Below are 144,179 nucleotides of genomic sequence, written 5' to 3' on the forward strand. Positions count from 1 at the left end.
TTCTGTGTATTTACTTTCTGTGTTTTATCATTTACCCGTATGAGGCAAACATTTGACGTTGTTGCCTAGACATACTCGAGAAAGGAAGGAGCAGATGACGTACGGACACGATGGGCCTACCCGTCGGTGAGATTAACCCAGAGGTCGACGACGCGCAAATGGAACAATCGTCGTGGGACGCAGAGCGTGCTGGCAAGAGGCGAAGGGGAAATTGAACCCTGTAATAATCCCAACATAATGTTGATATAAATTTTGGCCGAAAGGGAAAATAATAAAAAAAAGAATTGTACATGGTGTGTGCTTGCTATGTACGTAAGTGATTTATACCAAATATACTAAAGAAGGACAAAAATAAAAAAAGATACAAAGTGATGAATGGGAAGTGACACAAAGAACGTTGAATCTTAGACAACAAATAGAACGAGGGCATAGGCTAAGGCAGTTTGCCGAGGGACGACCGATCGAGGGGTTGCTCGAAGGGAACCCAAGAGGTGTCATGGAGGTTGCGAAGGCAGAGATAGACGAAGATAATTACACTCTCTACACTGTCGTAGGGTTGCCCGAAGGGAACCTAGGAGTCACGGAGGGTGCCGAAGGAGAACTCTATAGTTCGCCAAAATACCACCATAGGGTAAGAAGTCACGAAGAGTTGGTGGAACAAACAAGGCGAAGTCTAAACCTGATCGATGCTACCAAAGACCTACTAAAGAACTTGTCCATTTTAGAGGACGAGACCAGGAAGGAGAAGGAGACCGAAATCGAGACCAGAGAAGTAGGAGATACTAGTGCAGCTGAAGGTGTCGGGAGGACACAGGGGCATGGTAGCAGAAGCAATCTGTTCGGGTCGAGCTCAGCCATCCTTGGTAGTCAAGGCAGTTTGGTGGGACCTAGCGGACCAGTTTCTGGAGTACTTGGTGGTAGTGGACCTGGAGGGCTGATCTCAGGAGGTACGAACCTTGGAGGTTCCAGAGGGCAAGGCGACAATAGTGGACTTGGAGGGCCAATCCCGAGAGGTACGAATCGTGGAGGTTCCGGAGGGCAAGGTGCGCTGAAGGTAAGAAGCGCGATGGCGGGCAAACAGAAGTTGCCCAAATTCAACGGAGATGGCAAAGACGACCCCGTACGGCACTGCCGTACGTGTGAGACAATATGGTCAAACAACGAGGTGGTTGACAAAGCGGATTAGGTGGTGCAGTTCCCTACCACCCTGAGAGGGGTAGCCATTAATTGGTACTCTAATGTGGATAAAGCAAAGGTGGGAACATGGGATGACCTACAGAAAGCTTTCGAGACGGAGTTTTGACTCCTTCGAGATGATAATGAGATCATGGTGGAGATATTAGGCATAAAGCAGAACAAGAATGAGACTGTTCGAGCCTATAGTCGGTGGCTCAAGGAATTGTTGGGGAAAATGGAGAGTCAACCAATGGATGGGTTGAAAAAGAGATGGTTCGTGGAGGGACTGAAACACTCCATCTGGAAGAAGATGAAAATTGTTCCACCAACCTCGTACAATGATGCATATAATAAAGCGATGGATCTCGAGAGCGAGACCAAGACATCCAAGAAGAAAAAGAAGAAGGATAGCTCGTCCGAGGATGATGACTCTTCCGAGGGAAGCAACAACGACGGTGAATCCGACAAAAAGGTGCAAGCCCTACAGAAGGACATGCTGAAGATGATGAAAGAGCTGAAGGTTATGAAGGGAGGTCTGAGTAAGACCGATGAAGGGGAGCTTTGGTGCACAAAATGTAAGACAGACGGCCACACAAAAGGCTCCTGCCAAAAGAAGGCCTATTGTGATATATGCCAGTTGATGGGGCATCCCACCAGGGAATGCCCCTACAACATGAAAACATGAAACCAACAAGTATTGCTTACGCATGAACAACCAACTACATCGGGCGGTATCGACAGGTCCCAGGCGAACAATAATGCAACATCGGGAGGCTACCGAGATAACCGGTGGGGAGGATGAAACAACAACAACAATACAAGGAATCGGATCCAATACGACTCCAAAGGCCGACCAATGGTACAATGCAGAGCATGCAGCCAGTGGGGGCACTTCTCCCGAGACTACCCGAAGGGAGAGGCCACACAATAATTGTGCAAATGGTGCAGACCGAGAGAACACGAAGACGCCACCTGCCTAAAGTCTGACATCAACTTGCTCAATATTGAGGAAACCAAAGAAGAGGAAGTGTTGGCCGTAACCTACGCCCAAGCCAGACAAGCAATGTGCCTAGACCCGGAGATGGAGAAGCGAAGGGTACGGGAAACACAGGAAGAAATTGAGAAAGAGATATGAGAAAGGGCGAAGGTGAAGGGTACAACGAGTACTTCTAGCCGACCGGAGGCGGAGGAGGCTATACTAAATCAAATTTTAAAACTGGAGGTGCCTGCGAAGGTACATGACCTCCTCCAGATGATGCCTCAATTACGAACGACGTTGCTGAATAATCTCTTCCAACCATGCACCAATACCAACCACCGCACAGATGTTCCTAGGGGGCCTGCAATAGATCCCAGGCTGCTGACAGTTAACACTGGAAGGAACCCGACCATTGTGGAGATGGGTATCCTTGGCAACATTCTAACCGATACCATCGTCGATGGTGGATCAGGAGTGAATGTTCTTCCAGAAGAAACCTGGCGGAAGCTGGGGAAGCCGACAATGTGGCCATCTACATTCAATCTGCTGGGAGCAGATCAACATGGAATCAAACCCATCGGGACACTAATGGGCCAACAAGTTACCATCGGGACTCAACCCTTCATACTGGACTTCGTGGTAATCCCACTAAAGAAAAAAGGGTATGATGCGATCTTAGGGAGAGGGTGGCTAGTGGCAGCCAAGGCCACCCACAACTGGAAGAAGAACACTCTGTCTATGGAGAATGGAGGAAGGAAGTTTATCATAGACCTTGAGACGCAGTTGGTTAGTGAGGAACTGACATCATCCTTAGAATCAAAGGGTGAAGGAGAAGGCGACCTGAGGGACGGAGGACCAGGCTGCAGGGAGCCCAACGATGAAGGGATTCTCAAACTAGGAGAGTGCTCTGAGGATGAGACAGGGTCATTGAACGGGCTCTTCCACTAGCAGATGGAGGATTAAAAAATGTTCCAGAGCTACAGCCTCGAAGTAGAGGAACCAGAGCAAGTAACATAGGTGTACCTACCAGAATACAGAGAATATTGGAAGGGAGATGCCCCAAACCTCGATGACGTAGATAATCCCAAGATCATTCGTGTCGACAACGATTGGAACCCTATGTGGAAGGCTGCAACCTTCAAAATCTTTATTATTCTTCTTCTTATGTACAGGAAGGAGACCGTGGTTCCTATAGAATTTATGGTTCCAAGTCTTTAGATGGCCATTGAAAATAGACTTGCCACCAATAGGGCCAAATTGAAACCCTACCACGAGAAGTGCGCAGGGCACCCAAGAGGCCGGAAGGACACCCGAGAGTCTAGAGGGGGACTCGAGAGGCTGAGCAGGTGACTCAAGAGGCATGGGACTGGGAGACTCTCGAGTAAGGAAAATCGAGAAGGATGAAGGGCGATCCCAAAGACACGGGACCCGAGCTGAAGACTCTCTAGACAATTAAATTAGGAAATTGAAAAAAATAAAAAAAAATTGAAAAGTAAAAAAAAACAAAACCATAAGACAGTTAACCGTACGGTCGATGAAAAAACAAATAAAAAATTTATTAAAAAAAATGGAGACACCGTACGGTGGGGGCCACATCGGTGGCACCATGGGGTTCATCATACGGTGGCACCACAGGGTCACCGTGCAGTGGCACCGCGGGGTCCACCATGCGGTGGCACTGCGGGCCATTGTGCGGTGGCACCATGGGTCACCGTGCAGTGACACCGTGTGTGCACTGTGCGGTGGCACCGTCTCCCCCATAAATAAACCGCAGCGCCAAAGAGAAAATTCTAACGCAGGCAAGGAAAAAATCACAAGGCATACAAAACGAAATCACGGAGGAAGGAGATTGCACACCGCACACCAGCACGCCAAGTACACCGCACGCTGCCATACACCGTACTACCGACCGACAAGAGCAAGGGAAATGCTGGCAACTGGAAGCAGAAAGTGGTGGCAGCTGGGCAGTTGGAAGGAGGAAGTGGTAGAAAGTGGCAGGCCTGAAGGAGCACGACGACGACAGTTTAAAAGAGGGTGAAAGGGAACAAATGGTGGTGATGGTTTGTACAAAAAAAAAAAAACGACGACCAGACTGAAAAATCATTCAATGACGTCTGGAGCCAGGATGCTGAAAATATTAGAGTGGAGAAGAAGGGTTTTGGCATCTTAAAATATCACAAAAATGATGTGCGCCATGGACTTTCGTGTGGTTTTGAGGGTTGTAAATTGGTGTTGGCACCAGGGGCGCTGCCCCTCGACCCCGCTGGGACGCTGCCCCTCGGCCCCATTGGGGGCACTACCCCCAGACCCCCAGTTTATTTTTGAGCTATAATACACTTTTTGAAGTGGGCCGAAGGGCATTAGAGAAGGCACGGTAAGTGTTGGGTTGTCCCGTACTATGAGAAAGAAGCTTGAAGCTTAGCATTGGCGGGGAAGCCATAAGCCGTAGAGGGAGACGGATTTGGAGATTGCGAACAAACAGAGTCTGAGGGAAGGCATTGCAGACACACGAAATCGTACGATACCAGGGAGTTATTCAGTTCAGTTATTAGCCTTTGGGGAGTGTGATGGAGGATTTGAGGCGTCTCCTAGCCTTTGTGCTCAAGGGTTGTGGCCACTTCCAGGCATGAATGGTACACTTTGAAGAACTTTGAGTATGTCTCGGTTGGACAAGAGGTTGCCTTGGTGGATGCACAAAGGGCTCGAGAGGAGCTGACCACCAGGTTGGAGGTAGTACTAGCGGGAGACTTAGCTCAACGTACCCAAGAGTTGGATGCCGAGAAGGCAGCGCGGGTGGCTATTGAGGACAAATTGGCTAGGGAGATAGTATCATTTGAGTAGCAGTTGGTGGAGGTTGAGACTAAAAAGCGTGTTTTGCAGACAAGTTTGATGGTAGTAGAAAAGGGTTTTCAGGCAAGGACGTAGCAGGTGTATAAGTTTCGGGCTCGACTGGCGTCAGCAGTTCCTGTAGTTCTCTACTTTGGTTTTGTTTAATGTCATCTCTATTTTGTATTAAGTCATCCGGAGATGACTTCTTTTCTTGGGGGGGATGATGTTGCCAGGAATAATCATTATGTTATGTTGTCATATTATGTTTATGTTGTCGGTAATAATGAGTTACGACAGTCAGTCAGTTAGTTTTCCCAAAGGGCAGTTGGACGCGACGGTTGGTTGCACCCCTTCGGGTATTATATATTGCATACCTTTCCTTCGAAGTGGATCATAATAGTTGTATCAGATGTAATGTTATAAGCACTTGATGTACATGGATTGTTGAATTAATACAGAGACTGGTTATTTAATATATTTCCATTATGTTCTGTGTATTTACTTTCTGGTTATTTAATCATCTACCCGTATGAGGCAAACACCCGTTAATCATAAGAATGAGTCATCTAATCCTATGGGGTCATGTTATGGCACTCTAAAAAATCCTCTCTTAGTTTAGGTAGACTCGGATCCAATTTATCGTGGCGACACTTTCTCGGTTGCGACAAAAAGCGTCAGATGAGTTCAATAAAAAGTTGCATAATGCCCCATCTTTCAATCCGCTCATCACGGCACCAAACTGTTAGCTCGTATGCATCGGGGTGGCTGGGTTTACGCTAGGAATGCCTTTGTTTTTCTCTCCAACTCGTTTGATCGTTGTGGGCCACACCCTAGCAGCGAAATTGCTTAAGTGCTCAAGTTGCTCAAAGTTGTCAATATTCAGCATCTCGTTTCTCAGCGCCTATTAATCATAAGAACGAGTCATCTGATCCTATGGGGTCGTGTTCTGGCACTCTTAAAAAGCCTCTCTCAGTTTAGGTATACTTGGATCCAATTGCTTGTGGCAACACTTTCTCGGTTGCGACAAAAAGCGTCAGATGAATTCAATGAAAAGTTGCACAATGCCCCATCTTTCAATCTGCTCGTCACAGCACCAAATCATCAGCTCGTACGCGTCGGGGTGGTCAAGTTTACGCTAGGAATGCCTTCATTTTTCTCTCCAACTCGTCTGATCGTTGCGAGCCACACCCTAGCAGCAAAATCGCTTAAGTGCTCAAGTTGCTCAAAGTTGTCAATATTCGGCATTGCATTTCTTGGCGCCCATTAATCGTAAAAATGAGTCGTCTAATCCTACAGGGTCATGTTATGGCACTCTAAAAAAGCCTCTCTCAGTTTAGGTAGACTCAGATCCAATTGCTTGTGGCGACACTTTCTCGGTTGCAACAAAAAGCGTTAGATGAGTTCAATGAAAAGTTGCACAATGCCCCATCTTTCAATCCACTTGTTGTGACACCGAACCGTCAGCTCATATGTGTTGGGGTGGCCGGGTTTACACTGGGAATGCCTTTGTTTTTCTCTCCAACTCGCCTGATCGTTGCGAGCCACACCCTAGCAGTGAAATCACTTAAGTGCTCAAGTTGCTCAAAGTTGTCAATATTCGACATCGTGTTTCTCGACGCCCATTAATCATAAGAATGAGCTGTGTGATCCTACGGGGTCATGTTATGGCACTCTAAAAAATCCTCTCTCAGTTTAGGTAGACTCGGATCCAATTGCTCGTGGAAACACTTTCTCGGTTGCGACAAAAAGCATCAGATGAGTTCAATGAAAAGTTGCAAAATTCCCCATCTTTCAATCCACTCATCGCGGAACCGAACCGTCAGCTTGTACGCGTCAGGGTGGTTGGGTTTACACTAGGAATGCCTTCGTTTCTCTCTCCAACTCGTCCGATCGTTGCGGGTCACACCCTAGCAGTGAAATCTCTTAAGTGCATGCATTAGATGAATAGAAGTGTATGGGCTGTGCAATTTTTTTAGAATGGGTATTGGTACAATGGTGTCTTACATTGTCTAATTTTGGTTCTTTCCATGTTTCCTATATATAGTCTTATTTTGACTATAACTATTGAATTTGTGTTGATCTCCATAAGCTTGTGTCTTGGATTACAAACACATATTTAGGTTCAAAGCTTAAGTAACAATAAACTTTGTGCAATTATTCATTTAATCATTTGTACTGCAAATATGGATAACCATGATAAATGATTTGCATTAACCAAAAATGTACAAATCCATACAACATTGTATACCGTTAAAACTATCAAATATATCCAATACAAACAAATAGGCTTGCCAAAAGCCATATGGACATAGAATGTCACGTATTCATAAAACAAAACATATGTTCAAAATTGCTATAAAGGCATACAACATGATATCCAATAAAGTCAAACAGGAGCTCGCCAAAAGCCATATGGACATAGAATGTCACATATTCGTAATACAAAACATATGCTCAAAATTGCCATATAGGCATACAACATGGTATCAAATAAAGTCAAATAGGAGCTAGCCAAAAGCCATATGGACACAGAATGTCACATATTCGTAATACAAAACATATGTTCAAAATTGCCATATAGGCATACAACATAGGATCCTATTCTATTCATTTCTTTCTAGGGGAAGGAAACAAATCATGAGATATCTTTGCCCGTCGAGGGGATGGAGATGTATATGATGCAGGTGTCTTTCGAGTACGCCCACTCAACCTCCTCTCCAGACTTTTTGTAACTCTGCCTGATACAATGAAAAGAATGATGTTAGCATATACAAAAATTGAATTTTAGAATGACATATAATAAAATAGTCACTTACCACATACAAATAATCGTGATGTTCATCCACAACAGGTGCACGTTCATGATCTGGAGTGACAAGCCCCTCCTGTAAGCATCACATTATAAATTAAACTAAATACAATTGTCGTTAAAATTTTCAATAACATATTATTAAGATAAAAAATGTAATGCTAAATTTACTAAATTTACAAATATGTCTCATACTTTTGTCAAAGAAGTTGAACTTGCTACTGTTGCAGCAACACCGTGCTCCATTGACGCGCAGACAGCAGGAGGAGTCTCTGATGTCAACATCTGAAAATTAAACAAAGTATATTGATTAATTGCCAAAACTATCTATATTATTTAATAACAACATTAAAGATAAATTGCTTACCTGGGTGAAAGAATTGTTGATGAAATACACTGTGAGGTGTTGACGTTGAAGCTCTAGCATCAAACTATTTGACATTCAAAATGAGTAATTAGAAAAACATTCACATAAGGTTCAACTATCTACATATAATAATTATATTTCTTCACTCATTGTATACCTGTGGAGTCGACAAAGTCGTGAAAAATGGTGCTGCAGGAATGTTGCTAGTATTGTGAACACTTTGACCCTGATTTTTTATCTTAATAATTTACTAATTTAGATATATTCTTAAATTTCCATATAGGATTTAATAAAAAGAATGAAATGAACTTGTAATGAAATTCACCTGGGTATCAATGCCAAATGTTTCGTTCAACAAGGATTCTGTCATGACAATGTTCTCTGTAGCAAACTCCGCTCGTGCACATGCATTCTTAGAACTATTAGGATCATAAGTGCAAAGAGAACCACAAGATCAACATAAATGAGCTGGAATTTGATGCCTAGAAGAATCACCATCATCACTTGCATCACCCTCTACTAGAGGCCTAACATACTATATAAGGGTCTGAGTGAGTGAGCTAATGGAATCTAGAGTTTCGACCTCAATACCCTCCTTCACAATGGAAGGAATAATAACATGCTCCACCATAGGTCTGGCCAAGGGTCTTGGTGGGAGATTTGGGTCATGTTGTGAACTCTCTCCATCATGTGAGGAACCCCCACCTCTACCTTGGAAATTTAGAAAATCAAAAATAGTTTGGGATCTCATTAAGGACAAACTCATAGTACAATTTTCTCAAAAAGTATTGGGGTACCTCATGATTATTGCATGGGGGCTGATCAAATACCATCCACCACCTATCCCAAAAATTGTTCTTAATCCCTTCATGATGACACCAATGAATAGGGAATCTCCTACATCCGGGGTGTAAAGGTTGATTCGTTCGGGGGTCCGTAAAAAGAGCATACAAGTCAAATTTATTAATTTTCTTTTTCTTCACTGCCGCATATGATAATTTGTCAGCATAAAATTGCCTTTGTTCTTCCTTCTTATTGGACCAAAAATTTATTTGCCCACTCACAGATTGTATGTGAGATACAATAGATTGCAAAGAACTGACAAGGTTTGTCCTATGGGAGTTTGTTCCAGTGGGATCTTTTAGCCTTGTGATTAAACCTTCAAGCTCTTTTTGGCTATTTTCTATTTGACCTAATAGGTTTTCTTGTGTACCTATGGGATGTCTAGGGATTGTAGGAGGTTCTTGATGTGCTTCTTCTTCAATATGGTCTTCATGAGGAGGTGATTGAGTGTTTTCAACATTTTCTTGTCTAATCTCATTTCCTGATAATGAAAATAAATTTAAATCAATAAACCTAGTTTAATCTTCAAATTAATAAAAAAATGAAAATAAGAAAACAAAAATACATACCTCTTTGAGCTCTTCGATGGCGTGGTGACATTTTGATAAGAGATGGACAACTTAGTGCCCAATATCGAGCTTCTGCAAAGGGCGAGCGCAAGAAAATGGCACCCCAAATCGCCAAAACGCGGGTTTGGGAATGCAGAATGCATCCAAAATGCAGACTTGGGGTTTTTTTAAAGTTTGAAAAGGTCATAAGGCACGCGCCTTATGACCATTTTTTTTTTTTTTTGAAGTGTGGCACCTTTTTGGTACCACAACTTCGTGCATATACCCACTAGGCATCAAAGATTTGGTTGAAACACCCACAAGGTCTAAGCCATCAAACAAGAGATGTCATATACACATTAACAAAGGGTTTTGCAAGGCTCCCATAACCTAAAACATGGGTTTTGGCAAGGCTCCCATAACCTTCATCTCTAGCAACAAAAATATATTACTCAAAAAATGCACTAGAATAATGGGTTTTATAAAGGCTCCCATAACCTTCTAAGAAATAGATAGCACATGCATCTCCCAAAAAGCAAGAGCCACTAAGAAGGGTAGTAGTAAGGGGTTTTTGTAGGCTCCCCAAACCAACACCATGGACTTTGGAATGGCTCCCATAACCATCAAGAAAAGAACAACAAAGGCCCCCTTACAACAGACCCCCACCTCTCCTACATAGACTATCTCCACCTTCATAGAAGAAGCCCCCTCCTCAATAGGGAAAGTAGAGGAAGAACCCAACAACAAGAAGAGCCAAAACCAACTCCCAAGCAATCATAGATCCAGAACTAGGTAGCAAAAGCCTCCAAACAAGAGCTTCCTACCTCTCCCACAAAGCCAGTCTCCACCTCAATAGGAGACTCCACCACCTCAAGAGGGTTAGCATAAAAGAAAGAAAGTAGCCAAGACTCAATATGAGACTCCACCACCTCGAAAGGGTCATTGACTGTGTTACCAAATAGAGGAAGACCTAATTTGTTAACCCAATAGAAATTCAAATTGATGTTGGCCAAGTCATAATAGAATTATCTATTCAACAAATTAAATAGCATTAACAAGACTTTTTTTGACATTCATTAAATAGATTAAAAATCAAAACATAATATATTTTGATTTTTAAATATATTAAAAATCAGAATATAATATATTTTGATTTTTACCCCTAAAAAAAAATAAAAATAAAATATATATATATATATATATATATAATCAGTGCCATTTACTTTGTTGCATATACATTTCCCTCATGGATTATTAAAAATCAGAACATAATATATTTTGATTTTTACCCTATTAAAAAAAATAAAAATAAAAATATATTATGAGTGCCATTTTCTTTGTTGCAAAGACATTTCCCTCATGGATTAGGCACCTACCTACAAACCTGGGTAATCCCACAGTCACCAGGAAGTTGTTGAAATACCAAACGGAAAGAAACTTCGCCTATTTATTGCTAACGTTAGCTTTTAAAGAGTCAAAAGGGCAAACTGAAAATTAGAACGTTCGCTGCACTTCCTTTCAGCGCATAGAATCTGCGTTTTGGTTTACCGTTTCCTTCAATTGGACTACTCACAGGTAAGCCTTATGCTTGCTCATTGGAATTTCTTTGGTACCAAGCTTCGAGCTCGTTTCTGAATAAGGCCGTATTCTTGGGTAGGATTTCAATGTGCGGTTTTCTGAGGGCTTCTGCTTTCCGGTCAACATTTCTTTATTACAGGGATTAGGCAAAACTTTAACCCTAAACATATAATTTCAGTGATAGTAAAGCTTGTAAGTTTGTGGAAGCATTCTCTTTATTCAGGGCAGTGACAGCGGGGTTAGTCATAGAAGGAAATGATTTGAGTTTTAGTTCCAAGATTTCCCCAGGTGTACTTTTTGACACATTCTTTAAGGTAATTCTTGTAGAGGGATCGCCAAGGAAATTGAAAACATCTGAATTAAAATTTTTACAGTGTGGTATCCTAATTTTAAGCTCGGTTCTTCTCTATTGTTTTGGATCAGAAAGTGTACAAGATTATCTACTGATGCTTTTTAAGTTACCATTTAATCTTCTTCCTGAGATTTGAACTCCACTAGGGATAAATTGGGGCTGTTGGGAAATTCTAGTGGCTCTGGGAAAGTTAATGAATGTTTTCATGTTTTTCTTTCTTTTTAAATATTGGATACTTTTACCATTGAAATACAATGGAGTATAAAATTTCAATTCCAGGCCTCCACAAAACTGGGGATGTTTGAGAATACCATAGGGCAACCAGGAGGGTCATGAATAGTGTGTCCTTTTTATTCTTCAACCCTTTTTTGAATACCAGAAACTTGTATGGGTGCTCCATAATAAAATAGTACACATCACAGGAATCAATAATAAATGAGCTCCATAACAAGGAAGTGAATCATTCATGAATACCGTGTCCTTTTTATTCTTCAACCCTTTTTTAAATACCAGAAACTTGTATGGGTGCTCCATAATAAAGTAGTACACATCACAGGAATCAATAATAAATGAGCTCCATAACAAGGAAGTGAATCATTCACAAATCAGAAGTAGATAATCATTACACACCTCTGGATCTGTATTTTCCATCTCAAACATTGTTCAAGTTCTGTAGGTGCAAACTCATAATTGTCAAATAGAACCCTCAATAACTAAGCAGAATGCTTGAAAATAGAGACAATCTTGGAATCATCAGTTAAGATACTCCAATTCTTAGAGACAACTTCCAATAAACTAAAACCTATAATTATTAATCTAGATCTACTGCATGAGACAACTTCTCGTCATTTTTGTAAGACAATTTGTTTTTGTTTCTTAAATTGATGCAATATTTGTAAACTTAAAGTACTTGAAAACTTAGGTTGTGGATTATTTCTTCAACATCCCCCTCAGTCAACTCGCTTAGATGAATGGCCACCAAATTATTTTGGCTCTAGGATGACCAAACCAATGAGTTGAGATTGGCTGTTTGTACAGAAACACCATCTTACTAGCACCCATAAGCATGATATGTCAGGTTCCCACAAAATTGGATCCAAGCTTCAGAATGTAACAATGAGATCTTCACAAATTCAACTGTTAGAATTAACAAGATAAATTTTTTAGAGAACTTCACCTTACAGCATGGTACTCCGTGAGAACATCTATTGCTTCAAATGTATGAAGCAAGCTCCACCACTTAATAAAGAAGACACAAGAGCCTCAAGATGTTATCATATTAATGATGCTAGGCGAATTGAAGTGATTTTTATTAAGAATTAACAGTTTGAATTAAATGACCAACAAGTTATACACCATTAGCATATTTAGTAGATATTTACCATTCGCTCAGTATAGGCCCTTCTCATGTCAAATACAGAATCAATTAATATTTCAATGATAAGTGCAAGGTAGGCCCATAAGGTAGGGTTATGGAAAAAATGCTGGGCTATACAAAAATGCATTAGATAGGCCCAACCCTGATCTCAACAGATATCATAACTGGATAATCCATTGGGATCTAATACTAAAATCCCGTGGATTAAATTGATTATCTTAAGGGACTAGATATGTTGGGAATACATCAAGATGAATTGCTTGCACTGATATTATAGGCATGATCTCTTCTTATGGAAAATTTATCTAGGCAATTGGGCTAGTTGAGTTATGCTAAGACAATCTCTTTATCAGTCACGGTTTTAGAAAATTGATGAATACAGTTTTTTAAAGGTTTGATTAAATGCTGAGTAGTTATCATAAGATTCATAACTGAACATAGGCCCAACCTTGATCTCAACAGATATCATAATTGGATAACTCATTGGGATCTAATACTAAAATCCCGTGGATTTAATTGACTATCTTAAGGGACTTGATATGTTGGGAATACATCAAGGTCAATTGCTCTTTCATAGGTATTTACTTAGATCTGATACTTTGGAGTGGGCTTACAGTATCGGTTGTGGAGAATGCAACATGTTTAATATAGGCGAATCAAAGAGGAAAGTTAGGGTAAGGCTTATAGAGCACAATGGGGACATAAGAAGGAATTGCACCACAAAAGCAGTCTTAGCAAAAGATTCAGATCAGAAAACAACGTATTTTCCTAGACCATTTCAAAGTGATCACTAATGAAGATAATTTTATCATATGGCAGTAGAGAAGCCGTAGAGATGGTGAAACATCACAAAACCTTGAATAGATATTATATATACACTTTAAGCTAATCATGTAGGCATCTTATTGGCAATCCTTTGATAGTTTTTGATTACTTTGAAGCTATTGCACTACAATTTTAGTTGGTTGCTTGGAGAAGTAAAATTACTGTTGGTGTATTTGGAAAGAGAGGTGGGTTTGATGAAGTCATAGGTTATGGAGGCATACCTTTTGCAACAAAAAATGAAGAACAACCTACAAAAACCATTGAGGATAATGCATTGAATTGGCAAAGAGACTATCAAATGTTGAAGTTTGAAGATAAAATGCATTGCCATAGTCATTAAGTTGCATCTTGAAGAAAGGCAAATGAGCAGTTGGTTGTTGCAAGGAAAAATGTCGTTGCTACAAAAAATGTCTTTGCCACTTCCAAACAAGGTAAAATGCCTTAAAATAAGTTTAAGTTTGCTCATGAGTTAAAAGTATGTGTTCAGAATATGACTATATATATATATATATATATATATAACTTTATAATATTATATGCTTTTGACTTAGAGCTACGAACTAGTGAGGTTGCAAATGGGGTTTGAGCCTTGGTTAAGTTTGTTAGGTAACAACAATGATATATATATATGAAACTTTACAATATTATATGCTTTTGACTTAGAGCTACGAACTAGTGAGCTCACAAATGGGGTTTGAGCCTTGGTTAAGTTTGTTAGGTAACGACAATGATTAAAACACTTGTCTTTTAAAGGAGTTACTATCAGCAAAGATCAATCATTGCTTGTATCTTTGGCTGTCATTATAGTTATATGTTCACATCCTACGTTGACTGTGGGAAGGTGGATTAGAAGGAAATGCGTAATGTGTTTGATTGATTATGGTAACAGACATGTTTTAATTATTTTGGACTTTTTAACACTTTCCTCGCTTGTGTATCCTTTGAGAGTGTGCATTGCATATGAAACTAATATTACTTGCTACAAGCACACAAATACCAAAAACCCTCTGCAAATGATGGGGTTCAATTCAGAACTACTGATTTATATGTTCAATTCCCTTGTATCTTTGTCTGTCATTATAGTTATATGTTCTGTAATGTCCCCATTTTAGCAGACATGGTTTTTGGGTGATTAGCCTATCATTCTGACCCTCGTAGGCTAATGAGTATGGATAGAGGGTCTCCCGAGGCTTGTATCGTCTCCAGAGTTCAGTGTGTTTTGATCTGGCTTTCGTTTGGTATCATTTGGATTTCATTTGCTATACTTACTATTTATAGTAAGTTTGAGATGTTAGAGATGGACCCCTTCTATTTTTAGTAAAGGGGTATGGTCATATGCAACTTCATCATGTCAGCTCCCAATTTAGACGGCGTTCAAAAATGTTGAGTATTAATGGAGATATTAATGTTTATTTAGTTTAAATAAACATTAATGTTTTGAGCTTATATTATTAAGTTATAATATAATTTTATATTATAACTTAAGTAAGGGTCCAAGTATCATTAAAGGGGACTATTTAATTAATTAATTGTGGCTCTTTTACCAAGGTGAAATATTAAATGACAAAGTGAAAATATTATATCATTAAATGTCATTTAATATCATTAATTGATTTAATGCCTTATTGGAGAAAATTGAACCTTCATGGGAAATATTTATAAGGCTTTTGAAAAGAAGAGAAGAGGGATTGATCATTGTTATTTTTGATGAGAAGACTTGTCTCTTGGCTTTGGAGAAGAAGCTGGGGTTTCTGCAGCTTGTCCAGAGTATCGGCATTGGAGAACGTGAAGACTTCATTGCATCAGCAATCTGAGGGTGTGAGATATTCATCTGAAGTTGCTCCTAGGGTTGGCTTCATCCAGAAGTTGACATTGTGCTGGTTGGAGATTTATTTTCAGATTTATTGGCATAGCTGAGGGCATATGTATATGGCAGACTGAGAACATCATCCAGAGGGTTTATTTGCTGCTACAGTGTTGCGCTACAGTAAACGCTACAGTACCTTGCCAATTTTGTGGTCTTTGTGGAGACCAAATTGGAGATGTTTGTTCAGATTTATGATGAAGATTGAATAAGGAGTCTTTGGCTGCTTCTTCTACATTCTGCAAACCCCTGTAGCCGCCTCCATCACCTATAGATTGGGGTCGATTGATATTCCAGGTGACATTCAACATTGATCAGCCACTTAGCTTTCATGCCAACTGTTTGCTTAAATGCCTAATGGCTGTAGGTGCACTTTGGGATGCATGACAAGTGTTTCTCTTAATGTCTACTAGCTGTACAAGTTAATTTTCAGTCATTTCATGTGTGTGTAAGGTCTAAAACAGCTAGCATATCATTTCTATAACAACTTTGCATTGTTAGAAGCTTTCCATAACTTCATTTGCAGCCTACAAACCCAAAGAAGACAAATAAAGAATTCACTACAGCGGCTTCAAACATTGTATGCCAAGTGTTTGACAATATTCCTTGGGGTTCAATAAGCGAAACATGGTCAGATTAGCCAAGGGATATTACACGTTCACATCCTACCTTGACTGTGGGAAGGTGGATTAGAAGGAAATGCGTAATGTGTTTGATTGATTATGGTAACATACATGTTTTAATTATTTTGGACTTTCTCCAACACTTTCCTCGCTTGTGTATCCTTTGAGAGTTTGCATTGCATATGAAACTAATATTACTTGCTACAAGCACACAAATACCAAAAACCCTATGCAAATGATGGGGTTCAATTCAGAACTACTGATTTATATGTTCAATTCCCTTGTATCTTTGGCTGTCATTATAGTTATATGTTCACATCCTATGTTGACTGTGGGAAGGTGGATTAGAAGGAAATGCGTAATGTGTTTGATTGATTATGGTAACATACATGTTTTAATTATTTTGGACTTTCTCCAACACTTTCCTCGCTTGTGTATCCTTTGAGAGTTTGCATTGCATATGAAACTAATATTACTTGCTACAAGCACACAAATACCAAAAACCCTATGCAAATGATGGGGTTCAATTCAGAACTACTGATTTATATGTTCAATTCTCTTTTATCTTTGGCTGTCATTATAGTTATATGTTCACATCCTACCTTGACTGTGGGAAGGTGGATTAGAAGGAAATGCGTAATGTGTTTGATTGATTATGGTAACATACATGTTTTAATTATTTTGGACTTTCTCCAACAGTTTCCTCGCTTGTGTATCCTTTGAGTGTTTGCATTGCATATGAAACTAATATTACTTGCTACAAGCACACAAATACCAAAAACCCTATGCAAATGATGGGGTTCAATTCAGAACTACTGATTTATATGTTCAATTCCCTTGTATCTTTGGCTGTCATTATAGTTATATGTTCACATCCTACCTTGACTGTGGGAAGGTGGATTAGAAGGAAATGTGTAATGTGTTTTTGATTGATTATGGTAACATACATGTTTTAATTATTTTGGACTTTCTCCAACACTTTCCTCGCTTGCGTATCCTTTGAGAGTTTGCATTGCGCATGAAACTAATATTACTTCTACAAGCACACAAAGACCAAAAACCCTATGCAAATGATGGGGTTCAATTCAGAACTACTGATTTTTATAGATGACCTTTGGGTTGCCCCAATGTGAGAGTGGTATATGGGGGAAACATGGACATAATGAAATCCAAAGGGAACTTGAAGAAGTTGCATTTGAACCACCTAAATGCATCACATCAATTTTTAAGATGCGGAGTAGCTGGATACGCCTCTGCCCCTCCCTTGGCGTGTGTATCCCCGTACGGATACATGTATGATACGGTGCTGGTACATGTCAGATATTGTACCCACACATGCCCAAAAATCAAGGTTTTCCAACTGTGCCGGATATTGTGTGATTTTTTTTTAAATGTGACGTAAATCTTCTTAAACTTAATTTAAGAAAACTTTAATCATGCAATTTTTTAAATTATTTTTGGTATAAACAAAACCTACACCAAATGAGCAAGACAAATGAAATGTTTTTCTATTTTGTAATGTCCCTAAATTTTTATAAAGTGGTTTAATTGAATTAATTGATTAAGTTCTCCAAAAATTAATTTTAATTCTTAAAGATGACTTTAATTAATTAATTTAAATATAAAATAAAGTGAAAATATTAAAACAATATTTTAAGTTACTTTATTAAGTAAAGCTTTCCAAATATGGTTAATATTTAAGTCGGCCTAGTTTTTGAGATGTTTCCTAGAGCTTTTTTTAAGGAGGCTGGCTGGTGGACGTAAAGCATGCTTGTGAATTTGATATGATGAACTTCTGAGGATGAAAACCCTTGGAGTTGAAGGTATGGATGAAAACCCATCCCTTCCTGAGGAGTGTTTACAAATTTGAGGAATGTTTCTGGAATAAAGCTATTTGCAGTATTGAGGTATATTGTATCTGTATCTGATTTGAAAATAAAGATCTTTTTATTCTGAATATATTATATGCTGGTGAAAAATAAGTGTATTTGATATATCTATGGCGTGAGTTCATTTGGGTATATTATTTTGGCTACGGCTGAATAAATAAAAGGAGCTCAACAAGGTAGACGGGCTGAATAGCTTATATCAGCCGTAAGTACAATATTAGCGGTGATATTAGGGTCAACATTTATTTGTATCGGACTTATTCATTCTCTAATGTTGGCTCATGAAATCTTTATTTATTGCCATGGAGATTAGTTCAGTTCGCCAAAGGCTGATTCAATAAAGATTTATGTTTTTGCCAGAACTCTAATGTCTTACCTGAATTATCTAAGTGGAGGTGATTAAATTTAATAATCTTTGGGCGTATGAAGATTGGTGCACATCATTTCTTCATCCGCACAGCTACAGCTATTGGTGCACATCATTTCTTCATCCGTATGAAGATTGGTGCACATCATTTCTTCATCGCTGACATAGCTGACTCGTGACCAATTCCGTCCCAGATTTGGGAGAAGATACGATTGCCTGGGTTATTTGTGGAGTCACAGAGAATCTCAAGGGAATCTTGCAGTTGACAGAATTAAGGGGTATATCAGCTGGGGGAATTTGATAGGAACAGTTAAGATCTCCAGTGACTGCTTCATAATGCTAGATATCACCATTTTCGAATGGAGGGTCTTCATCCATAGTGCTGTCATGATATCTGCTCCAGATTTCTGAATCGAGCTTGGAGATATATCTGGTCTTTTGCTAATTGTTGGATTTCTATATTGAGAGGATCAGGCTTATATTGTTATTGTTGCTGGTAATGAAAGATGTCATCCCTTAATGTCAGCGCTTTCCAACGCTGGACATTAACTCTCTATTAATCGACTGTTCTTCTGAACTGAAGCTTCTAATACAGTCTGCTGGAAGCAAACAAGGACAGTATTTTTTATTATTTTTTGGCCTTACTTTACTTTCTGTGATGTACATTCTGTCTCTTTTATTAAATCTCCACTTTGTATTTATTTGCAATGGTTCCAATCAAATAGTGAGACAATCAAACCCATTTGTTGCAACTGAGACTACAAACAGCAGAACTGAATATATGCAAACTGTGAAACAAGAGTAGTTGAGAAGAAAAATCTTAGAACAAATTAAGAGGGAACATTTCATATTTCAGCGACCCGTTTTTTTGGGTTATCTTCGAATGCAACTCTACTGAATTTTGCGTATTGTAAATTGTTAAATCAATTTATAATTATTTATGTAGCAATTATTTGTCTATATTGCTTTCAAAGTAATGAAAAGCTCCTCTAATAAATTAGAAAACTGTCTTAAATATGTGTATGTGTTTTTATGAATGTAAAGCATCCAGCCGTGTCCATATTTGGGGGTCTTAAAAAATGGCCGCATCTGTATCCATATCTGTATCTGTATCTATATCCATGCAACTTTGATAAGATGCCTAATCAAAACAAATTGAGCTCTCCACTTATGCAATTAATTGGCACATTTCATGCTTGCTTGAGCGTATACGGAAAAGTTAGCACGTTTCCAGTCATTGAAACTTAAAGCAGGTATAGCAATAGTACAAAGCCTCGTGTCATAACCTTTTTAAGGGTGTTCAACATGCTTGTGATTAAGAGCATATCATAGAGAGTGGATATATGGGGGGAACATGGACCTAATGAAATTCAAATGGAACTTGAAGGAGTTGTATTTGAAATTCAGGTACGAGGGCAGATGAGACAGAAATATTTTTTTTTCAACCACCTAAATGCTCTTCACATCAATTCATAAGATGCGTAATCAAATTAAATTGAGCTTTCCATTTATGCAATTTATTGGCACGTGTTAAATTACGTCATGCATGTGCAAGCCTATATGGAGAAGTTAGCATATATGCAGTCAGTGAAACTGAAAGACAAGTATAACAATAGTACAAAGCCAAGTGTCATAACCTTTCTAAGGGTACCGACATGCTTGGGATTAAGAGCATATCATAGAGTTGGGAGAGGTTGTGGAATCTAGCTCAACCAGAATTTAGCACATAGAAGAGTGGGTTGTCTTCATAATGCGGAGCAACTCATCTGATAGCTTTTTCTGTTCAGTGTATTGGTGGTATCAGATATGAATTGTAAAGCTTCTAGGAAAAAACTGCATATAGCCTTTTCTCCTCTTCGTGATTCTGAAACATTGAAGTGAAAAATCTATACACAGTTTTCTACCAGAAGCTTTACAATTCATTACATGGCTTCTTGAAATATTATCTCTTTACTTATATATTTTATGATAATAAGTTTGTTATTAATCAGGTTTCTTGTTTCCAGTAAACTATTTTAGATTTTCCCTCTGATTTATTTCTCCCTAATTTCCAGATCTTAGTTTGGCTGGTTTCAAGCCGCCACATATGTTTTTTATTTCTAGGAATTTCTGCTTATTTGGTTAAAGTTCACCATCTTTAGCCAATAGGCTTTTATTGTGGACTCGCCTGTTTACAATTGACCAGAAAACCTGTTTCACGCTCCTATACCATTTTCTGGTGCTGCAAAACCATTTTCAAAGTACCGGAAATCTATTAAACTGCCTGGCACCTCTTGTCTCAATTATCCTCTTTGCAGCAGATCTTTTTCCAAGATTACAGGTTACTTTTCAGTCTGAAATTTTTCGACATTTTGTTTAGAGCTTTCAAATTTTCTATGCTTGGTCTTTGAATTGGGTTTGTTTTGTGAAACGCACAATTTTTTTTTTTTTTTTTGGGACTCTTATGCTATTTCGATAAGATGTTAACCTGGATTATGTAATCCCCATTTCTCATCCACTCCGAATTGTCGATGCATATCATAATAACCTCCAGCACCATGGTGGAGGATGAATTCAAGAAACAATGGAGATGAACTGAAAATAATCTCTATGAATTCTACCCTGGCCTCAACGAATTTTTCTAAGCCTTTTCTTTTTAAAACTGTAATAACCATGCAGAAATTACAAATCCCTGCGCTTAGATTTCTCATCCTTTTCTATGGGTGTGATGTCTTTCACTGGATCCATTTGAATATGTGCTTGAGGTTAAGGCCACTATGTGATAAAGGTCTCCTTTCTTCTCCACTGGCTGATGTACAGGCATAGACCTACTTTGCGCAAGAGGCTGATTAAATTCTCCTTCTCCATGCTTCATTCCCTCCTCGGAACTCGCACATCCCATGGACGACCATTCGCCTCCAAGAATCTTCATCTTCTTCCGTTTGTCGTGGATCATGCTCTTGAAGTATGGTGATAAACTCTCAAAATACCTTTCACTTCTCCTTGTAGACGACATGTCCTGAAGCTGTTTGCTCTTCAATCTCTTCAAGCCGTTGGCATTTGCGTTCTCACTTTGTTGAGACTTGATGCAGAATTCAAAATGCAGGGGATGCTTCTTGGGTCTTCCTCTTCCAGGACGTTTTACACTAACTACAATATCAATATTGTCGTTGGAAAAATCTTCTACAGAATTGTTCTTGCTTGCATTTTAGTTCCAACATACTATGAAAAATCCTCTGAATTCTAAATTTATCACAAATTTGCCCTTAATCGCAGGCCCAATCCAGAACAACACAAAGCATTTTTCTGAGCGATACATACCCTTGGAATGAGAACCCAACGAACAGAGCCTTAAAAAAACTTTGCTTTACAGATCAGAGAGCAAAGAAAGTCAACTCAGTTAAAGCATCGAGGCAAAGAACAAATCTTTTATAGAGGGTGATGCTGATAGACACTGTAGCAATGCCACGAGGGAAGCGTGAAATCAATGAGGCAAATTTTGTGAGACAAAAAAGTGATGTTAAAATTCTTCATGCATAGATTTTGCTTCAGAAAAATGTCTCTTAAATTATAGATTGGTGAAGTTTAAAATCTCTTATGTCTTGAAACATTATTATATCGCTTCAAGGCAATAAATGAGCAAGATAAAATAATTTATCAACATTTTTGACCACACTTTGTGATCAATCATTGAGATGATTGACCTGCATGAGAAAGAAGTGAGAAACAAGAGGTAAAGGACTCCAACATTGCCATTACAACATCTATCCTTGTGGGAAAAACATTAAACTGCTGACCAAAACGACTATTATAAAGAATCAAATGTTTGTTGGAGATGCATACAAAAGTAAAGCTATTGTACCATTTCAATAGATTGATTCAGGAGCTTCGCGGCATTTTACTCATCGTCGGGATTGGTTCACGAAATTTGAACCATTTTCGGATTCAGTAATCTTCGGAGGAGGAGAAGAGTACACAGTTGCTGGTAAGGGCACTGTCCAGATTCACTCAGGAGGTAGAAATTTAATTTTTCTTGATGTCTACTATGTGGAACATAATCTCCTCTCCGCCAGTCAGATCATGAGGTATTCTCCTCAATTAGATGTTGTCTTCAGTTCATCCATTTGCAACATTGTTGATAGGGAGACTTGTACGACAATCGCTATGGGACTTGGAGATCATGGTTTGTATAGACTAGCATGCTCTAGTTGCTCGGAGTACATCCATTAAAACACTTTGTCATTAGCGTTATGGGCACTTAAATGTGCACTATCTCTCCCAGTTATCTCGAGAAGGTTTGGTTGCTGGTCTACCTGAGATCCAACCTCAAAATCATGTAGTTTGTGCAGCTTGTCAAGCTGGGAAGCAGCATCGGACACCATTCTCGGATGGTGATTCTTGGTGAGCCTCCAAGGTCCTTCAGTTGGTTCACGCTGATGTATGTGGGCCAATGAACACTCCATCTGTTATTGGTTGCAGGTACTTCTTGTTATTTGTTGACGATTTCAGTCGTAAAGTGTGGGTGTATTTTTTGAAAAATAAATCAGATGTGTTCAGTACATTTCAGCAGTTTAAGGCCCTAGTTGAGAAAGAATCCGGTTCTCTGATTGTCACTCTAAGGTCAGCTAATGGGGGGGAGTTTTGTTCCAATGACTTCTCCACATTTTGTGCTACACATGGCATTAAACGCCAATTCACCACACCATACACCCCTTAGCAGAATGTTGTAATTGAATGTAGAAATCGCACCATTACTGAAATGGCTCGTTTTATGATAGAACATAGAAATGTTCCTAAGAAATACTGGGCTGAAGCAGTTTACACTGCAGTCTATCTGCTAAACCGGTCACCTACACATGCCGTTAAGAAGATGACTCCTGAAGAACCCTGGTCAGGACACAAGCCTAAAGTGGGCCATTTAAAAGTCTTCGGTTCTACGACTCATGTATGGATTCCAGACGCTAAGAATGCTAAGCTGGATTCAAAGAGCCAAACACTTATGTTTACTGGTTACAACGACAACCACAAGGCCTATAGGTTGATTGATGTAGAGATAGATCGTCTTATTTTCAGTCGTGATGTTGTGGTTGATGAGACTACTGGTCCATTTATGTCTTCTACTGCTCCTAGTCCCGCGACTCAATCTATGAAGACTCCTGATGTTGGTGTTCGTCTTCCTCTTGGTTCCCATGATGGGAGGGCTTCAGAGCATTTTGACTCTGAAGATGAGGAATCTACCGATCCAGCACCACTTGATTTTTCACAGGATTCACATCCAGATGACTTTGTTCCAAAAACTCTAGGGGATGTTGTTCCTCCAATGTCAGATGTTGGTACTTCTACCCTCAGGCCTAAGTGGTGGGCCAAGACTATCGGAGATCTTCATGATGATGAGCTTATTGAGGGTAGATCCGCTCGCAGAAAGAGAAAACAACAAAATATCGTCAACTTTGCACTTATGGCCAACATCCACAACATCCATGAGCCCCAAATGTATTTGGAGGCTAAAGGCATTCTTGAGTGGGAAAAGGCTATGGAGACATAATACCATAGTCTTCTGAAGAATAACACTTGGGTTCTTTCTGATTTGCCTCCTGGGAAGAAACCTATCTACTGTAAATGGGTTTACAAAGTCAAGTATCATGCAGATGCTACTTTGGATAAGTACAAAGCCAGATTGGTTGCTCGGGGTTTTACCCAGTGGGAGGGCATTGACTACGAGAAGACTTTTGCTCCTACTGCCAAGATGAGTACCATTCGTCTTCTTCTCGCCATTGCAACTCAGTTTGGATGGAAACTTCCTCGGATGGATGTTAATAGTGCATTCCTCAATGGTGACTTGTAGGAAGAAGTTTATATGACTCAACCTCCTGGCTTCAAGGTTCTTGGTAAGGAACATTAGGTTTGCAGATTGGTAAAAGCCCTCTATGGCCTGAAGCAAGCCCCTCGGGCTTGGTACTTCAAGGTTGATCAGTATTTGGTTGAACATGGTTTTCAGCGCAGTCTCTCTGATACTAATTTGTATGTCAAACTCTCCAGTGATGATTTTTATTTTTCTTGTTGTCTACGTGGATGACTTGCTCATTACTAGCAATTCGACACATTTGATTACAACCATCAAACAGGACTTGTGCCAAGCTTTTGACATGACAGATTTGGGGCTTCTCCATTATTAGTTAGGTGTTGAAGTGTGGCAAACTGATGACAGTATCTTTATTTCACAGTTCAAGTATGCCCACAGTTTGCTGGATAAGTTTTGAATGCAGGATTGTAAACCTGCTTCCGCACCTATGGAGAAAGGGCTGAAGTTATCAATCAAGTCTGATTCACCTGCAGTAGATGAAACAAAATTCAAACAGCTAGTAGGCAGCCTCACCTATCTCATTGCCACTAGACCTGACATCAGTTTCTCTGTCAGCTACATCTCTCGCTTCATGACAGCTCCAAAAGCTGATCATTGGATTGCAGCGAAGCGAGTGTTACGATATGTGAAAGGCACTTCAGACTATGGCATTCTGTATACTAGGTGCAACGATCCAAAGCTGATTGGTTATATTGACTTAGATTGGGTAGGATCGGTGGATGAGAGAAAATCCAATTCTGGGTACGTATTCAGTTTGGGTAATGGTGCTGTCACTTGGAGTAGCAAGAAGCAATAGGCCGTGGCTCTTTCCTCGGCCGAAGCCGAATACCAGGGGACAGTCAAGGCCGCATGTGAGGCAGTTTGGCTCTGAAGGATGCTCTTTGACATGCAGATGCCACAGATAGGTCCTTCTCCCTTGTATACTGATAATCAAGGGGTGCTCAAATTGGCCAAAAATCCAGTCTAACATGAACGTACCAAGCATGTCAAACTTCATTGTCACTACATCTGCAAGCTGGTAGAAGACGGATCAGTTTAGTTGCAGTATGTTCCGACAGCGGATCAAACTGCAGATATTCTCACCAAGTCTCTGAGTCCAGATAAATTTGTAAAATTTAGGGGGCAACTTGGTGTTTTTGATAGATTGACCATTAAGGGAGGGTGTAAGAATAATAATTTCTTATATTGTTAATGGTCAACTTAGGTTGTTAGATTTCATTAACGTATCTACAATATTAGGTAGATAGAGGTAGGTAATATCATTAATTTCTATATTGTTTTGTATTTCTATAAATTGTAATCTTTACCAGTTAATATGAACTAAGGTTTTTTACCAGTGAATCTGATTTTCACAACGAATTTATGAAACTGTTTCACGTAAAAGATAACCCACATTAAAACAATTCATAATCTCTTAGATGTATCTTTATACCACCTTTTTTCATGTGAACACAATTTTTGTAATCTCCCCTAGTTAGCTATACCTTTAAAGTTAACCCCAATTTACCCAAGTCTAAAATAATTTAAGTTTAGGGGAGTACCTCTGTTTACTGTTTTCCTGCATATAAAAAACCAGAGAACATATATGTAATGATACTTATAAAACTGAAACACACACTAAAAAGTATGTTGAATGATGTATGTCTTAATGCATTAATTACCATTAGTATGAGATTTATTAAATAAATTCAGATTGTTATATCTGTCAGATACAGTCAGATTTGTTAGATAAAATCAGATTTATAGGCTAGTTACTTTTCTTAGCTATCCAATTCCTCATTACACTAGGGTAGGCTAGTTGGATAGGGTGTCCAAGGAATCCTCCCTCCTAGGCCCAAGAGCAGATACCATATCCCCCTTGGCTCCATATGGCAGGTGTTAAGCATCCATCATGGAGTGGCATACCCAACGAGGTGTCCTATCACCGTTCCCCCTCATCACAACCACCCCCTCTCTTAAGCCCAAGAGCAGATGCTTCATCCCTCTTGGCTCCATGTGGCAGGGGTTAGGCATCCACTATGGAGTGGCGTACCTAAGAGAGGGTCCCTCATATGCAATGAACCAATTATGATATTCCCACTGAAATCATATTTGTTATTCAACTCAACTAATTGTGATAATCAATTGTATTTGACATAGTTATTATACTTCCATTATACCATATTGCTTAGTGTCTTATATCAGATTGTTAATAGTTCTTTCTGTTAGTATTACTTTAAATCAGAATTATTCATTAAGTGTCATTGCTGCATCTTATATTAATAGCATTTTACAGTATTATAGCAATTTATTACAAACTGCATTTGATTGCCTTATTCCTTTTGGATTCATTAACAGATGTATATCTATATGTATTATGTTTAACAAACAGTACTGTTATGTATAATCATTTCAATACTGTTTGAGTAATTATATATTATTTGCTTCTCAACTTAATATCATATAAATGTCACCCATTTGATTAGCATTACAGACAACAGTTATATATAATTACATACCAATAAGATTTTAATATATATAAATTGCTGACTGGCTATATTCTAATATTAAATCAAAAGTCAGACTTATACATACTTGTCACTGTTGACTCTTTCCCTTATCCCTGTTGGCAGCCCTGGAGATTCCTTTCTTTTCTTTCCTTTCCTGCAGACCCTTGATTATCCGTTCTTCCTCCTCCTTTGATTTGCACAGGGGGGAGGGGTATTTAACCTCCCCAACCATCATGGTGGAAAGTCACGATACTTCTCTTGGTAACCAGTATGAAGGGACACCACCTTTACCTAGCGGGGCCCTCCACAATCTGACGTGGGTAACACCTAATCATCCCACGGATTCACCAAAGGTTATCGGGTCTTAGGAAATAGAATTAGTAAGTTGCTTTCTATTGCTTATAATGTATTTTTGAACATTGCTAATTAAAATAATCATTAATCAATATAAAGTGTAAATTAATAATATGATATCAATAATGCAATATAATAATTTCATTATGATTTTACATATGTTATGGTAAAAATATATCAATTATATTTTCTACAAATGTGGGGACATGACAGTCCTCCCTTCCCGAGATTGCTCGTCCTCAAGCAATTTCAAATTTGGATGATCAAATATCTCAGGTCCTTCCCAAGTTGCATCCTCCATCGGTAGACCTTTCCATTTGACTAGGTATTCTTCAATAGTTTTGTTTCTTAACCTCTTTTCTTGCATATTGAGGATAGTTTCTGGTTCCAAGATCAACTTCCCTTCATCATCCAAGGGTGGCAATTCGGAGCATGGGATGGTGTGCTGCCCCAAAACCTTTTTGAGGTGGGATACATGAAATATATTGTGAATTCTGCTATTGGGAGGGAGTTCCAATTCATAAGCTACTTCTCCTATCTTTCTCAATACCTTGTATGGTCCATAAAATCGGGGTTTAAGTTTTTCAGCTCCACTAACCTTGATGGATGATTGCTTATATGGTTGTAATCTCAAAAAGACCATATCCCCAATCTCAAATGTGCGCTCAGTCCTTTTCCTATCAGCGTATACCTTCTGCTGATTTTGGGCGTGATGAAGGTTGTCCTTGAGTGAGTTCATGATGTCCACATTCTGCTGTATGAAGTCCTTGGCTCCTGGGGCACGACTCTCTATCCGAACCAAATCTCCAAAGGATGTGGCCTCATATCCATATAATGCTCGAAAGGGGCTCATCCCTATGGACATGTGGTGGGTAGTATTATAGCAATACTCTCCCAAGTGCAACCATTTAAGCCAACCATTCTGCTGCCCTGTGACATAATTCCTCAAATACCCTTCCAACCATTTGTTCGCAATCTCCGTCTGCCCGTCTGTTTGGGGGTGATAACTGGTACTTGGGGTTAATTCTACCCCTGCTAATTTGAACAATTTTTGCCAAAAATTGCTAAGGAAGCGGCTGTCCCGATCACTAACAATATTTCGAGGGAGACCATGTAGCCTGAACACCTCCTTGAAGAATATCTCAGCCACCTGAGGAGCTCTAAAATCTGTCGATATGGCCATAAAGTGTGAATATTTAGTGAGACGGTCTACCAGTACGTAAATGCAATCCTTACCCTGCACCTTGGGCAATTCCGTGATAAAATCCATAGAGATGCTCTCCCATTTTTGATCTGGTATGGGCAAAGGTTGGAGTAGACCTGCTGGGAAAGTGTGCTCTTCTTTGTTCTTCTGACATACAAGACACTCATTAGTGTGCTTTAGCACATCTCCCTTAAGTCCTTTCCATGTGAATCTTTCCCTGATCTGCTTGTAAGTTTTTAAGTACCCCTGATGCCCAGATAATGGATTGTCATGGTAGGTTTTCAAAATTTCCTGCTTTAATCGAGACCCTTGGGTGATGTAAATTCTTCCCTTGTAGAGGATGAGGCCTTCAATATTTATCATCCTGAATTTTCCCTTCTATCAAATCACTTGAGAATTGATCCTTGGCATATTCAGTGATTAGAGATGTTTTCCATTCTATGGATATTGCTGACATGGGACCAAGATGTGGTCTTCGTGATAATGCATCAGCTACTACATTGTTCTTGCCCTTCATGTATTCAATGTCGAAATCATACGCCTGCAACTTGCTCACCCACTTTTGTTGTCTGTCATTCAAATCCTTTTGACTTAAGAAAAATCTAAGGCTGTTGTGATTTGTCTTTACAATGAACCTCCCACAGATTAGATATTGCCTAAATTTTTCCAAAGCATGCATTATAGCTAACATTTCCTTGTCATAAACTGAATATGTCCTTTCTACATCCTTGAGTTTCCTGCTTTCGAATGCTATGGGATGTCTATTTTGCATCAATATTGCTCCGATACCTTCTCCTGAGGCATCACAACATAGTTCAAAGGATGAGTTAAAATCAGGGATTGCCAATATAGGGCACGAGCTCATCACTTCCTTCAACCTTTCGAAGGCTGCTTGTGCCTTTTCATTCCAAGAGAAAGCTCCCTTTTTGGTTAGATCAGTGAGTGGTGAGGTTAGTTTTGAGAATCCCTTCACAAACCTCCTGTAATAGCTGCATAGTCCCAAGAATCCTCTGAGTTGAGTGAGGGTTTTGGGTTTTGGCCAGCTTCGGATAGCCTCAATCTTCTCCTCATCAACTTTTACCCCTTGAGCATTGATTTTATGGCCTAAGTACAAAATTTCCTCCATGCCAAATTCGCACCTCTGAGCTGAGTGAGGGTTTTGGGTTTTGGCCAGCTTCGGATAGCCTCAATCTTCTCCTCATCAACTTTTACCCCTTGAGCATTGATTTTATGGCCTAAGTACAAAATTTCTTCCATGCCAAATTCGAACTTAGATTGCTTAGCAAATAAGTAATGCTGCTCTAGTATGTTTAGTATCTCATCTATGCTTCAAGTGTTCTTCCCATGTTCTGCTGTAGATCAGTATATCATCAAAAAATACCAATAAGAATTTTCTCAGCTTCCCTCTAAAAATGTGATTCATACAGGATTGGAAAGAAGCTGGGGCATTAGTTAGCCCGAAAGGTAAGACAAGGAACTCAAAATGTCCATAGTGGCACCGGAAAGCTGTTTTTGGTATGTCCTCTTCTCTTAGCCTAATCTGATGGTAACCTGATCTTAGATCAATTTTGGAGAAGTAGACGGCCCCATGTAGTTCAGCAATAAGTTCATCCACTCGAGAAATGGGATATCTATTCTTAATTGTTTTTTTATTTAATGCCCTGTAATCAATACACATCCTCATAGTGCCATCCTTCTTTTTTGAGAGTACAACTGATGATGCAAAGGGGCTAGAACTGGGTTGAATGTGCTCCATTCTTAACAACTCTTTTATGGTTTTCTCAATTTCTTCCTTATATCCACGGGGATGACGATAAGGAGTGGTAACAACTGGCTTTGTTCCTTCTTCTAGTTCAATGGAATGCTCAAAGCCCCTTTTTGTAGGGAGTCTGGGTGGGATATCACTGAAGACCTTTTTGTGTTTTCTTAATATTGGTTGTATGTCAATGTGAGCTGCTTTCCCCTTGGGAGTTGTTCTATCTAAAATCAGACACTGAGCTACCCATTCTATTTGATCATGTCTAAAGGCTTTCTCCATTTTTTTTGATGAAATTACTCTAGGTGATCCATCAGATATTCCATGTGAAGTAACCTTCTCTCCTTTATGTACAAAGCATATTTCTAATTTTGGGTGATCAAAAATAAAACGCCCCAAGGAATGTATCCATGGAGTTCCTAGTATTACATCTGTGTCACCCATATCTACAATGTAAAACTTGTCTTCAACTGGGTGCCTTCCTAGATTAATCTTGAGTAGGGGAATCTTCTTCCTGCTAGAAATGGTGGATCCATCAGCCAATGTCACATTAAATCCCTTGAAAACTTCAGTTCCAAGACCCAATTTTGCAACTAAGTTTTGATCAATAAAATTATGAGTTGCCCCACTGTCAACTAAGGTCGTTACCTTTTGTCCTTTAATCGTTCCTCGGATTCGAAAAGGATAGTGTTTGGATGCTTTTGAAATGCAAGCTTCCTTTTCATCATCATCATCATCATTATCATCCCCCCTTGTCCTTTTGCATGGATTCACTCCTCCTCCCATTTCTTGGAGCATGGCCTCAATATTGTGAACTTGACTTCTTTTCCCACACCTGTGCCCTGGTTCCCATTTTTCCTTGCATCTGTAGCATAGGTTTTTCTTCCTAAAATCCTTTTGGTTACAGACATGTCCTGGGCCCCATGATTCTTTACATTTGAAACATTTCTCCCTTTCCTATCCTTCCTTCTGCTTACACAAATGACCTGGTTCCCACTTTTCTTTGCAGTCAAAACATAGTCCTTTCCTTTGTAGTTCTTCTCGATCTTTTATGGGAAGGTACTGCTTTTTGTGTTTGTCCTTCTCATGGAAGTGTTTGTTTTTTGTTGGTGTTTTACTTGAGTAAGATTTTCCCTTTGCTTGGGCAACATCTTCCCTTTGCTTGGGCAACATCTAGGCGAGTGGCTTTTCGGATTGCCCCTTGTAGGGTAGAAGGATCAAAGGCACTAAGTAAGCCACGAATGCTATCGGATAGCCCTTCTACGAAAAGGTAGGTAAGCCTCTCTTCGGATATTCCCGAAACCATGATTGCTAGATTTTGAAATTTGGAGATATATTGTTCAAGGGACCCTCGTTACCTTATTTTGGCTAACTCCCTAAAGTGTTTTTGGGGGTGCGTTTGATCAAACCTCTCAATAAGTCTTTTTTTGAAGGACTTGTAGGTTTTTATGTTCTTATGATCTTGTGTGACCAACCCATGATGCCACCAATCATGGGCAATCCCATCTAAGTGCAATATGGCAAATGTTACAGCATCGCTTTCTGTCATGGGACTAAGGGTTAAATGGGTTTCCAATTTTCGGGTCCATGCATGTGCTGTAGTTTTTCCTGTCCCATCAAAATTTGGAATGCTCAATTTTCCTATCTTGTTTTGGATACTGCGGTTTGGGCGGTTGTCCCTATCTCTTTGGGATGTCTTCATTTTTGCCTCACAATAGGCTGGGAAGGGGATGCTCCTTTTGATTTCTGGTTCAAGCCTAGCATATTTCATGGCAAGTGCTTCTACATTTGGGTTATTAATCTCTTCATATCCTCTTGAGGATCTTTCCCCAGGTATGAAGGGTGGCAGTGTGGTTGCGGGAGTGGTCCCACTGTCACTTACTGATTGGCTGAAATTTTCCTCCCTATTGTTTCCCTGGTTTGGTCTTAAGTCACGCATGGTATTATTTATGTTTTGCAAGGCTAGAAGCATGGCTTGATTTGTCTGTTCATTTTTCTCCATAAATGTTCTTAATTCCTGCTCCATAATCCTCTTTCTTTCTCTTTCAAGGGCCCTTAAGGTTCTTTGACTTGGTTGCATCAACTATTGATCCCTAGGATGGCAGGATGTTGGCTCTGATACCACTGTAATATCCCCTAGTTAGCTATACCTTTAAAGTTAACCCCAATTTACCCAAGTCTAAAATAATTTAAGTTTAGGGGAGTACCTCTGTTTACTGTTTTCCTGCATATAAAAAACCAGAGAACATATATGTAATGATACTTATAAAACTGAAACACACACTAAAAAGTATGTTGAATGATGTATGTCTTAATGCATTAATTACCATTAGTATGAGATTTATTAAATAAATTCAGATTGTTATATCTGTCAGATACAGTCAGATTTGTTAGATAAAATCAGATTTATAGGCTAGTTACTTTTCTTAGCTATCCAATTCCTCATTACACTAGGGTAGGCTAGTTGGATAGGGTGTCCAAGGAATCCTCCCTCCTAGGCCCAAGAGCAGATACCATATCCCCCTTGGCTCCATATGGCAGGTGTTAAGCATCCATCATGGAGTGGCATACCCAACGAGGTGTCCTATCACCGTTCCCCCTCATCACAACCACCCCCTCTCTTAAGCCCAAGAGCAGATGCTTCATCCCTCTTGGCTCCATGTGGCAGGGGTTAGGCATCCACTATGGAGTGGCGTACCTAAGAGAGGGTCCCTCATATGCAATGAACCAATTATGATATTCCCACTGAAATCATATTTGTTATTCAACTCAACTAATTGTGATAATCAATTGTATTTGACATAGTTATTATACTTCCATTATACCATATTGCTTAGTGTCTTATATCAGATTGTTAATAGTTCTTTCTGTTAGTATTACTTTAAATCAGAATTATTCATTAAGTGTCATTGCTGCATCTTATATTAATAGCATTTTACAGTATTATAGCAATTTATTACAAACTGCATTTGATTGCCTTATTCCTTTTGGATTCATTAACAGATGTATATCTATATGTATTATGTTTAACAAACAGTACTGTTATGTATAATCATTTCAATACTGTTTGAGTAATTATATATTATTTGCTTCTCAACTTAATATCATATAAATGTCACCCATTTGATTAGCATTACAGACAACAGTTATATATAATTACATACCAATAAGATTTTAATATATATAAATTGCTGACTGGCTATATTCTAATATTAAATCAAAAGTCAGACTTATACATACTTGTCACTGTTGACTCTTTCCCTTATCCCTGTTGGCAGCCCTGGAGATTCCTTTCTTTTCTTTCCTTTCCTGCAGACCCTTGATTATCCGTTCTTCCTCCTCCTTTGATTTGCACAGGGGGGAGGGGTATTTAACCTCCCCAACCATCATGGTGGAAAGTCACGATACTTCTCTTGGTAACCAGTATGAAGGGACACCACCTTTACCTAGCGGGGCCCTCCACAATCTGACGTGGGTAACACCTAATCATCCCACGGATTCACCAAAGGTTATCGGGTCTTAGGAAATAGAATTAGTAAGTTGCTTTCTATTGCTTATAATGTATTTTTGAACATTGCTAATTAAAATAATCATTAATCAATATAAAGTGTAAATTAATAATATGATATCAATAATGCAATATAATAATTTCATTATGATTTTACATATGTTATGGTAAAAATATATCAATTATATTTTCTACAAATGTGGGGACATGACAATTTTGTTAAATATTTTTTTGTCTAAACAAATTTATAACATGGATTACGAATGTATTTTTTAACAAATATCTTTGACTATTAATTATTCACAAAAAATGTATTTTAAATGACTCAGATGGGCGAATTCTTCTGCTTGTTAGTGGAAACATTTTCAATTTGTATAAAAAAAATTGAGGATAACTAATTTTATTATACAGTACAAATCAAAATTCATATTTATAGTCAAAACATAAAAACAATGCATAGTAAAATAAAAAACAATCAGTATTTCAAGTGAGTAAAAATCAAGGAGATTTAAAATAATATAAAATTCATAAAAATGGAAATTAAAAATATCCGTGAGTAATAAGGTGACAAACCAATGATAAAACAACATAAATCAATTGGAAGACAAAAATAAAATAAAATAAAATGTATAAGAAATACAACTAATTAAGTAATATTAAAATATATTAAAATGTACCTATAATTTCCTATTTGTTGTTGTATATAGCTAGGTCGGAGCCCTTCTAGGGCCGACCTAGCTAACATAGCATGTGTATGAGTCTATCGACATTAAAAGGCGTAAAACATATTTGTATTAATCATGCCCTATGTGGGCGGCATATGTAACTTGTGGGTTTATCTTGCACCTAGCATGTTTTTTTAACCCTACCCTATCTTGCCTAACGTGTGGGGTTATTTGGTTTTGGCGCCAACTTATATTTTTGTATTGTAATTTAGACTCCTAACCAACCTAAGGCAAACTGATGGCTAGAGTCTTATATATATCTAATGCTAATGCAATTGCTAAGACACACATTCAGCGAATACCTTCTATCTGTCATCAAGCACTGAATTGTCTTCAGTGATCAGCGAATTACCTTCAGTGATCAGTGAATCTCATCTAAAGACAGCGATCATCATTGAGAGCACAGCAAATATATTTAGAAGACAGCAAACACCCTTGAAGCATAGCAAACACCTGTGGAAGGTCAGCGAACTCCATCCAAGGGCAGTGAACTTCTTTGCTACTGCTCCTTCTGACAGAAGTCTTCATTTGGAAGGTCACTGAACTATCATTGGGCTGTGGACATCATCAGCAGCAACATCTGCAGATAAGTTCACTATTACAGTGTGTTATAGGTTGAAGATATTACTGTGATTAGTTTGTTGTTAGCTTCAAGTGTAGAAGCTCATTGTAAATTCAATTGGTTATTGCCTTATCAAGATCTGAGAATTGTTGCTGGGTTTTTCACCTCCAAGAGGGAGGTTTTCCCAGGGTATCTTGGTGTTCTTGTGTATGTGTATTTATTTATTTCTGAATCATGTTAATTCTGATCACTAAAATCAACGCTATCGGCATATCCTTTGAACCTCCAATAGGTGCAAGTGCTAGTTATGTTTTTAAATATGTATGGTGCATACATTCTAGTATATTTCATATGCCCGGGTGTGTGTGACCTCATATCTGCTGAGTGCATTTCATATTTATTTAATGGAAAGTGCAAATTTAAGAATTAAATCAATTATAGGAATTTCTACTTATTTTGGGAAAGTTCACTTTTTTTTCTTAAGCATGTAAAATGCATGCATTTTTCTAAATTTATATGCCTGGGTATGCGTAGCCTAGGATCTGTTGAGTGCATGTCATAATTACTTAATGCGCAGTGTAAATTTAAGAATTCAAAGTTAAGTAATTTGTAGTTTCATAGGACATTATCTCTTAAAATTAGTATATTAACACTTAATTTTGAAATGTGAAATTATGCTAACAATTTATTGTGTGGTTAATGTTAGTGAAGAGAATCAAAATGTATCAATGTATTGAAGTATATTTGAAATTGTAACTGTGAAGGATATTTTAATCACTGCGTACCTTTAATCTGAGCTTATTTTTAGGGTTTCTCCATCAGTTTTGAATGCTATTGCTTGAACAAGATTTTTAGAACCCAAAGCATTTGCAACATAATATGCATAAGTTTACTTGTAGGGCAGGCTCTGGAATTCTGGTGATTTGACTTAGCAGCTTTCAATGAACTGAACATGATATGGATGCATAGTACTAGAGTTATAGGATTCTTTAAGTATGTATTCCTGTGGTCGATATTCAGATAATCAAAGGGACTTTTATGTGCACAGGTGACACTAGAAGGGCAATTGTTTGTGGGATCCATGACCACTATTGAAGGGGTTGGAGATGAGGTGGTGTATGTAGCTATATTTATATCAACCTTTGCTTTTCTATACAGAACTTATCTTTGGTAAGTTCCAACTTTAGAATGGGCCATTTGGCCTTTTCTTGTTTAGCTATACTTCCTTTTAGCAATTCTCAAAACGTCACTATGTAAGTCACTTTTGTCTTTGTATTCATATAATTTATGTTCTATCAAATGGTGCACTGCTATTTTTTTTTTCTTTTGAAAAATGAATGGTTCTATCAAAATTATAAAAGATATTAATATGTGCAAAATGTACAGAGTACAGACTAGCATTTGTAAAAGCTTAAAGAGATTAACTTTAAAAACGAGAAGTAATTTTTTGTCAAAAATTTCCTTTATTTTTTGAAAAAGGAATGGTTCTATAAAAAATATAAATACATAGTTCTATCAAAAGTAGCTGATACAGGTACTTATCTTCATTGCAGCCCCATAATTTCAATATTTCAACCCTGTACTTCCAGTAATGCTGCCAAACCATTCAAGATTACACGTGGCACTTCCACTTTCTAGCGTCCCCAGCTGTCCCAGGCTTTTCTGGTACCTTAGATGCAAATTGTTTGAAAGGTGATTTTGGATCAAAGGGGCCCTTGGCCCATTTTTGGATGATTTTAGAAGGGCAGCTCAAATTTTGACTCCCTATAGAACTTGTTTCAGTTTGACTATTAGCCTCACCCTCACTCTTTCTATGCCAATGTTCATCTGATGATTCATTTTCACTATGAATTTCTACTTCAACCTCTTGATCATCATCCTCACTCGTGCTGTAAGAGCTCATTGTGATAATGATGCTATAAGAAGCAATGTTGAAAAAAATCAGAAAACCTTTATGCTGCTGTTTTGAACAATTTTGAAGTAAAAACTAAAAAATGAACACTGAAGTTTTGAACAATGAATTTAAATGAAATGAAATCAGAAAAAAGTAATAGGAATAAAATTATAAAAGTGAAACAATATGATTCATGATTCATGAATGAACATGGAACAATAGGAATTAGGAATGATTCAATGAACAAGGATTTGGGAATGAAAAAATTTGAAAATCAGAAAATCAGAAAAAGTAAACTGTACAATACTAAAAACCTACCTTTAATCTTGCTTGAAAGTTGAAAGACTCCTCTTGGCTTGCTGATGCAGTCTCCTTCCAAGCTCTTCAATCTTCCTTCACTCACTTCGGTCTTCCTCTTCACTCTTCAGTCCGACTGTTGCAAACCATGCAGCTGCCAGCCACTGAGTTTCAAGTTTGTGTGGTTGCAAATGAGACGTCACTTTTTATAACTTTTAGGTGAGTTCTTGGGAGTTGAGGTTTGAGTTAGGGTTAGGGTGGAATCACTTTTTTTTTTTTTAAACCAACCTTTAATGTTGCCACCGTGGGAAACCTATCTGCGTCCCGTCCTGTTGAGAGACGTTTGGGCATCTCAAGGATGTCCCAGCATCCCCTCAAGGTGCCCCTTGCAGGGAAATGTCCAGAAAACATTTCAAGACGAAGGAAACCTCCTAGGGTGCGTGGCATAGGTGGAGGGCCGATAGAGGGATGTTCCCCATGCGTCCCCATGTCTCGGGGACGTCCTCATCTTGGAAACACCATGTTTTTCCAAGGGGATGCGGGATGCGTCCCCATGGAACGTTGAAATTATATTTCCAATGTTGTCTAACATTGTTGCAGGACCTAGACTAGGAGTTATCTTGCTTAAAGCATTTTAATTGGTAAATTTATAACTCTAACTATTTTACATTTCTTATTTTAACGAAACTTGTGATTTGAGGGCAAGATTTAGGCAAATCCCAAAAGGGGACATTACACCAGCAAGTAGCAAAGATTAATCAATTATTCCATCAACTCAAACAATTGAATAACGATTATTTAAACATCATCAATTCAAGCGTCAACCATTCTAGCATCAAGTCATTCAAATGCCAATCACTATGACATCAACCATTCAAGTATAAACTATTGAACACCGTTCAAATATTAACTTATCAATTTATAAACCAATATTAATCAGCATTAATTAAGCAAATTTATCAAACAGTCAGTTTGAATTTGAGGAAGTGTCTTGTAGGGATTGGAAGGACATAATCCTTTCTTGCTTTGGGGCTAGGAGTTGGAAGGACGGAAACCCGTTCATGCTTTGGGGCTAGGAGTTGGAAGGTACAAGGACCCTTTCATGCTTTGGGCAAGTTTATTCCCAAAGAAATCACGATTCGATTGATTTTGAGGATTGTGTTTTGATTTGTTAATCTGATTATTATCTTGAATTTCTGATGTTTGATAAAGTCATTTTCATTTTGAAGTCTGAATTATTGTTTTAGGGTAAAAATAAGAATATCCCAATAAGGGACATTACGTATCGTTGACCCATCAAGATAGATTAGGGCATGGATAAATACTTTCATGACCATCAAATATATGAGCTGCATGACTAGTGAACTTTTTTTGTCCAATATTTGTGGGGACTAACAACAGATTGGTGGCACACAAAAGATTTAGATACAAAAAATCTCTTGTTTTATCATATTGATAGTCTAATGGATAGTCTTACAAAAATCTCTTGGTTTATTATATTGATAGTCCAATGGATAGTCTCTCAAAATTTTGTCTTAACGAAGAAAACAATAAAGAAAAGCATTGGAAAGCTATGTATAGCATGAAAGGTTGTAATCTAGCTGAATTTGAAAAATATTCAAAATGTTTCAGGAAAATAGCCTATTAGTCTAGGATTGTAGGCAATTTATATATGAAGGTTGAATGTCTTATGTGATTTATGATAAAATAATGGATTATATTCATGTCAGGAGCCTAGATATGAATGGATATTCTTTGCCTGATGTTATTGAATTTGTGAGATTCTGAATCCTAAAATTCATTAATTTATTTAGATATACCCAAAATTTACCAAGCGAGAGGCCCAAAAACTTGCATCTCATTTTTCTGAAACTCAAAGCTATGGCTGCAATCCCCTTACCAGAGAAGGTTGAAAATAGTGCAAACATCATTGCAAACAAAGACAACACAACTATGCTCCTTAGACTACCTATATGCGCAAATGCAAACATTATTTTGCTACTGTTCCTTTTCTAAATGCCATTGTCATGCTCTTAAGCATAATTACACGTGCAAACAACTCCCAAGCTTCAAACCAAGAATATTGTTTGCTATATAGTATATACGCAATAAACTTGGCCAGATAGCCCCTGTTTGCTTTTACAAAAATACAGCCATTAAAACAGTATACCACTTATGCAACAATGTGGTGTGATATTATTAATGAAAACGGAGATTTAGATATGCATGAAGATATCTTTGAGCCAGTCTTCGAAGAAATAGAAGATCTAGAGAATGATATTAATAAAACAAACATAATAGAGCTTTCAACCTACAATTCCTAATAATTTTATGATTCTTCAAATTGCACTAGGTGCAGAATAAGAGCATAGTCAAGACTCTTAGACTTCCTAAGACTTGATGCCCAGATAACTCTTTGTGCTCCTTATTTATAGATCTAAAATCACCTAATGATTTCGCAAAACTGAATATTACCTAGACTATGGAGTACACTGGTATAAGCAAAAGGAGGAGTATCGTGCCAAATGGCTGACATTGCAGTCCTTTGCTTTTACAAAAATTACTTGGCCCACTCAATCAACAAGTGAGGAATCCTTGCCTGGTTAAGGTGAGAAGTTTTCCATAGTACTTGAAAAATGTAATGGAACAGGACCCAGTTTCTAAGATAGGATCCCACCAATGGCTAAATATATAGTACCACATATATCCAAATATAGATTGCCCTCTTGCCAAATTTGGATCTTTTGATGAAGTGTGATAAGTTTAATCTCAATATAGCATGGTTTCTAATAGCTCCTATAAGCTTTAGATGTCATCAACAACCTTCATTTCACTATTCGTTCTAGTTCTCCTATTTACTTGCATCAGTTGGGCATCCCACATATTTCTTTGTCTACTCTCATTTTGACATTAGAATAGAAACAGCCTGCAGCACTCAATTTTACTCATCATGGGACAATCCTCATATGATAAAGTTGCTATCACATGGTCTATGACATTGATCTTCACTTAAATTTAGTAACCCCGCTAATATTGATCAATAGTATCCTTGTTGGCATCATGAAGACACATGCTCATTTCCAATCCTAGTCAATAAGTAAAATCTCATTTGTTGAATACACTATAAAGAAACTTTCTTTCTTAATGGTTTTGGCTGATGTTTTCACCACAAATGAACTAAAGACAACTTTTATGATGTCAGATGTGCATGCTTATTAGTTAATTAATTATGCCATTGGGTTAATAAATGACTACTGAAATTCTTGCATTTTTCTTGATTGTTGGAATTTTCACAAACTTAAGAAATCATTTGCCCCTGAATGAGGGAGGAGAGGAGCCTTCAAGGTTGGTATAGATTTTGGAAAAACAGAAACCACTTTTTGTTTTGAAATTCACTTGCGGTTTAATCCTCAAGGTAACTTGGAATAGGCAATATTTCAATTTAGTTGTATTGCTGTAGAGCTCATTTTATGAGCATGACATGATATTCATATTCAATATAGTAATGGCCTTTGCACACCGTTTCTTAAAATATGACATGTACCTGAAATTAAATCATAATCGAATATGCACTAATTCATGGTTGTATTTTTTCATTCAGGAATTTTTTTCTGAATCTTGGCAGACAGGTGGTAAATGTGATCCGAACATGTTTTCAATGTGTCTGGAATGGCATAGGCTTACAACATTTGTATCCTAGAATAGAGTCATCTCAGGCAACTTCAGCAGGACATGAGGGGTTTCTCAGGAGAATGGATTCACCCCCAGAAAATGACTGTTGTTCAGTCTGTCATGATAGTTTTGTCTTGCCCTGTCAAGCAAATTGTGCTCATTGGTTTTGTGGTAGGCAATGGAAATCCATTACGATGATATATTTAATATCATAAATTTTGTATTCTGCTGGAAAATTTGAATCCTTTTTATGCTGGACTTGAATTTTTTATGTCAAGAGTTCTTATATATTTTATTTTGGTTTATAAGACAGTTGTCGCTCAGGGGACAACATGCCTAATTTTCGAAAACAGTTTTGTTTTAGATAGAAGCAGTATATATTGTTACTTATGAACAACAGTTAAGAGTGTATAGACAAGCACATGAAGATCATAAATACATTAGAAACATAACACAATTCCATTATAACAGAAGTATTATGCAAGATATATAGAACTGTAATTCAAAATCTTATTAATAGATAGCTCTATATAGGAATTGTGAGAATAGATGTGCAACTGATAGAAATGATATGTTACAGCTTCAAGAACAGGAGGTTAATGCTGAATCATCTATAGTTCCCATTGAGGAAAATCGAATGAAAGGAAAATCTTCATCGCATGTTGTACTGGGACTTTTAATCTGTTCATCCTCTTGAAATGTATTATCATTCTATTCAGCACTTTTCTTTGGCCCACCAATCTAGGATGAAAATTTGCTGACATGGTCAGTTTTGTATCAATCACGGATCAATGATTTTGCAAAGGGTGTTCAGATATATAGCAATTTAAACTTTTAAAAATGTTAGTGGCAAGCAGAAATGAATAGAGATAAACTAAATGAAATTATTTGCACTGTTTAGCAGTGAAACTTTCTTCTGACAAGGCACTGAGATATAGCTATGTTTGAAAATCTATCTAATATGACTATTACATAAACATGGCCATGAAAGATCTGCAATGTTTTGTTAAAGCTAGTAGAAATGTGTATAATCCTTGTTTCTTGTTTGTATGTTTATCTATGGTACATGTCGAAGATTTGATGTAGCTCTGCTTCTCGACTCCAATATCTGTTTTAGAATGCTTGATGTATCTTTTTCTCTACTTGAAAGCGTCTAATGACTTTATTAAAGCATATGGAAGGTACTAGATTCGAGTCCTAGCTGGTCCATGTCTCAACAATAATGCTCTCCACTGGATGGTACAGGTGTAAAAAACAGTTTACATCTAGACATCATAAAATGATTTACCAGTTTGAAAAATATGACATACCACTGCAAAATATGGATCTGTATCATAATTAAGTGATCAAGTTGTATTCTCCTATCAACAGAAATAAATAATAGTGAGTAGCAGTATGAGTCCTGTATGATAGTCAACTACAACGAAGTTGCTTGCAAGTTTGCACTTGAGATTCAAGTGAAACTTTTGCAGTTATCCTCGCTATTTGTTGATGGTGCATTTTCTGTAGCTTGGTTTGAGATTCTCACAATTATATATGTATATCAAATCAAAAGGTAGATTAATTGTGGATGATGCCAAAAAGAGCGAATTAATTAATAACATCGATTGAGGAGACAGTTCAGTTAAAACATAATTTTATAAGTCTTCCATGCTGAAGGACAACCTCTGGTTTTAGTGGGTTTGTACATGATCACATGTTCTTTGTGGGACCTATTCTCCTTGAATGCACAAATTATTAAGTTTATGGGAGTTCCATACCATATTATTTGCTGGTTCTTATAATGTTCTAGTTTATGATATAGGTTCGTGTTAGTTTTAGGATCAGACTGTAGCAAATAACAGATAGACAATTCAATGCACACAAAGAACACCTAACTACCCTGGGAAAACCTCCCTCTTGGAGGTGAAAAACCCAGCAACAAATCTCAGATCTTTATTAGTCAACAACCAGAAGTAATTTACAATATGCGCTTCAGCACTTGAAGCAATCAGCAGAGAGATGAATCACAGTAGAATGATTCCTTCACACAAGAGCAGTCCAAAAGAACTTATCTGCACTATAAGTGCATGCTGACACAAGAACGAGGCATGCTGATTCTAAGGTGAAGTTCGCTTAGCCTTGAATGGAGTTCGCTCAGTCTTGAATGGAATTCGCTGACCTCCAAAGGATGTTCGCTGCCCCTGCAGTCACTCAGTGATGTTCGCTGTCATCTAGATAAGATTCGCTGTGCTCTCAATGATGATTGCTGCCTTTAGATGAGATTCGCTGATCACTGAAGGTAATTCGCTGATCACTGGAGACAATCGCTGCACTCTGATGTAATTCGCTTGATGGCAGATAGAAAGTATTCACTAAATTGTATATGTGAACAATGATGTTGGTATTACATATATATGAGACTCTTGCCTTCCAATTTACCTATGGTTGGCCTTACAATGTAAGAAATTTATTACAATACAAAACTTAAAGTTGGTGCCAATATGAATAGGTCAAGGTTAACCACAAGTTACACATGCCGCCCCACTTAGGGCACAGTTAACACAAGTTGTTTAAGCCTTCTAAGGCCGGCAGGGCCATACACATGCTAAGTGTGCTAGGTCGGCCCTAGAAGGGATCCGACCTAGCTACAAATATCAACAGTTCGTTAAATGATCTACAAGTTCTCATTCTTGATAATTTATTTGCCTTAAACAAAAGCATTCATATGATTATATTTCAATATTATATTTTTTTGCATTTGTGCCTAGGCTCCATTCTTAACTTTGATTTTCAAGTTGCAAATGTATTCAACAGTTTTCATTAGTGGGAGCCCTTCTTCTTGATCACTGCATGCACTCGCAAATACCAAGTTTGCAATGAGAAATTTAGAAATATGTCGAGAGCCCAAGCAAACAAAATAGAGCATTATGAAAAATTTATGGATCTTCCATAGATTACATTTCCAAATCTCAAAAAGCCTAAAGGTAGAATAGATACAAGATCCTCCTGTCTTGGAAATCTAATGAATTATTCTGGGTGAAAGTGTATTCATGTTCTTAAGTTCTTTGTGCTATTTAGGGAGACCTGGAGTGGATAATATGATGTGTATGATTTTAAAATCAGCTAGAGAATTGATTTTATGGTAATGCATCCTTTCTTGAACTTGGGTGATAGTTGCCTTGGTCCTCTTAAATTATTCCTTGTGTTTAAATAAATGTTATTGTTAATATTTGTAAAAGTTACTTTACACAAATCATGTTTGTTTATGGCATTCCACTTTTTCAGGGGAGTGTATACTTCGTGTGTGGCATCACAGCTCAGCAATTCAACCCTGTAAATGCCCAATTTGTCGGAGGCCAATCAACCTCTTGATACCATGTGAGTCTGCAACTCGACGGCGCAGTGAGCCAGAGGTGGATAATATCCTTAACAAAATTGAGAGATATAATCGTATATTTGGTGGAGGCTCAGTTGGGTTTTTCCAGGTAGGCCAATGACATTCACCCTTAATTAATTGTTTTTAGGAACTCTTAGCGATTACAAGAAATGGGCCTGAATTTTGCATGATTATAGACAGTATTGACTTATACTTGAAAGTGTGAAATATGTAATTATCAATTACAACTCTATTAATGTGCATTTTAGCCATATGTTTTTTTTTTATTCCAATGTTGACAGATGTACTTATTTCTGATGTTTTTTATTAGTTCAGAAGCTTTATTTTGCTTTAATCATTTCAACTTTAAGCTGGGATTGGACCATTGGAGCCATATTATAATAATTTTACCTGTCCAGCAGTCAATGTAGCTCAAAAAAGGGCAGTGGACATTTACCATTCCAAAAATAGTAAATACAGTCCTTACCTTTACTGCAAGATTCCAATGAAGACTTAACATAGATTCCTGTTGCTATTATATTATAACATATGAACTATTGCTAGGCACCAAATTGAGCTCACGTGGCAACAACACTATATTGTAGTTTGCTAAAGATGCCTGCTCTGCAAACACAGGTAATCAGTTGCATGGATCCCAATTCTAGGAATATTCTAACTATACCCAGAAAAGATCAAACTAGAGTTATTTGGTTAGTATTTATGACTTTGGTTCTAAAATCTTTGGTATAATCACTCCAGTTGACACACCTAGTTTGCAATTTGCTTTCAAATGCTTAAATATTTCTTACCTTCCAATGTCCAGCTGATTTTAACTTATACTCTTTCTGTGTGCTGTGGATTTATACGATGTGGTCACCTTCTTATTGGTTTCACTGTATTCTCCAGCTGTAAATTTATGGGATGAACCATTATTTTTGTATGCTCAGGCAAAAGTATTCTTTTCCTCTTAATCTTAGCATCAGTAAATGTTAAATCTGCATTCTATTCTGTAGTTGTAATTGTATTTTGAGGTTCTTCCTTAGATAATTATCTTGAGGTTCTTTCTTAGTTTGTAGATTAATTTTGTGAGGGTGTTTCTGATAATTCACAAGTATTGCATATGCTCTGATTCAACAATTATCCTGCTTTTGGCAGCAAAATAAATCTTTATTGATGCAACAAATCCCCCTTAGCAGTTTTCAGACTGCATTACTTTCTGTTAGGCTTGTAAGACCTACTTTCTTGTAATTGGTTATTCATTTGAATGAGACGATTCTTCATTTTGTGGATCCTCAAGTCAAATGAGGATTCTGCATGGACAATTTATGGTTGTTTGTTTTATGATTCTCCGTTCTGTCTTTGCATATGCTCTGGTTCAACAATAAATCCTGCTTTGCTAGAAAATTTAATTTTTATTGATGCAACAAAATCCGCTGAGCAGTTTTCTTACTGTGTTACTGTTGGTGTTGAAAATAAGCCACACCCGGACCGACGATGAACTGCTCTAAGAGGGGCCAGTAGCTCAGTGGTAGAGCACTCCAGCAGTGTATGGAAGGTCCTAGGATCGAGTCCTAGCTGGTCCATGTCTCAACATGGTATCAGAGCTAGGTCTAGGCTAGGAGCCCCAAGCACATGAGAGGTGTGGCTTAAGGGGGGTGTTGGTCTTGAAAATAAGCCACCCGGACCGATGATAAACTGTCTATGTAGAATCCTCGTTTGACTTATACATTATAGAGTCATTCATCATATTGACATATACATTATAGAATTCTTAAAGCACAACAATCTTCATGTTATCAACATTGGATGCATTCTTGTGAATAGTTAGTCTATATACCTGTTGTGATGTATTCACACATCGCCCCATTGCAAATGGGGACCCCTACTTTTTGCTTCCTAGGGTTAGTCTTTTTGGTTCTTGACCATTAATCTTTGCATTAGGGAGTTGCTAGAGAGATCATTAGGATAGCAGGGTCTGTTTGAATTGAAGTGGTTCAGTAGGTGGTCCAGGTCAGGGTCTCTGTTGAAACCCTCCCCTTGGTTAGGCCTGGCTCTTGTTTCTAGGGTCGAGTCTTGATTGAGTTTGAGGAAGTCTTTGTATCATGCTAGGAATCTTGCCTTTTGAGACCTATGCCATTGAGTCAAGTCAAGGATGCCTTGGGCATTAAGTTGAGCAAACTTTTGATCATGAACAATGTGGAATTTGGGTGAGAACCTCAAATTCGCTCCTAACCCTTTCAATGGTATAGGAGCGAATTCTTCAAAAGAAAGCTTCCCCCCCCAAACTGGATGAAATACTCTATCTCAGGGCCTTGTTTGATGCAATATCCGCTTACCTATCCCTTACAGAAGCATATCAACGAGACTTGAATGCCTAGAAGACAATGAAGAATTTGAGCTAGATTGTGAATTTCGCTCCTGACCCTTCCAAAGCTACAGCAGCAAAATCTTCCTTAGCTCTCTTTGATCTCCTATTTTGGACAAAACTTCACTTTAATGCATGGATGGGGAGGAAATAAGCTTGAATTCACCCTTGGAGATGCCCTTGACAAACTTAGACTTGGAAATTTCGAGAAAAAGTCAAGAATTTGAGCATTATTGCAAAACTCGCTCCTGACCCTTCCAAAGGGTCTAGAGCGAATTTCCTTAGACTCTTCTCTTGCTCCCAGTTTAGATCAAAACCTTTTTCCCATGGCATGAGTGAGAGAGGAAACGATGTGTGCATGCCTTGAAGTGAGTTGCAACCAAGTGAGATGAGGAAAATATGAGGAATTTGAGCCCTAAAGCCAAATTCGCTCCTGACCCTTCCAAAGCTACAGGAGCGAATTTCTTCTAAAAGTGTGTCCTTTCCTCCTAGCTTCAAGGGAAATTGATTCAAATATCTTCTTATTGATGATTGAAAGTGATAAATACTATGTTAGAATGGATATATCATGTGTACTTAGCACCATTTTGTTTGTTTTACAGATCAACAAAATCAAGATTGGAGGAAGATCAGGCCAGGACAAGGACGACTTCTTCAAGCTTCATCATCCTCAAGTGGCCCCTTAAGCCCATACAAGAAGATTCAAAGTGCTACCGAGATCAAGGGACTTCAAGTGTTATAGCTATCCTCAAAGAGATCACAGGACGTCAAGAAAAGGATCATACAAACACTTCAAAGAGAGATATGCCACCAGAGAAGAAGGAAAGACTTGACAGTAAAGAAGCCTCATCAAACACAAGAGAGTCAAGGAGAGGTACACTCTTACATCAAGGAGGATCAACCAAGGTCATGGCCAAGGTACGTTGAACAAGATCAAAGAAGCAAATAGTTCTAGAAGAGTTAATCAAAGTTAGCTTCTCATCATCACCACATTGAGTAACGGAAGAGATACGATGTTCCTTGATTAAGCAAGTACCAGACAAGGTGGCATCTCGGTCACTGCCCCTCCAGTCAGAAGTCTCCACATCAGCATGTCTAGATTCAGTGAATCATGCTTACGCACAGAGGCACAAACTCCGACGTACCTACCCTTGTTTCCTATTGGTTCTCATGCATTGAATGTAATTTTCTCATTGGCTAAGGGAGTTTGTTGTAACAAACCCGAATTAGGGTTTTCATCTTGAAATCCTAGCCATTGATTGTAAATGAATTAGAGCCATTGAAATGTAAAGAGCTCTCTATATAAAGCTCTAACTCTTCATTTGTAAGGGTTAATGGTTGGTTAATAGTTAATAGTGAATAGTTTGTGAATAGGATAGAAGAATAGTAGCTTATATAGTAATTAAAATAGGGTAGGAAGAGAAGGCAAGAAATTGTTGCCTTGGTTGTAAAAAGATTCCATTTTCATTGAAGATATGGTGAAATATGTCGTTTCTTTGCAATATGCATGGTTTCTTGCTGAATCTTCGTTTTAGATGGTAAATGATTAGATTGAATGAAGGAAGTTACTGAATGCACTTGCGTTGAATCTGCCTAGTCCAAACCACTAGCCTCTTACTAATTGTAAGTGCGCCCTGTGTGGTCAACTGGCATTGAATGTGCTTAATCTAGAATTGTTATGCGTCTATTGTTCATGCATTAACTTGAATGGTGATCAGTGTCTGATGGTGTAACGATTTGAACATATTCAAAGCATTCCTTAGAAGATTGCACTGAGTTGGTGTCAGATTGTTTAAACTGATGGTGAGACCCAACCCAGTAGGACTCCACCTAGTCGTTCATTTGCCTTCTTACATTCTAGGCCTTAGATTAGATTCTCTAAACCCTATGCTTTTGATATTTCTTTATTTCCTAGTGAGCAGTTAGGACTCAAGTTCCAACAGATTAAATGTTCAGGCATACAAACGTAAGTCCCCTTGTGATTCTAGCATAATCACATCAGACCAATTTGACCCTATCCACATGTAGAGACCCTACATATAAGAACCTTGGAGTTATTTTGATCAATCCTTAGGCAAATCTTTAGCATTCGAATAACTTTGTTCAAGAGAGGATAAGATACCTTGGTATTTTATTCTGTGTTCGCATGTGCATAAAAAACACATCAAAAATACCTTCATTGAAATCCAATAAATTGCTCAAAGCATGTATTGTTCAGAGTGTCAAACCTGAGGAAATGTCCCCAAGCCATCCTCGTCCCTGAGACATCCTCGATATGGGGACATAGACATAAAACCCCGGGGACGTGTTCCTGTGTAATAGAGCCTCCTAATGATCCCGAAGAGAGCTTTAAAATTTATCACTTAACTCTTTTAAAATGTCCTTGCTACATCTTAACAAATTTTACCTAGCTAAGTTCATAACCTAGGTCCTAATCAGACATGTTATTTAAGTTTACTTAGGGTACACATAGGTCCTAAGAATCTTTCTAAAAGTCTTAGTTGTCATGTGATCTTCATCTTATCTTATCACATTTACTTCTTGTTTTTCAAATCTTTCAATATTTATCATGTTAGTTGTCTTCAGTCATAAGATTAAGACACATCATAATATTATGCAATCCTATGTTCACCTTCTATGTAACCAAGGGGTCCTTGTTGTATTCTCAATTAATGTTTTATTAATCTATTATTTGCATCCTTTGATATAATAGCATTATTCTTTCATTGCTAATCTCTCTTGTGCATACATGAAGTGCCTAGATCTTGGGTGGCTATAAATCTTTAGCCAATCTTGCATGGTATAGAGAAATCTATTTCAACTTTTACATTGTATTTGATCTTGTGGGATTGCTTCTTGTTAGTCTTATTTGAGTTCCGGGTTTTAAATCTTGGTAGGTCTTGAAAAATCGAGTATGCTGTTCTCCTGCATCGAATGATGATTTTGAGAATAAAAAAAAACTTGATTGAAATACCAAATTTGGAGATTTCTAGTTTGTGCTTTTATATTGCAAGTCTAAATTGGAGCTTGCTGGTGCAAATTTCTTACCATTGGGTTCAGAGGGTTTGAGAAAGTCACTTTTGTCTTTTGTTTTGTTCAAATTGGGCACTAGAGGCCAGATTTATGAGGGTTTGAAGCTAGGAGTGGTTGCCAGATCTAAGAGGTAGCTGCCATTTTAGAGCATTTTGGGTCAAAACAAACCCTGCCATCTTGCTTAGAATGGCAAAAAACCCCAAGATCAATCGTCAATTTGTTGAATTTGGAGCACTTGATTGTTGGCCCTCAAATTTTTTTTGGCACCCCATTAGCCATTCGTACAATTGTACGGCCATTAGCGCAATCAATTGTCAAAAAAAGAAATTTTTTTCGGTGTGATTTTAAATATTTTTAATTAAATTTTTTTTTTGTTTTTAAAATTTTAGAAAATTGAAAATAAAATAAATAATAAAAAGGGTATATCGACCTTCGCATGGTATAGACCTTGCGTAACCCTACGTCAGTGTATACAACAAACTGTGCGAGCACCATGTGCCGCAATCCCATTCATTCACGCTCTTGACAATCCACGCCAATGCTCCCTGTGTCAACTCACCAAACAACATATTTGGAGAATATTTGCACTAGAAGATTTTGTTGAAAGATTTCATTGCCAAAAGAATATTCCAGTTCGAAGAATTATATTTGGTGAAAGGCGGCGCTAGAATGAGCATAGTTTAGGTGAAAATTCTTGTTTATGTCAGCAAGCACCCAAGTTTTTTTAGCTTACCTTTCCAATGAGTTTTCAATTTTGTAGTCCAATTTCGAAATTTGATAGCTCAATTATCCAACCTTTGCTTTTTGTGAGCAATTCTTCTTTGATTTGGGGTAGAATTTCATGCTCTTCGTAGTGGTGTGATTGGTTTTTGATTTTGGTGCCTGTTTTTTTTCAGAAATTGCAGATTCTCACAGGTGCTGCTATGTACTCGTTTTGGGAACTTCTAGGGTTCCATTCTTGTAACATTTTTGGGTGCCAACTTTTTAAAAAGTGCATGGGTTTTTTCCAAATTTTGAAAATTCGGGCTTGGACTCTACTTGGCAGCCCAAAATTTTGACTTGGATTCAGCAGAAAACTTGGCATGAACTCTATAAAAGAAAAACTCAGAATTGCACTTAGAAAGAAATAAATGCATTTAGAGAACATAAAAGTCTAATTTGACGGTCAATGTCATAATTTAAACATTACACTTCTCAAATGATCCACAAACTTTTAAATTTGAAATTTTAGCTGCTATGTTTAGGCGCTAGAAGGGTCTAGGCTCAGGACTTGGGAGTCTTGGAGTAGGGGTCGACCGGCCTCAGGACTCACGAGTCTTGCGTGTCCTAGAGAGTACTCAATGAGTTCTCAATATATTATTTTTTCTATACCTTTCAATGGTGTGATTAGATTGATTACATTTTGTGTAAAAAATTTACTTTGAGCTTTTGGCCAAATTTGGTAGTTGTATGTACCAATTAATTTTATCAAATTTCCACAGTCCATAATCAAATGATGAAGTTGCTTATAGATTTGACTGTGTCTATTTTTTTGCATCAACGTTTTGGATCCCACTCTGTGATCCATCATGAGGATGAGAGAGTGTCAAGAGATGAAAAATTAACAAATTGCCAAATGGATCACAAAGTGTGATCCAAAACGTTGATGTAAAAAAGATAGACACAGTCAAATCTAGAAGCAACTTCATCATTTGTATGTACCAAGATTAAGTTTAGTTGCTGGTTTTTGGCATCTAGCACATGCAAACCCACTAAGCATAAAGAACCAAACCATATTTTTTGGGGGGGGAATTCTTGATTGAGTAATTTGGAAGTGTAACGTTGTGGTGGTTTATTGCTTTCCCTTGCTTCTTGTGTGTTCATGCAAGTGAAAAATCTCAAATTGAGAAAACAGTATGGAACTATGTCATGGGAAAGGGTTATCTAGGCTATTTGACAAAATTTTATTTTCAACCCACTGATCCTAATGAATCAACAAGGTGGGAGATTAATTAGGAGAAGACACTTGGATGTATATGTTCATTAGTCTCTTTTGATTTGCAATTTCATATTGTCTCATGTAAAAAATTTAAGGAGGTTTGGGAGACTTTTGGAAAATTCTATGGTAAAATTGATAAGATAGGGGACATTAGATAGACAGTGATTTGTTGAATCTTGATCCAATACATTTTGTTTCAGCCACATCTGAGACTACATCTCTAAAATCAAGTAGCTAAGAACACAATTAAATGATTGCAATATTGAAAAAGAGGATTTACAATCGATTCTTAATGTGTTATCCAAGCTTGGTCCTAAGTATTCAGTATTTGTTTCATGCTTTCATGCTCGTCGACTTTCTATGGGAGCATCATATGTTGATCCTAAGTTTGATGATTTTGCAAATCTCCTAATCCAAGACGAAGCAAAGTTAATTCACATGGGTCTAATGAAGTCTTCTAAGTCACAAGCATTGGGTGCAACCTCAGGTACAAAAAGAAACATGACATCTTGATAAGAAGCAAAAGAAGGAAAATAACATGCTACATAAAGAATTTGAATCCTCTCACTCTCAAGGGGATTTATCTATAAGAAGGAGAAGCCTAAGTGCGCATATTGCAAGAAAACAGAGCATGATGAACACCACTGTCATCCAAAGCAAATTGATGAGTTAAAGCATCTTCTTATGAAGAATCAAATCAGCTCACCTTCAACAATCTCAAGGGGTTTGTCTTCCTCTTCATCAAAGTTAGAGAGACTTGTTGCAGTTGCATATTTTGAGTCAAAAAAGTGGATACATGATTTTGGAGCGTCACATCATATGGCTTCATCACAAAGTATGTTCTCTTCATTTGAGTTTTATTCATCACCACACATCTTGATTGCTAACAACACATATATGTGTGTTTGTGGGAAGGGATTTATTGACATAGATGAGGGAGCATTTAATGATGTTCTTTGTGTGCTTTCATTATCAACCAATATCCTTTCTATCTATTAGATCACTCATGGTGTAGGAAAGAGTCTTGAGTTCACACCAAATTTTTTCATCATCTTCGATTCGCATTATAGAGTTTTTGTAGTTGGGGAGGTTGATCACCAATCTCAAGTATACACTTTCTCACATTTTGCTCCTATTGTTCATTTGCTTTATGTACACACTAAGGCATCTATTGTGGACACATTTGAGGAGATTCAATATGGTCATTTGAGTCTTGGAGTCCTTTCATCTTTTGAGGTTCTTGAGATGTGTTAATATTCCATCTCCTCCATCTATTGTTGTTTCTGATGACACTTGTGTTGCTATAGTTTTGCTCCTTGTGATTTAGTGTAGCAAGACTTTCATTGTCTTACTAATTTGGCTACATAGGACGATCACTTGGTAGACATTATAGGTTTGTTTGTGGAGGCCTACATTTCAGATTTGGGAGACCATTGATCATTAATCTTCTTTGATGGAGATGATACTTCTTTAGTTCCTATGAGGGAATACTTTGACCCTCTTGTTCATTCTCGGCGTGATCATTACTCACATTTTGACATGATTCTGGATGCTTTTGAACAACATTTGGATGAGGTCTCTTTATCTTTAGAGGAGATATCTTTGTCTTTGGACAATGTTCTACATTAGTTTCTAGGAGATTCTAGATTTCAATCTTCAGCAGCGTGGGCTAGAATGCTTGATTGGATCATGATAGCTTTCAACATCAACATGGAGACACATGAGCATACTGTAGAGACATCCCACTTCATCAATCTTCCCTCATCTTTTTCAGGAATTAGAAGACATTTTGCATACCATCGTGGTTTTGTTTATTCCTAAGGGGATGAACGTTGTTTGACAACATTGGATCATGTTTAACATTCAATTTGGGCATTTCCCACCATTGCAAAAGACTATTGAGGAGGGGCTGCATGATCTCTCCTGTCTTATGGGGGGAATTTTTCCTCGCATGGGGGTTTTCCCATTAGCAGCATTTTGTTTTCATCTCTCTTTTGGAGAGGAGTTTTGTTTTACTGGGTTTTCTCTTTTCTTTGTTTGTGAGAGATTACATTGCATTTGTACATGGGTATGTATGGCCTAATGGTTGGGACTGATCTCGCGTCTATGCATTTGTGTACATTCTCCCTAAGTTGCACTTAAGGTAGGTTGTTGGTGTAAAAGGGTTATTTTACCTACCTAAGTTTATCACCTAGGTCCTAATTACACATGTTACTTAAGTTTACTTAGGCTACACATGGGTTCTAGGAATCTTTCTTGAAGTCTTAGTTGTCCCTTGATCTTATCTTATGACATTTACTTCTTGTTTCCTAGGTCATTTTTTATCATATTAACTGTCTCAAGTCATACAATTAAGACATGTCATATTCTTATGCAACCTATGTTCACCTTCGCCTATATAACCAAGTGGTCCCCTTTGTAATCTCAATTCATGTTTAATGAATCTTTGCATCCTTTGATAGAATAGCATTATTCTTCATTGTTGTGGTCTTTTGTGCTTTTATGAAGTGCTTAGATCTTGAGTGGCTATAATCTTCAGCCAATCTTGCATGGTATAGAGCATTTTGTACCAACTCTTACAATAACTATCGAAATGGTCCCTAAAAATAGTTATTTAGCAAGGAATATCATCAGTATGGAAATAGATGCTTGAGTCCTCCATATATCTACCTATCCCCCATCCACACTACTCCATCCATATTTTTATCCTTCAACCAAAATAAAAATAAAAAGAAAAATTCAAAAAAAAAAAGTAAAAAAAAAGAAAAATAAAGAAAACCATTCCTATAGTGCCTTGGGCAAGAACCATGATGAAACCTAGCAAATGTCTTTACATAAATCCCTCCATCCACTAGCACCTAGACTTGGGGTCAAGCTTCTTCCATTGTATCTACCTCATCTTACCTATCCTATCCTATTTACCTCCATCCATTATATTTGTGTGCCTCTCCTATTATACCCAATCCATACTCCTAGCTTTTAATAATGATAAAGATAGGCATTGTATATAAGCATACTTTGGACTATACTAATCTTACCTTTGCAATTCATTCCTCTTACAACCCCTCATCTAGGAGTTTTGCATTACCTCTCACCATCAAGCTGTCATCTCTAGTGCACAAACCTAGCCCTACCATCTCACATAAATTTCGTAGATTATGCACTACAATACATCAGTGGCATGTTATCCTTATGCATCATAGTCCTTAGAGATCATATCTTGACACAACTTCAATGTATCCAATTCTCATCCTCCTATTCCTCTATCTAAGTGAGCACTCCAATGTTCAATCATACTTCCTATCACATCTCCTTATAAAATAATCCTCCTATCTTCTATCCAAGCACTCCCTCCATTATTTGATCCTTGTTTTTAGACTCGGTTATCCCTTGTTATTGGCTATCTACATGCAATTCAATCCACTATGCCTATGCTAAGCCTTCCATTATTCCAGAGATCCCCGAAGAAATCAATCCAAATGCAGACAATCCTAATCCATGTAATCTTGCCAACCTATCTAGTGCAACATCCAACAACATCTAAACGTTTTGTTCTCAACCTTGTTGCAAAACTTGATCGACTTTACTCACATTATTGTCATAGAGATATATCATTCCTGATCCTCATATTTTTCTTATCATCTATAAAGCTATCCTTATCTCCTATCAAATCAATCAATTTTTAGCTTGTCTAGAGTTTTAAAATAATATTATATCTATTCTATAATGGTCATCTTAGTTGTCGACTTTGTTGTCTTTTTTAGTTCGCTTAGTGTAACTATTGCTTCTTTTATTAGAAAGCATAGTTAGCTTTTTAGCTTTTTTTTTGTTTCAGGTTGAAGCTTTAGTTTAACGGTTTGTTCTTTTTAGAACGCTATCTTGTAATTCTCTTTATATACATTGTATATTCGTAAATAAATCATTCAATTATTTTTCATGGTATCAAAGTGGGTTGATGGAGTTTTTTAGAATTTGGCGAATTTTTTAACGAAAAATTCGTAGCCTCTTGCTACTTGGATATAATTTGCTAAACTTTTTTTGAAGTTTTTTTTAATGAAAAAAATGGTTTGTTGGTATTTCATGAAGGCAGTTTTATTCTTGTCTGCAAAGTTCATGGGAGATTTTTCCTAGGGTTTTTTGTGAAAAATCGAAGGGAGTTTGTGTTTTCTACGGTCGATTTTGCAGATGTTTTTGGTGCTCGCATCTAGTTCCTTCTCCCCAGCCTTGCTCGCCCGGATTTTTTTTTGGCATTTCTCACAGAAAAAAACTCGTGGGCATCTTTTTTGTGAAGTCTTCCACATGTTCTTGTGCACGACGTTTTGAGGAAAGGTTTTTTTTGCATTGTGCGTGTTTGCAGGCACGTTCTTTCCTCTTGCGACATTTTTTATTTTATTTTGTGATTATGTTGGCACGTGACGACGACATACATGCTTCTGATTTTGGGCCGCGATTTTGGGTTGCGTTGCATTTTTGACCTATGCGACGGGATTTTCTGAGCTGCAACATTTTTCCATGTGTTTTTGCGTGGTTTGTGTACGCAATTTATTGTTTTTCACAGGCATTTTTGAAGGGTGTCACGATTTGTTTGCGACCTGCGTGTGTTCTCTAGCAACCTCCAGCTGTTTCTTGGCACGTTCTCAAGGTGCGATTTTTCGTGTTTTTAAACTTGCATTTTGTGCTTTTTTTGATGGCTGTGATTTCCGTGTTTTTTTGTGACTGCTGTTTAAACACCGATGGGATTCTTTTGTAACACGTGCGACGGTTGGGTTTTCGCCACGGATTTTGTTTTTTTCCTTTGGTTTTCCCTCGATGGGTGCTTTTGTCGTGTTTTTTATATTTTTTTCTACAAAAATATATATTCTCAAGTTCTGTTTGGTTTTTGTAAATTTTTTTTGTCCTTAAAAAAATTATTTTGTGAGTGTTCTATAAGGGTTTTGTAATTTTTTCCTTTTTGTAGGTTTTATTAATTTTTCAACAAATTATTTTTTGGCTTTTTTGTTTTTTTGCTACAAAAAATCATGGGAGGGTTTTAATAATTTTTTACTAAAAAATTATTTGTTAGGTTTTAATTATTTTTTCCTTAAAACCTATTTTGGGGTTCATAATTTTTTTCCCTTAAAAATTATTCTGGGTTTTCACGATTTTGCCCTAAAATTGTTTGTGGGTTTTCACGATTTTGCCCTAAAATTGTTTGTGGGTTTTCATGATTTTTTCCTCAAAAATTGTTCACAGGGTTTATAATTTTTCCTTAAAAATTATCATCTGTAATTCGTGATGTTTGCGTGAGATTTTGGTTATTTGGGTTTTATTGTTTTCTCCACAAAAACGATGATTTGTAACCTTAGATTTCAGGGTTTGACGATTTTTTCCACAAAAATCGTGCTTTGTTGCAGTCTGATTTGGATCGCACTTAGAGTTGCCGAGGTGAACATCTGCAACCGTAGTATCTTGCAGTTTGTTTTGGAGTTGTTGGAGCTAACAGTGCTCAGTGCTCTTCTACAAAAGTTTTTGCAGTTTTTTTGACAAAATTGTGTTTGTTGCTCTCTGGAGGGTTTTTTGATTTTTTCTCAAAATCATGGTTTCAAGCTTAGTAATTCTCCTATGACAATTTTGTAATTCATGTGTGAGATTACATCAAGTTGGATGGCTTTTGGTACTCTTGGTCATTAAAATTTTGCAGATCTTAGGAGGGCCTCTGTAGTAGTAGAGTGCTCATTGCACTTGTGATCAAAAGACTTGGAATGTCTTCTATAGGGTATTAAGTACAATGATTATTAGGGAGGCTATTAAAATAATATTATATCTATTCTATAACGGTCATCTTAGTTGTCTTTTTAAGCTTGTTTAGTGTAACTATTGCTTCTTTTATTAGAAGGCATAGTTAGCTTTTTATCTTTTTTTGCTTCTAATTGAAGCTTTAGTTTATCAGTTCATTCTTTTTAGAACATCGTCTTGTAATTCTCTTTATATACGTTGTATATTCATAAATAAATCATTCAATTATTTTTCATAATCTTTTGTTTGTGCATGCTTGCGTGCTCAAGTGTATTATCATTTGTTTGCATTTGTTGTAACATGCATAAATTTAAATGAAGCATTTAAACATAATGTGACTTACTGAAACGAAAATAGCCATTAACATGATCAAATACAACTAGCATATAAAGGAAGAGATTTTTTATTTTTATTTTTATGAGATAACAACATCAGAAAGTAATTACATTGAACTAACCAAACATAAACGTAAGATAAGAAATTAAATAACATTGCATTAATTGAAAGAGAGAGGTTTTAGAAGATACATTGCATTTGATGCTAACATTCTGAACTTCATAACGTTATCAAGATACCAGTGAGGAGGGAAAGTATCATCAGGGCACTTTTCTGCCCAACTACGGACTATCTAGTCCCTTGTGCTGTATCCAACTGGATTGGCCTGACCCTTCGCAGGGAGGTAACGGGAAGTGGAACTCAATGCCATCTGAGACTTGTTGATAAGACCTACACGCATTAGTCGGTCATACAGTAAGGGTAACTCCCTACTAGTATGACACTCCTGACTAGAGGTCGATCTGGTACTAATGATCAGACGGTTGCATGCATTATGCAGCAACACCTTGGCCAATGTTTAACACTACAAGCACGAATTAACGTGCTATCAATGATCACGCCCTTCTCGGCATGGATTTAAGGTCAAATGGGTTCGACTGAACTCATATAGGAGCTATGACCGTATGTATGTTTAACTTTCATTTGTTATCAGCTCTAGTACTCTAAAGTTAATGTTATACCTTAAAGTTATTGTTATCAGCTCTAGTACTTCAAAGTTATTGTTACAAATACCTTCACATACCCATTAAGTATTACCAGTTATAAACCATATTGATATATACTTAGCGGTATATGTCAATGTACATGTACAAGTATACACAAGCACCCTTACCTTCACAAATACGTTAAGTATATATCAGATCATTAGTACCATATCCACCTCTAGTCAGGAGCGTCATACTAGTAGGGAGTTACCCTTAGTGTATGACCGACTAATGCGTGTAGGTCTTAACACCAAGTCTCAGATGGCAATGAGTTCCACTTCCCGTTACCTCCTTGCGAAGGGTCCGGTCAATCCAGTTGGATACGGCATGAGGGACTAGATAGTCCGCAGTTGGGCGGAAAAGCGCCTTGATGATACTGCAGATTTTGGCTAATTTTCTTAAAGAAAACGTAACAACCAGTTCGTATGCAAAGGTTTTGTATTAATTTGCTTAAGTTTTCACAAAGGTTTCTGCCACCGTTAAGTTTCATAACAGAGGATATAAATTTTACAACCAAACATTGATATAATGCAGAGCCAATAGTTGTATTAAAGAACTCAGATAATTGTAGTTTGCCCACAAATTTTTATGAAGAAACAGAGGTTCTGCTGTTAAGAATGAGCTAACAGCCAGGGTCATAGCAGAAATAAAGATGCAAATTCCTTTTAATTTGCAAACTTTTCAAACCCTTACCCAAAATCAGTAGTACAGGTTCTTAATTCTTTTTCTCTTTCTAAATCAGATTTAAAGAGATAGAATAGTAATTCTCAGGTACAAGTATTTATACATATTTATTTATATATATATATCTCTATATATACAAATGCATAAGTGTCTATACCCATACATCTTCTCATGGAATAAAAAAAATACAGTCAAAACTATATTAACCCTCTTCTTTCGTTTAAGAACAGTTTAGAAAGTATAGGAATATCTTCCTACTCTAACTGTACATAATAAATTGAAATAACAGCAACTGCATTATATGTTTTTTGAATACCCCATTTACCAATTTCTAAATGAAGAATAAATGAAGAGATTATGCCTAGGCGTTAGGGTTTGAGCTTAAACGTGACCTTAAAAATGATGAGAAATGTCTATAGGTCGTTTTCCAGCACCCCTCCTTTTGTTAAACCTCTACTCTTGGAAATGTAGAGCAGTAATGGTGGTTCGCAACATAAATGAAGAAATAGCAGAGCTTAAATAAGATAAAAACGCTGAGCAAACCCTTCTATCTCGTTGTTTTTGAAAGCAAGCTGTGAATCCTTTTTGTTCCATATTGGCTTATGTATTTTTCAAACATGTTCTTCCTCCTTCATACGCCCTAATACTAGGCGGAATTCCAAATCCGCTAGGAGGAAGAGTCATGCCATTTCCATGTTTGAGCTTCTTGAAGAAGATTCGATGCATTCATGCCAAAAGTCTTTCATCTCTGGAAGCTTCTTCAATGTTGCTTTTTAATAACCATGTTTTCCAAAATGCCTGATAAAAATGAATAGCAAGGTTGAGCGATTTTATTGCCTTATAAGCATCACGTTTTATTTAAAGCAACTTCCTATATGCCTGATAAAATATTTTCCTTCATAGCAATAACATAATGAAGTGTTTGAAATATATTTTAAGTTCCTTCATTCACTTGCCCGATAAAATTATATCTTGCTCATAAAATAAAGTGGTGTATATGAGCATAGTGCTATGAATAAGGGAAAATATTTTGTTCAATAGTCCCTTTTTAAAAAAAATTAAAAATACCTTTAGAGACAAAAAGGGTGATGTTTTATTTATTTTATTTTAGTTTTTACAACTGATATGGTTTTTCCCATTGCTTTTATTTTTTTAGGTTACTTAACCTTTCAATAATTTTGCATAATATTTTCATATATGAATATATAAGCATTTGGTAGGCATGACTATGGGGGCACATAGACTGTTGGGTATGCATACTCTCATATCCATGCTACGCCTAATATGTATATATTGATATATATTTATGCGTGATTAATCATGAGCTTCTGAGGCATTAAAAATAATAATTAATTAAAAATTCCTTAAAATGATAATAATGAGTTACCTCGAACGCAAACATAACCTAGGGTTGTGAACTGTAAAATTCTGCGTGGACCATCTAGGAATACCTAACACCATGACCATCAAGGTTTGACAAGGTCAATCATAAGTCTACCTAGCTCAGGTTAGGGTTTCAGACAACATTGAGTTCTTTCTTTCCTTTACCTCTCTACCTGATGATACTTTTCCTCCTTTGCGGAGGACGACGATCTCCTGCACACACTTGGCCAATTAAATCAGTTCGATCCAAAATCTTGTCCTGTTCTGACAATTCATAATTGATTGACAAAGGTAGAACATCATGTCACAGTGTTAACTATAAATTCATCAATTTAACAATTAAAGTCCATCAAATCTTCATTATAAGCATATTTGACATCATTCAAATATGCATAAACATCTGAACATATTCATGAATTAAAGCATGAAAAACTAGGGCACATTCATTCCATTTAAACATAAAAAACTAGGGCATGTTAAACATCTTGCAAGTTTAGCATGAATACACAAGGGCAAACATATATCAGAGCGTAAATACTACAAATTAACAACTAGGGCACAAGTGGGATGTAACATACCCTTCCCCTTGTGAATTATTGTCCTCGATGATTTTAAGTATCATTTAAAACAATATGAGCATAACATTGTTTATCCGGAATTAAAAGCATAATAAGTTTAACTATTAAAAACATTGAACAAATGGGGGAAACACTGATGGATTTTATTATAATCGTCCCAGGTGGCACTGTCCTTAGTGTACTGGTCCCACTGGACCTTGCACTAAGTAACTTCTCTGTTACGTAAGTGTTGCTTATGTACCTCGAGCACCCTGATTGGCTCGATCATGACCACCCCTGGGTCCTGTACCTGCAAGGAGTTCCAGTCAATCATATGTGCAATATCTGAAACATACTTTTTCAAATAGGAAACATGAAATACATCATGCAACCATGCAAGAGCTGGTTGTAGAGCAATTCTGTAGGCAACTGGGTTAATGACTTCCAACACTTCAAAAGGTCCCACATATCGTGGAGCACCCTGATTGGCTCGATCATGACCACCCCTGGGTCATGTACCTGCAAGGAGTTCCAGTCAATCATATGTGCAATATCTGAAACATACTTTTTCAAATAGGAAACATGAAATACATCATGCAACCATGCAAGAGCTGGTTGTAGAGCAATTCTGTAGGCAACTGGGTTAATGACTTCCAACACTTCAAAAGGTCCCATATATCGTGGAGCTAGTTTGGAAGACTTTCCAAATTTTATGCTACTTTTGTTTGGTTTCACCCCTAGAAGCACTCTCTCTCCCACTACAAACTGTTTGGGAGTACGCTTTGCATCTGCATAGCTTTTTTGTCGATTGTTAGCTTCTGCTAACCTTTTTATGATCAACTTAACTTGTTCCTCCTTTTTTGAGAGCATTTATGGACCGAGGGTTATCTTATCTTCCAGCTTATCCCAGTTGATAGGAGTTCTATACCTCCTTCCATATAGTGCTTCGAAGGGTGCCATCTTAATGGATGACTGGTAAGAATTGTTATAGGCAAATTCGACCAATGGAAGATATTCCTCCCATTTGTACTATTGATCCATGCTGTACATTCGCAAAAGGTCTTCTAAAACCTGGTTGACTCTTTTTGTCTGACCATCTATTTCAGGGTGATAGGCTGAGCTTATGTTCAACTGAGTTCCTAAAGCTGCAAAAAGAGTTTGCCAAAATCTGGATGTCATTCTGGCATCCCTATCTGAGATAATTTTCTCTTGCTAGAATTTATAAGCTATGGTAGGTGCTCAATCTAATACGTTGCTCGGTATAAAGTGAGCCACTTTGGTTAATCTATCCACTATTACTAGAATGACATTATGTTTATTTCTGGACATAGGCAATCCTTGGACAAAGTCCATGCTGATTATCTGCCATTTCCAGTTAGGTACTGCGTTGGGTTGTAACAACCCTGCTGGGTGTTGATGTTCAGCCTTAATTCGCTGGCACTCAAAACAGTTGGCCACAAATCTTGCGGCGTCCTTTTTCATTCCTTTCCAGAAATATAAAGGTTTGATGTCAACAAGTAGTTTAGTTACTCCCGAATGTCCAGAGTAAGGTGTAGTGTGCACTTCTTTCAACACTAATTTTCTCAACTCGTTGGACTCAGGTATATACATCCTACCCTGGTATCTTAATAGACCATCTTTTTCAAATCAAAATCCTTCATACCTTGGATCCTGGAAATCTATTCGTAGAGCTTCTTTTACTTGCTGGTAAAATCTATCCCCTCCTAACAACTGTAGGACTCGGTTTCTGAAATCTGTATGTACTGCAGTAATGGCACTAATATGGCGTCTATGACTTAATGCGTTTGCCACTCGGTTTTGTTTACCCTTGATATAGCTGATCTCAAAATTGTAATCCGAGATTGGTTCTAACCATCGTCTCTATTGTGCATTAAGATTGGGTTGTGTCAAAATATATTTCAACCCTTGGTGATCTGATCGAAGCTCGAATGGCTTGCCTAGCAAATAGTGACGCCACATTTGAAGAGCATGCACTATTGCTGTGAGCTCTAGATCATGCAGTGCATAGTTTTGCTCATAATTTTTAAGCTTCTTGGACTCATAGGCAATTACTTGTCCTTTTTGTATCAAGGCTCTGCCTAGTCCTTCTCTTGAAGCATCAGTCACTACTAAGCATTGGTCATCTGGATTTGACACTTTTAAAATTGTTACTGTGGTCAATTTCTCTTAAGGAGTTCAAAAGCCACTTGACATTTTTCAGACCACTCAAACCTTTTGCCCTTCCTCTCAATGATGTGATGGGGTGTGCAATGCGCGAAAAGTTCTTTACGAACTTCCTGTAATACCCAGCTAACCTCATGAAGCTTCTGATTTCATGCACATTCCTTGGAGTTGGCGACTCAGAAATAGCTTTAATCTTTGTTGGATCTACTGCTATTCCCTTGGCTGAAATAATATGCCCTAGGTATTGTACTTCCCTTTGGAAGAAAGTACATTTGGATAATTTCCCATACAACTTGTTTTCACGCAAGCGCTGTAAAACAAACCACAAATGTTGCAGGTGTTCTTCTTCATTCTTGGAGTATATTAAAATGTCATCTAAGAACACCAAGACAAATTTGTCAAGGCAATCGTGAAATACACTGTTCATTAAGTTCATGAAAGCATGCGGGGCATTGGTGAGTCCAAATGGTAGAACGGTGAACTTGTAATGCCCATAACGAGTTCTGAAGGCAGTTTTATGGATATCCTCATCTTTCAATCTCAACAAGTATCCTGATCGCAAATCGATCATGGAGAAGACCGCTGCTCCACGCATTTGATCAAATAAATCATCAATGCGAGGTAGAGGATATTTGTTTTGGATTGTCAGCTTATTCAACATCCTGTAATCTATGCAAAGTTGGAGAGTCCCATCTTTCTTTTTGACAAAGATTACTGGTGCCCCCCATGGCGACATACTAGGTCTTATCAATCCTTTGTCCACAAGTTCTTGAAGCTGAGCCTTCAACTCCATCAACTCGACAGTTGTCATATGATAAGGGGCTTTGGATACTGGAGCTGCCCCTGGTCCCAGTTCGATGCAGAAATTGAATATCCTTTTTGGTGGTAAACTAGACAGTTTTTCTGGAAACACATTCTGATAATCTCGGAGGTAAGGGTTATTAGAATAATACTTTATTATTTTATTATTAATGCTCAATATTGTAAAGTTAGTGTAAATATCTTAATAAGATCTTGCTCGATCTTATTGGCAGTTTCTTTTTAGAAACTTGCCCTCTTGTAATTCTTTGTAATCCTATTTATTGAGCATTTGCTCATTGTTAATATCATCCAATTTTTTATCAATTACTTGCGTAATAAGGGTATTTCACTTCAAAAGGCTCTTTTCGTTCCTCATCCTCATCAAACTCTTTTGCATGATGCTTACGATTTTCATACATCATCATGTCATCCTGATACTTGACATCCTTTGTTTCGTTGATTTCATCCATTTTAACTGCAAACACCTGACATCCTTTCTTTTCATTTTGTCTTAACTGCATGGCAAAAAGTTGTCGCAATCTGATTTCCTTGTAAAAACACTTTATTGCCATAATCATCCTGACACTCAACTATCTTGTCAAAACAATTGACCTTGGCCCTATGCTGCCCCAACCACTTCATTCCTAAAATGACATTATACGTGCCTAGCAGTGCTACAAACAGGTCCATTTCAGTGGTAAAGTTTGGAAAATCTGTTCTTGCCCCAAACAGGCATTGCTCTACTCGAGCTCTTGACTAATTGACATATTCTACAGTCCAAGTGTTAGCCATATAGCTAGCTCTCCTAGGAAACTTACTAAGCAGTTTTGGTGAAATAAAATTCTCAGTGGCTCCTATATCAATGAGTATAGTAATAGGGACACCAAATAATGTACCTGGAGTCTCCACCGGTGTGAACTGATACTCAACATGACGGTTAGCAATTGTTGCATGGATTCTTTGTTGGAACACTGCTTGCTGAGGTGACAATGGGTTTCTTTGCTGCTGCCCTCCTTGTTGTTTGATTGGGCATTGGTTGGGGTAATGATCGCCACCACAATTAAAGCAACCTCCTGGCGGTCCCTTCTTTTTTGATTTGCTATTGTTTCCCCCATTGTCTCTCCTGGGTTTATCAAAGCCTTTTCTATCTCCTTGGTTGTTTTGCTGACCTCCTTTGTGCCCTTTGCTGTTTTATTGTTGGATCCATATTTATCTCCCTTATTTTTGAAGTTCCGAGAAGACTGTACCCAATTGTTCTTTTTCCTGTTTCTATCTCTTATGGAATCATCCTTATGAAGTTTTTGCTCTTGCCTAACAACTTTTTCATAAGCTTCATCCACAGTAGTTGGAGCTAGAACATCTATTGAACCACCTAATACGGTTATTTAAACCCATGATAAACTTCCTGATCTTATATTTCTCGTCTACCTGAAAATGGGGTACATACTTCAGGAGACGTGTGAATTTTTCCCAGTATGCATGAACAGAAAGTTCCCCTTCTTTTAAGTCCTGAAAGTCTGTTAGTTTTTGCTCGATAAAAAACTGTGGCAGCCACCTTTTCCTAAACACTTCTACAAACTTACTCCAAGTTATGTTATCTGATTTTAGGCCAAGTTCGGCCTTTTTGTTTTCCCACTAATCGAGAGCTTCTTCGGTTAGTTGATAGGCTCCCCAAACAACCTTCATGTTCTCGGTGTAATCCTTGATTTCGAAATATTTTTCCATGCCCGTAAGTCAGGCTTCAGCGACATCTTCTCCTTCAAACCCATCATATTGTGGAGGTTTAACTTTCTTTATATCATCCAATATGACCCCTATAAGCTGTTTATCCTTACGGTTCTAGTTATGGGTTTGTGTTTCTTGGAACCCACTCTGATGAGTGTGCTCCTGCTCAGTATGTTTCTCTTTGAATTGAGACTCATATTCAACACTTGGGGTTTTTGTGTGGCCACTTGTCCTTTGCTCCAAGACTTGGAGCTTGTTTTGCGTGTTTTCAACTAACTGGATGAGTTTGTCTAACTTATCCATTGAAGTTTTTGGACCTCCGGATTCTCCCCCACCTTCCTAGTGATGAGACATGTTATAGTTCCTTGTTAAACCTGTTATTCCAGAATATTAAGTTTTAGTTTTCTAGCTAACTTCATTGATAAAAGCATGAAATGAAATTATAAATTTTACCATCTAACTATCCACATATATATATCATGTAAAATGTTCTTTGAAACTGTTGTCATGCATTATGGAAGTTTTTGTTTCAATATATACAATGTAACCCTATCAAAGAGTTATTCTCAAAAATAGTTCGATGTTTGTCTTCATTATATACAAAGTACCGTTCTCTCTAAGAGCTACTTTCCGATTTTGTGATGGGCTCTTCCTGCCCCTCAAAATCGGAAAAGGGTACCAATCGGAAACCGGGTCTAGGTATCCAAGCCTTTTTTGGTTCCTTAGGTTCGGGATGGATAATAGCTGTGTTATATTTCATCTCTTCAGTTGCGGTTTTAACTGGTTTTGGTGCTTTGTTAGCTAGTATTTTGGTTCATACTGCTGCCTTTCTGGCAGTAGTCCAAGGTTTTCTTTCCTTGACAATCCTTTTTAAGGCATCAACTAAGGTTTCGTCATCAGATGTCATAGAGCAGTATGAATAATCATACTTGCGATTGATTACCTTCCACAGCTGAAGGTAAACCGGGTCACGCACTTGTTTCAGTTTTCTTATTCTAAGTTTTTGTTGATGTGGTGAGCCCTAGGTTTAGTGTCGAACCCGATGCTTTGATACCGTGTGTAACATGCATAAGTTTAAATGAAGTATTTAAACATAATGTAACTTACTGAAACGAAAATAGCCGTTAACAAATATAGCCGTTAACATGATCAGATACAACTAGCATATAAAGGAAGAGATTTATTTTATTTTATTTTATGAGATAACAATATCAGAAAGTAATTACATTGAACTAACCAAACATAAACGTAAGATAAGAAATTAAATAACATTGCATTAATTGAAAGAGAGGTTTTAGAAGGTACATTGCATTTGATGCTAACATTCTGAACTTCATAACTTTATCAAGATACCAGTGAGGAGGGAAAGTATCATTAGGGCGCTTTTCTGCCCAACTACGGACTATCTGGTCCCCCGTGCCATATCCAATTGGATTGGTGCGACCCTTTGCAGGGAGGTAACAAGAAGTGGAACTCAATGCCATCCGAGACTTGGTGTTAAGACCTACACGCATTAGTCGGTCATACACTAAGGGCAATTCCCTACTAGTATGACACTCCTGACTAGAGGTGGATCTGGTACTAATGATCAGATGGTTGCATGCATTACGCAACACCACCTTGGCCAAGGTTTAACACTACGAGCACAAATTAACGCGCTGTCAATGATCACGCCCTTCTTGTCGTGGATTTAAGGTCAAATGGGTTCGACTGAACTCATATAGAGGCTATGACTGTATGTATGTTTAACTTTCATTTGTTATCAGCTCTAGTACTCTAAAGTTATTGTTTATTTCTTTAAGATTGCATTGATTAGTGATGGTTCAACTAAATCCCTGGCATGGGAAAATAGGGGCATAAGAGCCGCTAACTGTACATCCAACTCATAAGTATGGATTATATAACTGTGCCTGACATGTCTCTGCAGTCCTGGCATCTTGAGAGTAATCTCTCAATAGTAATGCTATTTGCATTGAAGTACGCCCTTATACCCTCTTTCTTCCTAGGCTAGGGTCTCAGTTAATTTCATTAACTAGAGATGGTAATCTCAATTAGAAAGATTGCTTGATTCTGCTGTTTGATGTTATTTCAGTCTTAGGTAAATCTGAAATGCTCATTTAAGAGGTAAGGAATCTTCTTATTTCAGGTCAAGGGAACATAACCCTTTCTAACTGTGAGGTAAGGTTATAAATCTTTACTAGTTTACTCTGCTGATTATCAGTTATTAACCATGCTGATATATACTTACCAGTACATGTTAAAGTACATATACAAGGTTATACCTATACAAATACCTTCACATACCTGTTAAGTATTACCAGTTATAAACCATACTGATATATACTTAGCTGTATATGTCAATGTACATGTACAAGTATACACAAGTACCCTTACCTTCACAAATACGTTAAGTATATATCAGATACTGCAGATTTAGGCTAATTTTCTTAAAGCAAAAGTAACAACCAGTTCGTATGCAGAGGTTTTGTATTAATTTACTTAAGTTTTCACAAAGGCTGCTGCCACAGTTAAGTTTCATAACAGGGATGATATAAATTTTACAACCAGACATTGATATAATGCAGAGCCAGTAGTTCTATTAAAGAACTCAGATAATTGTAGTTTGCCTACAATTTTTTATGAAGAAACAGAGGTTCTGCTGTTAAGAAGGAGCTAACAGCCAGGGTCATAGCAGAAATAAAGATGTAAATTCCTTTTAATTTGCAAACTTTTCAAACCCTTACTCAAAATCAGTAGTACAGGTTCTTAATTTTTTTTCTCTCTTTCTAAATCAGATTTAAAGAGATAGAATAGTAATTCTCAGTTGTACAGGTATTTATACATATATCTCTATATATACAAATACATACGTATATATACCCATACATCTTCTCGTGGAATAAAAAAATACAGTCAAAACTATATTAACCCTCTTCTTTCGTTTAAGAACAGTTTAGAAAGTATAGGAATATCTTGTTACTCTTCTTTCGTTTAAGAACAGTTTAGAAAGTATAGGAATATCTTCCTACTCTAACTGTACATAATAAATTTAAATAACAGCAACTGCATTATATATTTTTTGAATACCCCATTTACCAGTTTTCAAATGAAGAATAAATGAAGAAATTATGCCCAGGCATTAGGGTGTGAGCTTAAACATGACCTGAAAAATGATGAGAAATGTCTACAGGTCGTTTTCCAGCACCCCTCCTTTTGCCAAACCTCTACTCTTGGAAACGTAGAGCAGTAATGGTGATTCACAGCAGAAATGAAGAAATAGCAGAGCTGAAATAAGATAAAAATGCCCGAGCAAACCCTTGTGTCTTGCTGTTTTTGAAAGCAAGCTGTGAATCCTTTTTGTTCCATATTGGCTTATGTATTTTTCAAACACGTTTTTCCTCCTTCATACACCCAAATACCAGGCGGAATTCCAAATTTGCCAAGAGGAAGAGTCACACCTTTTCCATGTTTGAGCTTCCTGAAGAAGATTCGATGCATTCATGCCAAAAGTCTTTCATCTTCGGAAGCTTCTTCAATGTTGCTTTTTAATAACCATGTTTTCCAAAATGCCCGATGAAAATGAATAGCCACGTTGAACGATTTTATTGCCTTATAAGCATCACGTTTTATTTAAAGCAACTTCCTATATGCCCGATAAAATATTTTCCTTCGTAGCGATAACATAATGAAGTGTTTGAAATATATTTTAAGTTCCTTCATTCACTTGCTCGATAAAATTATATCTTTCTCACAAAATAAAGTGGTGTATATGAGCATAGTGCTATGAATAAGGGAAAATATTTTGTTCAATAGTCCCTTTTTTTAAAATTAAAAATACCTTAAGAGACAAAAAGGGTGGTGTTTTATTTATTTTATTTTATTTTATTTTTTTACAACTAATATGGTTTTTCCCATTCCTTTTATTTTTAAGGTTACTTAACCTTTCAATAATTTTGCATAATATCTTCATATATTTACATATATGAATATATATGCCTTTGGTAGGCATGACTATAAGGGCACATATACTGTTGGGTATACGCACTCTCATATCCATGCTACGCCTAAGATGTATATATTGATATATATACTTAAATAAATATTTTTGTGTGATTAATTATGAGCTTCTGAGGCTTTTAAAATAATAATTAATTAATAATTCCTTAAAATGATAATACCGAGTCACCTCGAACGCAAACATAACCTAGGGTTGTGAACCCTAAAAACTTTGCGTGGACCATCTAGCAATACCTCACATGACGACCATCAAGGTTCGACAAGGTCAATCATAAGTATACTTGGCTCAGGTTAGGGTTTCAGACGTCATTGAGTTCTTTCTCTCCTTTACCTCCCGACTTGATGATACTTTCCTTCCCTTGTGGAGGATGGCGATCTCCTGCACACACTTGGCCAATTAAATCAGTTAGATCCAAAATCTTGTCCTGTTGTGACAATTCATAATTGATTGACAAAGGTAAAACATCAAGTCACAGTGTTAACTATAAATTCATCAATTTAACAATTAAAGTCCATCAAATCATCATTATAAGCATAATTGACATCATTTAAATATGCATAAACATCTGAACATATTCATGAATCAAAGCATGAAATACTAGGGCACATTCATTCCATTTAAACATAAAAAACTAGGGCACGCTAAACATTTTGCAAGTTTAGCATGAATACACTAGGGCAAACATATATTAGAACATAAATACTGCAAATTAACTAAGGCAAAAGTGGGATGTAACATTGGTAACGATCCTTGCATTAGCTTGCCGCAATGACATGATGATTTTTCATATCATGGTGCCATTTGACATTTGCTTCTATGCATCATTTTTTTTGGGGTTTATCGTTTATGGCACATACACGTCGTCCACTTTGGTCCTTATACCTTGGTGCATAGCGTCAAGTGCTTTATCAAACATTAGGTTGCTCAGACCACCCTAGAATGCCTATTTCTCTCGCCTATCTAGCTTATGTCCCCCTCTTTCTTTATCCTTTGTTCCCTTCATCCAATTTGAGAGCACACCTATGTTCTTCAAACTTTCCTATCTTCTAAGGGGGCATCATACTTGCCTCATTGTCATCACTCACAACTCCCATTCTTACGATAACTTGGGCACCCTATATCTCTCCCAAATCCACTATGTTTTATTCTTCTTTGAAGCAACATTGCTTTGCTTAGTTGCAACTGCAATTTTCAACATTTTTTCCGCATTTAAATTGCATCTGAAATCTTAATAAATTTCCCACCAACTTGTGAAGCCCAAAATATTTTATGAATAGTGTAGTTGTGCGATATTTTTAGGGCACAACTAGAAATGAGAGCTCATCGAAACATGCATAGAAGGCACAACTAATTGCAAGTTTGCAGGGAGTCAGAAAGTGGTGCATTTGAGTAAAAAATAGACCATTTTTTGCTGTAACATTGCTGCAAATACATTCTGTAACTTCATGCCATATAAATCGTATTTACACAAAATTCAACCAGCACATGCAAATAGATGAATAAATTCTTAAACAAAATTTTCAATGTGCACATCACAAGGGTCTTTCAATTTAAATTAGCAATTGGAAGAGAGAGTATTTTAATGTAATGACAAGTGAATGGTCTATATTTCAAGGTGATATCTTTGCTCATTGTTTGCAACTTTGTACTTCATATTTTGTGTCTACTTTATCATGGTTTAATTTTATTCTTTTGCTATTAATAATAATTTGAAATGCAGTCTTAGTAACATTTTACCATTCACTCACATCATACAACAAGACTAGAGGTCTACTTACATATCATTTAACTGTTTTACTGTTAAATTAGCATCAACTTTATCAACTTCATACCGAACTTACCAAAGAATCATTTTGTAGCAAAGCTTACATGCTATACTGCATTCTTCTAGTTTAAACAAATCTTTCATTTGGACAATTCATGGTCAAAACTCTCTATTTTTGACAATTCATGGGCTAAACTCTCTTTTATAAGTATATTTTTTGTAGCAGCAGTAGTCTGAGCTATCAAAAATATTTCTGTTGAATAGATATGAATTTTTTATGTGTAAATGAAATGTAGTCATTATTTGAAGTTAAGGATTGACTGCTATATAAATTATTTACAATATCAGTCCAAACAAGTTGAACACTATCTCAGACCAGCCTGCATGTCAAGTGTTTGACGAAATGTCAATTCACTAAAAATCAGAAATTTGATGGTTTTGAGCAATTATCTTGGCATGGGACTTTACATCCATCCATCCCCTCCTCTCTCTCTCTCTCTCTCTCTCTCTCTCTCCACATATATATAAATATTTAATCTATATAAATTTCAAAATATAATGTTAGGGAGAGATATATAGCCTATAGTAGTCGAAGCTATCATCATTGATTACTTCTCTTTCCCATTTCAGTTAATTGATAAATCATAAAGGTTTTGTGCAACTGCACATAGATATTTTAAGCCTCCTTACTTTTTTTTTTCTTTTAGTAGTACTGCCACCCTGGGCTTTGAGTACAGAATCTATTTTTGTTTTTATTGGTACCTCAAGAATTTTAGTTTGGCTTGAGCCGGTTGGGGCCACAAATGTGGAAGCTCATCCCTTACATTGATGCAAACTGTCTAAACCTGTGAGTTCAGCAGCCCAGCAGGGGCACCGAGCTTGCAAGCATCACAGCACTGCACAGTTTTGAACCTTGGTGGCAGTGCGCACCAACAACTCCAGATTTTTACGAGTGCACCATGTGCTTAATGAATAAATTGTTAATTTTCTGCTTCAGAAAAAATAGTAAATTTTCAAATTTTAAAAATAGTAAAATACGTCCCACTGTGATTTTCAGGTCTTTTAACTTTTGTTAATTAGCTGTTAGCTTTTGAGTAACATCAAGAAAATGAATATAATATATGACATTTAATTAAAAACCAATATAATATATATGAAATTTAAGAATCTTCTACATGAAGCTTTCAGTTTTTGAGGGATGCTTCTATGAGACATGCAAGGATGCTAGGAAATGTTATCCAACATTTTCTGATGCAGGAAACATCCCCATATGCATTGCCCAAACAGAGATGCATTTCTAGGACAGCCACTTGTTTCCAATATGGGAGATAAGTACCAAGATTCAAGGCATGAGTTTCCTGGCAACTATGAGCATTGTCCTCTGGAATTATTCTTTTATTATATGATGTTTTTTGTATCTCTAAATCTAGATCGTCTGAATGAATTTAACTTTCAGAACTCATAGTTCATTTTTTATGTTTAAGAAGCTTACATACAACATTAAAAATTGTGGGTGATTGGTATGGTCTGACTTGGGATTTTGTGGAATTTTTTTTATGCTTAATATATATTGAACCATCAGTCTTTCTGGACTCGTATGTAAGAAATATATTATTTTATCTTATTTATCTGTTAATTGGAGTTTGTGTTCTTCCATCAGAGGTTTATCTCTAAGTATCAGGCCTCTCTTTCAATTGCCTAAATTAAGAGGATTATGATTGAATTTTAAGATTTGGCCATCATATCACTGGAGTTCTTATCCTCTTTATTGTCTGTGTTTTGACAGAGGCTTCGGGATATGCCACTTCTACTTCGCAGGTTGTCAAGGGAGCTGATGGATCCTCAGAGGGCTCTTCCTCTTGTATTTAGGGCCCGTGTTATGTTATCTGTAAGTGTTTTCTCCTCAAAATATTTGACCACAGCATGCTATGAAGTAATTATTTAGTTGTTTATGGTATGCAATTCAAAAGGAAGAAGAAGAGTCTGTCTCTACTCCTTGGGTAGAGACCAAAACGGAGTATCTGGATGCACTCACCCCCCTCCCCGAGCATGTGTACCGCCATATCTGATATGGATACGGGTCGGCTTGGATATGCATTGGATACTGTACCCACATGTGCCCAAAAACACTAATTTTCCAGTTGTGTCTTATACTGTGATTTGATTTTAAAAAGTTTGACATAAGTCTTACTAAACTTAATTTCAAAAAAGCTGAAGTTGCGCAATTTTTTTTTTTCTATTTCAGAGATCCGTATTTTTAATTTTTTGGTCTTTTTTCAGTGCAACTACAATTTTTTTTGGTGTTTTAATTTTCTACAAATTAAAAAAATTAATTGGTTATATTTCATACTATATCATGTTGTTTAAACATTAGAAATAAAGAATATTATTCTTTAAATATAAAAAATATTTATTAATATATATTTAATTGTTTACTCTTTACTAGATTATTAATATTTAAATTTAAATTTTATTTTAATTTATATTTACTTATTATAGTTTTTCATTTTTAATTAATATTTAAAAAATTAAATGTATGTGAACTTCATTTTTTAGTTTAGATTATTATTGTTTATTTAGTTGTTTATATTTAAATTTTGTATTTTTTAATATATTGAAATATTTTTCTTTTGTAATTTATATTTAAATTTTACTTTATTTAGATTCAAATGACATCATTTTTAATTTAATTATAGTTCTTGGTTTTTATTTTGTACATTGTAAATTGTTAAATCAACTTATAATTATTTGTGTAGCAATTATGTGTCTAGATTTCTTTTAAAGTAATGAATATCTCCTCTAATAACTTGGAAAACTTTGTTAAATGTTTATGTATTTTCTATGAATTTCGTATCCAGCCGTATCCATATAAGTGGTCTTAAAAAATGGCCGTCTCCATATCTGGTACTGTCTTCATATCTGTATCTATATCCGCGTCCATGCAACCTTGGCCAAAAGTTGACAACTGAAGAATCCAAAGCACAAATTAGCAAAATGTTCCTAGAACAGATACACAAATTTCTTAGCATTTTGAAATCCGAGGTTACTGAGTACATCTAAAAGAATTTGCAGCTGCCTTATGAAATGAATCTAATTCTGGAGATGCTCCCACATGTGCCAACCAAGAAGGGGTGAGTTTTGACAATCCTTCTGCCAACTTTGCATGGAATTTAGAAATTGTGTATTCTGTTTGTTGTAGGATGTTGGCTGGGTAGTGTTATTGCTTTGCAGTGGAGGTTGGAGATTTCAGTTTTGCTACAGACTTCTCTAATTGCCATTTCTCTATTGAAGAAAGATCTCTACTTTGTTGACTGTATGGTACCTCTTGGGTTTGTAAAGGAATAATCTCCCTCAGCTCAAGAGGGAATCGATGTGGGGGAGCATCAAAATTGATTTTTCAATTGTAAGGGATTAGAGGGGACCAAGAAATATATTCATTACTGAGTGCAGTCTCATCTCCATTACAAAGTGATGCAATCTAATAATTATTAATGCTGCCTTGGTCCTAATGCTGAGATAGTTTCTTAACTCTTCTTTCTTCCTTTCTAATCAGATTCATTATTTACTTAATCACTCCATTTGTAGCATGTGTAGAGCCTTGAGCTGGTGTATACCTTTTAACAATGTGTATACTTCTGTGCTTAGTCACGTTTTTGGACAATGTGTATTTTTGCTTCTCTAGTGATGGTTCTAATCCCCACACTATCTGAGTTTTCTTATTTGCTTTTTCTAAATGAAGCATAAGAGATTGTTAGGGGGAGCAACTGGGATATGGGGTGTGATTAACAATTTAGGATAGGGGTTAATGTAGTGAGAAGTGTCTTCAATTATGAAGAGAAAATTAGCATGGCTAGATGTTATGAAAGAGATGGAAGGTGGGGGTTATTTTTGGTTGGGGCTGCTGATCTAATTTTGGCTTGATTGATGGAAGGAGATGGATCTGGGTGTGGAGAGAATAAACAATATTTTTTGGAAGCAGAAGAAAGTATTTGGAGTTTGCTGGAATTTTGGCAGGTCTATTTGAAACCAACTTCTAGAAACCATAGTCTTAGAGAGGATACACAATATATTTTGTTTTCTGCACCTTTTTAAGATGGTACAAGTTTCTGTTTTCCATTTTAGAACTTCCACTCAAGCAATATTGTTTTGTGGCTATAACCATACAATAGGCTTTGATTCTAGGTCAATGTGATGTTTTTGACAAATATATGTGCAAATATTACTTAAAACTCCTTGCAAATATTGATTTAAATCAGCTGCCTAAAATACCTTATAATGTCATAGCCAAATATTTAAGGTAAATATAATTTCGTATTTAAATATTTATATCAAAACCTTTTTAAATTGTAAATACATTAATGTTTACACAACAACATTCACAGTTCAGTATTGTATCGCAGATTTTTCTTTATTTTACCCAAATAATAAACCCAAATCTATTCTGGCCAAATCTAGCAAACCTGCAAAAAATTCATTTCATTCATTGCACTTACATGGATAACCAAGATTACAAATTGGGCCCACAATGGAAGATAAGCTACAAAAATGTATTTATAATTTTATATTAAATGAGATGGAAATGTTGCTATAACAGCAATAATAGATTGAAATACAATAGTTGCAATAATAATGAAACCCAGGGCTGCACAACTGCAACAACAATCTGAGGATACATTGCTTACTGAGAAACTAGATTACAAATGATATATTATATTATATAGAACTGTAAAATGTTACTATACATTACTATGGCAGCTATAACCAACTAAAACACAAATTCTTCCATCCATGACAACTTTAAGTATCATGCATACTCCATATTGTCAATATCTACTACCATTAAAGTCTAATACGATCTCTAGGTGATATAGCTTATTTGCCCAAAATCAGTTATGCTACTCCATGCTGACTTCTTTCAATTCTTTTGCACAAGATAAGTGGACATCTGATTGGGATGATAGGCCTCGTCTCAGTGCAATGCTCTGCATCTCAGGGAGATCTCGTTGAATGATTTTGGAATGTGTAAAATTGATATCAAGTGTACTTTATGGATTGAATGACCAAATAGATTCATTGTAATTTGCTTGTTAGTATAAGCCATCTTGTTATATTTTTATGCTTTGTCCACCATTTAAGCCTTTTCTTTTTGAGACTGTGGAAGTCCCAAGATGCATATGGTCAGAAGGGAGTTTAGTTATCTTTACAACTTTCTATCTACCAAAGTTCTCTTCTACATAGAAAGAGATTTGAAGAATATCTGAATTACCTGTGTTAATATACTTTCTTGATGATTTGTGGTACAGATTCAATAAATGGTAAGTTTTTTCCACCTCCTTGAGGATGATGTAGATGATGGCAATCTGTTGTCAACAAGCTGAAAGATGGGTGTATAACATTCTCCTGTCTTGTTACTTTTATGTATATACCTGCTGTTGGGTTTATACACGAGGTAGTATTTTGCTTATTCTTACTGCTACAGTGATGACTAAATATGGTTATAGTTTGTCTTCCTAACTGAGCTTTTTTCTGCATTTGAATACCAGATTTAGTATGCCATTTTCTAGGAATGAAAATGTGGTTTGTTTCACAGTTTTGTATCCATTGAAGATATGGTCCTTAAAGTTGAAATTTGTCACAATGGCTATGGTAAAATTTGAACTACCTATGTCAAACTCAAAATCTTTCCTTTAAAGATTCTTTTTAACAAAACCTTTTTCCTCAGATACCGGGTTCCTGCATTTAGGGGCGGAATTGAAGACAGGTCCAATATGGATTCAGGTACGAGCTGGGTTTGTCTCCAGGTTTGTACTGGGTCCGGCTTGGGCGCCACATCTAGCATGAGTGTAAAACTTTGTTGTTTGTGATTACTCACTCTTGGGACCATGTTTTGTTGCCCAATTAACTTGGCTCTGCTTGTGGGTGAAGAGGGATTCTATTTATGTGTTGGAGCTTATGGAATTCGATCCCCTAATCGCCTTAGTAATACGGGTGGGAATATTGAATGTATAACCCTATATTGGGTTGCACACAATTAATTTGTCATTCTTCAATATATCAATTATGTAAAACCATATGACAATCAAATGTTCCATATTTATTTATTTTTGGCTGAGCAGCTCAATTATATATATAATGAAATGTTTCATATTTATTTCCAAACTATAACCACAATTAAAATATCAATTGTATGACCACAATTATAAAATATAAACCGAGTGTTACTCATTAATCCATAATTGCCAATAAATATCAATAAGTATCAAAAAATAGAATATTTTGATATCTCATTCATAATTTGCAAAAATGAAAATACTCAAGCCTCAAGATGTCATTACACAATGTAAAGTCAAATTGTAATCGATTTTAATATTCATGTTTTTCTTCATCAGTCTCATCAAGGTCAATATGAACATTTGGTTCAATTTCATTTGAACCATAATCAATTGGGTTGCCACTAGCACTAGTTGTGTCAAGTGCAGAAGATAGTTTAATTTCATTTTTCGAACATTCGACAAAATGCCAAATCATTAACAACACAGGGAAAGTGATTACACAAAATGTAAGCAGACAGCTACTGCATATGCATAATGTAAATAAACTGAAATCAATCTCAGTAATGCTGATATAAAGTTTACTAACCCCGTGTTCATAGGTACAACTCACAAATGCAACTGAAATGATATTTAATTGCTTGCTTGCCGGCATATTCTGATAAAAAATGCTGTCACAAAGTTATGAGAGTGAAACTGAGGTTTTAATTTGTGAAACTATGCTTGGGTACGGCCCTTGGTACTTTTTGGGATGAAGAACCCAAACCGTACCCAAGGCCGTACCCAAACCGTACCCGTACCAAGACTCGGGCTAAAATAGAAGAACTTGATAACTTAGCATGGAAGAGTATAAATTTACCAATTGAAATGTCCTTTATAAGAGAATTCTTGTTCTGGGCCTTGCACACAATATTAGTCACTGGAAATTGACATTAAATCATAAGCCAAGATTATGTCTATTTTGACTAAGCATTAATATGTATCATGATATCGTATAAACATTATTAATTTTAGCCTTATTAAAACTTGCATACACCAACCGGTATACCGGTACATACATAATTGAAAGAAGGAAAGCAACCAATAAGCCAATCACATAAATGAGAACCATAACACACAAATTTATACGTGGAAAACCTCAAAGAGGAAAAACCAAGGTGGGATTTGTGACCCACAATATCAATCCACTAGCCATATGAAAATATATTACATAATATGAGGGGCCTCCACTTGCAGGAAGGCTTACAACCTAGAGCACACTGCTCAATCACAAAAGAGTCTCACTGACTACATAAAATTCCAGACTACAATGCGGAGAAGTGTTGAATTGCTAAGATAGCATCTTCTATGCCTAAATACAGTTCTGGTTTAAGCTCTGTCTGTTCCAGTCTGAAACCCTAAACCCTTTACCGAAATAACCCTTACATGAATTTCCTCACATACATGATCTCTCTGATAAGCATCATATTACATTCGCATGTACATAATCTCCTATCTCATGTCTCCTGTTTATTACAAAATGATCTATCAAACTGACTTATATACCCTATACAAATTTACATGTTTTATGTCGGCTTACAAAGATATATACAATATCAAATTACATGTTGGCTAGATAACATAAATGCATAAATATTAAAACCAATTGCCGATGTCGGATCCAAGATATGTCGGCCTCCAATACCGATAACCTTTACTAAACCATGTTGGCCTGCATTACCAGAACCAAAGAAATCCTTCTGTCCTGCCGGTGCCAGTGTCGGTGTAGTATCTGTGAAGTGCCTGCCGGTATACAACTGAACCAAAACATGAAGCCGGAACACAATAGCATGTTGCCATCAATGACAACATAGTGAAACCAACCAATTGAGTGTCAATTGCCAACAACAAACTGTTGAATCAACATATCAATTTCACCATATCTTCAATGAAGTTTAACTTTACATGTCTTTTGCAACAATCTTTGCCTTCTCTTCCTACTCTTTTCTAATTATTTTCTAGTCTTGAACTGTTACTATTGACTATTTGCTATTGTCTATTCTAACTAGTAACTTTACAAATGAAGAAGTGAGGCCTTGTATAGTGCTCTCATTACATTTCAGTGGCTCAGATCAATGGCCAAGATCGAAAGATAGAAACCCTATTGCAAAGCATTTAATGCTTGACCAATGATACAATTACATTTTAGGGGACACATGTCCTTTGAAAATTCAACCAATGGTTGACGATGATAGGTACATCGATTCTTGTGCCCACATGAGGTATTTTTAATCTTCTGATGAATGAGCTAAGTACATCGAATCTCAATGCCTTTTCATGAAATGATATGATTAGATAAATGATGACTAGGTGCCACTTCATCTTGCTCCTTGTAAGTCATCACAAGTTGTAATTGAACGAAGCATATCTCTTGATATTCAACTTTTGCAAGCTCCTCTCTTGTTTGGGAATTCCACCTTAGTGTTGTATTCGATTTAGACCTTGTCTTGCCTATACAGGATCCTCGTCGTGCCTTGAAGTGCATTGATCCTATTTCTTTTTGTGTGTTCTTTTGCTTAGGATGGATGGTGTCACTGCCTTAGACAAATTGTGTCATTGTCTAGGACGCCTTGTTCGAGCTTGTGACGTGACGTGATGCAATATCTTCCTTCCTGATGAGAGCTCGCATTGCTCTTCGATGACCAATACTTGTTGACTATCCCAAGACATTTTTTTGGATCATTGTTGTAAACTGCCTTTGCGCTGTCACGGCTTTTGTATACCATGTTTGTGAATTAAGGTACGTGAAATGCTTCGCTGATTGTTTCCTCGGAGAGATAAGCTATCTCTCCCCCATCTGGTGCGGTAATCACTCTTCTATCAAGATTGTAATGCTTTGCGCATTCAACGATGAGCTCATTGCATTGCACTGCTAAAAGGAAGCCGATTGCCTTGATGATGCCACTTTCATCATTGCTCTTGCGCATCCTGTTGGTCTGGTGGTGTAAAGCGGGGTTTAAAATTTCTTCATGTCAATGCGTCCAAGGTTGGTGTCGCGTAGATTGCCCCAATATGAGGTGATCTTGGACTCGACAATGACGTTCTTTGAGTCCTCCTTGATAAGCACTTGTTGCCATCCTGCCATCGTGCACCTATGAAAGTCGGTTAAGTTAGTCTTTTGACATTGCAAATAAGTGATTGATTATCAAAGGTAAGGAACTTTAAATTTATTTCTAATTATTGATTAAACACCAACATTCTATTGAACAAAGCCCTTGTGAATGACATAAGTAAGAAACCAGATCAACCATGATTCCATACAAAGTGGTGAAATAAACTTCATTTCAGGACTGCAATGTATTTTCAGAGTGAACTCATATAAGCGTTTCTACATTTTGGACCAAATTTATACACCTAAGTCACTGATCAGGTGAGCGTATGAGACAACTTTGACTCTTGTACGTCACTTCAAAATACACAAAATCGCTTCCAAGAGGACCACTTGATCAAATCCTATGAATAATATGGTAGTCCTAAATCTCAGATCAGAACTTGGAATGGTGGGCACTTGAGGTCCAATTCGCTGTATGTTGATCGCCACTCCTTTGGGTAAAGACAATTGTTTCCTTCAGATATATCTTGGTCAAACACAGTCATCAAGAATGGTTGCAAATTTGGTGCCTTGCAAGTACGCCACCTTACTTAGTGCAGATTGAATATGAACTCAATTACCTTGAATGGTTTCACCTTAGTGCACTTGCTGTCAAAATCATCTTCCTTTGTGAGGCAATTTTCTGTATCCTCTAGCGGTGATAATATGATGCAGATTTGAAATGCTGGTCTCTGAGACAAATCCGCCGTTGATGAATTCTATTTGCTGGAGTGATTGATGATCAAAGCCGCCACCTTGATATCCACATTTATCTCCCAATTCAAAAGTCGCTGTTCAAAATCAAAGTTGCTGTCAAGACAATGATGCAATTCGTTGTAATATAGCAGTGAACTCAGAGTGGAGGATGCCCTAAAACATAAGTATCACTGAGCATGATTCACAGATGATTCAAAATGCTGAGGTTCGAGCTGCTGATGGCAAATCATTCATTGCCCAAAATGAAGTCGCAAGATGTATACAAGAATTCGCCAACACGAACATAATCGCTATATGTGAGAAATGAGATCGCTATATCCAAAGATGAATTTGCTTATTGTGAGACTAGAATCGCCCATTTGATCTGATCAAAATCGGATCATAATTAAATCTCTGAACCCTCTGTATGCTGTTGAAATTTGATGTTGATATTCAGAGGCAAAATTGATTTTAAATTGATCAAACAACGTGATCAATTTGAAGCCTATAGTTATCGATACATCATCACATCCTTTTGGGCGATTCCATTAAATGAATTTTAATTGGGATATCACACCTTTCAGCCACCCTGATTCAATATCAATTCACAAATTTCAAATGACACTCTTGATTTTTCAAAATTGTTTGGGCACCTTCATTTAAGATTTGTATGATCGAAGCATGATGGTTTTTAAAATTTGTAAGTAGAAATCAAATGGTGATCTGGATTAATTGATTGTGAAGCATCACACATTAAATGATTCCAACTTATTATTGAACCGCCACCTTTATTTATTGTTAACTCCAAATCATAGCTCATGAATTTAATCGATGATTGCCCATTATAATCATGCCACATTCATTTAATGTTTTTCGATTATCATTTTGAAACCTTTTCTTATTCCTTCGGACACCAAATGTCTCATTGAATGTGCCTTCTTTGACTTCTTGAATCGATTTTAAATTTCCAAAATTTTTATGTAGAATGCAACGCAAGAGATACATCGTGCAATGGACGTGCTCGTTGGGTGTTCGCAAGGCATTATTGATTTCGTGACTTGCATCGCGTAATGCCTCATTGTGCGATCCCCATACCTCTTATGCTTCTTTTTTCTACACTCGCCGTGTGACTTCTTCGTTGATTGATCAATGCATGACATGTGCGAGCAAGGCATGTCAAGCACAAAGCTAACGCTTCCCGTGAGGGCTTCGCACATCGAGTGCGGAAGTTACATGTGAAGGCAACGCGTGAAAGCAATGCACAAAAACAACACATGAAAGCAATGCGCGAAAGCAACGTGCGAAGGCAATGCGTGAAAGCAACTTGCGAAGGCAATGTGTGACGAGTGCGAAAGCAATGCACGACGTATTTTCCATGCCTTAGTCAAAATTTTGAGATTTTTTAATTTATAAATTTTTTTGTATTTTTGAATTTAAAGGGACTCAAAATCTAAATTATGCTAACCAAGACACCTTATTTACAACTATGCTTTAAAAAAAAGTGGGGGTCCCCATTTGCGACAGGGCAATGCGTGAAAATGTCACAACAATAAAAAATCTCTAAAACTAATTTTAATGTAATTATTACTTTATCACTTATTATTTATTAATTATATTACCTATATTGTGCACTAATTCCTTGTTAGACACAATGTGCCACTGAGAGGGGGGCGAATCGGTGGTTCTCAAACTTTTCCCTTTGACTATCCTATGTGAGTATACCGGTTATCATATCTAAATGAATGTAGACTTACCTGGTTAGAAAGGAGACTAATCACAAATGCATTCACACATAAAAGGACAGTACATAACACCAACATATATGAGGAAAACCCAAGATGGGAAAAACCTTAGTGAGAAATGCTGCTGGAGTCTACTGCTCCAATCCAGCCTCACAATGAATCTCTGATTACAATGTTTAGGGCACCAACCCAAGGAGCACCAATCCCTGATTTAGGGCAACAACCCAAGGAGCACCAACCCAAGGAGCACCAACCCTTGCACCGAGCTACAACTCAGTGAATACAAAATCATGTTTTTATACCAAAGTTATCTTCTTGTTACAAATGGATTTTGTAACACTTCTGCAAATCTCTCTAATGGATCTTCTATCTAGTTCACTGCCAGTTCTCTCTTTGCCGGTTCTACTCTCTGCTTGTTTAGCACTCTGCCGGTTCTGCTCTCGACCGATTTTCTCTTCTCTCAGGTACTTTGCTTCTCTCCATCAGTACTATCTTCTGCCATTTCTATGCTTGCCTTCTTTGCAGTCTTCTGCAACTCTTCTCTACCGGTTTGGTCACCACTGGTATACTTCTCTCACAGATTCACTTGCAGACTACTGGTTCCTCACCGTTGCTGGTTGATCCTCTCAACCTGATTCACACTCGCACACACTTAGTCTCTTTTCAGATACTCATTGAGTACTTGATTGATTTTCTCTCACATGCAACAACAACACTCTCTCCTTCAACAACACCCTTCAATGATTTTGGCTTGCATATTTATAACCTGGTTTTCTCGCCAAAAGCCAATTCAAATTTCAGGCGGTTAGGGTTTTCTCATCAACCTCGAGACAAACCAAATCCAATCAGATCTCATCCGATTTGATCGCCTGGATTGATGAACTGTAACTCATCAATCAATCCCGCCATTGTCATGCCTTCTTGATCACGCCTTTTATCTTTGGCAATCTACTTTTGACTTGTCAGCTGATTTCTTGGTTGATCACCACGATTGGTTTAGCGGTTTCCTTCACTTGCCTCGATTTGCTCAATCAGTCTAAGCTGGATCTCTGTTGTCCTCCTGACCTCGAGCCGCAAACCTCTGTTGTGCATTCCTTGAATCTCGCAGTCAACATAAATGTCGACCTGTGCATGTATGCCACTTCATCTCCACGTGGCAATTGTGTCAGCATCCACCTTTGCTGTAACATTTGTGTCGGTATAGATGGGATCACCGACAAACTCCATTAGCGGGTTCCTCCACCGGGTTACTATCCCTACCGGTTAAACCCTTAACCAGTCTGCTTTCAATCTTGCACTCTGCTTCTCTTTCGGTGGAACACTTAACCGGTCAGCACTCTTGTTAACTTTCGTTATGCACATCTTCATCAGATGGGAGTCTTTTGCATCCTGCACCTTGTCCATATTACTGGTGGACATGCATACCGGTAAACACCTTGATGACATAATGTCATCATCCTTCAACTATTTCCATATGAGGCATATGCATGCCGGTTATACTCTCTATCTGCGATTGCTCAGCCTTGCCTTCTTCTTCATCAGCCCAGACAATATCTCAACTGTTTTGTCAAAGTGACAAACCCATCACACTTCATCTGTTCCGGCAGCTCAACATGCCTTCTCTGTCAGTCCAGTGCATAGCCTTGATTTCATGCACTTGAGGCATTCCTTTGATTCACCGGTAGATCCGGTGTGAGCCTTCAAACACCTACCTTTACCTCTTCTTCCTTATTTCACAGAACTACGATGCACACTATGCATAATAGGAGATAAGCTCCGCTTACCGGTGCTAGTGAATCTTTGTCATTTGCATCATGTAATGCACTCATGTGGTTTCCTTGTTTGTGCAACATAATTTCAAACAGGCACATGTGATCCAGTGGGGGCACATTCATTGTCAGTCATCTCTTCACATGGTGACTGCATCTTTATCCGGTGGGAGTCCTGTTGTTTTGCATCCACACAACATACCGGGGACCTATACATGCTTCTCCTCATGTGTTGATGTGATTTAAGTAACGTTCCGCCTCTTCGTCACAAACAACTGCTCAAGCACCTCGCTCATCCTTATTGTACGGTGGTCATAAGCTTGCTGGTTGGCAACTACTCATTGTCAACACAACTCTTACCAGTTGACATCCTTTCCTTACCGGTGATAGACTGTATTGGTAACCTGTCCATTCCATCCACACAAGTCAAACACTAACTTGTGTACCGGTGACTCCAGTGGTCATTCATCTGAATGACATTCTTTTCCTTATCGGTGACCTGCAACACTCGTTGACATCAATGACTGCACATCAATTGTATTCTCATACCGGTTGTCCTTCTATACCGGTTGACATCAATGACAACACAATGCCAACAATCTCCCCCTTTGGCATTGATGTCAACACATGTAGTATCCGGCATACTACATAGTCTCTCCCCCCCTTTGTGTGATCCAATTCTCCCCCTTTGTATACTCCATGAATTCTCACACATGTAGTATGCGGTATACTACTAGTCTCTCTCCCCCTTTGACAACAATGGCAAATGGCATTGTCAGGATGTCACTCCTTATATCTACTGGGCATTGACAAAAAATTTCCTCCCCTCATTCTTTACCGGATGCATCTCCTCTTTTGATAGCAATTGGTACAATTTCTCAAGTTACAGCTCTTGAGATGGAGTACTCAACCATCAACTGACACCAATTGAGCATGCAAATCGGATACATATTGTTAAAGCACTCAATTTGTAGAAGGATGTGTCAGTGAATACTGCTTACCTACCGGTTAGATTGCTTAACCTCCCGTTTGATCCTAAATTTCTTTAGAATCAAGTGTGATTGTACTATGAATACAACCAACCAAATGACAAGTAGATATCCTTAACCATGAAATTCTCCTGGGTATTCCTACAACAATTTCCATCATCTGTAGTTTGGGCAGTTAGTATCCTAACAAGTTCAAGCATGCCGACTCCACTTCATAAGCACTTGAACTCCCCCCGAGTCATACATCTGAGGTCCTCAATGCTTGTCAGGTCCTAACCTGGAATTCTCATCAACACCTTATATCGGTTGAGTTGTGCAACTGTAATCACCTGATGATCTATCAGCTCCATTATATCTACCACAACCTATGACATGATCTTGGATGTACACAATGCCATACAATGTCATCATCATGCCAAGAGTCAAACCGGTTATCCCAAGAACATGCATGCCTGCATGATCAACTGCCGGGCCAATCATATGTCATTCAGGTCTTTTCCAATACCACCTGAGACATAAACTCCACATTCCATGCTTCCGGGGCTAATGCAATGATCTCTAACCACATTGTCTTACATAACCTGCAAGTACCTGTTAGCATTCATATCGGTAACATCCTGTACATACCAGTTTCCTGTACCGGTCCATCATCACTACCAGAGCACCTTCCTGTAACTCTTGACATTTTGTGTCACTGTGCATTTGATTTCAATTGATAATCTCCATCCATTGACAAATGCAGTAGTGATCCAACATTGATCTGTAGGTGTGTAGTCAAGGCAGCCACTACACACACTTATCTTCTCATTTCCATCCTTCATACTGACAACATCTTGTTCTTCCAAGTGCCCTTCTTTACTGAGGGGGTGAATGATCTAGTCAATATGTTACTCCCCCTGAGGTCCTGCATCTCCTTTAGGCCTCAGGAGATATCATCCATGCATTAAATGCACAGTGCCGGTGCATGGTTGTATCCTCTTGCTTCTTCCTCCATACTTGCTTGGTCTCGTTCTTCTTTCTATTTTGAGTCACGGGAGCAGGTCTTACCTTCTTTTGCTGATGGGTCCTTTCATTTCCGAACTCTGCATCACAACTGGAAGTAGTGCTATAGCAACACACAACATCCATCCCAACTTCATGATTGGGGAACCTTCTAACATGCCGGTTTGACCATCTTCTTCTGGTCATGTTACTGTAACCGGCTACCAAAACTGGTGGACCTCTTGATCCTGCAGGGACATTTCTTCTTTGACTCCATGCAGGTCGCTCACTTTCATATGCTCTGTACCCATTTCTAAGTTGAGCATAATTGCTATACCGGCTTCCATATGACTGGAAGTCCTTCTTCCTGTATGGCCAAATCTATTGCAGTTAAAACAAACACTCTTTGCATATCCGGGAGAGGGGATATGCATGTATCTACTCCTTGATACAATTTTCTCATTTGCATGATATCTATGAGATCCTAGATTATTCCTTCTAGATCTCTTTCTATATTCTTCTGCCCTATGGCCATGACCATTACATGCAAAGCAATAACCAGAGAAGGAAGATCTATAACTTACAAATCTATTCTTCCATGTATGGGGAGATCTTACCGGTTTAGAATCTCTATTTCTGCTTCTCTGGGGATGGATCCTGAATTGTCCATGCTCTACAACTCTTCCATCTGTTCTCTTCTTCTCCCACACTTGCTTTGTCTTGTGGGCGGTAGCACTTCCTTGTCTTCTACTGGTAGGAGGTCTTCTTTGTTGTCTTCTCATGTTTCTGCTTCTAGTGAAGCTGTCTTCTCCCATCTTCCCTTTTCCTTTGGGATCTGTAGTGTTCCTTCTTCTTGGAGCACTGGTCCTCATCCTTGTCTGCATGTCTTCACCGGTTGTGGTTAGATCAACCTTCTCTCGAGGAGTACTTCTAACTATGAAGGTCTGTCCCTTGTTCTCTCCATTTGAAGAGACAAACAAAATGTGATTGTGGGGGACATTCTTGCTGGTGGAGCAGTCGCCAGCACCACTTCCTAAAACTTCAGTGTCCTTGGCATGCTTTTGCTTTTTCAACATTTTGTCCAAGGCATCACTGCTGCCATCAAACCGGATTCTTATCTTGAGCTCATCCTGACATTTCTCAAGGTCATTTCGGAAAATCTCCATTTCTCCAACCAGCTATTGATATTCTTTATCTTTTACCTCTAGCTCAGATGCTAGATCTTTACACCGACACTCCTTGGCGTCTTCTTCTTGAGTCTTCAATTTTGAGATACATTTCTCAGATTCTTCAAGGCATTTGATCAACCGGTTCTTCTCCACTATAGCAACATTCTTGAATAACTTGTATTCATTTTTCACTCTACTGAGTTCTTCAAGTGCATTTACAAGTTCACCTTCAAGATCAACTTCTGCTTCATCTTCTTCTTCACCTTCACTATCACTGGCAAATACATCTTGCCGATAGGAGTGATCTGCATGATCATTCTCAGATGTGTGCCTCTCATCTTAGATTCTTGAGCCATGAAGAGGTGGGTTTCTTCTTCATCATTCCTACGGCTGCTAGCAGATCTGCCATCATCCTTTGCAGACACATAAGATGCATTCTCATCTTATCATCACAGGCCGGTTTTGCATTAGTGGGCTCATTTCAATAGAGCTTCTTCAATCTCTCCCATAAGCTTTTTGCCGATCTGCATCTGTCCACCTATGAGGAGACATCACTGGATAGCCCACTGAGTATAGCCTTCATTGCTGCTTCATTGCACTGGTTTCTTCTTTCTGCATTTGAATCGGTGGGAGGACTGACTTTACTAGGGCAGCCATTTACAACAGACATCCAGACATCATACCCTAGAGAGGATAAGTGAACTTCCATTCTACAACTCCATATGGAATAGTTAGATCCATTAAACACCGGAGTTGAGATTGACACTAAACAGACCATTGTGTCCTCAAGCCAGAATCTACCCAAGCTGGAGAAAGCTCATTAACTGGGAGCCTAATGCTCTGATACCAATTGTTAGACACAATGTGCCACTGAGAGGGGGGTGAATTAGTGGTTCTCAAACTTTTCCCTTTAACTATCCTATGTGAGTATACCGGTTATTAGATCTAACTGAATGCAGACTTACCGGTTAGAAGGGAGACTAATCACAAATGCATTCACACATAAAAGGACATCACATAACACCAGCATATACGAGGAAAATCCAAGATGGGAAAAACCTCAGTGAGAAATGCTGTTGGAGTCTACTGCTCCAATCCAACCTCACAATGAATCTCTGATTACAATGTTTAGGGCACCAACCCAAGGAGCACCAATCCCTGATTTAGGGCACCAACCCAAGGAGCACCAATCCCTGATTTTAGAGCACCAATCCCTGATTTTAGGGCACCAACCTGTTGTGACCATTTCACACATCGCCCCATTTAAATGGGGACCCCCTCTTTTTGCTCGTTTTTGCTCGCCTTTCTCTCTGCTTTTTAGGATTTTGGTTTAGTATGCCAGTTGTCTGGACTAGGGTCATACCTTAGGGTTTCTGTTACTGTGTTTTCAGGCCAGAGTCCAGTCCAATTTTGAGCTTTTGAGCTTCCTCTCGTAGGATGCAATTTTGAATAAAGTAAATTCGCCAGAGGCTGAGTAAGTTGGTCTAGTTTCAATTGGAATTTTGAATGCAGAGTCCAAATTTGTCTAAGTGTGAAGGATGAGATTTTTGATTTTTTTTTGTCCAATTGAGTAATTTTGACCAAATTTTGAAAATTTTGATAATTGATCCCGGGCATTGGAAATGACTTGTTTTTGCCTTGTGAAGTGATTAAACTCCCAAAATCTTGATATTTTGGCCTATAGGAGCAAAATCGCTCCTGTCCCTCAGTGGAGGACCGGAGCTTGTTTTTCAAAATCTTACTAGCTCTGCAGGATCAAGATGAATTTCGAATTGGAAGTGATAAGGGGAGGCATGTTCTTTCCGTTGAATATAATTTGAAGAATTTCACAAGCATGGAAATGTGCCAGGAGCAAAAATCGCTCCTGTCCCTCAGTGAAGGACTAGAGCTCGAAATCAAACATTGCCTTGTCCTTGCAGGACTTGAACAATTTGACGATTTGAGAAGATCAAAGGAAATACGTTTCATCAGTTGAATATAGGTTGGAAGTGCAAACATGAGGAAAACATGACTTTGGAGCCAAATCGCTCCCGTCCCTCAGCCAAGGACCAGGGCGAAATTCAGTGGTAGCTCTCGTCCCTCTCCCAGGGACCAGAGCGAATTTCCTCATGAGGCATGTTTTGGGCAAAGATCAAGTAGGTTTTGAGTTTGAGGCAAGTAAAGGTGGCGTAATGAACTCATTGAAGACAAATTGAAGATTACAAGATACCAAAGTGAAGCCCAAATTGGCCTAGGCGCTCTTGTCCCTCAGTCAGGGACTAGAGCGATTTTTGCCTTAGGTCAATTTTTCACCAAGTTAGAACGAATTTCATGCCAAGAATAGGTGAAAGGGTCCACATCGAGTCCATTGAAGATAATTTTGGAAGTTGGCAAAGTGTGATGGAGCCTAGAACATCAAATTCGCTCCTGTCCCTCAACCAGGGACCAGGGCGAAATGGTATTTATCTTGCCTTCCCCCCGAGTTTAAACCACTCTAAGTCAGGATACAAGGTGGCAAGGACGTTTTGAGGTGTCTCGACGAAGAACGGAGTTACAAAGATTGACAAAGATGAAGGATTTGCACTAAAATGCCCAAATTCGCTCCTGTCCCTCAGTCAGGGACCAGAGCGAAATGTTCAAATGAGGCCAAATTCAAGTTGCCATTCACATTTTAAATGTTTGAAAGGAAGTAAGGGACATCGTTTTGCACTTTGAAGACAATTACAAGTTAATATGATGAACGATTTGCACCAAATGCCCAAGTTCGCTCCTGTCCCTCAGTCAGGGACCAGAGCGAAATTTCTATGGAGGCTTAAGTTTTGAATGATAATCACATTTCGTACGTTCAGGAGGGATCAAATGACCTCATTCTACATTGTGAAGGCAATTGCAGGTTGACAAGAACAAAGATGAGCTCAAGACACCAAGAATCGCTCCTGTCCTTCAGGCAAGGACCAGGGCGATATTCACTATATTGGCCATTTCTTTCGAAAACTACGTCAAACCAAGGTCGTGCAAGGTTGCACAGGGTCAAGGTGTTCTTAAGAAGATGATATGCGAGGAAGTTAAACGTCAAAAGATGATCAAATTAAGCTAAGAAGCTAAATCGCTCCTGTCCTTCAGGCAAGGACCAGGGCGATTTTCATTAAATCACTCATTATCCTTCAAAGATCATGTCAAAGCAAAGTTGCATAAGGTTGAAAACGCCATTTGGAAGGCGACAAACAAGAAGCTAAGGTTAAAAGATAGCAATTTTGAGCTAGAACACAAGGATCGCTCCTGTCCCTCACCAAGGGACCAGGGTGAAAACCATTCAAACATCAAATACGCCTCGTAAAAGCCAAGAAAAACAAGCGTGGAGTGAAGGGATAACGTCATTGCTTGCCACATGATGAAGATTGGTGATTGAAGAAGCAAAGATCAAGGAGAAAACATAAGGTTCGCTCCTGTCCCTCACCAAGGGACCAGGGCGATATCAACCTCAGGAGGCACTCATCCACAAAATCAAGTTGATCAAACTCGAAGTTTCCTAGCAAAAATGCCAGTTTCAACGTGGAGATGGTGATTTTAAATGTCGAAGGCAAGAATCCAAGCTAAAATGACAAATCGCTCCTGTCCCTCTCTCAGGGACCAGAGCGATATGGTTTGTATCTTTCCACCTCTCCAAGTTTTGGCGCTAAAACATTTTTGAATTTTATTAAATGCTAAAAATCGATAAATTTAATTAAAGATAGCATTTAAAAATAGCGCAAAGCATTTATTAATTAATTTTTGCCTTTCAAAAAAAAATCGAATTTATTAATTAAAAACGAAGGCATTTAATTAATTAATTATTAATTTAAATAATAATTAATTTTGGAGCGCTTGAATCTCTTGTTTTTACAAAAGTCGGCCTTTAAATTTATTTTAAATTTGTTTTTAATTACCAAGTCGGCCTAAGGTAATGCATGAGGTGAGCGCCTATAAAGGGGAGTGGTTTATTTCATTTTCAAACCATCATTCAACATCCTTCACATGCGATTTGGAGAAGACAAAGGAGTGTGCGAATTTAGCAAAGGAAGTGGTGCGAACATCATCCAAAGGAGTGCGAGTTTGATTAAAGTTGAGCGAACTTGTCAAAGATCACGTTAAGGACCCCCCCCGAAGGTGGCGAATTGTTAGGTGGACGTTCGTTTGAAGAAGGATCACGTTGAAATCTTTCAAGCATTAATTTTGCCTAGGTGATTCTCTTTATTTTGCATTTTAGAGTTAGCTCTCAAGTGAGGTATGGCGAAGTCTTGTTTTGTTTTAAATATTGATCGTCATTGCCTTAAATTTTGAATTTCAGTGGCTCGATCGTATTTAGGAAATGATAACTCAGGGACTTATCATGAAGTTTCCTAAATTTAATATCTAATCTATGTTATACATTGCAAAATCTAGTTCTTATTATGAAATGTTGTGTAGGTATGGCGACCCCGAAGGCGGGAGCATCCACCAGTCGTCCCGCTCTCATGAAGGAAGATCAAAAGACCGAAGAAGTAGAGACCAAGATCGTGTCTAAATGGAGCAACATTGGAGATACCAACTTGGGCAACTTCAGTACGAAGAAGTTTCGAGAGGTCCCTTACATTGGCAAGCCATCACCTGTCGCCTGGAGGATAATTGAAAGTGGCATCATTAAGGCGGCCGGCTTCCCTCCAGCAGTACAGTGCCATGAGTTGATGATCGAGTGTGCTCGTCATTATGATCCTCAATCCAGAACAATCGTGTCCAATGAAGGAAACACTTTAGCTTATCTTTCAGAGGAAGCTATAAGTGAGGCTTTCCACCTTCCAGAGCACAGGGATATGGTTTACAAGAGCATAGAAGGAGCCAGGTCCATGTACGAAGATGATCCAGATGCTTGCCTAAGCATCATCAACAAGAACTGGTTACTCAAGAGTCGTCCTCGCCTGAGCAAGATCTCGAACACACCACACAGGATTGATTTCCAGGAGGAGTACAGAGATTTGATTACAATGCTCAACCGAGTCACAGGTGCACCTCAGGCCTTCTACTTTGAAAATTGGATGTTCTACTTCATCCAGGTGATAGTTTAGGGAAAAGGAACAATTCATTGGGCTAGAATGATTAGCCATTGCTTGGACGTACAGTTGAGGAGATTGAAGGCTACCAAATCCTTCCACATGAGTTCATACGTCATCTATGCCTTGATCAGGAGCTTCGAGTACGCAGGACTACCTCACAGAGGAGTGATTGGAAGAGGACCCGGCGAGGTCAGAGTTTGTGATTCCTATGTTCACTTGCATCATCCGCCAGGAAGCAACTACAAGTTAGTTAATGATACCTTCACAATGAACATCACGAGGACGTTGCAAGGTGGGATTCACAACAGATTATCTCAGGATGCACAGAAACTAGTAAAGAGGTACGGTGCTTGGTTTATCCAATTTCCAAAGTTTACTTATATCAGAGTTCATGGATGTCCTTCGCCTCCATACATGTTGCCGAGATATCCGACAGACAAAATAGTGTTACTTGAGGTAACAAGACAGTTGGCAGCATATGCGAAGGCGTTCAGACACAGGCATGGGAATGGAGTTCCAGTACCTATCATATTGGGTAATTCAGTTGAGGTATGTCCTAATGCTTTAGCCATGGATGACGCAGAGAAGGAGTTGGCTTTGTATTCTTTTTCATTCTTTGCCTTGAGAGAAAGCTTTGATCCACATGGATATATAGAGGAGACAGTCGGTAGGAAGTTTAAGCATGAGTTTCAGATAGAAGATTTTATGATGAATCTCATAGACGATCTTGAAGTGAAAAGAAAGATGCATTCTAGATTGCCTTTGGATTTCATCAGGAAATGCAAGATTTACAGAGTGGCCGACCAAGCTCAGGACAGTGCCAGACATCTCCAGTCATCCTATGATCGAGAAAGCAAATCAGTAAGGTTAGATTGGAATGAGCCCGAGGTCGTGGATCTAGATGCTTTGGTGGCTCCAGTCTTGTCTTGTACTCGCAGATGGGTTGATGTGCAGCATCAGAAGTTGAGAGAACAGGGCATAGCTATGACTTTCACTTTGGAAGAGAAACCAGCCGAAGGTGGAGCTAGTGTAAGTGAGGGTAATCCTAATCCCAGAAATGCAAGCGAAGGCAACCTTCGAAGTGCAAGTGAAGGCAATCTCCATCCAAGAGGCTCAAAGAGAAAAGAGAGACCTGAGAAGAAAGAGTCTTCCAAGAAGAAACAAGGGGCCAACCGAGATCACTCATCCGGCACATCTTCTCGACAAGAGAAGAGGACACTTGAAGTAGAAGAGTCTATGGAGTCAATGGTACAGAATGATAAAGAAGGACAGGCATCTCAAGGGTCACCAGGTGGATCTCTCCAAGATTATGAGTTACATGAAGACAAGAACAATGACGAGGTAACATCTCCTCCTAGAGAAGAAGAAGCATTGCATAAGGAGATACAGGTTAAAGAGACAAGATCGGCTATCCCAGATTGGTTGAAGGAAAGATTAACGAAGGTGATTGTGATCGAGGACGAAGACAATGTGATTGATTTAGAGAGCCTTGTTGGACATTCTCAGGAAGTGACAGAGAAGAGGAAGGCTACCAAGATGTCCAAGATGATTAGAGATGAGACTGGATCCAGAAAATTACAGATAGCTACACTGGCCGTGGACAAGTACGAAGGTGAGATCCTAGCAAAGGAATATGATATAGAGACATTTGAGCTAGGTCCATCCACAGTCGAGCAGACACTAGATGATGCCACCGATTCATTTGAGGCGTTGAAAGATAAGCTTAGGGAAGAAATGGAGAAAAATAGAAAGCTTGAGAGAGAAGTTGGTGCATGGAGAACATATTTCAGTCATCTCAATCAGCCTTTAGGACGTCAGGATCCAACAAGATCACCCATACAGGCACTTCCCCTTCAATCAATTGGTGAGGCAGAGAGATTCAGGAGTATGGTCCAGCGTATGAGTACTTGGATGGATAAATCTCATACAGTCGCCATGGAATTTGCAACAAGAATGATGCAGACCATTCACCGAGCTATTCAGGTTCTTGAGATTATCCACAACTTGATGATAACAATAGCTGCTTTTGCTCATACCAAAGAGGTTATCATCCCTGTCCTGCGAGTAATCAGACAAACATCAAGGAAGGTCTTAGCACAGGAAAAGATCATGGATGGAGGACCTCACAGTTTACTTCAGTGGTCAACCTTACTCTAGATGAAGGAAGTTCTCTTCGAGGACATCAGTACTAGATGTAGCCATGTTGAGGAGGTGATCAACCCGATCCAGGACAGAGTATTTGAGGTACTTTGTACCATTCTTGGCAGGAGGATCGAAGTCGAGACAGATGTGGATTTGCAGGAATTAGAAGATAGAATCAAGGTCATCTTTTGCAAGGACGCTAATATCACAGATGAGCAACATGACCAGATGTTTGCTACCATGCTCTTGATTGAAAAGACTAAAGAACTTGAACTTGGATGGGACGCTGCTCTTCTCGAGGCATTTGATCAGGTCATCCACTTGGAAGAAAGAATGAAGAATCTTCCCGAGATTCCAATTGCTGAGATCGAAGGAATCGTATCAATTGCATATGCTAAAAAGGAGCATTGGAAAGGGAATAAGATTCTAGATGAAAGGTTGTTATAGATGACATGGCATCTTAATTGTCATTGGTCTATGTCTCCTAGGTTTTTGTGCCGAATTTAATATTTGGCTATGCATTTAATATTGTTCAGTAAAAAGGAGGCTATTTGTAACAAACCCTAATTAGGGTTTAGGTGTCATGATCTTGACCATTGATCTGCTTCTTGATCTGGACCGTTCATTGTAATTGAGGATGCTATTTATACCCTCATTTCATTTCATTTTGTAATTAGAAAGAGAGAGAGTTAGAAATTATTGATGTATTAGAGAGATTAGAGTTTAGAAGCAATTTACTTTTGTAGCAAGATTGAGCTTTGAGAAAGGAATTCAAACAATTGTTGTACATGATGGCTTTGAGATCAATAAAATATTGAAGTTATGGTGTTTTGTTGCAATTCTCTTGGTTATCTTCATGGTGGTTCATTTTTCTTGAACCATTCTCAATCAAAGTAGTGTGTTAATTCGAAGGACAAAGTGTCGGACTTGATCTTTGGTAGGATTCGCTTTCCAAACCACTAGCTTCTTGCTGATTGTAGGAACGCCTTGCGTGGTCGACTGGAGACATTGGAATCACTTCAACTTTCAATCATTATTGTATCTTGGATATGTACCTTCGTGGTAGTGTTCTTGATCTTTGATGTATTGAAAAATCATTTGTTACCTTAGAAGATCGCATCAATTTCAATTGAGTTGTTAATTTATGGCAATATTGAGATTGGTTGAATCTCACCAAGCATAGTCCACATCAAGTCATTCTTAGGGTTAGACTAGATTAGACCTCTTGCAAACCCTATCCTTTTGATATTTTTTTAAAAAGCTTGTTCTTCGGCAACGTAAGGCCCCTTGATGACACAGCAATCACAACGACCACTGGTGCTTATCCACACGTAGAGACCCTACTAAAAAGAACATTGGAGTCATCCTAACTGATCCTTCTTGCGAAATCTTCAGCAGTTAGCGACTTTATTCAAGAGAGGATAAGATGCCTTTGGGTATTTTATTCTGTGTATGATTGTGTATAAAATACACGTCAACACAACCCAAGGAGCTACAACGTCTGCACTGAGCTACAACTTAGTGAATACAAAATCATGTTTTTATATCAAAGTTATCTTCTTGTTACAAATGGATTTTGTAACACTTCTGCAAATCTCTTTGTTGGATCTTCTATCCAGTTCACTGCCAGTTCTCTCTTTGCCGGTTCTACTCTCTGCCTGTTCAGCACTCTGCCGGTTCTGCTCTCGGCCGATTTTGTCTTCTCGCAGCTACTCAGCTGCTCTCCACCAGTACTATCTTCTGCCGGTTCTATGCCTGCCTTCTCCGCAGTCTTCTGCAACTCTTCTCTATCGGTTTGGTCACCACCGGTATACTTCTCTCACAGACTCACTTGCAGACTACTGATTCCTCACCGTTGCCGGTTGATCCTCTCAACCTGATTCACACTCGCACACACTCAGTCTCTTTTTAGATACTCGTCGAGTACTTGATTGATTTTCTCTCACATGCATCAACAACACTCTCTCCTTTAACAACACCCTTCAATGATTTTGGCTTGCATATTTATACCCTGGGTTTCCCGCCAAAAGCCAATTCAAATTTCAGGCAGTTCGGGTTTTCTCATCAACCTCGAGACAAACCAAATCCGATCAGATCTCATCCGATTTGATCGCCTGGATTGATGAACTGTAACTCATCAATCAATCTCGCCATTGTTGTGCCTTCCTGATCACACCTTCTATCTTTGGCAATCTGCTATTGACTTGTCAGTTGATTTCTTGATCGATCACCAAGATTGGTTTAGCGGTTTCCTTCACCTGCGTCGATCTGCTCAATCAGTCTGAGTTGGATCTCTGTTGTCCTCCTGACCTCAAGCCGCAAATCTCTGCTGTGCATCCTGTGAATCTTGTAGTCAACATAAATGTTGACCTGTCATCATCTACCTCGCCGCTTGACACTTCACTGACTTAACACACCGACGTGTGCATGTATGCCACTTCATCTCGATGTGGCAATTGTGTCGGCATCCACCGTTGCTTTAACATCTGTGTCGGTATAGATGGGATCACTGACCAATTCCATTACCAGGTTCCTCCACTGGGTTACTATCCCTACCGATTAAATCCTTAACCAGTCTGCTTTCAATCTTGCACTTTGCTTCTCTTCCAGTGGAACACTGAACCGGTCAGCACTCTTGCTAACTTTCCTTATGCACATCTTCATTAGATGGGAGTCTTTTGCATCCTGCACCTTGTCCATATTACCGGTGGACATGCATACCAGTAAACACCTTGATGACACAATGTCATCATCCTTAAAATATTTCCATCTGAGGCATCTGCATTCTGGTTATACTCTCTATCTGCAGTTGCTCAACCTTGCCTTCTTCAGCTCAGACCAAATCTCAACCGGTTTGTCAAAGTGACAAACCCATCACATTTCATCTATTCTGGCAGCTCAACTTGCCTTCTCTGTCGGTCCAGTGCATATCCCTGATTTCATGCACTTGAGGCATTCCTTTGATTCACTGGTAGATCTAGTGTGAGCCTTCAAACATCTGCCTTTACCTCTTCTTCCTTATCTCACAGAACTACGATGCACACTATGCATAATAGGAGATAAGCTCCACTTACCGGTGGTAGTGAATCCTTGTCATCTACATCCTGTAATGCACTCATGTGGTTTCCCTGTTTGTGCATCATAACTTCAAACGGGCACATGTGATCCAGTGTGGGCACATTCATTGTCAGTCATCTCTTCACATGGTGACCGCATCTTTATTTGGTGGGAGTGCTGTTGTTTTGCATCCACACAACATACCGGTGACCTGTACATCCTTCTCCTGTGTTGATGTGATTTAAGTAACATTCCGCGTCTTCATCACAAACAACTACTCAAGCACCTCGCTCATCCTTCTTGTACACTAGTCATAAGCTTCCTGGTTGGCAACTACTCATTGTCAACACAACTCTCACCAGTTGACATCCTTTCCTTTCCGGTGATAGACTGTACTGGTAACGTGTCTATTCCATCCACACAAGTCAAACACTAACTTGTGTACCGGTGACTCCAGTGGTCATTCATCTGAGTGACATTCTTTTCCTTACCGGTGACCTGAAACAATAGTTGAAATCAATGACTGCACATCAACTATATTCCCATATTGGTTGTCCTTCTATACTGGTTGACATCAATGAGAACACAATGCCAACATTCCTAGCATAAGTTAGATGCATTTCTAGTGGGGCTACTGTCCAACATGCCTTATGTTGCTAAGATGTCCTTTTGGAGAATTGAACCTTTGTCTCCATCATGAGAACTGTTGTGATGTCTTCACACATCGCCCCATTGCAAATGGGGACCCCCACTTTTCGCTTTTTAGAGTAGAAGTTTTGCCTAGTTTCCTAGTGTTTGCCTTTGCCGATGAGAGCGTTCTTTGAATTTTGAATAGGATCATGTGTTTAAAATGTCAAAATGTTAGAGTGATCCTGAGTTTTGCCTAAGTCTAGGGGTTGCCTTAGGGTTTTGTTTATTTTTGCTAAGTGTTGACCTTCTTGAGCGTTAACGTGTTTTAAATATGCATATCGGTGATTTTAAAGTGCCAAGGTATTCCAAGACCTTTTGGAGTTGTTTTCTTGCTCCTAAGGTATTATTTAAATTGATTTCGCACTTTATCCCAATATTTTCCTCGCGTTTTGCTCATGTTTTTGGAAAATTTGCCTAAGTCCAGTCTAATTTTGAAGTTTCTAAGCGATTTTGAATGGTTAAAATGCCAAATTCCTAAGCAAAATCCATATTTCAAGGGTTAGAAGGTCAAATTCCATGCTAGAGGTGCTTTTCCCCTCATATTCTAGGCTACCCACCCTTTTCCCCCAGTCAAAATCCACACTACACATGGGTTTCCCCTGAAGTCCATACTGGCTATGATTTTTCACTACTGTTTATCCATGCTTGGGTCGTTTTTCCCCTGGAAGAGCTAAAATTTGGCTAAGTGACAGGATTTTTCCAGACTGCCATCGATTTTCCACCGGGAGTGGGGACTGAAGTGCGGACTGGAGTGCGGATGAAGTTGACGACGATTCCATGCTTGGGTCGATTTTCCACCAGGCTGTTTTGTGACAAGTTAATGTGGATTTTTGTGCAGACTCTCAGTCCATATCCAAGTCGAAATATGATGAATTTTGAGTCCGGATTTTTATCTAGACTGAAGTCGAAATTCCACCAAAGGGGTTTTTTTTGCAAATGAAGTGAATTTTTGTGTGGATTCTTTATCCATGCCTAAGTCGATTTTCCCCGGGCCTATTTTATGTGCAAGTTTGATGAAATTTTGTCGTGATTTTTATCCCAACATGGGGCGAATTTCCCTCGAGCATTTTAATGAGTTTTTATTGGGATTTTTATCCCAACATGGGGCGATTTTCCCCCAAGGGTTAATTTTAATCTAAATTTTGGAGTATTTTAAATAAATTGACCCCAAATTTAATTGTTTTTACAAGTGTTGAGGATTATTTAAAAAATTAAAAAAACAATTATTTAATGACTTGCAACGTTTTAAAAAATTAAAAAATATTATTTCCCAGGCAAGTTGATTTTTCCCACAACAAGTGTAAAAGTACAAATGTAATATCTCACATTGCTTGTGTGATGAAAACTTAAGGTGAAAACATGTTTAAAGAGAGGTGACCAGCATTAAAATATCATTATATTTGTTGAGTGTGATTGCTAAGTTGTTGATTTGGGTGATTTTCTCCAGCTGGGCGTTTTTGGTGAAGTGTCTGCTTGACACATTTGGAGCTGAAAGTTAGTTTTGTTGTTCATTTTCTGCCTATTCCCAGCTGGGTGATATTTCTTGGCAGCCATTGGAGCAAGTTTTTGAGAGTAATTTTCAGATTTGGGAGGTGGCACCATGGCTGAAGTTGGACGATTTTATTTGGGAGGCTGATTCCTCCATATCTTGATGAATTTTGGTGATATTTTTTAGTGTTAAGGGGCTGCCATTATTTTCAGACCTTGCTGGGCGCGATTTCTAGGAGTGATTTGACCTCCATTGTTGGCTGGGAACACATTTTTCAGAATTATTCTTCATTGCCCAACTCATCCACCCTAAGGCGATTTTGGTTAAGGGCTGTTTGGAGGAGTTTGCGGTGCATTTTCAAGGGTTGCCATTGTTGTTAGAGTCTGCTCCATAGTTGCAGGTTGTCTTCAGACTGATTTTCATTTCCAGCCACTTGCCAACTTGGAAAATTTTACTTGGGCGTCATTTCTTATGAGTTTTTTGGGCATATGGTGGAGCTTCCATTGCTGATCTAAGTTTGAAACCTCACTTTCAGATTTGTCTTCAGACTTAAATATTTTTTACCAGTCTTTTGTTTGTGTCCAGATTTGACAAACTTCACTTTGGGAAGGTGAAATTCATCAAATACAGGTGTTTCCTATGACTGCGACAAGTTTAAATGACTAATTTATTGAAGTTGTAGGTTGTCTTCAGACATTGGGCATCCATTGTTGGATCTTGGAAGGGTGTCTTCAGACTTTAAGAACTAAAAGTCAGACTTTTCCACACCCTTTTCCAAGCATTTTCAGAATTGTGGTATACTTCCGGGCACCAGTTTTGACATTTTTCTGAGTATACCAGGTTGTCTTTAGACTGAAACTTCATTTCCAGCCACATAGTTGTGCCCAGATGTGACCATTTTTGAGTTTTGAAGGTCAAAATAATTCAAATGCAAGCATGTGACATGGCTGTGACCACTTCCAGCCATTGATATTCATCATTTTCATAGTGTCTTCAGACTTTTTGGAGCCATTTTCAGACTTTCAGAGGGTGTATTCAGACTTAAGAATCAGAAAATCAGACTTCAATACACCTTTTTCTGAGTATTTTCAGACATTGGAGGGCGTATTCAGACTCAGTCCTTAGAAAATCAGACTTTTATTACAACTTTGATATAAAAATCAGTCACTTTCTGAGTGTTTTCAGACCTCCAAGTTTCAGACTTGGACATTCATTTTTGGGCTCCAAGTACTTGATTTTCTGAGTTTACATGGGTGTCTTCAGACTTAGCAATTGTGATCAGACTTATCCTAAGTCTGAAAATCGTTTTTTCTTAAGGAAAATCTTCCAGACTTTAATCTGGACCTTCATATTTTCCAAAGTTGGTGTTACAATTTTCTAAGACTACCTATCACATGTTGGGACAAATGTCAGGAACAAAGTCCTGATGGTGTTTGGATTTCCACTCCATGGAATGATGATCCAATCTCCACAAGATTTTCAAGGACAATGAGTCTGGTTGAGGGTCGGATTTCCGTTGCAGGGCGGAATTACAAGGAAGGAAGTTGTCCAGATAGGATGGTTTTGAGGAATGATCAGTCCATATGCAGATGGATTTCCCACCAAGGTTGAAATCAAGTTTATCACATGGGTGTTTGATTCAATACTTGTTTGTTTTGCAGGACTGTTACGAGGAAAGGAAGCACGATGATCAAGGATTGAGGTGAAGGAGGATGCACGTAATGCGGATAAGGAAGATCAATACTTCAAAGATTGGATGGGGATTTCCGGATAGAGATTCCAGAAGGTGAAGATGAGGACTAGATCAATCATGAAGAAGACTTCACTTTGACGGTGAACAAATGAAGGAAAGCAAGTTCAAGAAATGAACTCAAAGGATTTTACATCAAGAAATCCAGAACTACATCAAGGAATTCCAATATCAAAGAGCGCCAAGGAAGGAAATAAATTAGGATTCCAAGATTGGGAAATTTTCCAAACATAAGGAGGGAACAATTCATGGAATTCCTTAACATAAGGATGGAATGCAAAGTATCATAAGAGATTCCAAACATTGTGAAGATGAAGAATGTACAAGGCAAAGTGATTAAGTGTGCAAGGCAAGTTGAGGTGGCATCCTAGTCACCATTCGTTCAATCAAAGGGTCCCAAGTCAACATTCATTCAAGGAGGGAATAGGTGACACATGGCGCTACATCAAATATTATTTATCTTACCTACCCTCGTTTTTTATTGGCCAATGTAATGGTGGTTGTACAAACCCTAATTAGGGTTTTATCTTGTAATCTTGGCCATTGATCTCAAATCAATCTGAGCCATTCATTTCTTTTGGGGCTCTATATAAACCTCATTGTCTCTCATTTGTAAGAGAGAGTTTTTGTAGAATTGTTGGTATATGCTGCAGCTATTTGAATCATAATCATTGTTCAATTGTTGGTGATTTTGCTCTTCAAGTGTTGTATTTGCATTCATGGTTCTCAATTCCTCCAAGTTAGATTAGATTTTAGTTATAATTTATTTTCATGTATGTTAGATTGAGTGGAAGATTTGTTGAATTAATTTGTGTGGAATCCTTAATCTGTACCACTAGCCTCTTGCCGCTGGTAAGAGCGCCTTGTGTGGTCAACTAGAAGTTTAAGTAAGCTTAACTTCAACTATTACGCATCCCTTGACAAAGATCAACTTGGATGGTGTCAACGTTTGATGGTGATAGCCTGAAAATCTTTAAGTATACCTTAGACGATTGCACTAAGCTTGTGTCAATACCTGTTTGTGGGACCTTGCCTAGTTTGATTCCACTAGATCCATTCATCATTTCCTACATTCCTAGGCTTAGAATAGATTTCCTGAACCCTATTCCTTTTGCCCTTTTTTTAAGTAAGAAGTAAAATCCAGAGCCATATTGAAAAATCTTAAGTTGTCAGCACACCTACTCCGTATCATTCATGATAATCCAAACATTTGCGTAAGTCCCCAAGTGAACACAACAATTCACATCGACCATTGAGTTACCCACTCGTCAAGACCTGACATGTAGAAACCTTGAAATCATTTTAGTTGATCTCATTCTTAGCATCTGAGGTGATTTTGTTCAAGAGAGGGTAAATTATCTTGGTAATTTATTATGTATTGTTATGTGCGTAAAATACACATCAACAAGAACCAAGAAGCCCAACCAGTTGATCGCACCCCTATTGACATATCCTTACATGGTGTAAAACCTACAACACACCTATAGCTATTTTATTGTCGTCTCTAATGTAGGTTTGAATGGATCGCCAATTTTTTTGTATGTTTTTCATAAGTTATGCTTCCAAGGCACCGCTGATAAAACTCTTTAGTTTATCCTTTTACTATTTTAAATTTTGTGTTTCCAGCTAATTTGTACATAAATTACCGAGATTCTTTTCTTTTCTTTCCTTAAACTGTTTATGCACAAAACGATATATCTAGATGCTGCAAGCACATGTTATCAAATTGGAAAAGTGGTTTGACTTCTAGCTAGACAAAGTGAAATCAAGGAATATGGAGTTGGACTATTGATCCGATTTTGTTAGAATGAATATATATATATAAAGGTTAAGTTTATTTTTTTTATTCATATTACAACATCTGGATTCATTTTGGAAGTCAATATCCTTCCTATCCACATTTTATCAATCATCTATCAACTAATTGAATGACTACTAGTTTGTAATTAATTTCAAGTTCTTGTTTTCTTCATCCAAGCAAGCCATCTTGTAGTCCTGTCCAAGGATTTTGATCTTTTCTGATTTAGTGCTTAACCGAGTTGATGTATAGCTGTCAAAGTTTAGGGAAAGTTAACCTCATATGTGAAACTGTTGTAAATTTTCTACTTTTCAATGTGGTATAGATATTCTCTCAGGTCTTCAAAGTGATCTTATGCTGAAAATTGAAGAGTTAATTTAGTTGATGCCCTGGACCTTTTTGATGCTGGATGGCATGGGCCATATTGTGGCCTCATGTTGTCTTTTCTTATTTGATGTAATTTTGGTTTTATGAAGCCTTCTAGGTTATCAAATCTCTCCTTCCATTGCTTCAAATATTGTTGAATCAATTGAAGTTTATTACTTGTGAGAAAAAATGGGGGCCAACTTTACTGTTGCTTTGTTTCTGTCTTTTTTTTTTCCATTCCTTAGTGCGGCAGAGATGTCTGGTTGCATCTGATTGGTTATGCTTCAGAATTGAATGTGTTAATGGCCTCCCTTAGACAACTTTGATTGGCTCCTATGTGTTGACATGTTTTTTATGACTACGTCGAACACAGAATAAAGTTGCCTAACGGTCACTTCACTCTCTCTTGATCAAAGTACGATTGCATGCTAAGATTGCAGAAAGTTCAAACAATCGAGTCCAAGGTTCCTTTATGCTACGGACGTGACTCAGTTGGTTGATGTGTTTGTTGGTAATCCAAGGGGCCTTACGTTTGTATCATTCTTTCACTTCATTGTTGTGGTTGGAACTCCATCATCAGATATGGCAATTCTATGATGCTTCTGCTTCGAACGGACTAAAATGAACTGAAAGTAAAAGGGAAAGGGTTTAGAAGGATCTAAATCTACTCCCAAGGGCAGTGATGACAATGAATAGTGCTTTGGTGGACAAATTCCAAATAAGCCAAGCTCTGCTTCGCCAAGATCAACTACAACTCCGCAAGAACCGGTGCAATCTTCTGGGGATGCTAGAGGATTTTCAAATCGAGAAAGTACATTTGAATACCCAAAAATGACGCAATCCAAACAACCATCTACAATCAAACTTAGCACAAATTTAGGGGGTTCAGGCTAACTTTACACTGCAACTTACAATCAGCAAGATGCAAAAAGTATGAACCATGGAAATTCATCAAACACCATTACATTCTCCATTGAAATCAAAGCACTATACTACATCTACTCTAGGTGAGGAAGGTGAAACCATGCAAGCTTTGAAAAAATAACTTAAGTGGACACCATCAGAGAACAATGTTTCACTGTTATTATCTCAAAACTTATCGCAACAATTTCATACAAGGCTCTCTCCTCCTCCAAATGAGGGGGGTCACCCCTTTATATAGGCTTCAAGCCCTGGCTACATGCAAAACCCTAATTAGGGTTTGCCCAAGAAGATTACCCACTCAAGATGCAACAAGGTGGGAATTAGCAATAAATACCCCATAAAGCCCATATACAATTAATTACAATCTTGCTGAAAATGGCACCCATAAAGCATTAATTAACCATTACATTTAAAAAGTGCCCACTATGCAATGAATGCACCCTAATGCAAAAAATTGCCCATGATGCCATAAATGCACCATCATCTCCTGAACGTGACAGCATGCAGAAGGAATCTGCCATAAATTCAACATGCAATGACTGGGTCGCCATTCGGTCAAATATTCCGATAATGAATGCGCCACTCTATTGCCACGTGTTCAATAGATCCTCGCCATGCAAGTGGACCCCACCGTCGTATATTCGCTCCTGCATATCTGGAATTGTTGGAGAGGGAAAATTCGATTCAGGAAGAATTTTCTTGAAGTCTCCTCAACTTTCCTTGCTTGAAGAAGATTTTCCATTAATTTTCACCATTTGCTATTTTTTAGGAACTTTCCTAAAATTTAGGACTCGGGCCCAGGAGAGAGAGAATTCTCTCAGACTCCAAATCTACCATCATTTTCAAATTCGGATGATTCTTGATGCCCGAGAATGGATTTTTCATTTTTTTTCTTGAGGGGACATTTCTTATTCAGTATCAGTTCATCCTTGATTCCTTCCTTGCCTTAGAAATTGTTTTTTCACCTTCAATTCATCCCGGCGTGGAATTCATGTTGTGAAGGAATTCATTATTTCCATGCCTTAGAAAATTTTTGACTTCTTGACTAGGTATGGGATTTTGACTTTGATAGAGGAAATTCATCCTTTCCATGCTCTTCCTTGATACCTTGACTTGGGCACCTGCCTTTGAACTTGGGCAATGATTCTGCATTGGTAAGGAATTTTGTGATTTCGAAGCTTTCCATGACCATCAAGTTTTGGCATCCTAGTACCTTCCTTACGCACAAATCTCACTTGGTGATGGAATTTTGAACCTTCTTGGATTTTCCATGCCTGGGCCAATTTGATGCCCTCCTGAGGAGTAGGGTGCAATTCCTCTCAAGGCGTGGAACTCACTCTACCATGGAATTTCTTCCTTCCTTTGATTTTCTTTTCCTGACTTAGCCATTTCAACATCCTTTCCTTGGCCAAGGCGTTGATCCCTCCATTCCCTGTAATCTTGAATTTTCTCCATCTTCCACGCCTTGTGTGTTTTGATGCCTTAATGAACCCTTGGGCGCAAATTCTCCATGGAGGAGGAACTCTTGAGTTTGAGCATTCTTCCATGCCTTCATGGATTTGGTGCCCCATCCTGTACTTGGGCGCTAATTTTCTTGGGTCATGGATTTTCATCGTTCTTTCATTTTCCTTCATCTCTCTTGTTTGGCGCCTTGATCATGCCTTGGGCGCTATTTCATATGAGGAAGGAATTCACAACTTTTCCTTCCCTCCTTGACCTCTTTACTTCAGCACCCTACCTAAGTGTTGGGCGGAATTTTGCATTGGAGGAGGAATTTTGTCAATTTGTGAATCCTCCATGAGACATCCATTTTGGTGCCTGTCCTTGCCTTGGGGCGGAATTTTGTTGTGGAGGAGGAATTCATGATTTTCAAAGTTTTCCATGAGTCATCCATTTTAGCGCACTCCCTCATGTCTAGGCGCTATTTCTCTCTGTGGAAGGAATTCCATTCCTTGTCTGTCTTCCCTGAGCATTCCATTTTAGTGCCTTCCTTGGTGCAAGGGCGAAATTTTGACTGTGGAGGAATTCACAACTTTTTTGTGAATCCTTGGGACCTTTTTAGCGCCCAAGTCCACAGTTGGGCAGAATTTCACCACCGTGGAGGATTCATGAATTTCCAAACATTTCCTGACCTGCCTCAATTCTTCATGCACGGAGGATTTTGATGCTTTTCACAAGTTCCAGGCTCTTCGTTAGGATATATATATGAAATATAACATTTAAGTATAAGAAAGGAAAAAGACTTATACTTTAAGTTATATTTCATATATATTGTCAGGATGTTTGAGAGTGGTTTTAGGTCCATAGGAATCATAATGCAAATTCTAGATTTTGGAAGATCTTTCAAGTTTTCAGACTTAGTCAAATTTCAGGCCATTTTCGGATCAGGATGACATTGGTGGATTGATGTGAATTTCTGGACTTGGATGATTTTGCATGCTTTCCTCTTCTGGAGTAGAAGTTCCAAACTTAACCATTTTTTGATCCAACTAGTCTGCCTTCCGACTCTTCCGGATTTAGAAATGGTCTTCAGGAACGTTCAGTCTTCAGCGTCTTCAGAGATATTCAGCTTTCAGTGTTTTCCTGTGAAGATCCTGCCAAAAATAGATTTTCCCAAATAGTAAGTGTTTCAAAATGTCAAGGTTTGGGCAAAATAGGTCAGAAAAGCACTTACTAAAAATAGTAAGTTTGATTTTTGGCAAAATTAGACCAATCTGGGACTCAGTAAAATCCCTAAAAAATAGTAACTTTTTAAAAATAAAAAGTTGCTTCGTTTTGGCTCAAATTTTACTCGGAGGTTCCTTGAAGGGTCCTAATTCCAGTCGTATGTTCAGTTTCTTCAAAACCCTAACAGAAACCTCTAAAATCTAGGACAAAAGGCATAAACCTCAAAAAAGACAAAACAGGCCCTAGACTTCACCAAACTCGCTCAAACGAAAAGCAGATTTAATCAATATGACCCCCAAACACTTGCAAAGCGGAGAAACTGACGAGACTGCTGCAAAAAGACCCCGAAAACAAAGCCAAAAGACCGGAAGGGCCTAAAAAGTAGGGGGTCTCCATTTGCAATGGGGTGATGTGTGAAAACGTCAGAACACTATGTTTTTCCTGGCTATAACATGAGTGGGATTTTGAAGATAGTGTTTATGCGCTATTCAAAAATAGTTTCTTTATCTAATTCTGAAAGTAAGATATTCAAAATGTTTAAGCTTTTTGTACATCAGTTAGGCTGGTGCCATGTAGTATTTGCTACTACAGACTGTAATAATGGATAAATTTTAGTTAGGTGTCTATATTGGTGATAGCACATGGACCGGAATGGTGTGTTTTCTTTATCAGCAGGCTGATCTCATATATTACTTCTAGCGCTCTAGTTGGACTGTCTGGGAGTGACCTCCATGAGTCTGTATTAACACAAATTTTGGGGCAATTGAGGATAGACTGTTGCAGTGGGATCTCTGATGCTGCAATTCCATTGATGTTTCCAATTCTTTTACAGAGTGCAGATGAAACCATTTAGGAAGCTTAGATGAAATCTCTGTATAACTACTTGCTCATCTTTTTCTGTAGAAGTATTTTGGTCTTCTTAACATCTGAATTGTTTTTCTAATCATTTTATGTTATTGTATCTTAGCATTAGTTTATAGGTAAGATGAATTGCGTTTACAGAAAAGGTCTCAAGTAGTTCAGAATATTCACGAAATGCTTCTCATATCATTTTTTTGTATACATGGCAAATAACTTATAAATGATGTATTTGCAGTTTGCATTAGTAGCGGTCTATATATTTAGTCCTGTGGATATTCTTCCAGAAGGTATTTCTAACTTCATCTATTTTGTGAATATTCCACTTTAGTTCATCTGTTTCAGTGAATATTGAAGACTAATCTGTTTAATTCTTGGTCTATACTTTTCAAATTGTGATGGTATGGCTGCCTCTGAAAATGTGACAGGGATCCTGGGCATTGTAGGTCTACTAGATGATCTCTTGATAGTACTCATTGTCTTTTTCCACGTGGCTACATTGTATCGTTCGACACTTTTCTATCGACATGGTGGCCGGGGACAGTAATAATGAAGTTTGAGGACCATTCCGGTGGTTGAAGAAAAATTATTTGGTGGCCGGTGACAGTAATAATGAAGTTTGAGGACCATTCCGGTGGTTCAAGAAAAATTATTTGGCAATTTGCTGTCCATATCAAGTTTTGTTCTATATGATGTATATCCCGTGTCTTATTTTCTCACATTATTCTATTTTGGATTTGCATACCAATTTTTTTACTTGGAAATCGCTACATGTCTTTACAGAAGGCAAAGAAATGTATAAATGCATCTATTAAATGCATCTATCACCTAGAAATCTAGTTTCTAGCATACTGCCATTGGGGATTAATAGAATATTTTCTATACTTCCATACTCAATAGATTTGCGATCTCATTTTGATAAGCAAATTCTTATGAAATTATTGATTTAGCCCTATGACAGGTAATGTGGCTGTAATACCCTCTACGTTTGTATGTGGTAATATAGCCCTCTTAAACTTTTAACTGGGGGCAGTTTTTTTATTTTGTGTATCGCTGTATTAAAGACTCCAATTATGTAAACATTCAATTTGTGTTCTTTTGCAAAAATGCAATCCATACCAATTCATTGAATTCCATGAGAAGTTTTTAACATCATTCATGCAGCCCCTCAGCTTACGGGTACTTTTACAAATTTCAAGCAACCTCCTTACGTGCTTATGAATATGTTTACTTCTGTAGTTACTAGCAAAATATGCAATAATTTAGAAGTTGGTTTTCTACATGGATATTGAGTGTTACATTTTAACTATTGGGTTACTAAGTTGTAGGAAACCTTGTTTGTGTATTGTACACTTTTAGCATTGTTTTATAATGCAATTGTAACTAGCCAAACAGTTAGGTCTAAGCAATTTGGCCGATTAAGTGGTCACAATTTATTATGTTATGAGTAGTTGAGTTGTGGCATGCTAAAGTTATGAGTATTCCTATGATAAATGAAAAGGCTTAATGGCCCACAAATCCATAGGCAAAAGTCAATCATTGTTTTGAAGAGTACAAAATCATCAAAATAGAACACTCTTTATAATCAAATTTCTTTTATGTATATACTTGTACATCTCATTGATGACCATATTTAGAGTAATAAAATTTACCAAACTCATTTTTACCTAGACCTCTTAAATGAATTAACATAAATCAATTGCAATATGTTGTTGGCTGGAAAGACAATCATTTTTTTTACAATCTTATGATAAACCATACATGGTTACTTGGTTACTTTCAACTTGGGGAGAGTATGATAGTGGACAAGTGTAAGATTAATCCACATTTCATAGTTGTGCTTTCATTAAAGTCAAATTTATTGTAATGTCCCCGATTTTTGTTTTGTTTTGTTTGTTTGTTTGGGTAAAGGTGGCGAACCACCATAATATATTAAAATATAAATAATAGAGATTACAAAAATTGGTTTAAAGAGAAAACCGGAGGAAAGAGCCAGTAAGAAAACCTCCAGTTATGGCTCGAAATATTAAAGACAATACCAGAGCAATCTAAACTAAAAATCGAAATAAGTCTAATAAAAGCTAAAATGGGCCCAACCCGAGCACTCTCGAAGGAGAGATACAATGAGGACTTCAAAAGCCAATCAATTAATGATTGGAATGTCAAAGTGGACTTAAGAGCTCGAAAAACTTCCAAAGAAGAGAGGGGGATTTTATCCTCGGAAAATGGACCCCGATCGCCACTATCGGGAAGATTCCCACACTCCTGGAGTATTCAGCTGAAAGATCATGGAGTCGAGCATCGAGGGGAGACAAAGACCCCGAGGAGAAAATGAGCTGAGACCTATCTCAGAGAGGTTTGGAGGCTGCTGGCCCGAGCACAAAATCCCAATCTGACCAAAATTGCTTGGTAGAGACCCATAGGAAATCAAGACCGCACTGGTGGAGGGGGTAAAACGGGCTCAGGAGGACAATTCTCCACCATACCAAAATGGGAAGTCGTCAAATCTGAACTTGGGGTGCGTAAGCTGCTCGAGGGGCTATAATAATACCGCATAAAAATGAATATGGGCAATGGCAGAGATGTTCATACCAACTTGAGACCCTGGGGAAATTCTGCATAGTTAAACTACAGGGGTAAGAAAATGATGCAAAAATTTTAAAAATGGAAGACAGGTATAGTCGCTACTTCCCATTTGAAGAGCCTGCAAAGAGTTCAATGTCCATCAGAGTGGGGAAGGAGCTTGCATAGCCATGTGGGTCTATGCCAGCATGTTTGAAAATAACTTTGATCCCATGAAATATGTTGTATACTTGGGAAACTATATCTTCCCCCAAAATCTCCACATGATGTTTCAGCCAGTGGCGAAAGGGGGCAGAGGACTCGTAAACGAGACCATTCATAAAGGAAATGTAAACTGCCTTGGCTAAAGACTCTTGCAAAATCTCCGCTCTGTCAAATAAACCGCCAACCCATGGGTCCCCCACCAAAAGATTGTAGTTTGCAATTTGGAAGTTTAGTTCCTCCCAGGTGAAGAAACTAGGTTGGACAACAAAGCGAACAAGGAATCTCGTATGCTTTATTGACCATGAGAGATCCAAAATAAACGAAGCAAACCTGGAGATACCCATGACAGAGGACTAAATTGATTTGCTTCCAACCATTCTGCACCAAGGATTTGAATAATCGCTTTTTCCACCTTCGAGCATGGAATGACGAACAGGGTCGAGAGAATGATACGCTTGACACCCTTCCCTGATATAATTAAATAGTCAATTTAAATAATTTATTTTACGGCCCCGTACTTAATAATATCTTTCGGGCCTTTTTTATTAATTAGTTAGTTGTAAACTTTTTGGTGTTGGCCCGTTTGTAACCCTTCTGGAAACTTCTCGGAGCTCATTTATAAGGTCGAGTTTGGCATAGTTGTAGGCATGGTGAATTTGATGTTTTCTTTGTATTTGCGAATTCCAGTTGGAGTTCCATTTTATTGCAGTTTCGGAGGTGCAAGATCCTCCCTATTCTGTATTTGTAGTTTCGGTGGGAGTACCCCCTCACCCTACTCCGCTCGTGGTTCGAATCTGTAATGCCTTCATTTGAAGACATGTGTCATCGAGTTCTCGATGAAATACATGTTCCCAAAATCATTATGTGCATTAAACTAATATAATTATATATATATCTGAAGAGTATATTGCGTATTTGGCATCAAATTCGAAAGTGCTTGGTAGAACCATTTGCACAAGGTGATTAGGGTGATCGTACTACCCGTGGTCGGGAGTAGTAACCGTACGGATACACCGTACGGGTGAGACAGTCACTGTACGGTTGAAGTATTGGATCCTCTCATCATACAGGTGGAGTGTAGCCACCGTACGGGCCTATTTGCATAGTCACTGTACGGGCCTATTTGCATAGTCACCGTACGGAACTATATGAAGCAAGACATCACACCGTATGTTGAGTTATTAGCCACTGTGCGGGGTGAGAGTAGGGGGTGCCGTATGGATGGGAGAGCCATCTGAACATTACAATGGTATCAGAGCCTGTAATTTTGCTAGCCTGCCGGGTAGTGGATGCAGAGCGAGCTCAAAGTATACACCAGAAGGAGATACCGTTCTGTGGATAGAATGGGGGATCCCGATGGTTAAATTATGACATTGTTGAGGGGTCTAGCTAGAAGTCAAGATGAGCTCAACGAAGCTATGGTCAAAGGGGAACAACGACAAAAACTCATGGAAGAGACATTGCAAAAATTGGTAGAGGGTAGAACAAATGGAGAACACAATGGACATGGCGATAATTTCGACACAGGAAGGTCTAATGCACAACGCTCATATTCTCGACCATTGATGTTGACATTTCCCTAAAAGATAGAAGCCCCTTCGTAGAGAACGAGAGCACACTTTTCAAGAGTTGCAGAGGTAGTTGAGACAAGATTGGAGTGATGCGGATCTTGAGGGGGATATATCCTTCAAGGATTACATAGACCTACGAATGAAATATTCGGATGCCAGGAGTCGTGGCTACTACAATGATGACATCAAATGAAAAATTGGCAAGATACACTTATCATCCTTTGATGGAACCGGATCTACATTTGCATGAGCATGGGTACAGAAAGAAGATACCTACTTCCAAATCAACCCGATGCCTAGGGATGAGACGATCGCGAAGGAGTCGCTCATGAATGGTGGCATCACAATATGGTCACCCCCGGTCATGATCAAGTAACTTCATAGGCCGATTTCACGGAGAGACTTATAGACCACTTTGATGGAAAAGGTCCAGAGCTCAACTTCAAGGAATTGGCTCAACTGAAGAAGTCTGGATCAGTGGACAGTTACATCACAAAGTTTCAAAGACTGTCAGTGTTGGTGACAAACATCTTAGAAATGAGACTAGTTGTGTTGTTTATGGATGGGCTGATAGAACCCCTGAAGGGTTGGGTCAAGGGTTTCAACCCCAACATGCTCACTGAAGGAATTAAGAAGGCTTGTGACATGGACACCTCATCTTCTTCCATCAAGAGTTACTTGCATCACAAACCACCCCTCGCCCCAAAGGAGAAAGACAACAAACCCCATCTCAAGAAGCCATTATTGGATGAGGTCACAAGGTAGGAACTCAGGAGGAAGAAACTCTATTTTACCTGTAGGGAGCCATGGGAACAAGGGCACCGATGCTTAGGCAAGGGAAAGATCCACTACATTGAAGTGGTGTCCGACGACAAACAAGAGATTGAGGAAGATGGTCGACAAGGTACTGAGGAGGCTAAAGAAAACATAAACCATGCAGAGAGAAATCCCACACTGGTGCAAAGGGGAGGCGCTATCGCGGCACTGGCAGGCACCCCAAAGTGCAGTATATTCTGAGTACGTGGCACACTCCAAGGACAGTGGGTTATAGTCATGCTCGACAGTGGGGCCACACTTAACTTCATCAACCGATTACTCGTCCCCCCCGAGGAGTTTGCACACAAAGGAACACAAAGTGTTCAAAGTCAAGGTAGCGGGAGGAAATCTCTTGTCATGTACCCATCTGGTCCCACAACTAAGCATCACAATGGGAAATTACACAGTGACTGGCGATTTCTTTGTGGTAGATCTGGATGATACAGATGTCACATTGGGCATTCAATGGATAGAGACCCTCAACCAGTACACACAAAGCTTCAAGAGGATGGAATTCTCATTCGAAGTGGATGGCAAGAAGGTGGTACTAAGGGGAATGTCCAATGGTGGCTCGAGGGAAATTTCGGCCAGACGGATGGAGACAATCTTCAGACATGATGACATCGTTTGGGCGGCACATTGCTTGGTCTCAAACAAACCATTGTGTGGGAAACATGCATACTACTAGGATGATGAGCTTTAGGCGGTGTTGGGCAAACACAGTTTGGTTTTCGCAGACATTCCACCTGGTATTCCCCCACATCGAGGTTTTGAGAACGCCATCGAGCTGGAGGAAGGAGCCAAGCCTGTTATGACCACGCCCAATTGCCACCCTAAGAAGTTTAAAGATGAGATAGAGAAGACAATCCAGGAACTTTTCGACAAAGGATGGATCAGGCCCAACGCTAGTCCCTTTGCATCCTTTGTAGTTTTGGTAAAGAAGGACGGGTCCCTCAGGATGTGTTTCTACTACTGTGCATTAAACAAAAGGATTATAAAAAATAGATGCCCCATCCCGAGGATCGATGATCTGTTGGATGAACTACATGGCACAATTTACTTTTCCAAAATTGATCTTCGCTCCAGCTACCACCAGATTCGCATGAGGGAACAAGATGTTGAGAAGATAGCTTTCCATTGCCACTACGGACACTACGAGTTCTTGGTCATGCCATTTGGGTTAACCAATGCTCTGACCACTTTCCAGTCCTGCATGAACCACATGTTCAACAAGGAACTGCACAAGTTTTTATTGGTGTTCTTCAATGACATACTCATTTACAACAAGACGTGGGAGGAACATCTGAGACATTTGGACGAAGTATTAGGAATCATGGAGTCACATTCATTGTTTGAAAAAAGGTCCAAATGTGAGTTTGGGATGACTGAAATCTTGTACTTGGGTCACGTCATCAGTGCCCAAGGAGTTTAGGTTCACCGGGAAAAGATTCAAGCAATCCTTGACTGGCCCCCACCCAACACACTTTTAGAGTTGTGTGGATTCTTTGGACTGTGCAGTTATTACAAAAGATTTGTGAAAGGATTTTTACATCTTGGAGCACCACTGACATACCTGACGAAGAAGGGAGCCTTCCATTGTGATGAGCAGGCGCAACACACCTTCGACAAGTTGAAGGAAGTTAGGAGTACGTGTTCGGTATTGGCACTACCAAATTTCATTCGACCCTTTGCCCTTGAGTGCGATGCATCTAGTGAAGGCATTGGAGCCATGCTAATGCAAGACCGTCACCCCATCACGTTTGAGAGTTAGAAACTCTCGGGAGCTGAACAATTGTACTCAATCTATGATAAGGAGATGCTTGCCATTATGCACACATTGGCCAAGTTTCGGAAGTACCTTGTCAGAGTAAAATTTGTTGTGCGAACAAACCACAATGGTCTGAGATATTTTTTGGAGAAAAAGGACTTGAACGTGCGATAACAAAGATGGGTGAGCAAAATTCAAGCATATGATTTTGACATTGAGTATGTGAAGGGGAAGAATAATATAGTAGCCGATGCCCTATCAAGAAGGCCTTCCATATGTTCTCTATCACAGATCTCGGCCGATTGAAAGGCACACTTGTTGGTCGAATACTCCAAGAATTCATTTATGTGCCAATTGATGGACAACCAAATATAGGATGATAGGTACAAGGTGAACGATATCATTTAGTATAAGGATTGAATCTTCTTGGTACCGAAATCAAAGATGAAGGAGAAGATTTTGAAGGAAGTTCATGACTCGTCTCTTGTAGGTCACCCCGGGTACCTCAAGGCATATAAGAAAATTCAGGGAAGGTTTAGATGGGAGGGCCTGAAGGATGATGTATTGCAGTACGTGTAGGAATGTGTCACTTGCCAGCAGAACAAAATCTAAGCACACCTTATCAGGGGGGGGGGGGCTACTTCAACCTTTACCAATACCCGATCAGAAATGGAAAGCATCTCTATAAAATTCATTATGGGACCTCCCAAAGGTCAAGGGAAGGATTGCATTTATGTTGTGGTGGATCATTTGACCAAATATGCACATTTCTTTTCCATTTCCACGGGATGTCAAGCGGCTCAGGTGGCCAAGTTGTTCTTTCGAGAGGTGTTCCGTTTGCACGGCCTTCCATGGAACATAGTTAGCGATAGGGACAACCGATTCCTCAACACTTTCTGGATGGAACTGTTTCATTTGATAGGAACAAAGTTGTTGCTGAGTACCAACTACCACCCATAGACAGATGGTCAGATGCAGATTGTGAACAAGTGGTTGGAGGGCTATCTCAGGAACTATGTTTCAACTCAACATAAACCCTGGATCCATTGGCTTCATTTAGGAGAGCACTGTTACAAGACTACCTATCACATGTCAATAGGTATGCCTCCATTCAAGGCACTCTATGGTTACGAGCCTTCGTCATTCGTTGATCTGGCATTAGGTGACAGTCATGCACCAAGGGCCAAAGATTGGCTGCAAGAGAGCTTGGATATCTTGAGGTCTCTCAAGGACAATCTAGAGAGGGCTTAGAATTAGCAGAAGATATATGCCGACTGACTCAGGGTAGAGCAAAGTTTTGAGGTAGGTGATTTGGTCTACCTCCAACTGCAACCGTATAGACAATCTTCCCTAAAAGAAGTGGTGCTGAGAAGTTGAAGCCACGCTTCTATGGACCTTACAGAGTGGTTCAGAGGGTGGGTGGTTGTCTACGAGTTGGAACTTCTCGATGGAAGTCAGATTCACAACGTTTTTCATGTCTCATGTCTTAAAAAGACCGCCAGTCAACATGTCACAGTTTCTGAGGAACTTCCACCCATTGATGATGAAGGGAAACTTATTTTGGAGCGCACAGAGATCATCGACATTAGAGAGAAAAAGATGAGGTCACACACCATCAAGGAATACCTAATCCAATGGAAGGACCTGCCGATTGAAGAAGCCACATGGGAGAGCGAGCAGATTTGGGAGCGTCCGAGTCTGCAATTGCTTGAGGGAAAGCAATTCTTGGGCCGAGAGGATTGTAATGTCCCTGTTATAATTAAATAGTCAATTTAAATAATTTATTGTATGACCTCCTACTTAATAATATCTTTCAGACCCTTTTTATTAATTAGTTAGATATAAACTTTTTGGTGTTGACCCGTTTGTAACCTTTCGAGAAACTTCCCGGAGCCCATTTATAAGGCCGAGTCTGGCATAGTTGTAGGCATGGTGAATTTGATGTTTTCTTTGTATTTGCGAATTCTAGTTGAAGTTTCGTTCTACTGCAATTTCAAAAGTGCAAGATCCTCCCTATTCTGTATTTGTAGTTTTGGCGGGAGTACCCCCTCACCCTATTTTGCTCATGTTCCGAGTTTGTAATGCCTTCATTTGAAGACACGTGTCATTGAGTTCTAGATGAAATACATGTTCCCAGAGCTTTCATTATGTGCATTAAACTAATATATATATATATATATATATATATATATATATATATATATATATATATATATATATATATATATGGTGAAAATGGATAACAATCATAACAATATTGAAAGACTAAATGAATTCAACCACAAAACCCTAGCCTAACAACAACAAAGATCCACCATAACATATGAAGATTACCTAAGACAATGCAAATCAAATGAAATCACAAAGATTATACCATCACATGTTCGCTAGGGTTTGGATCTCCATTCTTCCTATCTCCATTGATCTTGCTTGATATATTTGCTCTCAGATTTTGTGTGCACAAGAGCTCAACAAAGAACAGAATGTGGTTGCAAGTATGGATCATAGTGTAGTCAATTGATCAAGTAGTTAGGTCATTAGCTCATTAGGGTTTGATAATAAAGAAAGCATCTCCTTATATAGAAGACACTGAATGAAATGGAGGGATAAGATTGAGAGGTGTAAAAAGAGGTCGGCTATGATTAGAGGGTAGGTAAAAGAAATAATAAAATAATGAAAGGGGTAGGTAATATATGAATTAAGAGATGAATGACATGTGTCATAGGTAGAAAAGGCTAATGAATTAATTAAATAAATAAAAATTTATTTAATTAATAGAAGAAGTGGGATAGTTAAATAAATAAAAATATTTATTTAATTTAGAAAAAAGGATAATTTAAATAAATAAATGTATTTATTTAAATGAGAAATAAGGCTCGAAGAGGATAAATGAATTAATTAAATAAATAGAGATTTATTTAATTAATAGAAGAATTAAGCTTAGATAATTAAATAAATAAAATATTTATTTAATTAGACTGGACAATTTTGGGTGTCTACATTTTGCCCCTCTTTGAGACAATGCGACTTGTCACGTTGTTTCAAAGAAGATAAGATGAACTGATACAGAGTTGCCCCAGGATGGGAATGATATGCCCCCTCGAGAGATTGGATGAAAATGTCTGAAAAAGATTGCAGACAATCTCTCGATTAGAAAGAAAGGCTAGAATGGACTGATCGGATAAAGTGACAAAGTCACGGGATAATGAAGATTGACTCGGGAAACGAGGGCGAGGGCGAGGGCTAGGGTAGGCTATAAGATAGACCACGGGGGAAAATACATCCTCATTGTCATCTACACGTCCACGAGAGCATATTGCAGAGCAAAGATTGAGCAACAACAGTCAGCAACGATGGCTTTCACTCACAAATTCGACCGCGTTCGCCGATTTCAGAGGCCAGCAGAGGTAGGAGAGCCGATAAGTACCACCAAACCTCCTCGTACTTTGTTGCATTTAATTTTTGTCATTAATGCATAGTAGATAGAGCAATAAATGCACTTAGACTAGGGTCCACAAAGTGTCAAAAAATGTTTAGGCGCGTCTGCGTTGGTGCAAGGCGCGTTTGTGTTCGCTAGGCGCGTCTGTGTTTGTGCCAGGCGCGTCTACGTTTGAACCCGCGTCTGTGTCAATTGCGGCCGCATTTGTGATGTGTAGGCGCTTTTGTGCCAAGAAGGCACGTCTGTGTCTCCCAGGTGCGTTTGTGCAGAGCATAGGCACGTCTGTGTAGTCTGAAAGCGCGTTTATGTCATGTAAGCGCGTTTGCATTTGAAAAATGTGAATTTGCATCTTCTAGGTCAAATCGGCAGTTCTGTGATGAACATACGCTGTCGATTGGATAAGCTGCTGAGAGGATACACTCAAGCAGGTCCTCTAGGAAGACTAGGATAGATCAAGGCACTTTGTGATGAACAGTGAGTACCAAGATAGAGTACTTTGTGATGAACAGGGAGTACTAAAGTATGAACATCACTTTGTGATGAACAGTGAGTGCAAATGTGAGTAACACTTTGTGATGAACAGTGAGTGTCACACACGTAGTACTTTGTGATGAATAGGGAGTACTACTAGGAAAAATAGCAACACTTTGTGATGAACAGTGAGTGTCACTAGGGTAAATAGCCATATGCATTTAGATAAAAAGTAGCATTTTGTGATGAACAGTGAATGCCACTATGACTGACATGAGTGATTTGCTTGACTGCAGGAGTATTTGTCGATGCTGGAGTCACGGAAGAGATTCCCGTCGACGCAGAGGTTGCGACCTGAGTTTTCGTTTGAGGACAGAGCTGCCATCGAGGAGATGGGTTTGAGACATGTACTGTATGTGTCTGAGTTTCGGGCAAACATGGGTTTGCTGACTGCGTTGGCTGAGAGATGGCATTCTGAGACGTGCACGTTTCATCTGCCGATGGGTGAGATGACAGTCACCCTTGAGGATGTGTACAGGATATTGAGGATACCGATCGATGGGGAGTTGATCCCATACAATCGAGATGGTGACAGAGAGGCCCTTAGACGAGTGTTCCAGGACCCTGGACTGGAGATAAGGGCAGGACACGTGGCTTGGGACACCATGACAGCCATAGGGTTAGCATTGCCGGCAGTGATAGGAGGAGCTATCAGTGGGTTCCTGTGTCCAGATAGGGCGACACGGGGTTTGGCTGTGGGTTGGGGAGGAGCACTGGAGACGCTGGTGACGCAGCACACCAGATATGCCTGGGGACCATGTGTGCTGGCCCATTTGTATTATGAGCTTCATCAGTTTGTTTATCATGGATCAGTGGGATTGGGCTGTGGAGTGACATTGCTGCAGGTATGGGCCTACGAGCATCTGCCGGTTACCCGACCGATACACTTCAAGGGCAGAGGTCATGGACGCAACTTTGTACATTTGTATGATATGATCACATCGCAGCCACGGATTGGCAGGCTAGAGCATTGGCGGCGAGTGATTGATGATATTGATGTGGTCATATGGAGACCATATCTGGGCTATGAGGAGTGGGAGGATGACGCAGTAGAGTTGCCGTACACCTTCCGGAGCTGGTACCTGATTGGGCGGACGCCCTATGTACTAGAGAGACAGCTGGTGGATAGGGTTGGTCGACAGTTTGGCCGGATTCAGAGGATGCCCCGAGGCTTAGGCATGCATGCCCACACAGTTAGAGATCAGGCACACTTTGGGCCGTTGTTGTCGTATGATCAGGCAGTGACACAGCTGATAGAGATGATACCTCTACCCTGGGACATGTGGCCAGAGATCGAGGACGCCGACATGGATGCCGAGTACACAGCTTATTGGGCAGAGCATCCGTTCCCACGGTTGACAGATCTAGGAGAGGCATTGGAGGGAGATGGGGGTGGAGACGATGATGATGGTTGAGGTGATGGGGGCCGAGGCCGACGGAGGAGGAGGGGAGTAGTTGGAGAGAGGCGGGTTGCACCTCGGAGGGAGGGTGGCGAGGAGAGGCAGGTTGCACCTCGGAGGGAGGGTGGCGAGGAGAGGCAGACTCAGGTGGTGAGAGGTCACGGTGGATTGCCTTTACAGGTGCCAGCAGCACAGGGTCCCAGGCAGGTACAGATATAGGGACAGGGACAGAGATAGGTACCAGTACAGGCACTAGTACAGGTACAGGGAAAGGAACAGGGGCAGGCACCCGTATAGGGGGAGCCACAGGCAGAGGCAGAGGGGGTTGACTCAGTGAAGGATGAGCTTCTAGATCTGAGGGAGATCTGCCAGGGCTAGGCAGATGAGATCCAGGAGCTGGAGAGGGAGAGGGATCAGCTCAGGACAAGGCTCAGAGATACTGAGCGGGAGCGACATCAGGCCATACAACGCTACACTAAGGCTGAGACAGCACTGAGGGCAGGGAGACAGGCAGCTGAGGATACAGGGGCAGGATATGCTTATGTCCTGCGGGCAGGAAAGGAGATAGCCTACTGGAAGGACCTCTACTATGGTGCAGTGCTAGCAGATCAGCGGGCGAGGAGCTTCCATAGACCGTCGCGTACAATGATAGCTACGGGAGGGAGCCAGAGGAGACAGGCATCGAGTGGTGGGGTTATGGGTCCTCCACCACCACCAGATAGAGGGGACAGGCAGGATGATCCTGGGGTGGGTCCTTCAGGGGCTCAGATTTCATCGAGGCCAGGCGGCTCCGAAGGAGGGAGTTCATCATAGCCGTAGAGGGCTCCCTTTGTATCAGTGTTGTACCATTTTTGTATTGTAGACACCTGTGGGTGCTTTTTGTAGCCATATGATTTTGACATCATTGTATCATGACACTTTATATGATTATATATATGAGATGATTCATCTTTGTGACAACTATATGCATGTGTACCTATGTGATGAGATGTTCCTCTGTGATGTTTATTTTATGTTATAGATGCTAATATTTATATGATGTAATGCAATATTTGTTATTTTATGCTTTTATATGTGTATGCATGATGCAAATGTGAATGTAAATGTATGAAATGTAGATGAGTATGATAATTCAAATGTAAATTGTGCTACCAGGTGTTGTGTGCAGGATGTGATGCAATTGTGATACCTATATGTATGTATGAAATGCTTATATGTGGTGATGCAGGTGCGACTACATGAAATGCAAATGTTTTTGGTGTGTCATTATACTCAGTCATGTGATAGCAGGCTACGCGGACTCGAGAAGGACGATGGAAGTCAATCAAGAAAGGGGGATGGAAGACAGAAGATATGAAAGTGAAAGAGCTTCTTGTGCGTTATCATCATTGAGCTTTATTATGGCAAGTAGGTTATGACAATCGAGGCATATGTTTGACCCAGAAAGTCATTGTACCTGTTTGCATGGAGATAAGACAGCCACAAACCAGGAATGCCCCAGTTCATACTAGACTCACAATGTCCTCATATCCTTGGACAAGTCATAGCATTGCTAAGAGACAATCCACAAACAACAAATACAAATAGGTGACGATACCCCATCCTTGCCTTTCTAGTCAAAGACATGCTGGAGATAGAATCTCTAGTCAGAGACATCCTGGAAAAGCTAAAAGACATGTCACCAAAAGATAAAATCAAAAGAAAACCAAGACTCGACACCAACATCCACTATAGTCCTCAAGTTTAGTGTCTCTTGTCACTTGTATAAGTTTTATTTGATTGTGGTCACAATGTTTACTTTCACAGAAAGGATAGATAGCACTGAACCATATGTTGTCTGAGTCTGTTGAAAGATTTGATTTGTTGAAGCCCATTGTTGCTACTGTGTCCCATCTGAAACTGCCTGAATCCATGAAACTGATACTTTATTGTCGAGAAGATGAAACTTTATTGCGGATCTGTGATGCAAATGTTGCTTTATTGCGGATTGTGCACGAATAGATTGAAGGAAGCTGGAAGAAACTGTACTCCTTGAAACACGTGATGTTCTCAGTTCCACACCCATTACTAGACGTAGGATTTGCCTTAGCCACAGATAGGATCTGATTTATTATGGATGGAAAGGGATGAAAATGAAGGTTTATTATGAATGGCGAACCAATCTTGGGTAGATCAATAACAAGCCATGATGGGAATGTGTAAGTTTATTATGAACGGATAGGTTGTGAGTGTGTGCAAAGTGAAATGATGAAAGTAAATCCTGGAGGAGGGAGAAGCAATGTCTCTACACATGGCGTTGGTGACCCAGTTTTCACCATGGTACTTGCTCATGGTGCCACCGAAGTGGTTTTCACCGTTGGACGAAATTATTTCTCTTTACTTTTTTCGATTTTTCAATGTTTTTTGTGTCACAAGGCACCTGTTTGCCAGGTTTTCACCAAGTAACGATTTTTTTGTTTTATAATTTTTTTTTTTTTTTTTGTATTTTTGAATTAGGATACTCTGAAGAGCTATGTGTAAAACCTGCGAAGGTGCATGCTGTTGATAGGATCCTCCAAAGGTTCACCTTCTGTAGTTGAGAGCTGATATGCACCAGATCCGTATGCTGCTGTAATAATGTAGGGACCAAGCCAGTTTGGTTCAAATTTGCCCTTCTTCTCTCTGTCTTGTGGATTTTTAGGATTTTCTTTGAGAACTAAGTCCCCTACCTCAAATGTGCGAGGCTTGACCTTGTGATTGTAGCTGCGACTCATTCGTTGTTGGTAAGCTTTGAGATGATTAAAAATAGTTTGTCTTCGTTCATCCAGTAGTTCTAGCTCTTGTAAGCGAGAGACCCTATAGTCTTCATCCCTGATGATGTTTTGCAAAGAGACCCGTAGAGAGGGTAGCTCGACCTCAATAGGAAAGATAGCTTCAGCGCCATAGACAAGTGAATAGGGTGTAGCTCCTGTAGGTGTGCAGACACTTGTGCGGTAGGCCCAAAGTGCAGGATTGAGTTGGATATGCTAATTACGACCAACATCGTCGACTGTCTTCTTTAGGATGTTAAGGATTGTTTTATTAGACACCTCAGCTCGGCCATTACATTGGGGGTAGTATGGTGTGGAGAAATGATGGGAGATATGGAAGCGGTCATAGAGTTCGCGAACATCCTGATTTTTGAAGGGACGACCGTTATCAGTGATAATGGAAATAGGAATACCGTATCGGCAAATGATATAGTTAAGGATGAATGTAGCAATCTGTTTTCCAGTAACTTGCGTGAGAGGCACGACTTCAATCCATTTTGTAAAATACTCTGTGGCAGTGATGATGAATTTATGACCATTGGAAGAAGGAGGGTGAGTCTTGCCTATGAGATTGAGTCCCCACTGACAAAAGGGCCAAGGAGACACAAGTGGTTGAAGTTCTTGTGCTGGCGCATGTATGAGATGTCCATGAATTTGGCAATGCTTACATTTCTTGACAAACTGATATGAGTCTTTCTCCATATTGGGCCAGTAATATCCAGTCCTGATGAGTTTCTTGGCCAAGGTAGGACCACTAGCATGTGGACCACATATCCCTTCATGCACTTCCCGTAACACAATCTGAGCTTCGTCACTTTCTAGACATCTAAGAAGAGTGCCATCTAGACCTCGTCAGTATAGGATATAAGCTAAAATGACATATCGAGAGGATTGGCGAATGAAAGTGCGACGTTGGTTATTTGATAGATCAGGAGGTAAAGTATTGTCACGTAGGTATGTGAAAATGGAACCATATAACTGGGATTCGGGACCGATAATACATAGCGTCTCAATAGGCATGATCTCATATGAAGGGACCAAAAGGTTATCCACCAAGAACTCATAGCGGGTCTCGTGTGGAGGTAGATCGATCAATGAAGCAATTGTAGCCATGGCATCTGCGGTGCGATTCTGCTCTCTTGGTATCTGCTCAAAGTCTATCTTTGTAAAGTGTTGTTTCAGATCATCCACCAGTTGTTTATAAGGCATTAATTTTTCATCTTTTGTTTGGTAATCATCAGTTGCTTGATGGATGACAAGTTGAGAGTCCCCAAAAACACGAAGTTCCTTGATCTTCCATTGAACTGCAATTCGCAATCCTGTTGTTAATGCCTCATATTCCGCTATATTGTTAGTGCAAGGAAATGATAAGCGGTATGATTTTTTTATAGAATCCCCTTGAGGAGTTATAAAGAGGATGCCAGCTCCTGCCCCATGTTGTGTGTATGAGCCGTCGAAGTACAGTTGCCATGGCTTTGCATGTGACATTGTCAAAATGGATTCATCTGGAAATTCTGAACTGAGAGGAACATCATCTATCATGGGAGCATATGCTAATTGATCTGCGATGGCCTGTCCTTTTATTGCTTTTCTATCCACATACTCAATGTCAAATTCACTCAGGATCATTACCCATTTGGCTAGTTGCCCAGTAAGTGTTGCTTTATTGAGAAGGTATTTCAATAGGTCTATCCTTGCAACTAACTTAGTCTTATGGGTGAGCATGTAATGTCATAATTTTTGCGAAGCAAAGACCACAACGAGACATGCACGCTCAATTAGTGTGTAATTTAGCTCGTATCCCACCAGTGTGCGACTGATATAATATATTGCCTTTTCCTTGCCTTCAACAATTTGTTGTGCTAAGAGTGCCCCCAGTGCTATTGGAGTAGCTGAAATGTATAATAACAGTGGTTGATCTGGAACTGGTGGCATCAAAACTGGCGGATTTAGAAGATAATCTTTGAGCGTCTGGAAAGCCTGTTGGCAGTTATCATCCCATTTGAATTTGATGTTTTTATGTAGCAGGTGCTGAAAAGGATTACACTTATCTGCCAGTTGTGCTATGAATCTTTGGATGGACTAGAGTTTGCCTTGTAAGGATCGCAGTTGACTGATATTTCTTGGTGGTTGCATTTCCAAGATGGCCTTGGCTTTTGCTGGATCAGCTTCAATTCCCCTTTTGGATACAATGAATCCTAGGAGCTTCCCGGAGGTTACTCCAAAGACACATTTCTTGGGATTTAATCTTACTTTGTATTTTTCCAACCGATCAAAGACGACTGAAAGTATGTCCAAATGTGTATTTCTGTCTATTGATTTGCTCAAGAGGTCGTCCACATAATCTTCCATGGTTACGTGCATGAGATCATGAAAGATAGTAGTCATGGCTCTTTGATATGTAGCACCTGCATTCTTTAGCCCGAAAGGCATGACATTCCAGCAGAAAGTTCCCCACAGACATGTAAATGACATTTTGTGTTGATCCTCGGGTGCGATCCTTATTTGATTATAACCAGAGAATCCATCAATCAACGATAACATTTCATGACCTGCCGTGAGATCAACAATCAAGTCAATATTTGGTAATGGGAAGTCATCCTTTGGACAAACTTTGTTGATGTCTCTGAAATCTGTGCAAATTCTGATGCTGCGATCTGGTTTACTGATAGGTACCAAGTTGGAGATCCATTCAGGATAATCAATTGGGGGTATGAATCCGACATCCAGTAATTTCTCAAGTTCTGCTTTGACTAGTAATGCCACTTGTGGATGCATTTTTCTCAATTTCTATTTTACTGGTTTTGCCCCCGGTTTGACTGTCAAATGATGCATTACCAAATCCGGATCTAATCCAGGCATATCAACGCATGACCAGGCAAAGTTGATTTGTCATTCTTTGAAGAAACTTATGAATTTTGACCTTTTAGACTCTGTCAATGATTGAGCTAGGAATATGTTGTGTGGAACCTCTTCTGTACCAATGTTTGTTTTGATAGTCTCCTCTACCAACATGGAGACTTTTCTTCATAGGATGCTGGGAGAATGTCGAGCCTTCCATCTTCGGGTGCCTCGGAGAGGTTTTTGCCCTCAGATACGTCCTTTCTTTTTACTTTTTTGGGGTTAGACAATGCCACAGTGTGGTTTTCGCCATAAGACCCTTGATTTGTTCTTATTTTCACATTTTTGCGACTAGAAGGTCCGACACCCTCACCAAAATATGCCACGCTATTGAGTTCTATAGTGTATCCCACTTTATGGTCTCCAGGGGGAAGATCATCTCGTATCCCTAGGTAGTCAATGAAAGCTTCATCGTTTTGAAATGTGTCCAACTGTGCAGGTCCTTCATGATCCTAGTCAATGAGTTGGTGGTGCACAAGGGGAAGGCCGTTAATGTCTTCGAAGTTAGCGGGGCTAAGAGTGAAGATGTGGTTATATTCGGGTATGTCAAGGTAATTATCGAGGTCATCGATGACACTCTCCTCATCAGTCTCGATCGCAAGCGAATCCCAATTATCGTCACTAGTAGCGCATTCTGGGACAGGTGTTCTCATCCTATATGATTTCAACCTAGAACCCTGAGACAAGGACTGTGTGGATTCCTCATGGGTTGTTTCTTGTCCAACTCTGAACTTGTTATAAAACTCCTCTTCTTCTGTGGGTTCATCTGGCTCTCTGAATGTCTCGGTGAGCTCGTAGTCACTGGAAGACTTGTCGGAACCCCATTCCCATTCGTTGGAATCTGTGGAATAGCGATCCTCTTGTTGTATTTTGGCAGCTTTGATTTGTAAGGCTTCTTCTGTCTTTTTGGGGTGGAGCTTAGGAGTTAAGAAACCAAGTCCTTTCGAGCGTTCTTTCTTGAAAGTCAATTCGGGTTGTAAAGGTTCAATGATGCCTTCCTTTCCTAACCCTAGAGGGCTTTTTCCATCATACCCGAATTTTTGTAGAATTTTGAAGCCTTTGCCATATTTTTCACATGGTAGATTGATGTGGTCATGTGTTTCCTCTTCATTGTCTCTGAAAAGCATTTGGTATAAATCTTCCTCTTCTAGTTCACCCCATCTTTGAAAGGTAGTAGGGTCCCATTTAAGCATCATGATAGAGATTTGTTTGTTAGGATGTGGTCTTCCATATTCCTTTAGGGAATTCATGACTTGTCGTAAGTACATGGTCTAATTGAAAGTATATTCCCCCATGCCTCTGTCCTGAAACCTGCCTTTAAGCTCACCTTGTTTTGATGTCGAAGGTTTTAATGACTCAGGATCAATGTATGCCGAGGAAGGAACTGCCTCACGATTACTGGGAATGATGGTCTCAGTCTTTGATTTTAGGTTATTGCAGTATATGAATGGATTAGGATCACCATTAACTGTTACTTCCACTCCATTATGAGGAAACTTAATGCATTGGTGATATGTGGATGGGACTACCCTCATTTCATGAATCCAAGGACGTCCTAGCAATATGTTATAAGTGAGATTTAAATCTAGGACTTGACAGACCACATCCTTTGTAACTGGCCCAACTCTGAGAGGTAAAATGACTGTACCCTTGGATGAACGCTCTTCATCGTCATATGCCTTGATGGTGATTTTGTTTGTAGAATTCATAGCTTTATCAGAATATCCCAATTGTGTAATAGTGCTTAATGTGCAAATATTTAGACCTGCTCCTCCATCTATTATGACTCGTTTTATTCGATGTTTGTGTATGAAGGCTTCAATGTGTAGTGGTGCATTATGTGGCTGACTTATGGAGACGTCATCGGCTTCAGTGAAGGTAAGGGAATGTGGAATGGAAAGGTATCCCACCATGGCTTGAAACTGGTCCACGTTCAGATCAGTAGGAATAGCAGTATCTCTCAACATTTTATCAAAAATGGCTTTATGTGTGGGGGATATGCGTAATAGCTCAAGGATTGAAATGAGCGCGGGTGTCTTCCCTAACTGTTCTACAAGGTCATACTCAGGTTTGGTTGATGAAGAAGCGGTGTTTTTAGTTGGAGCACCTTGCAAAGTGATTTTACCTTGACGAGTTGTGACATTACATTCAGAGGTAGATTCGGAAGAAGATCCAACACCTTTTAGGACAATCTTGGGTCTCTGGGTAGGCTTCTCAGGGTTTTTGTCCTTGATTATGATAGTAGAGACGTAATTGTCCATCGAGATGTGATTGATAGTTGAATCATAGTTATAGGATGCTCTGGTATAGTTGGTTTGATCCTCTGTGGCTTTAGCTTTTCCCTTGTCATGTTTTGGGAATGGTTCCTTAAACATCTCATGTTCTTGATTAGACGAATATCCCTCAATCTCAATGTCACCTCTATCAATGAGATCTTGTATGATGTTCTTCAGGCGATGACAATTTCCTGTCTTATGACCCTTGCTCTTATGAAATTCACAATACTCATCATCGTTCCACCAATTTGGTTTAACCTTTGGTTCATATGGAGGAAAATCTGGAACTGTGATTACCTTGTTTGCCACAAGCTTCTTGAAAACTGACTCAAGTGGTTCTCCCAATGGGGTGTACTTCCTTCATGATCTGGAAGTTGTTTGAGTATTCACTTGATTGTTTGTAGAACTTGATCCCGAAAAGATGAATTTGGGTCGCATTGTGTTGGCATCAACAACACCATCATTGACCGTGTTCTTGTTTTTATTCCAAAATCTTGGCTTGTCTTTTCCTTTAAAGTCATCTTTATTTTCCTTGAATATCTTAATGACTCCTTGTTCAATTAGGACCTTCTCTATTGCTAAGCCTTTTTCAATGACGTCCTTGAAGGTGGACAAACAAGCTTTTCTTAGATCATAGCCAATGTCTTTGTTAACATTTTGTGTGAACATCTCTACCATTTGTTTTTGTGGAATTTCACAAGAGCATCTGCTGGCTAGATTTCTCCATCTTTGTAAAAATGATGCAAAAGACTCTCCCTCTTTTTGCTTGGTGTTGCACAAAGTAGTGACTGATATGTCTGTCTCTATGTTGTAGGAGAAATGTTGGATAAATGCCTCTGCTAAGTCACCCCATGACTTAATACCAGGTGGAAGTTGGGAGAACCATTCCATAGCTTGATCACCTAAGCTTTGTGGGAATAATCTCATCAAATATGTCTCTTTTGCTGCTACCTCAATGCAAGCTGTGAAAAACTGTCTTATGTGTGCCTTAGGATCCCCTTTTCCTCTATACTTATCAAATTTAGGCACCACAAAGTGTGTAGGAAATGGAGGCATTGGAATGCTCTTGTCAAATGGATATGGACATATGTCTCTCATTGTGTATGTTGGTTTTGGTGTATTTATGTCCTCCATTTTCTTTTGTAAGTCCTTGATTTGTTGTTCCAAATTGCTCTTAGGTGGAGATCGACTTCTTAGACCATACCCCATGCTTGAGGCACCAATTAGAGGAGGAGCATGTTGCATATATGGATGATATTGATCATACACATGTTCATATGGAGGAGGTCTATAATGATGCTGCGTATATGAACCACTTGGTATAGATTCATGTTGAGGAACACCATATCTATTTTGCGCATGTATACCATACTCTACAGGCATGTCATGTTCTATTGTATTGCCCCCAAATTTGACATGAGGTTTCCTTGTGTCCAAATTTTGAGCATGCCTTTGAACATCCCATTGTTTTGGTGGTTGATCCTTAGCATTGATATGTGATTGAGCATATTTCTCTCCATAAGATTTCCATAATGGTCTGCGAAGGTGAGTATTATATGTTTGACCATGTGTATGTGGGACTTCTGGTTTTTGAAGCAAAGCTGATGGTGATTCGGGTACCATATGTGGTCCTCTATTTCCTCCACTATTAGGTCTCCTTTGATCCATGTTGGAGTGAGTTTGTTGCAAAGGTTGATTTTCCATTATTTGAGACATGTCAAAATCATGAGGTATCTTGGCTCCACTTTGTGCCATCATTTGTAAAAAGTATTGTCTATCCCTCCTCATTATTTCCTCAACCAATCGATTGAAATGGGGATTCATAATGGATTCTTCCACATCTGCTGAATGTACTTAAAAGTTGTCCACATTGTCATTGTGTGTAGCATTGTTGTTTGTAGTGTCCATGTTCTCAACATTTGGAATGTTTCTATAGGCATCCATGTCAGGTAATGTGGTATGATCAGAATTGAAAAAGATATCATTGTCATACTCATAAGAACTCATGTTTGCGGACTCTTGAGCCTCTTTAGTTTCTCTCCTAGATTTTTGAAGACGGGTTTCAACCATGAACTAGGTATTGACCAAGATGTGTAAGACTAGATGAAAAATGGAAAAAGTATGGAAGACCAAGAGTTGGATGGAATGTAAATGAATCTGAAGTGTACTTGCAATGTCCAAAGTGTAAGACCAAGTATGTATGTAGTAGAGTAGGTGTGTCTTCCAAAGAGAGGATAGTTTCTCTTGATGAGGTAAGTTGACCCTGACTCTAAGTAAGACCAAATGAGACCCAAAGGTAAGAAACCTTGATGAGGGACCACTCAGCAAAGTGTTGTTGTATGTAGTGTGTTGACAAAGTATGATGAGGACAAACAAGTGACCTTTTGACTCAAGTTTAGACAAGTGTGAATGTAAAATGTAAGATGTGAAGCAATGATGGACTTTGTAAGACCCAAAGACAGGTTGAATGCTAGATGAACCCTAGAGAGACGACCTAGGAAGCTCAAGAATTCTGAAACTGACTGTGTTTGTTTGTTGAACTGTAATAGTTTTTCAATTTTGGACACAGACGCGCCTGTATACTTCACAGACGTGGTTTCCTGACGCAAACGTGGCTCTGTTTAACATAGATGCGTTTTTGAGATTTTTGCAAAGTGTAATGTTGATTGTTGGAACACAGATGTGATTCTGCCCTTCACAGATGCGGTTTCCTGACACAGATGCTATTATGTACGACACAGACGCGTTTCTGTAAAATTTGTGCAATTTTTCCAATCTGTGAAGTCATTTTTGTTGTGACCAAATCTGACTGTTTGACTATTTTTTCGTGACAAGGGGACACAGTGTTAATGAAGACCCAATGTTTGCAAGTGTCTAGATTCAAAATGACTCCAAGAAAAGTGTGTTGTTTGATGTAAAAATGTTTTGCATACACTTGAAGACACAATGTTTTTTGCTGTTTGGTCTTGAATGTTTTGAATGTTTAACATAAGTCAAGCACAATTCTTATGGCTGGCCAAGACAATAGTTGTTGATCCCACATGGGGTTTTACCCCTGAGGCTACGCTATTCAGAGCGGATACTTAGATGCTTGACCTCACTGGCTCCACCCTCGGCACTCACTTCTCAGGACAGCCAAGCATCAGTCCGCATGAAAACTCCCCATGGTGAACTTTGTATCTCTACTAAGAACCGTATGTGTGTGGGCTGCTACCAGAGGTCCGACCTCCTGCCCCAACAACTAGAAGGATTTGGGTCTCTAAAACAAAATGGTGCTAGTAAGGGCATCCGCTCGTGTGGCCATACATGTGGCACTTTCAGCTCTGTAAATACAGAAGGCTCCCAGCCGGTAGGGGTTACGCCGTACAACTGATCAAATAAATTTGATCAAACGGTTTTATGGGGAGACATAGTGTCGGTATGAACTAATCAGCACACGTTATTCATAGTTTTCACCATGAATACATTTGTTTATAGTGGTTCGGATGAGGTGGGTTTTCCTCGCTACCACTTGGGTCGTTCTCTTCTCACTAGTAGTCCTAATGACCACACAGGAAGACAGACCCTCTAAAGATTAAACAAAAAGAGCCTATTGCTCAAGACACAAAAGACAATGATTCAATTTTAGTGCACCAATTGAAGTGTTAGCTAGTCTATGAAAACAAGGCACACAATAAAAATCCAAAAACCCTTGCCAAGGACCTGCAACAAAGAGTTGTTAGTAGTTTGGATTGTTTGAAATAATTACCCCTTCCTGCAAGCACACAAGTTAGGTAAATTTTAAATCCAAAAGACTTTGTGAATATAGGGGCCTTCAACCAAACGATTTTACTTCCAAGACAAGCTGCACCAATTTCGTTAGCTAGATATGAAAATGTTAGCTCAAAATAAACCAGATCTGAAACCCTAAATGCAAAATCCGAAAAACTAAATCAATGAAAACTCAAAATTTGAAACGGGCGAGCATAGACGCGGTTACCCTTAACGCATACGCGACTGGATAACACAGACGCGGCTACAGATCACAGACGCGGCTACAGATCACAGACGCGCTTCCGTGACACAGATGCGGGTTAAAACGACGCAGACGCGACTTTACAACACAGATGCGCCTTCTTGGAACCTGTAAAATAAAATATTGCCAAAACACAGACGCGGATCCAGATGTCGCAGACGCGCCAGAAAATAAAAAATGCGATCCGAAAGTACGCAGACGCGGAAATAACAAAATGCTACCGAAAACGTCGGATCTGCAACTTAACATTACAAAATCTGCAACAAGGATGTTAAATGCAAAAGGGACAAGAGTCCCACCGGGCGTGCCAAAATGTATATGGTGAAAATGGATAACAATCATAACAATATTGAAAGACTAAATGAATTCAACCACAAAACCTTAGCCTAACAACAACAAAGATCCACCATAACATATGAAGATTACCTAAGACAATGCAAATCAAATGAAATCACAAAGATTATACCATCACATGTCCACTAGGGTTTGGATCTCCATTCTTCCTATCTCCATTGATCTTGCTTGATATATTTGCTCTCAGATTTTGTGTGCACAAGAGCTCAACAAAGAACGGAATGTGGTTGCAAGTATGGATCGTAGTGTAGTCAATTGATCAAGTAGTTAGGTCATTAGCTCATTAGGGTTTGATAATGAAGAAAGCATCTCCTTATATAGAAGACACTGAATGAAATGGAGGGATAAGATTGAGAGGTGTAAAAGGAGGTCGACTATGATTAGAGGGTAGGTAAAAGAAATAATAAAATAATGAAAGGGGTAGGTAATGTATGAATTAAGAGATGAATGACATGTGTCATAGGTAGAAAAGGCTAATGAATTAATTAAATAAATAAAAATTTATTTAATTAATAGAAGAAGTGGGATAATTAAATAAATAAAAATATTTATTTAATTTAGAAAAAGTATAATTTAAATAAATAAATGTATTTATTTAAATGAGAAATAAGGCTAGAAGAGGATAAATGAATTAATTAAATAAATAAAGATTTATTTAATTAATAGAAGAATTAAGCTTAGATAATTAAATAAATAAAATATTTATTTAATTAGACTGGACAATTTTGGGTGTCTATATATATATATATATCCGAAGAGTATATTGCGTATTCAACATCAAATTTGAAAGTGCTTGGTTTGATTAGGGTGGCCGTACTACCCATGGTTGGGAGTAGTAATCGTATGGATACACCGTACGGAGGTGCAAGTAAGACTTCACCATACGAGTGAGACATAGTCACTATACGGGTGAAGTATTATATCCTCTCACCGTAAGGGTGGAGTGTAGCCATTGTACGAGCCTGTTTGCATAGTCACCGTACAAAATTGTACGAAGAAACACATCACACCGTACACTGAGTTATTAGCCACTATGCAGGGTGAGAGTAGGGGGTTCCGTATGACTGGAAGAGCCGTCGGGACATTACATTATAATGAGAACTCAATGGTTTCATTTATGACACAAATTCATGTTAAAATTACGTAAATTGTGATGTGTGGTCATTAGTCTACTGTCAAAATTGAATAGTTAACATATAGCTCATTGCTAATAATCCAAATATTATATTAAAAGAATATCACTATTTTATTTATTATTATTATTTTTTTCTGAAGTTATTAATTGTTCATTCATTTGCATGTTTAGGTACTTCTATCCATATAAGATATAGATATTTGTTCAATTTGTACAAGCATTTAAAAACGAAAGATAGGTATTTGTACATATAGGATATGAGTTCATCTATTCATTTATGATAATCATCTATTCAAATGAGTTGAGACACTTGTAAAAAATAAACATATTCTACTAGAGATTTAGACTTATTAGGACCATTTGAGTCTTGAGCCTTGAGGCACTCTTTAAAGATTATATATTGATGTCATTGTCTTTATGGTATATATAACAAATATTTGAAATTTGTCTTAGAATTTGGTCTAAAGTTTCAAGGAGTTTGAACAATCTATTCCAGTCTTTTCTGAGTATATAAAGAAAGATATATTTTATCTTGATATTTATGTTACTAGTTTTATCATTCCTTTTTGATTAAATCAGGCTTTATTCTTGAACCTTATCTTCGAGTGTTTACATTTTAGAAATACCTTTCAATTTCTCAGACTTTATATGCTCCACTTTCAAAGGGGATCAATGTGTGTGCATGTGTTTGTGTGTGTGTGTGTGTGTGTGTGTGTGTGTGTGAGAGAGAGAGAGAGAGAGAGAGAGAGAGAGAGAGAGAGAGAGAGAGAGAGAGAGAGAGATTTTATTTTCTAAGCAAAACCCAAGTAACACAAATGGTTTATAGCAAGATTTTGTTTACTCACTAAAAATTAATTATCCAATTCAAATTATATGAAAGGCTATAGTGGGCTTATTTAATTTATTTCTTAGTTAGCAATACAAAGGAAATCATCTATCTTTTGGAGTTTAAACAATACATCGTCTCTTATATATCTTCGAATAAGAATAATATCATAGATGTTATTGTTGGGAATTGACACTCATCTGGTAGTCACCTTCTGAGGTGAATTGCATTTTTGAGTTTTCATTGATGGCAAATCATCTTTGGGAGATGGTATTTCTTCATCCAAACTCATCACTTTATCATTTTGTCAAGGCCAACCGGTATACACCCTATGGTTTACACTTGTTAACCAGTTATTCTTGGTACCGATAATTCATATTATGGGACTTGGTAAAGCCATTTGAGAATTTGAAGGTAGCGTGCCAGGCCGACATCAAATAAGATCATCAAGATAATTTATAATATACTTTATGATCCAGGTGGAAGCCATCATGTTTATTTTCATTATGAAGGCCGATATGATGAAAAAGTTATAATGGTATATAATGTTACTACTTATCAGATTGCCATTAGTTTTATGTCAAAGTTATACTATATACTCTAGTCGGTTACTATTATCGAAATATTCAGTCGGTATGCATAGTCTAGTCGGTTACAAAAGAAAGCAGTCACAGAATGCAGTATACACCGAGCTATCTACCAAGTATCTTTTCATGTCTACTGAGCAACAAAGATGACACACCGAGTTGATATACACTGAGTGAAACATGTTACCAGATTCATTGAACCTGGACATGCAAATGAAAACATGTTACAAGATCGAGGCACATCTAACCGTTATCACATTGGAAATTGCACTAGAAGATTGTGTATGATTTCGAGGTCATCTAACCAATGAAATATTTTACATGGTTATAAATCATGTTTGTAAGATCGAAGCAATGAATTGGATCACCGTCTTAAGAGATCTATTTATACTGCATGAGTTAAGGGTGTGTGCATGAGTGTAAGAAGACTATTACAGAGACACAAAGGTCACCGAGAAGGTTTTTAGAGAACAGTCGAAGAACAAAGTAAACAAAAGGGTTTACTGAGTTACTACATGGGTTACCGAGGTATGCTATAAGCAAGGTAATCTTATTTTGAGCACATAGAATCTGCTATAACATTTCAGATGTAAAGTTACATATATTTGTAATGATTTTATTATAATATTGTGAAGTTGTAAGAGAAACCTTTAACAAGGTAAAAGACTCTAATCAAGTCTATAAATTGTAAAACCTCTAACCAGGTGCAACATTTAGATTAAGTGTTGTAAAATCCTTTAGCAAGGTAGATCTAATAGATCTTGATACTCCTAACAGGGTAAGCTATCAGAAATAGCTAAACATGTAGCTCTAACCGAGCACTCTTTATTATTGCAGTAGTGAAGTTGTGGGTGCCATCCCCACCGCAATTTTTCTCTCTAACCAAGAGTTTCTACGTAACAAAAATATATGTGTTATGGAGTGAATCATGTATGATTGTTATCTATTTGTTTTAACTTTATGTTATGTTAATGCACTATTTGGTTTATCCATAGCAGTAAAGTTATTATTCAAGAAAAGTTTTGGAGTATTGATTCACCCCTCCCCTCTTAGTACATTAGCTTTCCATATTGGGCCTAACAATTGGTATCAGAGCTTGAATCTTGGAAAAGGGTTTAATTGCCTAAAGAGAAAGATCTTATCAATGGAAGACTATAAACAATCTCGGAGGATTGTGCATCTGCAAGAAGAGCTGGATCATGTTAATCAAGTGATTGCAGACATGCAAAGGCAAATGCAAAAATCTTTGAAAGTAAAAAGAAGATTATCTGATGATTTGTAGGACTCTCAAGAGTTAGTGGAACAAATTAAGACATCATCTGAGAACAGTATATCTGAAGAAACTGAAGAAATGATTGGAGTATTGAAAGAAAAGAACAAAGCATTGGCTGATCAACTAAAAGCAATGAAAAGAGAAAATGAACATTTCAGCACACAGATGACTGAAAATCTAGATGCATTAAGAACAGCTGAGGATAAAGTAAGAGATCTAGAAAGAGAGAAACAACAACTTGAAGTCTTAGTATCTGATAAGAATGATGAAATCTCAAGGTTGACTGGAATTCAACAAAACCTATTAGATCAACTAGGTTATGCACATCATGAAGCAATTCTGAAGAATGATGAGAACCAAGCATTGAGACTTGAAGTATCAAGGTTGACCGATGAACTTGAAACAAAGAAGAAATCTAAAGAAACACTGAAGAAGAGTTATGAAGCATCAAAGATGTTGGATGAGCGACTGAATACAAGAAGACCCAACAGAGATGCAGGACTCAGTTACAAAGGAAAAGACTCTACCGTGAAAGGAATTCATACTACCGAGAGAGGAGAATCATCAAAGCAAGCTGGAAACAGGAATAACATCAAAAGAAAGAAGCCTATTTGTAACTACTGTGGAAATCAAGGTCACACTGCCAACATATGCCAAATTAGAAAAGGTAAGCAACTGAATGTCACTAAGTCCAATGGTTATTGTTACAATTGCAATAAATATGGTCACACATCTAATCAATGTAGGACAAAGTCTGTTAACAATTATGAGAAGGCAAAATTCAAAGGGTTTTGTAAAAACTGCAATAGATATGGACATAGTACCGAGAAGTGTTGGTTTAAGCAAAAGAACTACATGTGGTCTGCACACCGAGCAAACACTAGAGGTTACCGAACTTACACAGATCCTTACCAACAATATGCAGCAATACCATGGGATTATAATACAAGGATATGGTGTAAATGTTGTGGAAGATATGGACATATTAGTGCTAACTGTTTTATAAGGTTTGGAATGAACAACTGAAGATCATGGAGAAATCCTACTATGGCATGTTTTCATTGTCACAAAGTTGGACACTTGGCTGGAGGTTGCAGAGATCAACCTAGAAAAGACACTGAAGAAATAAAAGAAAAATTACTGATGATTTGGAAAAAGAAGGAAATTGTGTCAAATAAAGAATGCACCTTACCTACCGAGTTAGGTGCACCTATTCCAAATTAATTGGTAAAGGTATGAAGGGACTGCATTCTTTGAAGGTTAAAATCATAACAGTTCCTATTCTATTATGTACTAAATTCAAAATCTGCATAGTTAAGATGTATTAGTAAGTTTGAAATTCTATCAAAGTCTTTTGAAGCACTTTACAAGAAACTTGTTAAGTCGGTGAATACAGGGAGCCTGTCAAGTCGGTAAATGAAGGAAGCTTGGTTACTTGGTTAAAATAAAAAAAAGAGAGAAAAATAGTTAAAGAGGAACCGAGTGCATTTAATGTTTTTTGACCTAATCCGCACAGAGCCCGATAAGGTATTTTGTGTACTTAAAAGCATTTTCGCGGTCATTTACACTTACCAAGTTTTCGAGTGAGCAGAGCAAGCGATTCCAAGGCAATCAAAACCTCATTCAAAGCAAATCCAAGGTATTTACATCAAATCTCAACATATTGTTAAGCTGGTTTACCGATCTTATCTAGTTGCCATTATCTGCTAAGTATAAAGCGTCTGTCATTTGAAATACTGAAACCCTAAGGACTCTTTACTAGTTTTTATCTAAAATCTTAAATGGCGCCCAAGATCCAAGATCCCATAGTTGTCAAGAATGTAGAGAAGCCCTCACTGAAATACTCTTTGACTCCCAAAGTCGCTTCCGAATCGAATGACAAAACCGCCTTTTCACTCATCCCGGACAAAGTGTTGTTAGTCGAAGATGTGAGATTCTTCACCAAATGTCGTGTTGAAGAACTCGGTCATGTTGAAATTAGAGACACCTATGATGAGCTATGTACCGATCGTAAATTAAACAACAAGTATGAACACATCAAAATCAAAGGATTAACTGAAGCCCTAACCTATCCTCGTGTGTTCAAACCCTAGTGGGTTAAGTTTGTTCTGAGCAGAGTTCATGATGATTTCATGTGGCTAGAAGAGCAACCATTCAAGCTAACCGAGGAAATCATTCATCTGATTACCGGTTACCCTATCTATGATCATGCCTGAGAACAGAAGATGATATCACAGAAGGAATTGATCAGTTTAACTAGAGTAGAATCTGATTATAGAGGACTGAAACTGAACAATGTCACTGATGCAGAACTTAAGTTTTCTATTAGAGTAATTGGTTACTGTTTCTTCCAATCGGCAAGGGAAAATAGTGTATCCTGTGCAGCAGTTGACTTAGCTTATAAAATTGTGAAAAAGGGAATGAAAATTGACTTATGTGAGGTGTTATTGAAGAATCTGTTTGAGAATTTGAACACAATCAGGAAGCCAAAGAAGAACAACTCGGCTAATACTCTAAAGTTTGGATCACTACTGGTATGCATGTTTTTCTACTTTGAAAAATTCTTTCCATCAGTCTGTAAAGTAGTTTGGGAGCTACACTGACCAATCGCCTATCAGATTAATGACTTCATCAAGAAGTTAGGAGATAATTTCAATGATATCATGGATGATTACTTCAGTAAATTTCAAGAGAAAATGCATAACAGGTACCGAATCCCACCCCAACTAGTAGAGAAATACAAAAATGATATATGTTTTGAAGTTGACATCGATTACTGTTATGTGAATGCTGTGGAACCAAGGACTCAATCTTTGCCACCTATGGGTTACAAGATTGACTTTGACATCACAAAACAACAAATTGATGCATTTGTTACATTACCAAGGCATGCTACCGAGCTAAGATATGGAACCTATGAAGAAGTAAAGGAAAAGGTAAAAATGAGCATTGTAGCACCCAAAGCTACAAGAAAGGCAACAAAGATGATTAAGGCATTGTCAGAGAAATTCGGAGAAGACTCTTCCTCTACACCTGTCAAAGGCACTCTTTCCATCACCGAAGAGGAATTAGAAGCTCAAGAGGTAGCTATAACACTGAGCACCGAATTGCCTAAGGGTAAAGTGTTAAAAAGAAAGAAACAAGACACTTCAAAGGCCCTACCGACTCCTCCAACAAAGAGACCTAACACAAGAGTATCTGCAACATCACCGAGTAAGAAACAAAAGAGTGTTACTGCTCCCAAGGTAACAAAGACATACAAGAAATCTACTCGGAGACTGATTTTGGCAAAAGAGTCTAGTGATACAGAATCAGAGGATGCAAACAAATTCCAGATTGTCAAGAGCAAGAAGGTAAATATACATAGTGTTGAAAACTTCTATGCTAATCTGAAAGAATATGGAGGATTTGGTTCATTTAGATATGTCAAGTATGAAACTAGAAATAATGATGAGAAGAGACAAATTGAAGAAGCTGTAATCTGCACACTTCTAAAGTTTCAGTTAGCTCCATTGGAACTAGCAAAGTCACTTCCAAATGAACTTTACTTGCATATTGATAATAGGTGGAAGTATGCAATGGACTCAGACAAACAAATCAGAGAAAGAAGTCTAGTCCATCTCTTTCTTGATATGTCAGTAGCTGAAATAAAGGAACATCTAACAACCTACAATTCAAAGTTTCTTGTCAAACAAAGAGCCTTAAAACTGATGAATGGGCTATATATTGACGTAGAAAATGAGACAAAAGCAAAGTGGCAGGAAATCTTCAAAATCAAGGATGCCGGTGAACAAACTACAGTTGAAATCGTTGATGTCACCGATCACGATCCTGATGTCACCGAGCAAGGTCCTGATGCTACCGAACAAGACCCTGTCGACACTCTTCAAATAGATGAAGATGTCATGGATACAAAGGAACCGGAGCAGGAAATGATAGAAGGCACTACATATGCAAAACTTGTATCTAGTGAATCCATTTTAGAACAAGTTCAGCCTTATCCCCCGGTTAATCAACCTGTCTCTACCGAAACTCCTCAGGATACATCACAAGGCACTGAAGGTCATAAGTCTATAGCAGGAGAAGATACTACTCTAGAACAGACCTCACAAGCACCTTCGAGCACTGAAAATGTTGTATTTGAGACACCCAGTACCGAGACACCCAAAGACACCACAGAGGCTACAGGAACCGACCAAAGTGTTGCCTCTACTGAGCAACCTACCGAGGGTCAGCAAGCCTCCCAAGCTATTGTCTTGGTCCAACCGACCAAAGGTAAAGAAAAGAAAGTGAAAAAGCATAGTTTCAAAGTTGATTTGTCTAAACCAATAGTGTTGCCCAATGTGGATATATCAAAATTAAAGGGGCAAGCAGTCATTGATTTTGGTGAACTGTGCAAAGCAAAGGCCGAACAAGAAAAACAAATGGCCATACAAAAGAAGAATAAAGTACTTCAGAAGGTGAAGACACTGCTATCAGATATGCTACCTACAACTACAGTGTCAACCGATGCAGCCATCCATATTCAATTGGATGAACTCCTTAATCAAATAGAAACATCCGGAGTTGATGCATCTGAGTATTTGAGCAAGCTAAAAGACAAGGAGCTCACTGAAAAAATGATAGAAGAGGTATAGAAAGCTCTAGCCATTGGCAAAGTCAAACTTGTCAAATTTATTGCTGAGTTGACTCCTCAACTCAAGCACATTCATTATTTATTTCAGAAACTCTGCACATTTTCTTTATTCATTAAAGACATTAAGAATAAAACAAAGACAATTGAGAAAGAGATCACCGATCTCTCAAGCAAGTTGACCACATAGCCAAATTCAATTCAGAATTTTTATACAAGGTTACAATAGCTCATGGCTCAACAATTGGACTTAAAAAATTAAGAACACAAGATCAGGATGGACATAATGACACTTTAGACATTATTCCTTCCACATCTTTCATCAGTCCAAGAATAGATCAACCGAGCCACATACTTATCTACTACTCAAGAGGGAAGCACTCTAGATGCCTTAATATCACTATTGGCTGATATTCAAGCACATAATTCTTTAATGGACAGTGTAAAGGATGCACTCTCTATCGCTCTCACCGACGCCCAGACCAAGTACAAATCCATTTTTGACCAGTTACCGCCCCCGAATGGAAATTAAGTTTTTGATGTTTGTCAAAAGGGGGAGTAATACAATATATTTGGGGAGTGATACCATTTTGATACAGTATTGAGAGAATGATATAGTATTCGGAGTATAGTATATAGGGGGAGTATACCGAGCAGAATAAGCAAAGTATCCAAGAGCAGTATACAGAACAGTAAGCAAAGCACACAAGAACAAATCACCAAGCATGCAAAATCAGGGTTATGTACAATATAATGATAAGGGGAGTATATCTGAATATACTATTTCATTGACTATTGTATATACTATCAGTATAGTCATTTTGCAAAGTATATAGATTTTTGAGTTATAACTTTGAAAGTAGTTTTTGTCAAACATCTCAACTAATGTCAAAAGGGGAGATTGTTACTACTTATCAGATTGCCATTAGTTTTATGTCAAAGTTATACTATATACTCTAGTCGGTTACTATTACCGAAATATTCAGTCGGTATGCACAGTCTAGTTGGTTACAAAAGAAAGCAGTCACAAAATGCAGTATACACCAAGCTGTCTACCGAGTATCTTTTCATGTCTACCGAGAAGCAAACATGACACACCGAGTTGATATACACCGAGTGAAACGTGTTACTAGATTCATTGAACCTGGACATGCATATAAAAATGTGTTACAAGATCGAGGCACATCTAATCATTATCACATTGGAAATTGCACTAGAAGATTGTGTATGATTTTGAAGTCATCTAACTAATGAAATATTTTACATGGTTATAAATCGTGTTTGTAAGATCAAAGCAATGAATTGGATCACCGTCTTAAGAGATCTATTTATACTGCATGAGTTAAGGGTGTGTGCATGAGTGTAAGAAGACTGTTACAGAGACACAAAGGTCACCGAGAAGGTTTTCAGAGAACAGTCGAAGAACAGAGTAAACAGAAGGGTTTACCGAGTTACTATATGGGTTACCAAGGTATGCTATAAGCAAGGTAATCTTATTCTGAGCACATAGAATCTGCTATAACATTTCAGATGTAAAGTTGCAGATATTTGTAATGATTTTATTATAATATTGTGAAGTTGTAAGAGAAACCTTTAACAGGGTAAAAGACTCTAATCAAGTCTATAAATTGTAAAACCTCTAACCAGGTGCAACATTTAGATTAAGTGTTGTAAAATCCTTTAGCAAGGTAGATCTAACAGATCTTGATACTCCTAATAGGGTAAGCTATTAGAAATAGCTAAACATGTAGCTCTAATCAAGCACTCTTTATTATTGCAGTAGTGAAGTTGTGGGTGCCATCCCCACTACAGTTTTTCTCTCTAACCAAGAGTTTCTATATAACCAAAATATATGTGTTATGGAGTGAACCGTGTATGATTGTTATCTATTTGTTTTAACTTTATGTTATGTTAATGCACTATTTGGTTTATGCATAGCAGTAAAGTTATTATTCAAGAAAAGTTTTGGAGTACTGATTCAGCCCTCCCCTCTCAGTACATTAGCTTTCCATATTGGGCCTAATATATAAGAGAGATCACTTAGCGATGGATTACATATATTAATATGATGTAATTTGAGGTGTGAAAAAATTAGAGATTGATAGTAAGCAAATTGATGAGCAAATGATAGTATATGTGCGCAGTTGCACGTGCACAATCCTAACCGGTAGAAGAACAGAGTATCAGTATCACTGGTTTAGTTGAAGGACTCAGAGCTACAACCGGAACTTATCCAACATGGTTAGATGCTTCATTTAAGTTCAATATTGTTATAATTAATTATGTAATGATCTGTAAGTCAATGAGACTTCCATATATGTGTATTTGAGTAGTGAACTCTAGGCGGTAAGCCTGTATGCATGTGAA

General features: G+C 38.4%; 1 protein-coding gene across 5 annotated transcripts; it reads left to right on the forward strand.

Moving 5' to 3' along the window:
- The first annotated feature begins 10,926 nt into the window (after nucleotides 1–10,926).
- LOC131042668 (uncharacterized) lies at nucleotides 10,927–109,842 on the forward strand. 5 transcript variants are annotated; one of them, XM_057975991.2, is made up of 7 exons: nucleotides 10,927–11,126; nucleotides 35,916–36,037; nucleotides 40,660–40,901; nucleotides 43,998–44,197; nucleotides 73,183–73,284; nucleotides 108,950–109,001; nucleotides 109,140–109,842. In XM_057975991.2, exons 2-7 carry the CDS (start codon nucleotides 35,949–35,951, stop codon nucleotides 109,256–109,258), a joined length of 804 nt encoding a protein of 267 aa, XP_057831974.2. In that variant the 5' UTR covers nucleotides 10,927–11,126; nucleotides 35,916–35,948; the 3' UTR covers nucleotides 109,259–109,842. The 5 variants fall into 5 exon arrangements, with proteins under 5 accessions (XP_057831974.2, XP_057831977.2, XP_057831975.2 ...); XM_057975992.2 differs by lacking the exon at nucleotides 10,927–11,126 and adding an exon at nucleotides 11,254–11,443; XM_057975993.2 differs by lacking the exon at nucleotides 10,927–11,126 and adding an exon at nucleotides 40,362–40,403.
- Nucleotides 109,843–144,179: the final 34,337 nt, after the last annotated feature.

Source organism: Cryptomeria japonica, chromosome 5 (assembly GCF_030272615.1).
Source record: "Cryptomeria japonica chromosome 5, Sugi_1.0, whole genome shotgun sequence".
Classification (NCBI taxonomy): domain Eukaryota; kingdom Viridiplantae; phylum Streptophyta; class Pinopsida; order Cupressales; family Cupressaceae; genus Cryptomeria; species Cryptomeria japonica.

Bases quoted from the DNA above. Each gene is read 5' to 3' on its own strand.
- LOC131042668 (XM_057975991.2), top strand. From the start codon at position 35,949: ATGACCACTATTGAAGGGGTTGGAGATGAGGTGGTGTATGTAGCTATA. The intron at 36,038-40,659 runs GTAAGTTCCAAC...TTTTTCATTCAG, and splicing joins CTATACAGAACTTATCTTTG to GAATTTTTTTCTGAATCTTG. The intron at 109,002-109,139 runs GTATTTCTAACT...AAAATGTGACAG, and splicing joins TGTGGATATTCTTCCAGAAG to GGATCCTGGGCATTGTAGGT.